General features: G+C 46.4%; 1 protein-coding gene across 3 annotated transcripts; it reads left to right on the top strand.

The window, feature by feature from the left end:
• Positions 1-61,602: 61,602 nt before the first annotated feature.
• Positions 61,603-117,386, top strand: vps39 (VPS39 subunit of HOPS complex). Of its 3 annotated transcripts, XM_031829378.1 has the most exons (25): positions 61,603-61,661; positions 62,178-62,269; positions 62,684-62,749; positions 62,914-62,978; positions 63,349-63,391; positions 63,549-63,643; positions 63,823-63,921; positions 64,445-64,537; positions 64,826-65,009; positions 81,036-81,156; positions 81,703-81,823; positions 82,785-82,914; positions 83,645-83,787; positions 89,758-89,898; positions 90,181-90,322; positions 95,439-95,525; positions 95,700-95,773; positions 95,990-96,206; positions 103,568-103,696; positions 104,123-104,225; positions 105,004-105,049; positions 108,535-108,684; positions 114,004-114,138; positions 114,641-114,732; positions 114,935-117,386. In XM_031829378.1, exons 2-25 carry the CDS (start codon positions 62,197-62,199, stop codon positions 115,014-115,016), a joined length of 2,631 nt encoding a protein of 876 aa, XP_031685238.1. In that variant the 5' UTR covers positions 61,603-61,661; positions 62,178-62,196; the 3' UTR covers positions 115,017-117,386. The 3 variants fall into 3 exon arrangements, with proteins under 3 accessions (XP_031685238.1, XP_031685237.1, XP_031685239.1); XM_031829377.1 differs by lacking the exon at positions 61,603-61,661 and having other exon boundaries at positions 61,669-62,269; XM_031829379.1 differs by lacking the exons at positions 61,603-61,661; positions 62,684-62,749 and having other exon boundaries at positions 61,678-62,269.
• Positions 117,387-144,179: the final 26,793 nt, after the last annotated feature.

The following is a 144,179-nucleotide window of genomic DNA, read 5'->3' as shown; positions in this document are numbered from 1 at the left end:
GATGAGTGGGCTGACAGTACTGTACAGTATAGTGATGAGTGGGCTGACAGTACTGTACAGTAGAGTGATGAGTGGGCTGACAGTACTGTACAGTAGAGTGATGAGTGGGCTGACAGTACTGTACAGTAGAGTGATGAGTGGGCTGACAGTACTGTACAGTAGAGTGATGAGTGGGCTGACAGTACTGTACAGTAGAGTGATGAGTGGGCTGGCTGACAGTACTGTACTGTAGAGTGATGAGTGGGCTGGGCTGACAGTACTGTACAGTAGAGTGATGAGTGGGCTGACAGTACTGTACAGTAGAGTGATGAGTGGGCTGACAGTACTGTACAGTAGAGTGATGAGTGGGCTGACAGTACTGTACAGTAGAGTGATGAGTGGGCTGACAGTACTGTACAGTATAGTGATGAGTGGGCTGACAGTACTGTACAGTATAGTGATGAGTGGGCTGACAGTACTGTACAGTAGAGTGATGAGTGGGCTGACAGTACTGTACAGTATAGTGATGAGTGGGCTGACAGTACTGTACAGTATAGTGATGAGTGGGCTGACAGTACTGTACTGTAGAGTGATGAGTGGGCTGGGCTGACAGTACTGTACAGTAGAGTGATGAGTGGGCTGACAGTACTGTACAGTATAGTGATGAGTGGGCTGACAGTACTGTACAGTAGAGTGATGAGTGGGCTGACAGTACTGTACAGTAGAGTGATGAGTGGGCTGACAGTACTGTACAGTATAGTGATGAGTGGGCTGACAGTACTGTACAGTAGAGTGATGAGTGGGCTGACAGTACTGTACAGTATAGTGATGAGTGGGCTGACAGTACTGTACAGTAGAGTGATGAGTGGGCTGACAGTACTGTACTGTAGAGTGATGAGTGGGCTGACAGTACTGTACAGTAGAGTGATGAGTGGGCTGACAGTACTGTACAGTAGAGTGATGAGTGGGCTGACAGTACTGTACAGTAGAGTGATGAGTGGGCTGACAGTACTGTACAGTATAGTGATGAGTGGGCTGACAGTACTGTACAGTAGAGTGATGAGTGGGCTGACAGTACTGTACAGTATAGTGATGAGTGGGCTGACAGTACTGTACAGTATAGTGATGAGTGGGCTGACAGTACTGTACAGTAGAGTGATGAGTGGGCTGACAGTACTGTACAGTAGAGTGATGAGTGGGCTGACAGTACTGTACAGTAGAGTGATGAGTGGGCTGACAGTACTGTACAGTAGAGTGATGAGTGGGCTGACAGTACTGTACAGTAGAGTGATGAGTGGGCTGACAGTACTGTACAGTAGAGTGATGAGTGGGCTGACAGTACTGTACAGTAGAGTGATGAGTGGGCTGACAGTACTGTACAGTAGAGTGATGAGTGGGCTGACAGTACTGTACAGTAGAGTGATGAGTGGGCTGACAGTACTGTACAGTAGAGTGATGAGTGGGCTGACAGTACTGTACAGTATAGTGATGAGTGGGCTGACAGTACTGTACAGTATAGTGATGAGTGGGCTGACAGTACTGTACAGTATAGTGATGAGTGGGCTGACAGTACTGTACAGTATAGTGATGAGTGGGCTGACAGTACTGTACAGTAGAGTGATGAGTGGGCTGACAGTACTGTACAGTATAGTGATGAGTGGGCTGACAGTACTGTACAGTATAGTGATGAGTGGGCTGACAGTACTGTACAGTATAGTGATGAGTGGGCTGACAGTACTGTACAGTAGAGTGATGAGTGGGCTGACAGTACTGTACAGTAGAGTGATGAGTGGGCTGACAGTACTGTACAGTATAGTGATGAGTGGGCTGACAGTACTGTACAGTATAGTGATGAGTGGGCTGACAGTACTGTACAGTATAGTGATGAGTGGGCTGACAGTACTGTACAGTATAGTGATGAGTGGGCTGACAGTACTGTACAGTATAGTGATGAGTGGGCTGACAGTACTGTACAGTATAGTGATGAGTGGGCTGACAGTACTGTACAGTATAGTGATGAGTGGGCTGACAGTACTGTACAGTAGAGTGATGAGTGGGCTGACAGTACTGTACAGTAGAGTGATGAGTGGGCTGACAGTACTGTACAGTAGAGTGATGAGTGGGCTGACAGTACTGTACAGTAGAGTGATGAGTGGGCTGGGCTGACAGTACTGTACAGTAGAGTGATGAGTGGGCTGACAGTACTGTACAGTATAGTGATGAGTGGGCTGACAGTACTGTACAGTAGAGTGATGAGTGGGCTGACAGTACTGTACAGTATAGTGATGAGTGGGCTGACAGTACTGTACAGTATAGTGATGAGTGGGCTGACAGTACTGTACAGTAGAGTGATGAGTGGGCTGACAGTACTGTACAGTATAGTGATGAGTGGGCTGACAGTACTGTACAGTAGAGTGATGAGTGGGCTGACAGTACTGTACAGTAGAGTGATGAGTGGGTGGGCTGACAGTACTGTACAGTAGAGTGATGAGTGGGCTGACAGTACTGTACAGTAGAGTGATGAGTGGGCTGACAGTACTGTACAGTAGAGTGATGAGTGGGCTGACAGTACTGTACAGTAGAGTGATGAGTGGGCTGACAGTACTGTACAGTAGAGTGATGAGTGGGCTGACAGTACTGTACAGTATAGTGATGAGTGGGCTGACAGTACTGTACAGTATAGTGATGAGTGGGCTGACAGTACTGTACAGTATAGTGATGAGTGGGCTGACAGTACTGTACAGTAGAGTGATGAGTGGGCTGACAGTACTGTACAGTAGAGTGATGAGTGGGCTGACAGTACTGTACAGTATAGTGATGAGTGGGCTGACAGTACTGTACAGTATAGTGATGAGTGGGCTGACAGTACTGTACAGTATAGTGATGAGTGGGCTGACAGTACTGTACAGTATAGTGATGAGTGGGCTGACAGTACTGTACAGTAGAGTGATGAGTGGGCTGGGCTGACAGTACTGTACAGTAGAGTGATGAGTGGGCTGACAGTACTGTACAGTATAGTGATGAGTGGGCTGACAGTACTGTACAGTATAGTGATGAGTGGGCTGACAGTACTGTACAGTATAGTGATGAGTGGGCTGACAGTACTGTACAGTAGAGTGATGAGTGGGCTGACAGTACTGTACAGTAGAGTGATGAGTGGGCTGACAGTACTGTACAGTAGAGTGATGAGTGGGCTGACAGTACTGTACAGTATAGTGATGAGTGGGCTGACAGTACTGTACTGTAGAGTGATGAGTGGGCTGGGCTGACAGTACTGTACAGTAGAGTGATGAGTGGGCTGACAGTACTGTACAGTAGAGTGATGAGTGGGCTGACAGTACTGTACAGTAGAGTGATGAGTGGGCTGACAGTACTGTACAGTAGAGTGATGAGTGGGCTGACAGTACTGTACAGTAGAGTGATGAGTGGGCTGACAGTACTGTACAGTAGAGTGATGAGTGGGCTGACAGTACTGTACAGTAGAGTGATGAGTGGGCTGACAGTACTGTACAGTATAGTGATGAGTGGGCTGACAGTACTGTACAGTATAGTGATGAGTGGGCTGACAGTACTGTACAGTATAGTGATGAGTGGGCTGACAGTACTGTACTGTAGAGTGATGAGTGGGCTGGGCTGACAGTACTGTACAGTAGAGTGATGAGTGGGCTGACAGTACTGTACAGTATAGTGATGAGTGGGCTGACAGTACTGTACAGTAGAGTGATGAGTGGGCTGACAGTACTGTACAGTAGAGTGATGAGTGGGCTGACAGTACTGTACAGTATAGTGATGAGTGGGCTGACAGTACTGTACAGTAGAGTGATGAGTGGGCTGACAGTACTGTACAGTAGAGTGATGAGTGGGCTGACAGTACTGTACTGTAGAGTGATGAGTGGGCTGGGCTGACAGTACTGTACAGTAGAGTGATGAGTGGGCTGACAGTACTGTACAGTATAGTGATGAGTGGGCTGACAGTACTGTACAGTATAGTGATGAGTGGGCTGACAGTACTGTACAGTATAGTGATGAGTGGGCTGACAGTACTGTACAGTAGAGTGATGAGTGGGCTGACAGTACTGTACAGTAGAGTGATGAGTGGGCTGACAGTACTGTACAGTAGAGTGATGAGTGGGCTGACAGTACTGTACAGTATAGTGATGAGTGGGCTGACAGTACTGTACTGTATAGTGATGAGTGGGCTGACAGTACTGTACAGTAGAGTGATGAGTGGGCTGACAGTACTGTACTGTAGAGTGATGAGTGGGCTGGGCTGACAGTACTGTACAGTAGAGTGATGAGTGGGCTGACAGTACTGTACAGTATAGTGATGAGTGGGCTGACAGTACTGTACAGTATAGTGATGAGTGGGCTGACAGTACTGTACAGTATAGTGATGAGTGGGCTGACAGTACTGTACAGTAGAGTGATGAGTGGGCTGACAGTACTGTACTGTAGAGATGAGTGGGCTGGGCTGACAGTACTGTACTGTAGAGTGATGAGTGGGCTGACAGTACTGTACTGTAGAGTGATGAGTGGGCTGGGCTGACAGTACTGTACAGTAGAGTGATGAGTGGCTGGGCTGACAGTACTGTACAGTAGAGTGATGAGTGGGCTGACAGTACTGTACTGTAGAGTGATGAGTGGGCTGGGCTGACAGTACTGTACAGTAGAGTGATGAGTGGGCTGACAGTACTGTACAGTAGAGTGATGAGTGGGCTGACAGTACTGTACAGTAGAGTGATGAGTGGGCTGACAGTACTGTACAGTATAGTGATGAGTGGGCTGACAGTACTGTACAGTATAGTGATGAGTGGGCTGACAGTACTGTACAGTATAGTGATGAGTGGGCTGACAGTACTGTACAGTATAGTGATGAGTGGGCTGACAGTACTGTACAGTAGAGTGATGAGTGGGCTGACAGTACTGTACAGTATAGTGATGAGTGGGCTGACAGTACTGTACAGTATAGTGATGAGTGGGCTGACAGTACTGTACAGTAGAGTGATGAGTGGGCTGACAGTACTGTACAGTAGAGTGATGAGTGGGCTGACAGTACTGTACAGTAGAGTGATGAGTGGGCTGACAGTACTGTACAGTATAGTGATGAGTGGGCTGACAGTACTGTACAGTAGAGTGATGAGTGGGCTGACAGTACTGTACAGTATAGTGATGAGTGGGCTGACAGTACTGTACAGTATAGTGATGAGTGGGCTGACAGTACTGTACAGTAGAGTGATGAGTGGGCTGACAGTACTGTACAGTAGAGTGATGAGTGGGCTGACAGTACTGTACAGTATAGTGATGAGTGGGTGACAGTACTGTACAGTAGTGGGCTGACAGTACTGTACAGTAGAGTGATGAGTGGGCTGACAGTACTGTACAGTATAGTGGGTGGGCTGACAGTACTGTACAGTAGAGTGATGAGTGGGCTGACAGTACTGTACAGTAGAGTGATGAGTGGGCTGGGCTGACAGTACTGTACAGTAGAGTGATGAGTGGGCTGACAGTACTGTACAGTAGAGTGATGAGTGGGCTGGGCTGACAGTACTGTACAGTAGAGTGATGAGTGGGCTGACAGTACTGTACAGTAGAGTGATGAGTGGGCTGACAGTACTGTACAGTAGAGTGATGAGTGGGCTGACAGTACTGTACAGTATAGTGATGAGTGGGCTGACAGTACTGTACAGTAGAGTGATGAGTGGGCTGACAGTACTGTACAGTAGAGTGATGAGTGGGCTGACAGTACTGTACTGTAGAGTGATGAGTGGGCTGGGCTGACAGTACTGTACAGTAGAGTGATGAGTGGGCTGACAGTACTGTACAGTAGAGTGATGAGTGGGCTGACAGTACTGTACAGTATAGTGATGAGTGGGCTGACAGTACTGTACAGTATAGTGATGAGTGGGCTGACAGTACTGTACAGTAGAGTGATGAGTGGGCTGACAGTACTGTACAGTAGAGTGATGAGTGGGCTGACAGTACTGTACAGTATAGTGATGAGTGGGCTGACAGTACTGTACAGTATAGTGATGAGTGGGCTGACAGTACTGTACAGTAGAGTGATGAGTGGGCTGACAGTACTGTACAGTATAGTGATGAGTGGGCTGACAGTACTGTACAGTAGAGTGATGAGTGGGCTGACAGTACTGTACAGTAGAGTGATGAGTGGGCTGACAGTACTGTACAGTATAGTGATGAGTGGGCTGACAGTACTGTACAGTAGAGTGATGAGTGGGCTGACAGTACTGTACAGTAGAGTGATGAGTGGGCTGACAGTACTGTACAGTAGAGTGATGAGTGGGCTGACAGTACTGTACAGTATAGTGATGAGTGGGCTGACAGTACTGTACAGTATAGTGATGAGTGGGCTGACAGTACTGTACAGTAGAGTGATGAGTGGGGGCTGACAGTACTGTACAGTAGAGTGATGAGTGGGCTGACAGTACTGTACAGTATAGTGATGAGTGGGCTGACAGTACTGTACAGTAGAGTGATGAGTGGGCTGACAGTACTGTACAGTAGAGTGATGAGTGGGCTGACAGTACTGTACAGTAGAGTGATGAGTGGGCTGACAGTACTGTACAGTATAGTGATGAGTGGGCTGACAGTACTGTACAGTAGAGTGATGAGTGGGCTGACAGTACTGTACAGTATAGTGATGAGTGGGCTGACAGTACTGTACAGTATAGTGATGAGTGGGCTGACAGTACTGTACAGTAGAGTGATGAGTGGGCTGACAGTACTGTACAGTAGAGTGATGAGTGGGCTGACAGTACTGTACAGTAGAGTGATGAGTGGGCTGACAGTACTGTACAGTAGAGTGATGAGTGGGCTGACAGTACTGTACTGTAGAGTGATGAGTGGGCTGGGCTGACAGTACTGTACAGTAGAGTGATGAGTGGGCTGACAGTACTGTACAGTATAGTGATGAGTGGGCTGACAGTACTGTACAGTAGAGTGATGAGTGGGCTGACAGTACTGTACAGTATAGTGATGAGTGGGCTGACAGTACTGTACAGTAGAGTGATGAGTGGGCTGACAGTACTGTACAGTAGAGTGATGAGTGGGCTGACAGTACTGTACAGTAGAGTGATGAGTGGGCTGACAGTACTGTACAGTAGAGTGATGAGTGGGCTGACAGTACTGTACAGTAGAGTGATGAGTGGGGGCTGACAGTACTGTACAGTAGAGTGATGAGTGGGCTGACAGTACTGTACAGTAGAGTGATGAGTGGGCTGACAGTACTGTACAGTATAGTGATGAGTGGGCTGACAGTACTGTACAGTAGAGTGATGAGTGGGGGCTGACAGTACTGTACTGTAGAGTGATGAGTGGGCTGACAGTACTGTACAGTAGAGTGATGAGTGGGCTGACAGTACTGTACAGTATAGTGATGAGTGGGCTGACAGTACTGTACAGTATAGTGATGAGTGGGCTGACAGTACTGTACAGTATAGTGATGAGTGGGCTGACAGTACTGTACAGTATAGTGATGAGTGGGCTGACAGTACTGTACAGTAGAGTGATGAGTGGGCTGACAGTACTGTACTGTAGAGTGATGAGCTGGGCTGACAGTACTGTACAGTAGAGTGATGAGTGGGCTGACAGTACTGTACAGTATAGTGATGAGTGGGCTGACAGTACTGTACAGTATAGTGATGAGTGGGCTGACAGTACTGTACTGTAGAGTGATGAGTGGGCTGGGCTGACAGTACTGTACAGTAGAGTGATGAGTGGGCTGACAGTACTGTACAGTATAGTGATGAGTGGGCTGACAGTACTGTACAGTATAGTGATGAGTGGGCTGACAGTACTGTACAGTATAGTGATGAGTGGGCTGACAGTACTGTACAGTAGAGTGATGAGTGGGCTGACAGTACTGTACAGTATAGTGATGAGTGGGCTGACAGTACTGTACTGTAGAGTGATGAGTGGGCTGGGCTGACAGTACTGTACAGTAGAGTGATGAGTGGGCTGACAGTACTGTACAGTATAGTGATGAGTGGGCTGACAGTACTGTACAGTAGAGTGATGAGTGGGCTGACAGTACTGTACAGTAGAGTGATGAGTGGGCTGACAGTACTGTACAGTAGAGTGATGAGTGGGCTGACAGTACTGTACAGTAGAGTGATGAGTGGGCTGACAGTACTGTACAGTAGAGTGATGAGTGGGCTGACAGTACTGTACAGTAGAGTGATGAGTGGGCTGACAGTACTGTACAGTAGAGTGATGAGTGGGCTGACAGTACTGTACAGTATAGTGATGAGTGGGCTGACAGTACTGTACAGTATAGTGATGAGTGGGCTGACAGTACTGTACAGTATAGTGATGAGTGGGCTGACAGTACTGTACAGTAGAGTGATGAGTGGGCTGACAGTACTGTACAGTAGAGTGATGAGTGGGCTGACAGTACTGTACAGTAGAGTGATGAGTGGGCTGACAGTACTGTACTGTATAGTGATGAGTGGGCTGACAGTACTGTACAGTAGAGTGATGAGTGGGCTGACAGTACTGTACAGTAGAGTGATGAGTGGGCTGACAGTACTGTACTGTAGAGTGATGAGTGGGGGCTGACAGTACTGTACAGTAGAGTGATGAGTGGGCTGACAGTACTGTACAGTATAGTGATGAGTGGGCTGACAGTACTGTACAGTATAGTGATGAGTGGGCTGACAGTACTGTACAGTATAGTGATGAGTGGGCTGACAGTACTGTACAGTAGAGTGATGAGTGGGCTGACAGTACTGTACTGTAGAGTGATGAGTGGGCTGGGCTGACAGTACTGTACAGTAGAGTGATGAGTGGGCTGACAGTACTGTACTGTAGAGTGATGAGTGGGCTGGCTGACAGTACTGTACTGTAGAGTGATGAGTGGCTGGGCTGACAGTACTGTACAGTAGAGTGATGAGTGGCTGGCTGACAGTACTGTACTGTAGAGTGATGAGTGGGCTGGCTGACAGTACTGTACAGTAGAGTGATGAGTGGGCTGACAGTACTGTACAGTAGAGTGATGAGTGGGCTGACAGTACTGTACAGTAGAGTGATGAGTGGGCTGACAGTACTGTACAGTATAGTGATGAGTGGGCTGACAGTACTGTACAGTATAGTGATGAGTGGGCTGACAGTACTGTACAGTAGAGTGATGAGTGGGCTGACAGTACTGTACAGTATAGTGGGATGGGCTGACAGTACTGTACTGTAGAGTGATGAGTGGGCTGGGCTGACAGTACTGTACTGTAGAGTGATGAGTGGGCTGGGCTGACAGTACTGTACAGTAGAGTGATGAGTGGGCTGACAGTACTGTACAGTAGAGTGATGAGTGGCTGGGCTGACAGTACTGTACAGTAGAGTGATGAGTGGGCTGACAGTACTGTACAGTAGAGTGATGAGTGGGCTGACAGTACTGTACAGTATAGTGATGAGTGGGCTGACAGTACTGTACAGTAGAGTGATGAGTGGGCTGACAGTACTGTACAGTATAGTGATGAGTGGGCTGACAGTACTGTACAGTATAGTGATGAGTGGGCTGACAGTACTGTACAGTATAGTGATGAGTGGGCTGACAGTACTGTACAGTATAGTGATGAGTGGGCTGACAGTACTGTACAGTAGAGTGATGAGTGGGCTGACAGTACTGTACAGTATAGTGATGAGTGGGCTGACAGTACTGTACAGTATAGTGATGAGTGGGCTGACAGTACTGTACAGTATAGTGATGAGTGGGCTGACAGTACTGTACAGTAGAGTGATGAGTGGGCTGACAGTACTGTACAGTAGAGTGATGAGTGGGCTGACAGTACTGTACAGTATAGTGATGAGTGGGCTGACAGTACTGTACAGTATAGTGATGAGTGGGCTGACAGTACTGTACAGTATAGTGATGAGTGGGCTGACAGTACTGTACAGTATAGTGATGAGTGGGCTGACAGTACTGTACAGTATAGTGATGAGTGGGCTGACAGTACTGTACAGTAGAGTGATGAGTGGGCTGACAGTACTGTACAGTATAGTGGGAGTGGGCTGACAGTACTGTACTGTAGAGTGATGAGTGGGCTGGGCTGACAGTACTGTACTGTAGAGTGATGAGTGGGGGCTGACAGTACTGTACAGTAGAGTGATGAGTGGGCTGACAGTACTGTACTGTAGAGTGATGAGTGGGCTGGGCTGACAGTACTGTACAGTAGAGTGATGAGTGGGCTGACAGTACTGTACAGTATAGTGATGAGTGGGCTGACAGTACTGTACAGTAGAGTGATGAGTGGGCTGACAGTACTGTACAGTATAGTGATGAGTGGGCTGACAGTACTGTACAGTATAGTGATGAGTGGGCTGACAGTACTGTACAGTATAGTGATGAGTGGGCTGACAGTACTGTACAGTAGAGTGATGAGTGGGCTGACAGTACTGTACAGTAGAGTGATGAGTGGGCTGACAGTACTGTACAGTATAGTGATGAGTGGGCTGACAGTACTGTACAGTATAGTGATGAGTGGGCTGACAGTACTGTACAGTATAGTGATGAGTGGGCTGACAGTACTGTACAGTATAGTGATGAGTGGGCTGACAGTACTGTACTGTAGAGTGATGAGTGGGCTGGGCTGACAGTACTATACTGTAGAGTGATGAGTGGGCTGACAGTACTGTACAGTATAGTGATGAGTGGGCTGACAGTACTGTACAGTATAGTGATGAGTGGGCTGACAGTACTGTACAGTATAGTGATGAGTGGGCTGACAGTACTGTACTGTATAGTGATGAGTGGGCTGACAGTACTGTACAGTAGAGTGATGAGTGGGCTGACAGTACTGTACAGTAGAGTGATGAGTGGGCTGACAGTACTGTACAGTATAGTGGGCTGGGCTGACAGTACTGTACTGTAGAGTGATGAGTGGGCTGGGCTGACAGTACTGTACTGTAGAGTGATGAGTGGGCTGGGCTGACAGTACTGTACAGTAGAGTGATGAGTGGGCTGACAGTACTGTACTGTAGAATGATGAGTGGGCTGGGCTGACAGTACTGTACAGTAGAGTGATGAGTGGGCTGACAGTACTGTACAGTAGAGTGATGAGTGGGCTGACAGTACTGTACAGTAGAGTGATGAGTGGGCTGACAGTACTGTACAGTAGAGTGATGAGTGGGCTGACAGTACTGTACAGTAGAGTGATGAGTGGGCTGACAGTACTGTACAGTATAGTGATGAGTGGGCTGACAGTACTGTACAGTATAGTGATGAGTGGGCTGACAGTACTGTACTGTAGAGTGATGAGTGGGCTGGGCTGACAGTACTGTACAGTAGAGTGATGAGTGGGCTGACAGTACTGTACAGTATAGTGATGAGTGGGCTGACAGTACTGTACAGTAGAGTGATGAGTGGGCTGACAGTACTGTACAGTAGAGTGATGAGTGGGCTGACAGTACTGTACAGTATAGTGATGAGTGGGCTGACAGTACTGTACAGTAGAGTGATGAGTGGGCTGACAGTACTGTACAGTAGAGTGATGAGTGGGCTGACAGTACTGTACTGTAGAGTGATGAGTGGGCTGGGCTGACAGTACTGTACAGTAGAGTGATGAGTGGGCTGACAGTACTGTACAGTATAGTGATGAGTGGGCTGACAGTACTGTACAGTATAGTGATGAGTGGGCTGACAGTACTGTACAGTATAGTGATGAGTGGGCTGACAGTACTGTACAGTAGAGTGATGAGTGGGCTGACAGTACTGTACAGTAGAGTGATGAGTGGGCTGACAGTACTGTACAGTAGAGTGATGAGTGGGCTGACAGTACTGTACTGTATAGTGATGAGTGGGCTGACAGTACTGTACTGTATAGTGATGAGTGGGCTGACAGTACTGTACAGTAGAGTGATGAGTGGGCTGACAGTACTGTACTGTAGAGTGATGAGTGGGCTGGCTGACAGTACTGTACTGTAGAGTGATGAGTGGGCTGACAGTACTGTACAGTATAGTGATGAGTGGGCTGACAGTACTGTACTGTATAGTGATGAGTGGGCTGACAGTACTGTACAGTATAGTGATGAGTGGGCTGACAGTACTGTACAGTAGAGTGATGAGTGGGCTGACAGTACTGTACAGTAGAGTGATGAGTGGGCTGGGCTGACAGTACTGTACTGTAGAGTGATGAGTGGGCTGACAGTACTGTACTGTAGAGTGATGAGTGGGCTGGGCTGACAGTACTGTACTGTAGAGTGATGAGTGGACTGGGCTGACAGTACTGTACAGTAGAGTGATGAGTGGCTGGGCTGACAGTACTGTACTGTAGAGTGATGAGTGGGCTGGGCTGACAGTACTGTACAGTAGAGTGATGAGTGGGCTGACAGTACTGTACAGTAGAGTGATGAGTGGGCTGACAGTACTGTACAGTAGAGTGATGAGTGGGCTGACAGTACTGTACAGTATAGTGATGAGTGGGCTGACAGTACTGTACAGTATAGTGATGAGTGGGCTGACAGTACTGTACAGTATAGTGATGAGTGGGCTGACAGTACTGTACAGTATAGTGATGAGTGGGCTGACAGTACTGTACAGTAGAGTGATGAGTGGGCTGACAGTACTGTACAGTATAGTGATGAGTGGGCTGACAGTACTGTACAGTATAGTGATGAGTGGGCTGACAGTACTGTACAGTATAGTGATGAGTGGGCTGACAGTACTGTACAGTAGAGTGATGAGTGGGCTGACAGTACTGTACAGTAGAGTGATGAGTGGGCTGACAGTACTGTACAGTATAGTGATGAGTGGGCTGACAGTACTGTACAGTAGAGTGATGAGTGGGCTGACAGTACTGTACAGTAGAGTGATGAGTGGGCTGACAGTACTGTACAGTATAGTGATGAGTGGGCTGACAGTACTGTACAGTATAGTGATGAGTGGGCTGACAGTACTGTACAGTATAGTGATGAGTGGGCTGACAGTACTGTACAGTATAGTGATGAGTGGGCTGACAGTACTGTACAGTAGAGTGATGAGTGGGCTGACAGTACTGTACAGTATAGTGGGATGGGCTGACAGTACTGTACTGTAGAGTGATGAGTGGGCTGGGCTGACAGTACTGTACTGTAGAGTGATGAGTGGGGGCTGACAGTACTGTACAGTAGAGTGATGAGTGGGCTGACAGTACTGTACTGTAGAGTGATGAGTGGCTGGGCTGACAGTACTGTACAGTATAGTGATGAGTGGGCTGACAGTACTGTACAGTAGAGTGATGAGTGGGCTGACAGTACTGTACAGTATAGTGATGAGTGGGCTGACAGTACTGTACAGTATAGTGATGAGTGGGCTGACAGTACTGTACAGTAGAGTGATGAGTGGGCTGACAGTACTGTACAGTAGAGTGATGAGTGGGCTGACAGTACTGTACAGTATAGTGATGAGTGGGCTGACAGTACTGTACAGTATAGTGATGAGTGGGCTGACAGTACTGTACAGTATAGTGATGAGTGGGCTGACAGTACTGTACAGTATAGTGATGAGTGGGCTGACAGTACTGTACAGTATAGTGATGAGTGGGCTGACAGTACTGTACAGTAGAGTGATGAGTGGGCTGACAGTACTGTACAGTAGAGTGATGAGTGGGCTGACAGTACTGTACAGTATAGTGATGAGTGGGCTGACAGTACTGTACAGTATAGTGATGAGTGGGCTGACAGTACTGTACAGTATAGTGATGAGTGGGCTGACAGTACTGTACAGTATAGTGATGAGTGGGCTGACAGTACTGTACTGTAGAGTGATGAGTGGGCTGGGCTGACAGTACTGTACTGTAGAGTGATGAGTGGGCTGACAGTACTGTACAGTATAGTGATGAGTGGGCTGACAGTACTGTACAGTATAGTGATGAGTGGGCTGACAGTACTGTACAGTATAGTGATGAGTGGGCTGACAGTACTGTACAGTATAGTGATGAGTGGGCTGACAGTACTGTACAGTAGAGTGATGAGTGGGCTGACAGTACTGTACAGTAGAGTGATGAGTGGGCTGACAGTACTGTACAGTATAGTGGCTGGGCTGACAGTACTGTACTGTAGAGTGATGAGTGGGCTGGGCTGACAGTACTGTACTGTAGAGTGATGAGTGGGCTGGGCTGACAGTACTGTACAGTAGAGTGATGAGTGGGCTGACAGTACTGTACAGTAGAGTGATGAGTGGGCTGACAGTACTGTACAGTAGAGTGATGAGTGGGCTGACAGTACTGTACAGTAGAGTGATGAGTGGGCTGACAGTACTGTACAGTAGAGTGATGAGTGGGCTGACAGTACTGTACAGTATAGTGATGAGTGGGCTGACAGTACTGTACAGTATAGTGATGAGTGGGCTGACAGTACTGTACAGTATAGTGATGAGTGGGCTGACAGTACTGTACAGTATAGTGATGAGTGGGCTGACAGTACTGTACAGTAGAGTGATGAGTGGGCTGACAGTACTGTACAGTATAGTGATGAGTGGGCTGACAGTACTGTACAGTAGAGTGATGAGTGGGCTGACAGTACTGTACAGTATAGTGATGAGTGGGCTGACAGTACTGTACAGTAGAGTGATGAGTGGGCTGACAGTACTGTACAGTAGTGATGAGTGGGCTGACAGTACTGTACTGTAGAGTGATGAGTGGGCTGGGCTGACAGTACTGTACAGTAGAGTGATGAGTGGGCTGACAGTACTGTACAGTATAGTGATGAGTGGGCTGACAGTACTGTACAGTATAGTGATGAGTGGGCTGACAGTACTGTACAGTATAGTGATGAGTGGGCTGACAGTACTGTACAGTAGAGTGATGAGTGGGCTGACAGTACTGTACAGTAGAGTGATGAGTGGGCTGACAGTACTGTACTGTAGAGTGATGAGTGGGCTGGGCTGACAGTACTGTACAGTAGAGTGATGAGTGGGCTGACAGTACTGTACAGTATAGTGATGAGTGGGCTGACAGTACTGTACAGTAGAGTGATGAGTGGGCTGACAGTACTGTACAGTAGAGTGATGAGTGGGCTGACAGTACTGTACAGTATAGTGATGAGTGGGCTGACAGTACTGTACAGTAGAGTGATGAGTGGGCTGACAGTACTGTACAGTAGAGTGATGAGTGGGCTGACAGTACTGTACTGTAGAGTGATGAGTGGGCTGGGCTGACAGTACTGTACAGTAGAGTGATGAGTGGGCTGACAGTACTGTACAGTATAGTGATGAGTGGGCTGACAGTACTGTACAGTATAGTGATGAGTGGGCTGACAGTACTGTACAGTATAGTGATGAGTGGGCTGACAGTACTGTACAGTAGAGTGATGAGTGGGCTGACAGTACTGTACAGTAGAGTGATGAGTGGGCTGACAGTACTGTACAGTAGAGTGATGAGTGGGCTGACAGTACTGTACAGTATAGTGATGAGTGGGCTGACAGTACTGTACAGTATAGTGATGAGTGGGCTGACAGTACTGTACAGTAGAGTGATGAGTGGGCTGACAGTACTGTACTGTAGAGTGATGAGTGGGCTGGGCTGACAGTACTGTACTGTAGAGTGATGAGTGGGCTGACAGTACTGTACAGTATAGTGATGAGTGGGCTGACAGTACTGTACAGTATAGTGATGAGTGGGCTGACAGTACTGTACAGTATAGTGATGAGTGGGCTGACAGTACTGTACAGTAGAGTGATGAGTGGGCTGACAGTACTGTACTGTAGAGTGATGAGTGGGCTGGGCTGACAGTACTGTACAGTAGAGTGATGAGTGGGCTGACAGTACTGTACTGTAGAGTGATGAGTGGGCTGGGCTGACAGTACTGTACAGTAGAGTGATGAGTGGGCTGACAGTACTGTACTGTAGAGTGATGAGTGGGCTGGGCTGACAGTACTGTACAGTATAGTGATGAGTGGGCTGACAGTACTGTACAGTAGAGTGATGAGTGGGCTGACAGTACTGTACAGTATAGTGATGAGTGGGCTGACAGTACTGTACAGTATAGTGATGAGTGGGCTGACAGTACTGTACAGTATAGTGATGAGTGGGCTGACAGTACTGTACAGTATAGTGATGAGTGGGCTGACAGTACTGTACAGTAGAGTGATGAGTGGGCTGACAGTACTGTACAGTAGAGTGATGAGTGGGCTGACAGTACTGTACAGTATAGTGATGAGTGGGCTGACAGTACTGTACAGTATAGTGATGAGTGGGCTGACAGTACTGTACAGTATAGTGATGAGTGGGCTGACAGTACTGTACAGTATAGTGATGAGTGGGCTGACAGTACTGTACTGTAGAGTGATGAGTGGGCTGGGCTGACAGTACTGTACAGTAGAGTGATGAGTGGGCTGACAGTACTGTACAGTATAGTGATGAGTGGGCTGACAGTACTGTACAGTATAGTGATGAGTGGGCTGACAGTACTGTACAGTATAGTGATGAGTGGGCTGACAGTACTGTACAGTATAGTGATGAGTGGGCTGACAGTACTGTACAGTAGAGTGATGAGTGGGCTGACAGTACTGTACAGTAGAGTGATGAGTGGGCTGACAGTACTGTACAGTATAGTGATGAGGGCTGACAGTACTGTACTGTAGAGTGATGAGTGGCTGGGCTGACAGTACTGTACTGTAGAGTGATGAGTGGGCTGGGCTGACAGTACTGTACAGTAGAGTGATGAGTGGGCTGACAGTACTGTACAGTAGAGTGATGAGTGGGCTGACAGTACTGTACAGTAGAGTGATGAGTGGGCTGACAGTACTGTACAGTAGAGTGATGAGTGGGCTGACAGTACTGTACAGTAGAGTGATGAGTGGGCTGACAGTACTGTACAGTATAGTGATGAGTGGGCTGACAGTACTGTACAGTATAGTGATGAGTGGGCTGACAGTACTGTACAGTATAGTGATGAGTGGGCTGACAGTACTGTACAGTATAGTGATGAGTGGGCTGACAGTACTGTACAGTAGAGTGATGAGTGGGCTGACAGTACTGTACAGTATAGTGATGAGTGGGCTGACAGTACTGTACAGTATAGTGATGAGTGGGCTGACAGTACTGTACAGTATAGTGATGAGTGGGCTGACAGTACTGTACAGTAGAGTGATGAGTGGGCTGACAGTACTGTACAGTATAGTGATGAGTGGGCTGACAGTACTGTACTGTAGAGTGATGAGTGGGCTGGGCTGACAGTACTGTACAGTAGAGTGATGAGTGGGCTGACAGTACTGTACAGTATAGTGATGAGTGGGCTGACAGTACTGTACAGTATAGTGATGAGTGGGCTGACAGTACTGTACAGTATAGTGATGAGTGGGCTGACAGTACTGTACAGTAGAGTGATGAGTGGGCTGACAGTACTGTACAGTATAGTGATGAGTGGGCTGACAGTACTGTACTGTAGAGTGATGAGTGGGCTGGGCTGACAGTACTGTACAGTAGAGTGATGAGTGGGCTGACAGTACTGTACAGTATAGTGATGAGTGGGCTGACAGTACTGTACAGTAGAGTGATGAGTGGGCTGACAGTACTGTACAGTAGAGTGATGAGTGGGCTGACAGTACTGTACAGTATAGTGATGAGTGGGCTGACAGTACTGTACAGTAGAGTGATGAGTGGGCTGACAGTACTGTACAGTAGAGTGATGAGTGGGCTGACAGTACTGTACTGTAGAGTGATGAGTGGGCTGGGCTGACAGTACTGTACAGTAGAGTGATGAGTGGGCTGACAGTACTGTACAGTATAGTGATGAGTGGGCTGACAGTACTGTACAGTATAGTGATGAGTGGGCTGACAGTACTGTACAGTATAGTGATGAGTGGGCTGACAGTACTGTACAGTAGAGTGATGAGTGGGCTGACAGTACTGTACAGTAGAGTGATGAGTGGGCTGACAGTACTGTACAGTAGAGTGATGAGTGGGCTGACAGTACTGTACAGTATAGTGATGAGTGGGCTGACAGTACTGTACAGTATAGTGATGAGTGGGCTGACAGTACTGTACAGTAGAGTGATGAGTGGGCTGACAGTACTGTACTGTAGAGTGATGAGTGGGCTGGGCTGACAGTACTGTACTGTAGAGTGATGAGTGGGCTGACAGTACTGTACAGTATAGTGATGAGTGGGCTGACAGTACTGTACTGTATAGTGATGAGTGGGCTGACAGTACTGTACAGTATAGTGATGAGTGGGCTGACAGTACTGTACAGTAGAGTGATGAGTGGGCTGACAGTACTGTACTGTAGAGTGATGAGTGGGCTGGGCTGACAGTACTGTACTGTAGAGTGATGAGTGGGCTGACAGTACTGTACTGTAGAGTGATGAGTGGGCTGGGCTGACAGTACTGTACTGTAGAGTGATGAGTGGACTGGGCTGACAGTACTGTACAGTAGAGTGATGAGTGGGCTGGGCTGACAGTACTGTACTGTAGAGTGATGAGTGGGCTGGGCTGACAGTACTGTACAGTAGAGTGATGAGTGGGCTGACAGTACTGTACAGTAGAGTGATGGGTGGGCTGACAGTACTGTACAGTAGAGTGATGAGTGGGCTGACAGTACTGTACAGTATAGTGATGAGTGGGCTGACAGTACTGTACAGTATAGTGATGAGTGGGCTGACAGTACTGTACAGTAGAGTGATGAGTGGGCTGACAGTACTGTACAGTATAGTGGGCTGGGCTGACAGTACTGTACTGTAGAGTGATGAGTGGGCTGGGCTGACAGTACTGTACTGTAGAGTGATGAGTGGGCTGGGCTGACAGTACTGTACAGTAGAGTGATGAGTGGGCTGACAGTACTGTACTATAGAATGATGAGTGGGCTGGGCTGACAGTACTGTACAGTAGAGTGATGAGTGGGCTGACAGTACTGTACAGTAGAGTGATGAGTGGGCTGACAGTACTGTACAGTATAGTGATGAGTGGGCTGACAGTACTGTACAGTAGAGTGATGAGTGGGCTGACAGTACTGTACAGTATAGTGATGAGTGGGCTGGCAGTACTGTACAGTATAGTGATGAGTGGGCAGAGAGTACTGTACAGTATAGTGATGAGTGGGCTGACCTTACTGTACAGTATAGTGATGAGTGGGCTGACAGTACTGTACAGTAGAGTGATGAGTGGGCTGACAGTACTGTACAGTATAGTGATGAGTGGGCTGACAGTACTGTACAGTATAGTGATGAGTGGGCTGACAGTACTGTACAGTATAGTGATGAGTGGGCTGACAGTACTGTACAGTAGAGTGATGAGTGGGCTGACAGTACTGTACAGTAGAGTGATGAGTGGGCTGACAGTACTGTACAGTATAGTGATGAGTGGGCTGACAGTACTGTACAGTAGAGTGATGAGTGGGCTGACAGTACTGTACAGTATAGTGATGAGTGGGCTGACAGTACTGTACAGTATAGTGATGAGTGGGCTGACAGTACTGTACAGTATAGTGATGAGTGGGCTGACAGTACTGTACAGTTAGTGATGAGTGGGCTGACAGTACTGTACAGTATAGTGATGAGTGGGCTGACAGTACTGTACAGTAGAGTGATGAGTGGGCTGACAGTACTGTACAGTATAGTGATGGCTGGGCTGACAGTACTGTACTGTAGAGTGATGAGTGGGCTGGGCTGACAGTACTGTACTGTAGAGTGATGAGTGGGCTGACAGTACTGTACAGTAGAGTGATGAGTGGGCTGACAGTACTGTACAGTAGAGTGATGAGTGGGCTGACAGTACTGTACAGTAGAGTGATGAGTGGGCTGACAGTACTGTACAGTATAGTGATGAGTGGGCTGACAGTACTGTACAGTAGAGTGATGAGTGGGCTGACAGTACTGTACAGTATAGTGATGAGTGGGCTGACAGTACTGTACAGTATAGTGATGAGTGGGCTGACAGTACTGTACAGTAGAGTGATGAGTGGGCTGACAGTACTGTACTGTAGAGTGATGAGTGGGCTGGGCTGACAGTACTGTACGTAGAGTGATGAGTGGGCTGACAGTACTGTACAGTATAGTGATGAGTGGGCTGACAGTACTGTACAGTATAGTGATGAGTGGGCTGACAGTACTGTACAGTATAGTGATGAGTGGGCTGACAGTACTGTACAGTAGAGTGATGAGTGGGCTGACAGTACTGTACTGTAGAGTGATGAGTGGGCTGGGCTGACAGTACTGTACTGTAGAGTGATGAGTGGGCTGACAGTACTGTACTGTAGAGTGATGAGTGGGCTGGGCTGACAGTACTGTACTGTAGAGTGATGAGTGGGCTGGGCTGACAGTACTGTACAGTAGAGTGATGAGTGGGCTGGGCTGACAGTACTGTACTGTAGAGTGATGAGTGGCTGGGCTGACAGTACTGTACAGTAGAGTGATGAGTGGGCTGACAGTACTGTACAGTAGAGTGATGAGTGGGCTGACAGTACTGTACAGTAGAGTGATGAGTGGGCTGACAGTACTGTACAGTATAGTGATGAGTGGGCTGACAGTACTGTACAGTATAGTGATGAGTGGGCTGACAGTACTGTACAGTAGAGTGATGAGTGGGCTGACAGTACTGTACAGTATAGTGGGTGGGCTGACAGTACTGTACAGTAGAGTGATGAGTGGCTGGGCTGACAGTACTGTACTGTAGAGTGATGAGTGGGCGGGCTGACAGTACTGTACAGTAGAGTGATGAGTGGGCTGACAGTACTGTACATAGAGTGATGAGTGGCTGGGCTGACAGTACTGTACAGTAGAGTGATGAGTGGGCTGACAGTACTGTACAGTAGAGTGATGAGTGGGCTGACAGTACTGTACAGTATAGTGATGAGTGGGCTGACAGTACTGTACAGTAGAGTGATGAGTGGGCTGACAGTACTGTACAGTATAGTGATGAGTGGGCTGACAGTACTGTACAGTATAGTGATGAGTGGGCTGACAGTACTGTACAGTATAGTGATGAGTGGGCTGACAGTACTGTACAGTATAGTGATGAGTGGGCTGACAGTACTGTACAGTAGAGTGATGAGTGGGCTGACAGTACTGTACAGTATAGTGATGAGTGGGCTGACAGTACTGTACAGTATAGTGATGAGTGGGCTGACAGTACTGTACAGTATAGTGATGAGTGGGCTGACAGTACTGTACAGTAGAGTGATGAGTGGGCTGACAGTACTGTACAGTAGAGTGATGAGTGGGCTGACAGTACTGTACAGTAGAGTGATGAGTGGGCTGACAGTACTGTACAGTAGAGTGATGAGTGGGCTGACAGTACTGTACAGTATAGTGATGAGTGGGCTGACAGTACTGTACAGTATAGTGATGAGTGGGCTGACAGTACTGTACAGTATAGTGATGAGTGGGCTGACAGTACTGTACAGTATAGTGATGAGTGGGCTGACAGTACTGTACAGTATAGTGATGAGTGGGCTGACAGTACTGTACAGTAGAGTGATGAGTGGGCTGACAGTACTGTACAGTATAGTGATGAGTGGGCTGACAGTACTGTACTGTAGAGTGATGAGTGGGCTGGGCTGACAGTACTGTACTGTAGAGTGATGAGTGGGCTGGGCTGACAGTACTGTACAGTAGAGTGATGAGTGGGCTGACAGTACTGTACTGTAGAGTGATGAGTGGGCTGGGCTGACAGTACTGTACAGTAGAGTGATGAGTGGGCTGACAGTACTGTACAGTATAGTGATGAGTGGGCTGACAGTACTGTACAGTAGAGTGATGAGTGGGCTGACAGTACTGTACAGTATAGTGATGAGTGGGCTGACAGTACTGTACAGTATAGTGATGAGTGGGCTGACAGTACTGTACAGTATAGTGATGAGTGGGCTGACAGTACTGTACAGTAGAGTGATGAGTGGGCTGACAGTACTGTACAGTAGAGTGATGAGTGGGCTGACAGTACTGTACAGTATAGTGATGAGTGGGCTGACAGTACTGTACAGTATAGTGATGAGTGGGCTGACAGTACTGTACAGTATAGTGATGAGTGGGCTGACAGTACTGTACAGTAGAGTGATGAGTGGGCTGACAGTACTGTACTGTAGAGTGATGAGTGGGCTGGGCTGACAGTACTGTACAGTAGAGTGATGAGTGGGCTGACAGTACTGTACAGTATAGTGATGAGTGGGCTGACAGTACTGTACAGTATAGTGATGAGTGGGCTGACAGTACTGTACAGTATAGTGATGAGTGGGCTGACAGTACTGTACAGTATAGTGATGAGTGGGCTGACAGTACTGTACAGTAGAGTGATGAGTGGGCTGACAGTACTGTACAGTAGAGTGATGAGTGGGCTGACAGTACTGTACAGTATAGTGATGAGTGGGCTGACAGTACTGTACAGTAGAGTGATGAGTGGGCTGGGCTGACAGTACTGTACTGTAGAGTGATGAGTGGGCTGGGCTGACAGTACTGTACAGTAGAGTGATGAGTGGGCTGACAGTACTGTACTGTAGAGTGATGAGTGGGCTGGCTGACAGTACTGTACAGTAGAGTGATGAGTGGGCTGACAGTACTGTACAGTAGAGTGATGAGTGGGCTGACAGTACTGTACAGTAGAGTGATGAGTGGGCTGACAGTACTGTACAGTAGAGTGATGAGTGGGCTGACAGTACTGTACAGTAGAGTGATGAGTGGGCTGACAGTACTGTACAGTATAGTGATGAGTGGGCTGACAGTACTGTACAGTATAGTGATGAGTGGGCTGACAGTACTGTACAGTAGAGTGATGAGTGGGCTGACAGTACTGTACAGTAGAGTGATGAGTGGGCTGACAGTACTGTACAGTATAGTGATGAGTGGGCTGACAGTACTGTACAGTAGAGTGATGAGTGGGCTGACAGTACTGTACAGTAGAGTGATGAGTGGGCTGACAGTACTGTACAGTATAGTGATGAGTGGGCTGACAGTACTGTACAGTAGAGTGATGAGTGGGCTGACAGTACTGTACAGTAGAGTGATGAGTGGGCTGACAGTACTGTACAGTAGAGTGATGAGTGGGCTGACAGTACTGTACAGTAGAGTGATGAGTGGGCTGACAGTACTGTACAGTATAGTGATGAGTGGGCTGACAGTACTGTACAGTATAGTGATGAGTGGGCTGACAGTACTGTACAGTATAGTGATGAGTGGGCTGACAGTACTGTACAGTAGAGTGATGAGTGGGCTGACAGTACTGTACAGTAGAGTGATGAGTGGGCTGACAGTACTGTACAGTATAGTGATGAGTGGGCTGACAGTACTGTACAGTAGAGTGATGAGTGGGCTGACAGTACTGTACAGTAGAGTGATGAGTGGGCTGACAGTACTGTACAGTATAGTGATGAGTGGGCTGACAGTACTGTACTGTATAGTGATGAGTGGGCTGACAGTACTGTACAGTAGAGTGATGAGTGGGCTGACAGTACTGTACTGTAGAGTGATGAGTGGGCTGGGCTGACAGTACTATACTGTAGAGTGATGAGTGGGCTGACAGTACTGTACAGTATAGTGATGAGTGGGCTGACAGTACTGTACAGTATAGTGATGAGTGGGCTGACAGTACTGTACAGTATAGTGATGAGTGGGCTGACAGTACTGTACAGTAGAGTGATGAGTGGGCTGACAGTACTGTACAGTAGAGTGTGGGTGGGCTGACAGTACTGTACTGTAGAGTGATGAGTGGGCTGACAGTACTGTACTGTAGAGTGATGAGTGGGTGGGCTGACAGTACTGTACTGTAGAGTGATGAGTGGGCTGGGCTGACAGTACTGTACAGTAGAGTGATGAGTGGCTGGGCTGACAGTACTGTACAGTAGAGTGATGAGTGGGCTGGCTGACAGTACTGTACAGTAGAGTGATGAGTGGGCTGACAGTACTGTACAGTAGAGTGATGAGTGGGCTGACAGTACTGTACAGTAGAGTGATGAGTGGGCTGACAGTACTGTACAGTAGAGTGATGAGTGGGCTGACAGTACTGTACAGTATAGTGATGAGTGGGCTGACAGTACTGTACAGTATAGTGATGATGGGCTGACAGTACTGTACTGTAGAGTGATGAGTGCTGGCTGACAGTACTGTACAGTAGAGTGATGAGTGGCTGGGCTGACAGTACTGTACAGTATAGTGATGAGTGGGCTGACAGTACTGTACTGTAGAGTGATGAGTGGGCTGACAGTACTGTACAGTAGAGTGATGAGTGGGCTGACAGTACTGTACAGTATAGTGATGAGTGGGCTGACAGTACTGTACAGTATAGTGATGAGTGGGCTGACAGTACTGTACAGTAGAGTGATGAGTGGGCTGACAGTACTGTACAGTAGAGTGATGAGTGGGCTGACAGTACTGTACAGTAGAGTGATGAGTGGGCTGACAGTACTGTACAGTATAGTGATGAGTGGGCTGACAGTACTGTACAGTATAGTGATGAGTGGGCTGACAGTACTGTACAGTAGAGTGATGAGTGGGCTGACAGTACTGTACAGTATAGTGATGAGTGGGCTGACAGTACTGTACAGTATAGTGATGAGTGGGCTGACAGTACTGTACAGTATAGTGATGAGTGGGCTGACAGTACTGTACAGTAGAGTGATGAGTGGGCTGACAGTACTGTACTGTAGAGTGATGAGTGGGCTGGGCTGACAGTACTGTACTGTAGAGTGATGAGTGGGCTGGGCTGACAGTACTGTACAGTAGAGTGATGAGTGGGCTGACAGTACTGTACAGTAGAGTGATGAGTGGGCTGGGCTGACAGTACTGTACAGTAGAGTGATGAGTGGGCTGACAGTACTGTACAGTATAGTGATGAGTGGGCTGACAGTACTGTAGTAGAGTGATGAGTGGGCTGACAGTACTGTACAGTATAGTGATGAGTGGGCTGACAGTACTGTACAGTATAGTGATGATGGGCTGACAGTACTGTACAGTAGAGTGATGAGTGGGGCTGACAGTACTGTACTGTAGAGTGATGAGTGGGCTGGCTGACAGTACTGTACAGTAGAGTGATGAGTGGGCTGACAGTACTGTACAGTATAGATGAGTGGGCTGGGCTGACAGTACTGTACAGTAGAGTGATGAGTGGGCTGACAGTACTGTACAGTAGAGTGATGAGTGGGCTGACAGTACTGTACAGTATAGTGATGAGTGGGCTGACAGTACTGTACAGTAGAGTGATGAGTGGGCTGACAGTACTGTACAGTAGAGTGATGAGTGGGCTGACAGTACTGTACAGTAGAGTGATGAGTGGGCTGACAGTACTGTACAGTATAGTGATGAGTGGGCTGACAGTACTGTACAGTATAGTGATGAGTGGGCTGACAGTACTGTACAGTATAGTGATGAGTGGGCTGACAGTACTGTACAGTATAGTGATGAGTGGGCTGACAGTACTGTACAGTATAGTGATGAGTGGGCTGACAGTACTGTACAGTATAGTGATGAGTGGGCTGACAGTACTGTACAGTAGAGTGATGAGTGGGCTGACAGTACTGTACAGTAGAGTGATGAGTGGGCTGACAGTACTGTACAGTAGAGTGATGAGTGGGCTGACAGTACTGTACTGTAGAGTGATGAGTGGGCTGGGCTGACAGTACTGTACAGTAGAGTGATGAGTGGGCTGACAGTACTGTACAGTATAGTGATGAGTGGGCTGACAGTACTGTACAGTAGAGTGATGAGTGGGCTGACAGTACTGTACAGTATAGTGATGAGTGGGCTGACAGTACTGTACAGTATAGTGATGAGTGGGCTGACAGTACTGTACAGTAGAGTGATGAGTGGGCTGACAGTACTGTACAGTAGAGTGATGAGTGGGCTGACAGTACTGTACAGTAGAGTGATGAGTGGGCTGACAGTACTGTACAGTAGAGTGATGAGTGGGCTGACAGTACTGTACAGTATAGTGATGAGTGGGCTGACAGTACTGTACAGTAGAGTGATGAGTGGGCTGACAGTACTGTACAGTAGAGTGATGAGTGGGCTGACAGTACTGTACTGTATAGATGATGAGTGGGCTGACAGTACTGTACAGTAGAGTGATGAGTGGGCTGACAGTACTGTACAGTAGAGTGATGAGTGGGCTGACAGTACTGTACAGTAGAGTGATGAGTGGGCTGACAGTACTGTACAGTATAGTGATGAGTGGGCTGACAGTACTGTACAGTAGAGTGATGAGTGGGCTGACAGTACTGTACAGTAGAGTGATGAGTGGGCTGACAGTACTGTACTGTAGAGTGATGAGTGGGCTGGGCTGACAGTACTGTACAGTAGAGTGATGAGTGGGCTGACAGTACTGTACAGTATAGTGATGAGTGGGCTGACAGTACTGTACAGTATAGTGATGAGTGGGCTGACAGTACTGTACAGTATAGTGATGAGTGGGCTGACAGTACTGTACAGTATAGTGATGAGTGGGCTGACAGTACTGTACAGTATAGTGATGAGTGGGCTGACAGTACTGTACTGTAGAGTGATGAGTGGGCTGACAGTACTGTACAGTAGAGTGATGAGTGGGCTGACAGTACTGTACAGTATAGTGATGAGTGGGCTGACAGTACTGTACAGTAGAGTGATGAGTGGGCTGACAGTACTGTACAGTAGAGTGATGAGTGGGCTGACAGTACTGTACAGTATAGTGATGAGTGGGCTGACAGTACTGTACAGTAGAGTGATGAGTGGGCTGACAGTACTGTACAGTAGAGTGATGAGTGGGCTGACAGTACTGTACTGTAGAGTGATGAGTGGGCTGGGCTGACAGTACTGTACAGTAGAGTGATGAGTGGGCTGACAGTACTGTACAGTATAGTGATGAGTGGGCTGACAGTACTGTACAGTAGAGTGATGAGTGGCTGGGCTGACAGTACTGTACAGTATAGTGATGAGTGGGCTGACAGTACTGTACAGTATAGTGATGAGTGGGCTGACAGTACTGTACAGTATAGTGATGAGTGGGCTGACAGTACTGTACAGTAGAGTGATGAGTGGGCTGACAGTACTGTACAGTAGAGTGATGAGTGGGCTGACAGTACTGTACAGTAGAGTGATGAGTGGGCTGACAGTACTGTACAGTAGAGTGATGAGTGGGCTGACAGTACTGTACAGTATAGTGATGAGTGGGCTGACAGTACTGTACAGTAGAGTGATGAGTGGGCTGACAGTACTGTACAGTAGAGTGATGAGTGGGCTGACAGTACTGTACAGTATAGTGATGAGTGGGCTGACAGTACTGTACAGTATAGTGATGAGTGGGCTGACAGTACTGTACAGTAGAGTGATGAGTGGGTGGGCTGACAGTACTGTACAGTAGAGTGATGAGTGGGCTGACAGTACTGTACAGTAGAGTGATGAGTGGGCTGACAGTACTGTACAGTAGAGTGATGAGTGGGCTGACAGTACTGTACAGTAGAGTGATGAGTGGGCTGACAGTACTGTACAGTAGAGTGATGAGTGGGCTGACAGTACTGTACTGTAGAGTGATGAGTGGTGGGCTGACAGTACTGTACAGTAGAGTGATGAGTGGGCTGACAGTACTGTACAGTATAGTGATGAGTGGGCTGACAGTACTGTACAGTAGAGTGATGAGTGGGCTGACAGTACTGTACAGTAGAGTGATGAGTGGGCTGACAGTACTGTACAGTATAGTGATGAGTGGGCTGACAGTACTGTACAGTAGAGTGATGAGTGGGCTGACAGTACTGTACTGTAGAGTGATGAGTGGGCTGACAGTACTGTACAGTATAGTGATGAGTGGGCTGACAGTACTGTACAGTAGAGTGATGAGTGGGCTGACAGTACTGTACAGTAGAGTGATGAGTGGGCTGACAGTACTGTACTGTAGAGTGATGAGTGGGCTGGGCTGACAGTACTGTACAGTAGAGTGATGAGTGGGCTGACAGTACTGTACAGTATAGTGATGAGTGGGCTGACAGTACTGTACAGTAGAGTGATGAGTGGGCTGACAGTACTGTACAGTATAGTGATGAGTGGGCTGACAGTACTGTACAGTAGAGTGATGAGTGGGCTGACAGTACTGTACAGTATAGTGATGAGTGGGCTGACAGTACTGTACTGTAGAGTGATGAGTGGGCTGACAGTACTGTACAGTAGAGTGATGAGTGGGCTGACAGTACTGTACAGTATAGTGATGAGTGGGCTGACAGTACTGTACAGTAGAGTGATGAGTGGGCTGACAGTACTGTACAGTAGAGTGATGAGTGGGCTGACAGTACTGTACAGTATAGTGATGAGTGGGCTGACAGTACTGTACAGTAGAGTGATGAGTGGGCTGACAGTACTGTACAGTAGAGTGATGAGTGGGCTGACAGTACTGTACTGTAGAGTGATGAGTGGGCTGGGCTGACAGTACTGTACAGTAGAGTGATGAGTGGGCTGACAGTACTGTACAGTATAGTGATGAGTGGGCTGACAGTACTGTACTGTAGAGTGATGAGTGGGCTGGGCTGACAGTACTGTACAGTATAGTGATGAGTGGGCTGACAGTACTGTACAGTATAGTGATGAGTGGGCTGACAGTACTGTACAGTATAGTGATGAGTGGGCTGACAGTACTGTACAGTAGAGTGATGAGTGGGCTGACAGTACTGTACAGTAGAGTGATGAGTGGGCTGACAGTACTGTACAGTAGAGTGATGAGTGGGCTGACAGTACTGTACAGTAGAGTGATGAGTGGGCTGACAGTACTGTACAGTAGAGTGATGAGTGGGCTGACAGTACTGTACAGTAGAGTGATGAGTGGGCTGACAGTACTGTACAGTAGAGTGATGAGTGGGCTGACAGTACTGTACAGTATAGTGATGAGTGGGCTGACAGTACTGTACAGTATAGTGATGAGTGGGCTGACAGTACTGTACAGTAGAGTGATGAGTGGGCTGACAGTACTGTACAGTAGAGTGATGAGTGGGCTGACAGTACTGTACAGTATAGTGATGAGTGGGCTGACAGTACTGTACAGTAGAGTGATGAGTGGGCTGACAGTACTGTACAGTAGAGTGATGAGTGGGCTGACAGTACTGTACAGTAGAGTGATGAGTGGGCTGACAGTACTGTACTGTAGAGTGATGAGTGGCTGGGCTGACAGTACTGTACAGTAGAGTGATGAGTGGGCTGACAGTACTGTACAGTATAGTGATGAGTGGGCTGACAGTACTGTACAGTAGAGTGATGAGTGGGCTGACAGTACTGTACAGTAGAGTGATGAGTGGGCTGACAGTACTGTACAGTATAGTGATGAGTGGGCTGACAGTACTGTACAGTAGAGTGATGAGTGGGCTGACAGTACTGTACAGTAGAGTGATGAGTGGGCTGACAGTACTGTACAGTAGAGTGATGAGTGGCTGGGCTGACAGTACTGTACAGTAGAGTGATGAGTGGGCTGACAGTACTGTACAGTATAGTGATGAGTGGGCTGACAGTACTGTACAGTATAGTGATGAGTGGGCTGACAGTACTGTACAGTAGAGTGATGAGTGGGCTGACAGTACTGTACAGTAGAGTGATGAGTGGGCTGACAGTACTGTACAGTATAGTGATGAGTGGGCTGACAGTACTGTACAGTATAGTGATGAGTGGGCTGACAGTACTGTACAGTAGAGTGATGAGTGGGCTGACAGTACTGTACTGTAGAGTGATGAGTGGGCTGGGCTGACAGTACTGTACAGTAGAGTGATGAGTGGGCTGACAGTACTGTACAGTATAGTGATGAGTGGGCTGACAGTACTGTACAGTATAGTGATGAGTGGGCTGACAGTACTGTACAGTATAGTGATGAGTGGGCTGACAGTACTGTACAGTAGAGTGATGAGTGGGCTGACAGTACTGTACAGTAGAGTGATGAGTGGGCTGACAGTACTGTACTGTAGAGTGATGAGTGGGCTGACAGTACTGTACTGTAGAGTGATGAGTGGGCTGACAGTACTGTACTGTAGAGTGAGTGAGTGGGCTGACAGTACTGTACAGTAGAGTGATGAGTGGGCTGGGCTGACAGTACTGTACAGTAGAGTGATGAGTGGGCTGGGCTGACAGTACTGTACAGTAGAGTGATGAGTGGGCTGACAGTACTGTACAGTATAGTGATGAGTGGGCTGACAGTACTGTACAGTAGAGTGATGAGTGGGCTGACAGTACTGTACAGTATAGTGATGAGTGGGCTGACAGTACTGTACAGTATAGTGATGAGTGGGCTGACAGTACTGTACAGTATAGTGATGAGTGGGCTGACAGTACTGTACAGTAGAGTGATGAGTGGGCTGACAGTACTGTACTGTAGAGTGATGAGTGGGTGGGCTGACAGTACTGTACAGTAGAGTGATGAGTGGGCTGACAGTACTGTACAGTATAGTGATGAGTGGGCTGACAGTACTGTACAGTATAGTGATGAGTGGGCTGACAGTACTGTACAGTAGAGTGATGAGTGGGCTGACAGTACTGTACAGTAGAGTGATGAGTGGGCTGACAGTACTGTACAGTATAGTGATGAGTGGGCTGACAGTACTGTACTGTATAGTGATGAGTGGGCTGACAGTACTGTACAGTATAGTGATGAGTGGGCTGACAGTACTGTACAGTATAGTGATGAGTGGGCTGACAGTACTGTACAGTAGAGTGATGAGTGGGCTGACAGTACTGTACAGTAGAGTGATGAGTGGGCTGGGCTGACAGTACTGTACTGTAGAGTGATGAGTGGCTGACAGTACTGTACAGTAGAGTGATGAGTGGGCTGGCTGACAGTACTGTACTGTAGAGTGATGAGTGGGCTGGGCTGACAGTACTGTACAGTAGAGTGATGAGTGGGCTGGGCTGACAGTACTGTACAGTAGAGTGATGAGTGGGCTGGGCTGACAGTACTGTACAGTAGAGTGATGAGTGGGCTGACAGTACTGTACAGTATAGTGATGAGTGGGCTGACAGTACTGTACAGTAGAGTGATGAGTGGGCTGACAGTACTGTACAGTATAGTGATGAGTGGGCTGACAGTACTGTACAGTATAGTGATGAGTGGGCTGACAGTACTGTACAGTAGAGTGATGAGTGGGCTGACAGTACTGTACAGTAGAGTGATGAGTGGGCTGACAGTACTGTACTGTAGAGTGATGAGTGGGCTGGGCTGACAGTACTGTACTGTAGAGTGATGAGTGGGCTGACAGTACTGTACAGTAGAGTGATGAGTGGGCTGGCTGACAGTACTGTACTGTAGAGTGATGAGTGGACTGGGCTGACAGTACTGTACAGTAGAGTGATGAGTGGGCTGGGCTGACAGTACTGTACAGTAGAGTGATGAGTGGGCTGGGCTGACAGTACTGTACAGTAGAGTGATGAGTGGGCTGACAGTACTGTACAGTATAGTGATGAGTGGGCTGACAGTACTGTACAGTATAGTGATGAGTGGGCTGACAGTACTGTACAGTAGAGTGATGAGTGGGCTGACAGTACTGTACAGTAGAGTGATGAGTGGGCTGACAGTACTGTACAGTAGAGTGATGAGTGGGGGCTGACAGTACTGTACAGTAGAGTGATGAGTGGGCTGACAGTACTGTACAGTAGAGTGATGAGTGGGCTGACAGTACTGTACAGTATAGTGATGAGTGGGCTGACAGTACTGTACAGTAGAGTGATGAGTGGGCTGACAGTACTGTACAGTAGAGTGATGAGTGGGCTGACAGTACTGTACAGTATAGTGATGAGTGGGCTGACAGTACTGTACAGTATAGTGATGAGTGGGCTGACAGTACTGTACAGTAGAGTGATGAGTGGGCTGACAGTACTGTACAGTATAGTGATGAGTGGGCTGACAGTACTGTACAGTATAGTGATGAGTGGGCTGACAGTACTGTACAGTAGAGTGATGAGTGGGTGGGCTGACAGTACTGTACAGTAGAGTGATGAGTGGGCTGACAGTACTGTACAGTATAGTGATGAGTGGGCTGACAGTACTGTACAGTAGAGTGATGAGTGGGCTGACAGTACTGTACAGTATAGTGATGAGTGGGCTGACAGTACTGTACAGTATAGAGTGATGAGTGGGCTGACAGTACTGTACAGTAGAGTGATGAGTGGGCTGACAGTACTGTACTGTAGAGTGATGAGTGGGCTGGGCTGACAGTACTGTACAGTAGAGTGATGAGTGGGCTGACAGTACTGTACAGTATAGTGATGAGTGGGCTGACAGTACTGTACAGTAGAGTGATGAGTGGGCTGACAGTACTGTACAGTAGAGTGATGAGTGGGCTGACAGTACTGTACAGTAGAGTGATGAGTGGGCTGACAGTACTGTACAGTATAGTGATGAGTGGGCTGACAGTACTGTACAGTATAGTGATGAGTGGGCTGACAGTACTGTACAGTAGAGTGATGAGTGGGCTGACAGTACTGTACGTAGAGTGATGAGTGGGCTGGGCTGACAGTACTGTACTGTAGAGTGATGAGTGGGCTGACAGTACTGTACAGTATAGTGATGAGTGGGCTGACAGTACTGTACAGTATAGTGATGAGTGGGCTGACAGTACTGTACAGTATAGTGATGAGTGGGCTGACAGTACTGTACAGTAGAGTGATGAGTGGGCTGACAGTACTGTACTGTAGAGTGATGAGTGGGCTGGGCTGACAGTACTGTACTGTAGAGTGATGAGTGGGCTGACAGTACTGTACTGTAGAGTGATGAGTGGGGGCTGACAGTACTGTACTGTAGAGTGTGAGTGGAGTGGGCTGACAGTACTGTACAGTAGAGTGATGAGTGGGCTGACAGTACTGTACAGTAGAGTGATGAGTGGGCTGGGCTGACAGTACTGTACAGTAGAGTGATGAGTGGGCTGACAGTACTGTACAGTATAGTGATGAGTGGGCTGACAGTACTGTACAGTAGAGTGATGAGTGGGCTGACAGTACTGTACAGTATAGTGATGAGTGGGCTGACAGTACTGTACAGTATAGTGGGCTGGGCTGACAGTACTGTACAGTAGAGTGATGAGTGGGCTGGCTGACAGTACTGTACTGTAGAGTGATGAGTGGGCTGACAGTACTGTACAGTAGAGTGATGAGTGGGCTGACAGTACTGTACTGTAGAGTGATGAGTGGGCTGGGCTGACAGTACTGTACAGTAGAGTGATGAGTGGGCTGACAGTACTGTACAGTAGAGTGATGAGTGGGCTGACAGTACTGTACAGTAGAGTGATGAGTGGGCTGACAGTACTGTACAGTAGAGTGATGAGTGGGCTGACAGTACTGTACAGTATAGTGATGAGTGGGCTGACAGTACTGTACAGTAGAGTGATGAGTGGGCTGACAGTACTGTACAGTAGAGTGATGAGTGGGCTGACAGTACTGTACAGTAGAGTGATGAGTGGGCTGACAGTACTGTACAGTAGAGTGATGAGTGGGCTGACAGTACTGTACAGTAGAGTGATGAGTGGGCTGACAGTACTGTACTGTAGAGTGATGAGTGGGTGGGCTGACAGTACTGTACAGTAGAGTGATGAGTGGGCTGACAGTACTGTACAGTATAGTGATGAGTGGGCTGACAGTACTGTACAGTAGAGTGATGAGTGGGCTGACAGTACTGTACAGTAGAGTGATGAGTGGGGGCTGACAGTACTGTACAGTAGAGTGATGAGTGGGCTGACAGTACTGTACAGTATAGTGATGAGTGGGCTGACAGTACTGTACAGTATAGTGATGAGTGGGCTGACAGTACTGTACAGTAGAGTGATGAGTGGGCTGACAGTACTGTACAGTAGAGTGATGAGTGGGCTGACAGTACTGTACAGTAGAGTGATGAGTGGGCTGACAGTACTGTACTGTAGAGTGATGAGTGGGCTGGGCTGACAGTACTGTACAGTAGAGTGATGAGTGGGCTGACAGTACTGTACAGTATAGTGATGAGTGGGCTGACAGTACTGTACAGTATAGTGATGAGTGGGCTGACAGTACTGTACAGTATAGTGATGAGTGGGCTGACAGTACTGTACAGTAGAGTGATGAGTGGGCTGACAGTACTGTACTGTAGAGTGATGAGTGGGCTGGGCTGACAGTACTGTACTGTAGAGTGATGAGTGGGCTGACAGTACTGTACTGTAGAGTGATGAGTGGGCTGGCTGACAGTACTGTACTGTAGAGTGATGAGTGGGCTGACAGTACTGTACAGTAGAGTGATGAGTGGGCTGACAGTACTGTACAGTAGAGTGATGAGTGGGCTGACAGTACTGTACAGTAGAGTGATGAGTGGGCTGACAGTACTGTACAGTATAGTGATGAGTGGGCTGACAGTACTGTACAGTAGAGTGATGAGTGGGCTGACAGTACTGTACAGTATAGTGATGAGTGGGCTGACAGTACTGTACAGTATAGTGGAGTGGGCTGACAGTACTGTACTGTAGAGTGATGAGTGGGCTGGCTGACAGTACTGTACAGTAGAGTGATGAGTGGGCTGACAGTACTGTACTGTACAGTAGAGTGATGAGTGGGCTGACAGTACTGTACTGTAGAGTGATGAGTGGGCTGACAGTACTGTACAGTAGAGTGATGAGTGGGCTGACAGTACTGTACAGTAGAGTGATGAGTGGGCTGACAGTACTGTACAGTATAGTGATGAGTGGGCTGACAGTACTGTACAGTAGAGTGATGAGTGGGCTGGGCTGACAGTACTGTACAGTAGAGTGATGAGTGGGCTGACAGTACTGTACAGTAGAGTGATGAGTGGGCTGACAGTACTGTACAGTATAGTGATGAGTGGGCTGACAGTACTGTACAGTAGAGTGATGAGTGGGCTGACAGTACTGTACAGTAGAGTGATGAGTGGGCTGACAGTACTGTACAGTAGAGTGATGAGTGGGCTGACAGTACTGTACAGTAGAGTGATGAGTGGGCTGACAGTACTGTACAGTATAGTGATGAGTGGGCTGACAGTACTGTACAGTATAGTGATGAGTGGGCTGACAGTACTGTACAGTAGAGTGATGAGTGGGCTGACAGTACTGTACTGTAGAGTGATGAGTGGGCTGACAGTACTGTACAGTATAGTGATGAGTGGGCTGACAGTACTGTACAGTATAGTGATGAGTGGGCTGACAGTACTGTACAGTATAGTGATGAGTGGGCTGACAGTACTGTACAGTAGAGTGATGAGTGGGCTGACAGTACTGTACAGTAGAGTGATGAGTGGGCTGACAGTACTGTACAGTATAGTGATGAGTGGGCTGACAGTACTGTACAGTATAGTGATGAGTGGGCTGACAGTACTGTACAGTAGAGTGATGAGTGGGCTGACAGTACTGTACAGTAGAGTGATGAGTGGGCTGACAGTACTGTACAGTAGAGTGATGAGTGGGCTGACAGTACTGTACAGTAGAGTGATGAGTGGGCTGACAGTACTGTACAGTAGAGTGATGAGTGGGCTGACAGTACTGTACAGTATAGTGATGAGTGGGCTGACAGTACTGTACAGTAGAGTGATGAGTGGGCTGACAGTACTGTACAGTAGAGTGATGAGTGGGCTGGGCTGACAGTACTGTACTGTAGAGTGATGAGTGGGCTGACAGTACTGTACAGTAGAGTGATGAGTGGGCTGACAGTACTGTACAGTATAGTGATGAGTGGGCTGACAGTACTGTACAGTATAGTGATGAGTGGGCTGACAGTACTGTACAGTAGAGTGATGAGTGGGCTGACAGACTGTACAGTATAGTGATGAGTGGGCTGACAGTACTGTACAGTATAGTGATGAGTGGGCTGACAGTACTGTACAGTAGAGTGATGAGTGGGCTGACAGTACTGTACAGTAGAGTGATGAGTGGGCTGACAGTACTGTACAGTATAGTGATGAGTGGGCTGACAGTACTGTACAGTATAGTGGGGTGGGCTGACAGTACTGTACTGTAGAGTGATGAGTGGGCTGACTGACAGTACTGTACTGTAGAGTGATGAGTGGGCTGGGCTGACAGTACTGTACAGTAGAGTGATGAGTGGGCTGACAGTACTGTACTGTAGAGATGAGTGGGCTGGGCTGACAGTACTGTACAGTAGAGTGATGAGTGGGCTGACAGTACTGTACAGTAGAGTGATGAGTGGGCTGACAGTACTGTACAGTATAGTGATGAGTGGGCTGACAGTACTGTACAGTAGAGTGATGAGTGGGCTGACAGTACTGTACTGTAGAGTGATGAGTGGGCTGGGCTGACAGTACTGTACAGTAGAGTGATGAGTGGGCTGACAGTACTGTACAGTATAGTGATGAGTGGGCTGACAGTACTGTACAGTAGAGTGATGAGTGGGCTGACAGTACTGTACAGTAGAGTGATGAGTGGGCTGACAGTACTGTACAGTAGAGTGATGAGTGGGCTGACAGTACTGTACAGTAGAGTGATGAGTGGGCTGACAGTACTGTACAGTAGAGTGATGAGTGGGCTGACAGTACTGTACAGTATAGTGATGAGTGGGCTGACAGTACTGTACAGTAGAGTGATGAGTGGGCTGACAGTACTGTACAGTAGAGTGATGAGTGGGCTGACAGTACTGTACAGTATAGTGATGAGTGGGCTGACAGTACTGTACAGTATAGTGATGAGTGGGCTGACAGTACTGTACAGTAGAGTGATGAGTGGGCTGACAGTACTGTACAGTAGAGTGATGAGTGGGCTGACAGTACTGTACAGTAGAGTGATGAGTGGGCTGACAGTACTGTACAGTATAGTGATGAGTGGGCTGACAGTACTGTACAGTAGAGTGATGAGTGGGCTGACAGTACTGTACAGTAGAGTGATGAGTGGGCTGACAGTACTGTACAGTAGAGTGATGAGTGGGCTGACAGTACTGTACAGTAGAGTGATGAGTGGGCTGACAGTACTGTACAGTATAGTGATGAGTGGGCTGACAGTACTGTACAGTAGAGTGATGAGTGGGCTGACAGTACTGTACTGTATAGTGATGAGTGGGCTTACAGTACTGTACAGTAGAGTGATGAGTGGGCTGACAGTACTGTACTGTAGAGTGATGAGTGGGCTGACAGTACTGTACTGTAGAGTGATGAGTGGGCTGGGCTGACAGTACTGTACAGTAGAGTGATGAGTGGGCTGGCTGACAGTACTGTACTGTAGAGTGATGAGTGGTGGGCTGACAGTACTGTACAGTAGAGTGATGAGCTGGGCTGACAGTACTGTACAGTAGAGTGTGATGGGTGGGCTGACAGTACTGTACAGTAGAGTGATGAGTGGGCTGACAGTACTGTACAGTATAGTGATGAGTGGGCTGACAGTACTGTACAGTATAGTGGATGGGCTGACAGTACTGTACTGTAGAGTGATGAGTGGGCTGACTGACAGTACTGTACTGTAGAGTGATGAGTGGGCTGGGCTGACAGTACTGTACAGTAGAGTGATGAGTGGGCTGACAGTACTGTACTGTAGAGTGATGAGTGGGCTGGGCTGACAGTACTGTACAGTAGAGTGATGAGTGGGCTGACAGTACTGTACAGTAGAGTGATGAGTGGGCTGACAGTACTGTACAGTATAGTGATGAGTGGGCTGACAGTACTGTACAGTAGAGTGATGAGTGGGCTGACAGTACTGTACAGTAGAGTGATGAGTGGGCTGACAGTACTGTACAGTATAGTGATGAGTGGGCTGACAGTACTGTACAGTATAGTGATGAGTGGGCTGACAGTACTGTACAGTATAGTGATGAGTGGGCTGACAGTACTGTACAGTATAGTGATGAGTGGGCTGACAGTACTGTACAGTAGAGTGATGAGTGGGCTGACAGTACTGTACAGTATAGTGATGAGTGGGCTGACAGTACTGTACAGTATAGTGATGAGTGGGCTGACAGTACTGTACAGTATAGTGATGAGTGGGCTGACAGTACTGTACAGTAGAGTGATGAGTGGGCTGACAGTACTGTACAGTATAGTGATGAGTGGGCTGACAGTACTGTACAGTAGAGTGATGAGTGGGCTGACAGTACTGTACTGTAGAGTGATGAGTGGGGGCTGACAGTACTGTACAGTAGAGTGATGAGTGGGCTGACAGTACTGTACAGTATAGTGATGAGTGGGCTGACAGTACTGTACAGTAGAGTGATGAGTGGGCTGACAGTACTGTACAGTATAGTGATGAGTGGGCTGACAGTACTGTACAGTATAGTGATGAGTGGGCTGACAGTACTGTACAGTATAGTGATGAGTGGGCTGACAGTACTGTACAGTATAGTGATGAGTGGGCTGACAGTACTGTACAGTAGAGTGATGAGTGGGCTGACAGTACTGTACAGTAGAGTGATGAGTGGGCTGACAGTACTGTACAGTATAGTGATGAGTGGGCTGACAGTACTGTACAGTAGAGTGATGAGTGGGCTGACAGTACTGTACAGTAGAGTGATGAGTGGGCTGACAGTACTGTACAGTATAGTGATGAGTGGGCTGACAGTACTGTACAGTAGAGTGATGAGTGGGCTGACAGTACTGTACTGTAGAGTGATGAGTGGGCTGACAGTACTGTACAGTAGAGTGATGAGTGGGCTGGGCTGACAGTACTGTACAGTAGAGTGATGAGTGGGCTGACAGTACTGTACAGTATAGTGATGAGTGGGCTGACAGTACTGTACAGTATAGTGATGAGTGGGCTGACAGTACTGTACAGTATAGTGATGAGTGGGCTGACAGTACTGTACAGTATAGTGATGAGTGGGCTGACAGTACTGTACAGTAGAGTGATGAGTGGGCTGACAGTACTGTACAGTAGAGTGATGAGTGGGCTGACAGTACTGTACAGTAGAGTGATGAGTGGGCTGACAGTACTGTACAGTAGAGTGATGAGTGGGCTGACAGTACTGTACAGTATAGTGATGAGTGGGCTGACAGTACTGTACAGTAGAGTGATGAGTGGGCTGACAGTACTGTACAGTAGAGTGATGAGTGGGCTGACAGTACTGTACAGTATAGTGATGAGTGGGCTGACAGTACTGTACAGTATAGTGATGAGTGGGCTGACAGTACTGTACTGTAGAGTGATGAGTGGGCTGGGCTGACAGTACTGTACAGTAGAGTGATGAGTGGGCTGACAGTACTGTACAGTATAGTGATGAGTGGGCTGACAGTACTGTACAGTAGAGTGATGAGTGGGCTGACAGTACTGTACAGTAGAGTGATGAGTGGGCTGACAGTACTGTACAGTATAGTGATGAGTGGGCTGACAGTACTGTACAGTAGAGTGATGAGTGGGCTGACAGTACTGTACAGTAGAGTGATGAGTGGGCTGACAGTACTGTACTGTAGAGTGATGAGTGGGCTGGGCTGACAGTACTGTACAGTAGAGTGATGAGTGGGCTGACAGTACTGTACAGTATAGTGATGAGTGGGCTGACAGTACTGTACAGTAGAGTGATGAGTGGGCTGACAGTACTGTACAGTATAGTGATGAGTGGGCTGACAGTACTGTACAGTAGAGTGATGAGTGGGCTGACAGTACTGTACAGTAGAGTGATGAGTGGGCTGACAGTACTGTACTGTAGAGTGATGAGTGGGCTGACAGTACTGTACTGTAGAGTGATGAGTGGGCTGGGCTGACAGTACTGTACAGTATAGTGATGAGTGGGCTGACAGTACTGTACAGTATAGTGATGAGTGGGCTGACAGTACTGTACAGTAGAGTGATGAGTGGGCTGACAGTACTGTACAGTAGAGTGATGAGTGGGCTGACAGTACTGTACAGTATAGTGATGAGTGGGCTGACAGTACTGTACAGTATAGTGATGAGTGGGCTTACAGCACTGGACAGTAGAGTGATGAGTGGGCTGACAGTACTGTACAGTAGAGTGATGAATGGGCTGACAGTACTGGACATTAGAGTGATGAGTGGGCTGACAGTACTGTACAGTATAGTGATGAGTGGGCTGACAGTACTGTACAGTAGAGTGATGAGTGGGCTGACAGTACTGTACAGTAGAGTGATGAGTGGGCTGACAGTACTGTACAGTATAGTGATGAGTGGGCTGACAGTACTGTACAGTAGAGTGATGAGTGGGCTGACAGTACTGTACAGTAGAGTGATGAGTGGGCTGACAGTACTGTACAGTAGAGTGATGAGTGGGCTGACAGTACTGTACTGTATAGTGATGAGTGGGCTTACAGTACTGTACAGTAGAGTGATGAGTGGGCTGACAGTACTGTACTGTAGAGTGAGTGGGCTGGGCTGACAGTACTGTACTGTAGAGTGATGAGTGGGCTGACAGTACTGTACAGTATAGTGATGAGTGGGCTGACAGTACTGTACTGTATAGTGATGAGTGGGCTGACAGTACTGTACAGTATAGTGATGAGTGGGCTGACAGTACTGTACAGTAGAGTGATGAGTGGGCTGACAGTACTGTACTGTAGAGTGATGAGTGGGCTGGGCTGACAGTACTGTACTGTAGAGTGATGAGTGGGCTGACAGTACTGTACTGTAGAGTGATGAGTGGACTGGGCTGACAGTACTGTACAGTAGAGTGATGAGTGGGCTGGGCTGACAGTACTGTACAGTAGAGTGATGAGTGGGCTGGGCTGACAGTACTGTACAGTAGAGTGATGAGTGGGCTGACAGTACTGTACAGTATAGTGATGAGTGGGCTGACAGTACTGTACAGTATAGTGGGTGGGCTGACAGTACTGTACAGTAGAGTGATGAGTGGGCTGGGCTGACAGTACTGTACTGTAGAGTGATGAGTGGGCTGGGCTGACAGTACTGTACAGTAGAGTGATGAGTGGGCTGACAGTACTGTACTGTAGAGTGATGAGTGGGCTGGGCTGACAGTACTGTACAGTAGAGTGATGAGTGGGCTGACAGTACTGTACAGTAGAGTGATGAGTGGGCTGACAGTACTGTACAGTATAGTGATGAGTGGGCTGACAGTACTGTACAGTAGAGTGATGAGTGGGCTGACAGTACTGTACAGTAGAGTGATGAGTGGGCTGACAGTACTGTACAGTATAGTGATGAGTGGGCTGACAGTACTGTACAGTATAGTGATGAGTGGGCTGACAGTACTGTACAGTATAGTGATGAGTGGGCTGACAGTACTGTACAGTATAGTGATGAGTGGGCTGACAGTACTGTACAGTAGAGTGATGAGTGGGCTGACAGTACTGTACAGTATAGTGATGAGTGGGCTGACAGTACTGTACAGTATAGTGATGAGTGGGCTGACAGTACTGTACAGTATAGTGATGAGTGGGCTGACAGTACTGTACAGTAGAGTGATGAGTGGGCTGACAGTACTGTACAGTATAGTGATGAGTGGGCTGACAGTACTGTACAGTAGAGTGATGAGTGGGCTGACAGTACTGTACTGTAGAGTGATGAGTGGGCTGGGCTGACAGTACTGTACAGTAGAGTGATGAGTGGGCTGACAGTACTGTACAGTATAGTGATGAGTGGGCTGACAGTACTGTACAGTAGAGTGATGAGTGGGCTGACAGTACTGTACAGTATAGTGATGAGTGGGCTGACAGTACTGTACAGTATAGTGATGAGTGGGCTGACAGTACTGTACAGTATAGTGATGAGTGGGCTGACAGTACTGTACAGTATAGTGATGAGTGGGCTGACAGTACTGTACAGTAGAGTGATGAGTGGGCTGACAGTACTGTACAGTAGAGTGATGAGTGGGCTGACAGTACTGTACAGTATAGTGATGAGTGGGCTGACAGTACTGTACAGTAGAGTGATGAGTGGGCTGACAGTACTGTACAGTAGAGTGATGAGTGGGCTGACAGTACTGTACAGTATAGTGATGAGTGGGCTGACAGTACTGTACAGTAGAGTGATGAGTGGGCTGACAGTACTGTACTGTAGAGTGATGAGTGGGCTGACAGTACTGTACTGTAGAGTGATGAGTGGGCTGGGCTGACAGTACTGTACAGTAGAGTGATGAGTGGGCTGACAGTACTGTACAGTATAGTGATGAGTGGGCTGACAGTACTGTACAGTATAGTGATGAGTGGGCTGACAGTACTGTACAGTATAGTGATGAGTGGGCTGACAGTACTGTACAGTATAGTGATGAGTGGGCTGACAGTACTGTACAGTAGAGTGATGAGTGGGCTGACAGTACTGTACAGTAGAGTGATGAGTGGGCTGACAGTACTGTACAGTAGAGTGATGAGTGGGCTGACAGTACTGTACAGTAGAGTGATGAGTGGGCTGACAGTACTGTACAGTATAGTGATGAGTGGGCTGACAGTACTGTACAGTAGAGTGATGAGTGGGCTGACAGTACTGTACAGTAGAGTGATGAGTGGGCTGACAGTACTGTACAGTATAGTGATGAGTGGGCTGACAGTACTGTACAGTATAGTGATGAGTGGGCTGACAGTACTGTACTGTAGAGTGATGAGTGGGCTGGGCTGACAGTACTGTACAGTAGAGTGATGAGTGGGCTGACAGTACTGTACAGTATAGTGATGAGTGGGCTGACAGTACTGTACAGTAGAGTGATGAGTGGGCTGACAGTACTGTACAGTAGAGTGATGAGTGGGCTGACAGTACTGTACAGTATAGTGATGAGTGGGCTGACAGTACTGTACAGTAGAGTGATGAGTGGGCTGACAGTACTGTACAGTAGAGTGATGAGTGGGCTGACAGTACTGTACTGTAGAGTGATGAGTGGGCTGGGCTGACAGTACTGTACAGTAGAGTGATGAGTGGGCTGACAGTACTGTACAGTATAGTGATGAGTGGGCTGACAGTACTGTACAGTATAGTGATGAGTGGGCTGACAGTACTGTACAGTAGAGTGATGAGTGGGCTGACAGTACTGTACAGTAGAGTGATGAGTGGGCTGACAGTACTGTACAGTATAGTGATGAGTGGGCTGACAGTACTGTACTGTATAGTGATGAGTGGGCTGACAGTACTGGACAGTAGAGTGATGAGTGGGCTGACAGTACTGTACAGTAGAGTGATGAGTGGGCTGGGCTGACAGTACTGTACAGTAGAGTGATGAGTGGGCTGACAGTACTGTACAGTATAGTGATGAGTGGGCTGACAGTACTGTACAGTAGAGTGATGAGTGGGCTGACAGTACTGTACAGTATAGTGATGAGTGGGCTGACAGTACTGTACAGTATAGTGGAGTGGGCTGACAGTACTGTACTGTAGAGTGATGAGTGGGCTGGGCTGACAGTACTGTACAGTAGAGTGATGAGTGGGCTGACAGTACTGTACAGTATAGTGATGAGTGGGCTGACAGTACTGTACAGTAGAGTGATGAGTGGGCTGACAGTACTGTACAGTAGAGTGATGAGTGGGCTGACAGTACTGTACAGTATAGTGATGAGTGGGCTGACAGTACTGTACAGTATAGTGATGAGTGGGCTGACAGTACTGTACAGTATAGTGATGAGTGGGCTGACAGTACTGTACAGTATAGTGATGAGTGGGCTGACAGTACTGTACAGTAGAGTGATGAGTGGGCTGACAGTACTGTACAGTAGAGTGATGAGTGGGCTGACAGTACTGTACAGTATAGTGATGAGTGGGCTGACAGTACTGTACAGTATAGTGATGAGTGGGCTGACAGTACTGTACAGTAGAGTGATGAGTGGGCTGACAGTACTGTACAGTATAGTGATGAGTGGGCTGACAGTACTGTACAGTAGAGTGATGAGTGGGCTGACAGTACTGTACTGTAGAGTGATGAGTGGGCTGGGCTGACAGTACTGTACAGTAGAGTGATGAGTGGGCTGACAGTACTGTACAGTATAGTGATGAGTGGGCTGACAGTACTGTACAGTAGAGTGATGAGTGGGCTGACAGTACTGTACAGTATAGTGATGAGTGGGCTGACAGTACTGTACAGTATAGTGATGAGTGGGCTGACAGTACTGTACAGTATAGTGATGAGTGGGCTGACAGTACTGTACAGTATAGTGATGAGTGGGCTGACAGTACTGTACAGTAGAGTGATGAGTGGGCTGACAGTACTGTACAGTAGAGTGATGAGTGGGCTGACAGTACTGTACAGTATAGTGATGAGTGGGCTGACAGTACTGTACAGTAGAGTGATGAGTGGGCTGACAGTACTGTACAGTAGAGTGATGAGTGGGCTGACAGTACTGTACAGTATAGTGATGAGTGGGCTGACAGTACTGTACAGTAGAGTGATGAGTGGGCTGACAGTACTGTACAGTAGAGTGATGAGTGGGCTGACAGTACTGTACAGTAGAGTGATGAGTGGGCTGGGCTGACAGTACTGTACAGTAGAGTGATGAGTGGGCTGACAGTACTGTACAGTATAGTGATGAGTGGGCTGACAGTACTGTACAGTATAGTGATGAGTGGGCTGACAGTACTGTACAGTATAGTGATGAGTGGGCTGACAGTACTGTACAGTATAGTGATGAGTGGGCTGACAGTACTGTACAGTAGAGTGATGAGTGGGCTGACAGTACTGTACAGTAGAGTGATGAGTGGGCTGACAGTACTGTACAGTAGAGTGATGAGTGGGCTGACAGTACTGTACAGTAGAGTGATGAGTGGGCTGACAGTACTGTACAGTATAGTGATGAGTGGGCTGACAGTACTGTACAGTAGAGTGATGAGTGGGCTGACAGTACTGTACAGTAGAGTGATGAGTGGGCTGACAGTACTGTACAGTATAGTGATGAGTGGGCTGACAGTACTGTACAGTATAGTGATGAGTGGGCTGACAGTACTGTACTGTAGAGTGATGAGTGGGCTGGGCTGACAGTACTGTACAGTAGAGTGATGAGTGGGCTGACAGTACTGTACAGTATAGTGATGAGTGGGCTGACAGTACTGTACAGTAGAGTGATGAGTGGGCTGACAGTACTGTACAGTAGAGTGATGAGTGGGCTGACAGTACTGTACAGTATAGTGATGAGTGGGCTGACAGTACTGTACAGTAGAGTGATGAGTGGGCTGACAGTACTGTACTGTAGAGTGATGAGTGGGCTGACAGTACTGTACTGTAGAGTGATGAGTGGCTGGGCTGACAGTACTGTACAGTAGAGTGATGAGTGGGCTGACAGTACTGTACAGTATAGTGATGAGTGGGCTGACAGTACTGTACAGTATAGTGATGAGTGGGCTGACAGTACTGTACAGTAGAGTGATGAGTGGGCTGACAGTACTGTACAGTAGAGTGATGAGTGGGCTGACAGTACTGTACAGTATAGTGATGAGTGGGCTGACAGTACTGTACAGTATAGTGATGAGTGGGCTGACAGTACTGTACAGTAGAGTGATGAGTGGGCTGACAGTACTGTACAGTAGAGTGATGAGTGGGCTGGGCTGACAGTACTGTACAGTAGAGTGATGAGTGGGCTGACAGTACTGTACAGTATAGTGATGAGTGGGCTGACAGTACTGTACAGTAGAGTGATGAGTGGGCTGACAGTACTGTACAGTATAGTGATGAGTGGGCTGACAGTACTGTACAGTATAGTGGGAGTGGGCTGACAGTACTGTACTGTAGAGTGATGAGTGGGCTGGGCTGACAGTACTGTACAGTAGAGTGATGAGTGGGCTGACAGTACTGTACAGTATAGTGATGAGTGGGCTGACAGTACTGTACAGTAGAGTGATGAGTGGGCTGACAGTACTGTACAGTAGAGTGATGAGTGGGCTGACAGTACTGTACAGTATAGTGATGAGTGGGCTGACAGTACTGTACAGTATAGTGATGAGTGGGCTGACAGTACTGTACAGTATAGTGATGAGTGGGCTGACAGTACTGTACAGTATAGTGATGAGTGGGCTGACAGTACTGTACAGTAGAGTGATGAGTGGGCTGACAGTACTGTACAGTAGAGTGATGAGTGGGCTGACAGTACTGTACAGTATAGTGATGAGTGGGCTGACAGTACTGTACAGTATAGTGATGAGTGGGCTGACAGTACTGTACAGTAGAGTGATGAGTGGGCTGACAGTACTGTACAGTATAGTGATGAGTGGGCTGACAGTACTGTACAGTAGAGTGATGAGTGGGCTGACAGTACTGTACTGTAGAGTGATGAGTGGGCTGGGCTGACAGTACTGTACAGTAGAGTGATGAGTGGGCTGACAGTACTGTACAGTATAGTGATGAGTGGGCTGACAGTACTGTACAGTAGAGTGATGAGTGGGCTGACAGTACTGTACTGTAGAGTGATGAGTGGGCTGGGCTGACAGTACTGTACAGTAGAGTGATGAGTGGGCTGACAGTACTGTACAGTATAGTGATGAGTGGGCTGACAGTACTGTACAGTATAGTGATGAGTGGGCTGACAGTACTGTACAGTATAGTGATGAGTGGGCTGACAGTACTGTACAGTAGAGTGATGAGTGGGCTGACAGTACTGTACAGTATAGTGATGAGTGGGCTGACAGTACTGTACTGTAGAGTGATGAGTGGGCTGGGCTGACAGTACTGTACAGTAGAGTGATGAGTGGGCTGACAGTACTGTACAGTATAGTGATGAGTGGGCTGACAGTACTGTACAGTAGAGTGATGAGTGGGCTGACAGTACTGTACAGTAGAGTGATGAGTGGGCTGACAGTACTGTACAGTAGAGTGATGAGTGGGCTGACAGTACTGTACAGTATAGTGATGAGTGGGCTGACAGTACTGTACAGTAGAGTGATGAGTGGGCTGACAGTACTGTACAGTAGAGTGATGAGTGGGCTGACAGTACTGTACAGTATAGTGATGAGTGGGCTGACAGTACTGTACAGTATAGTGATGAGTGGGCTGACAGTACTGTACAGTAGAGTGATGAGTGGGCTGACAGTACTGTACTGTAGAGTGATGAGTGGGCTGGGCTGACAGTACTGTACAGTAGAGTGATGAGTGGGCTGACAGTACTGTACAGTATAGTGATGAGTGGGCTGACAGTACTGTACAGTAGAGTGATGAGTGGGCTGACAGTACTGTACAGTATAGTGATGAGTGGGCTGACAGTACTGTACAGTATAGTGATGAGTGGGCTGACAGTACTGTACTGTAGAGTGATGAGTGGGCTGACTGACAGTACTGTACTGTAGAGTGATGAGCTGGGCTGACAGTACTGTACAGTAGAGTGATGAGTGGGCTGACAGTACTGTACTGTAGAGTGATGAGTGGGCTGGGCTGACAGTACTGTACAGTAGAGTGATGAGTGGGCTGACAGTACTGTACAGTAGAGTGATGAGTGGGCTGACAGTACTGTACAGTATAGTGATGAGTGGGCTGACAGTACTGTACAGTAGAGTGATGAGTGGGCTGACAGTACTGTACAGTAGAGTGATGAGTGGGCTGACAGTACTGTACAGTATAGTGATGAGTGGGCTGACAGTACTGTACAGTATAGTGATGAGTGGGCTGACAGTACTGTACAGTATAGTGATGAGTGGGCTGACAGTACTGTACAGTATAGTGATGAGTGGGCTGACAGTACTGTACAGTAGAGTGATGAGTGGGCTGACAGTACTGTACAGTATAGTGATGAGTGGGCTGACAGTACTGTACAGTATAGTGATGAGTGGGCTGACAGTACTGTACAGTATAGTGATGAGTGGGCTGACAGTACTGTACAGTAGAGTGATGAGTGGGCTGACAGTACTGTACAGTATAGTGATGAGTGGGCTGACAGTACTGTACAGTAGAGTGATGAGTGGGCTGACAGTACTGTACTGTAGAGTGATGAGTGGGCTGGGCTGACAGTACTGTACAGTAGAGTGATGAGTGGGCTGACAGTACTGTACAGTATAGTGATGAGTGGGCTGACAGTACTGTACAGTAGAGTGATGAGTGGGCTGACAGTACTGTACTGTAGAGTGATGAGTGGGCTGGGCTGACAGTACTGTACAGTAGAGTGATGAGTGGGCTGACAGTACTGTACAGTATAGTGATGAGTGGGCTGACAGTACTGTACAGTATAGTGATGAGTGGGCTGACAGTACTGTACAGTAGAGTGATGAGTGGGCTGACAGTACTGTACAGTATAGTGATGAGTGGGCTGACAGTACTGTACAGTAGAGTGATGAGTGGGCTGACAGTACTGTACTGTAGAGTGATGAGTGGGCTGGGCTGACAGTACTGTACAGTAGAGTGATGAGTGGGCTGACAGTACTGTACAGTATAGTGATGAGTGGGCTGACAGTACTGTACAGTAGAGTGATGAGTGGGCTGACAGTACTGTACAGTAGAGTGATGAGTGGGCTGACAGTACTGTACAGTATAGTGATGAGTGGGCTGACAGTACTGTACAGTAGAGTGATGAGTGGGCTGACAGTACTGTACAGTAGAGTGATGAGTGGGCTGACAGTACTGTACTGTATAGTGATGAGTGGGCTGACAGTACTGTACAGTAGAGTGATGAGTGGGCTGACAGTACTGTACTGTAGAGTGATGAGTGGGCTGGGCTGACAGTACTGTACAGTAGAGTGATGAGTGGGCTGACAGTACTGTACAGTATAGTGATGAGTGGGCTGACAGTACTGTACAGTAGAGTGATGAGTGGGCTGACAGTACTGTACAGTATAGTGATGAGTGGGCTGACAGTACTGTACAGTATAGTGGAGTGGGCTGACAGTACTGTACAGTAGAGTGATGAGTGGGCTGGCTGACAGTACTGTACTGTAGAGTGATGAGTGGGCTGGGCTGACAGTACTGTACAGTAGAGTGATGAGTGGGCTGACAGTACTGTACTGTAGAGTGATGAGTGGGCTGGGCTGACAGTACTGTACAGTAGAGTGATGAGTGGGCTGACAGTACTGTACAGTAGAGTGATGAGTGGGCTGACAGTACTGTACAGTATAGTGATGAGTGGGCTGACAGTACTGTACAGTAGAGTGATGAGTGGGCTGACAGTACTGTACTGTAGAGTGATGAGTGGGCTGGGCTGACAGTACTGTACAGTAGAGTGATGAGTGGCTGACAGTACTGGACAGTATAGTGATGAGTGGGCTGACAGTACTGGACAGTATAGTGATGAGTGGGCTGACAGTACTGTACTGTAGAGTGATGAGTGGGTGGGCTGACAGTACTGTACAGTAGAGTGATGAGTGGGCTGACAGTACTGTACAGTATAGTGATGAGTGGGCTGACAGTACTGTACAGTATAGTGATGAGTGGGCTGACAGTACTGTACAGTATAGTGATGAGTGGGCTGACAGTACTGTACAGTAGAGTGATGAGTGGGCTGACAGTACTGTACAGTATAGTGATGAGTGGGCTGACAGTACTGTACTGTAGAGTGATGAGTGGGCTGGGCTGACAGTACTGTACAGTAGAGTGATGAGTGGGCTGGGCTGACAGTACTGTACAGTAGAGTGATGAGTGGGCTGACAGTACTGTACCGTATAGTGATGAGTGGGCTGACAGTACTGTACAGTAGAGTGATGAGTGGGCTGACCGTACTGTACAGTAGAGTGATGAGTGGGCTTGACAGTACTGTACAGTATAGTGATGACTGGGCTGACAGTACTGTACAGTAGAGTGATGAGTCGGCTGACAGTACTGTACTGTAGAGAGATGAGTGGGCTGACAGTACTGTACTGTATAGTGATGAGTGGGCTTACAGCACTGGACAGTAGAGTGATGAGTGGGCTGACAGTACTGTACTGTAGAGTGATGAGTGGGCTGGGCTGACAGTACTATACTGTAGAGTGATGAGTGGGCTGACAGTACTGTACAGTATACTGATGAGTGGGCTGACAGTACTGTACAGTAGAGTGATGAGTGGGCTGACAGTACTGTACTGTATACTGATGAGTGGGCTGACAGTACTGTACTGTATAGTGGGCTTTGCTGACAGTACTGTACTGTAGAGTGATGAGTGGGCTGGACTGACAGTACTGTACTGTAGAGTGATGAGTGGGCTGGGCTGACAGTACTGTACAGTAGAGTGTTGAGTTGGCTGACAGTACTGTACTGTAGAATGATGAGTGGGCTGGGCTGACAGTACTGTACAGTAGAGTGATCAGTGGGCTGACAGTCCTGTACAGTAAGAGTGATGAGTGGGCTGACAGTACTGTACAGTATAGTGATGAGTGGGCTGACAGTACTGTACAGTAGAGTGATGAGTTGGGCTGACAGTACTGTACTGTAGAGTGATGAGTGGGCTGGGCTGACAGTACTGTACAGTAGAGTGATGAGTGGTGAGCAGTACTGGACAGTATAGTGATGAGTGGGCTGACAGTACTGGACAGTATAGTGATGAGTGGGCTGACAGTACTGTACTGTAGAGTGATGAGTGGGCTGGGCTGACAGTACTGTACAGTAGAGTGATGAGTGGGCTGACAGTACTGTACAGTATAGTGATGAGTGGGCTGACAGTACTGTACAGTATAGTGATGAGTGGGCTGACAGTACAGTACTGTACAGTAGAGTGATGAGTGGGCTGACAGTACTGTACAGTATAGTGATGAGTGGGCTGACAGTACTGTACTGTAGAGTGATGAGTGGGCTGGGCTGACAGTACTGTACAGTAGAGTGATGAGTGGGCTGACAGTACTGTACAGTATAGTGATGAGTGGGCTGACAGTACTGTACAGTAGAGTGATGAGTGGGCTGACAGTACTGTACAGTAGAGTGATGAGTGGGCTGACAGTACTGTACAGTATAGTGATGAGTGGGCTGACAGTACTGTACAGTAGAGTGATGAGTGGGCTGACAGTACTGTACTGTAGAGAGATGAGTGGGCTGACAGTACTGTAATGTAGAGTGATGAGTGGGCTGGGCTGACCGTACTGTACAGTAGAGTGATGAGTGGGCTGACAGTACTGTACAGTATAGTGATGAGTGGGCTGACAGTACTGTACAGTATAGTGATGAGTGGGCTGACAGTACTGTACAGTATAGTGATGAGTGGGCTGACAGTTAGGCTGGACAGTATAGTGAGGAGTGGGTTGACAGTACTGTACAGAAGAGTGATGAGTGGGCTGACAGTACTGTACAGTAGAGTGATGAGATGGCTGATAGTACTGTAGTGTAGAGTGCTGAGTGGGCTGACAGTACTGTACAGTATAGTGATGAGTGGGCTGACAGTCCTGTACAGTATAGTGATGAGTGGGCTGACAGTACTGGACAGTATAGTGATGAGTGGGCTGACAGTACTGGACAGTATAGTGAATGAGTAGGCTGACAGTACTGTACAGTATAGTGATGAGTGGGCTGACAGTACTGTACAGTATAGTGATGAGTGGGCTGACAGTACTGTACAGTATAGTGATGAGTGGGCTGGGCTGACAGTACTGTACAGTATAGTGATGAGTGAGCTGACAGTACTGGACAGTATAGTGATGAGTAGGCTGACAGTACTGTACAATATAGTGATGAGTGGGCTGACAGTACTGTACAGTATAGTGATGAGTGGGCTGACAGTACTGTACAGTATAGTGATGAGTGGGCTGGGCTGACAGTACTGTACAGTATAGTGATGAGTGGGCTGACAGTACTGCACAGTAGAGTGATGAGTGGGCTGGGCTGACAGTACTGTACAGTATAGTGATGAGTGGGCTGACAGTACTGGACAGTTTAGTGATGAGTGGGCTGACAGTAGTGTACTGTAGAGTGATGAGTGGGCTGACAGTACTATACTGTAGAGTGATTAGTGGGCTGACAGTACTGTACAATAGTGATGAGTGGGCTGGGCTGACAGTACTCTACAGTATAGTGATGAGTGGGCTGACAGTACTGTACAATATAGTGATGAGTGGGCTGACAGTACTGGACAGTTTAGTGATGAGTGGGCTGACAGTAGTGTACTGTAGAGTGATGAGTGGGCTGACGGTACTATACTGTAGAGTGATTAGTGGGCTGACAGTACTGTACAATAGTGATGAGTGGGCTGGGCTGACAGTACTCTACAGTATAGTGATGAGTGGGCTGACAGTACTGTACAATATAGTGGTGAGTGGGCTGACAGTACTGGACAGTATAGTGATGAGTGGGCTGACAGTACTGGACAGTAGAGTGATGAGTGGGCTGACAGTACTGGACAGTATAGTGATGAGTGGGCTGACAGTTCTGTACAGTAGAGTGATGAGCTGGCTGACAGTACGGTACAGTAGAGTGATGAGTGGGCTGACAGTACTGGACAGTATAGTGATGAGTGGGCTGACAGTACTGTACAGTATAGTGATGAGTGAGCTGGCAGTACTTTACAGTATAGTGATGAGTGTGCTGAGAGTACTGTACAGTATAGTGATGAGTGGGCTGACCTTACTGGACAGTATAGTGATGAGTGGGCTGACAGTAATGTACAGTATAGTGATGAGTGGGCTGGGCTGACAGTACTGTACAGTAGAGTGATGAGTGGGCTGACAGTACTGTACAGTATAGTGATGAGTGAGCTGGCAGTACTTTACAGTATAGTGATGAGTGGGCTGAGAGTACTGTACAGTATAGTGATGAGTGGGCTGACCTTACTGGACAGTATAGTGATGAGTGGGCTGACAGTACTGTACAGTATAGTGATGAGTTGGCTGACAGTACTGTACAGTATAGTGATGAGTGGGCTGACAGTACTGTACAGTAGAGTGATGAGTGGGCTGACAGTACTGGACAGTAGAGTGATGCCTGGGATTACAGTACTGTACAGTATAGTGATGAGTGGGCTGACAGTACTGTACAGTATAGTGATGAGTGGGCTGACAGTACTGTACAGTAGAGTGATGAGTGGGCTGACAGTACTGTACTGTAGAGTGATGAGTGGGCTGACAGTACTGTACAGTATAGTGATGAGTGGGCTGACAGTACTCTACAGTAGAGTGATGAGTGGGCTGACAGTACTCTACAGTAGAGTGATGAGTGGGCTGACAGTACTGTACTGTAGAGTGATGAGTGGGCTGGGCTGACAGTACTGTACAGTAGAGTGATAAGTGGGCTGGGCTGACAGTACTATACTGTAGAGTGATGAGTGGGCTGACAGTACTGTACAGTAGAGTGATTAGTGGGCTGACAGTACTGTACAGTATAGTGATGAGTGGGCTGACAGTACTGGATAGAATAGTGATGAGTGGGCTGACAGTACTGTACAGTATAGTGATGAGTGGGCTGACAGTACTGTACAGTATAGTGATGAGTGGGCTGACAGTACTGTACAGTATAGTGATGAGTGGGCTGACAGTAGTGTACTGTAGAGTGATGAGTGGGCTGACAGTACTATACTGTAGAGTGATTAGTGGGCTGACAGTACTGTACAATAGTGATGAGTGGGCTGGGCTGACAGTACTCTACAGTATAGTGATGAGTGGGCTGACAGTACTGTACAATATAGTGATGAGTGGGCTGACAGTACTGGACAGTTTAGTGATGAGTGGGCTGACAGTAGTGTACTGTAGAGTGATGAGTGGGCTGACAGTACTATACTGTAGAGTGATTAGTGGGCTGACAGTACTGTACAATAGTGATGAGTGGGCTGGGCTGACAGTACTCTACAGTATAGTGATGAGTGGGCTGACAGTACTGTACAATATAGTGGTGAGTGGGCTGACAGTACTGGACAGTATAGTGATGAGTGGGCTGACAGTACTGGACAGTAGAGTGATGAGTGGGCTGACAGTACTGGACAGTATAGTGATGAGTGGGCTGACAGTTCTGTACAGTAGAGTGATGAGCTGGCTGACAGTACGGTACAGTAGAGTGATGAGTGGGCTGACAGTACTGGACAGTATAGTGATGAGTGGGCTGACAGTACTGTACAGTATAGTGATGAGTGAGCTGGCAGTACTTTACAGTATAGTGATGAGTGTGCTGAGAGTACTGTACAGTATAGTGATGAGTGGGCTGACCTTACTGGACAGTATAGTGATGAGTGGTCTGACAGTAATGTACAGTATAGTGATGAGTGGGCTGGGCTGACAGTACTGTACAGTAGAGTGATGAGTGGGCTGACAGTACTGTACAGTATAGTGATGAGTGAGCTGGCAGTACTTTACAGTATAGTGATGAGTGGGCTGAGAGTACTGTACAGTATAGTGATGAGTGGGCTGACCTTACTGGACAGTATAGTGATGAGTGGGCTGACAGTACTGTACAGTATAGTGATGAGTTGGCTGACAGTACTGTACAGTATAGTGATGAGTGGGCTGACAGTACTGTACAGTAGAGTGATGAGTGGGCTGACAGTACTGGACAGTAGAGTGATGACTGGGATTACAGTACTGTACAGTATAGTGATGAGTGGGCTGACAGTACTGTACAGTATAGTGATGAGTGGGCTGACAGTACTGTACAGTAGAGTGATGAGTGGGCTGACAGTACTGTACTGTAGAGTGATGAGTGGGCTGACAGTACTGTACAGTATAGTGATGAGTGGGCTGACAGTACTCTACAGTAGAGTGATGAGTGGGCTGACAGTACTCTACAGTAGAGTGATGAGTGGGCTGACAGTACTGTACTGTAGAGTGATGAGTGGGCTGGGCTGACAGTACTGTACAGTAGAGTGATGAGTGGGCTGGGCTGACAGTACTATACTGTAGAGTGATGAGTGGGCTGACAGTACTGTACAGTAGAGTGATTAGTGGGCTGACAGTACTGTACAGTATAGTGATGAGTGGGCTGACAGTACTGGATAGAATAGTGATGAGTGGGCTGACAGTACTGTACAGTATAGTGATGAGTGGGCTGACAGTACTGTACAGTATAGTGATGAGTGGGCTGACAGTACTGTACAGTATAGTGATGAGTGGGCTGACAGTACTGGACAGTATAGTGATGAGTGGGCTGACAGTACTGGACAGTATAGTGATTAGTGGGCTGACAGTACTGTACAGTATAGTGATGAGTGTGCTTACAGTACTGGACAGTATAGTGATGAGTGGGCTGACAGTACTGTACAGTATAGTGATGAGTGGTCTGGGCTGACAGTACTGTACAGTATAGTGATGAGTGGGCTGACAGTACTGTACTGTAGAGTGATGAGTGGGCTGACAGTACTATACTGTAGAGTGCTGAGTGGGATGACAGTACTGTACAGTATAGTGATGAGTGGGCTGACAGTCCTGTACAGTATAGTGATGAGTGGGCTGACAGTACTGGACAGTATAGTGATGAGTGGGCTGACAGTACTGGACAGTAGAGTGATGAGTGGGCTGACAGTACTGGACAGTATAGTGATGAGTAGGCTGACAGTACTGTACAGTATAGTGATCAGTGGGCTGACAGTACTGTACAGTATAGTGATGAGTGGGCTGACAGTACTGTACAGTATAGTGATGAGTGGGCTGGGCTGACAGTACTGTACAGTATAGTGATGAGTGAGCTGACAGTACTGGACAGTATAGTGATGAGTAGGCTGACAGTACTGTACAGTATAGTGATGAGTGGGCTGACAGTACTGTACAGTATAGTGATGAGTGGGCTGACAGTACTGTACAGTATAGTGATGAGTGGGCTGGGCTGACAGGACTGTACAGTATAGTGATGAGTGGGCTGACAGTACTGCACAGTAGAGTGATGAGTGGGCTGGGCTGACAGTACTGTACAGTATAGTGATGAGTGGGCTGACAGTACTGGACAGTTTAGTGATGAGTGGGCTGACAGTAGTGTACTGTAGAGTGATGAGTGGGCTGACAGTACTATACTGTAGAGTGATTAGTGGGCTGACAGTACTGTACAATAGTGATGAGTGGGCTGGGCTGACAGTACTCTACAGTATAGTGATGAGTGGGCTGACAGTACTGTACAATATAGTGATGAGTGGGCTGACAGTACTGGACAGTTTAGTGATGAGTGGGCTGACAGTAGTGTACTGTAGAGTGATGAGTGGGCTGACAGTACTATACTGTAGAGTGATTAGTGGGCTGACAGTACTGTACAATAGTGATGAGTGGGCTGGGCTGACAATACTCTACAGTATAGTGATGAGTGGGCTGACAGTACTGTACAATATAGTGGTGAGTGGGCTGACAGTACTGGACAGTATAGTGATGAGTGGGCTGACAGTACTGGACAGTAGAGTGATGAGTGGGCTGACAGTACTGGACAGTATAGTGATGAGTGGGCTGACAGTTCTGTACAGTAGAGTGATGAGCTGGCTGACAGTACGGTACAGTAGAGTGATGAGTGGGCTGACAGTACTGGACAGTATAGTGATGAGTGGGCTGACAGTACTGTACAGTATAGTGATGAGTGAGCTGGCAGTACTTTACAGTATAGTGATGAGTGTGCTGAGAGTACTGTACAGTATAGTGATGAGTGGGCTGACCTTACTGGACAGTATAGTGATGAGTGGGCTGACAGTAATGTACAGTATAGTGATGAGTGGGCTGGGCTGACAGTACTGTACAGTATAGTGATGAGCGGGCTGACAGTACTGTACAGTATAGTGATGAGTTGGCTGACAGTACTGTACAGTATAGTGATGAGTGGGCTGACAGTACTGTACAGTAGAGTGATGAGTGGGCTGACAGTACTGGACAGTAGAGTGATGACTGGGCTGACAGTACTGTACAGTATAGTGATGAGTGGGCTGACAGTACTGTACAGTATAGTGATGAGTGGGCTGACAGTACTGTACAGTAGAGTGATGAGTGGGCTGACAGTACTGTACTGTAGAGTGATGAGTGGGCTGACAGTACTGTACAGTATAGTGATGAGTGGGCTGACAGTACTGTACAGTATAGTGATGAGTGGGCTGACAGTACTGTACTGTAGAGTGATGAGTGTTCTGACAGTACTGTACAGTAGAGTGATGAGTGGGCTGACAGTACTCTACAGTAGAGTGATGAGTGGGCTGACAGTACTGTACTGTAGAGTGATGAGTGGGCTGGGCTTACAGTACTGTACAGTAGAGTGATGAGTGGGCTGGGCTGACAGTCCTATACTGTAGAGTGATGAGTGGGCTGACAGTACTGTACAGTAGAGTGATTAGTGGGCTGACAGTACTGTACAGTATAGTGATGAGTGTTCTGACAGTACTGTACAGTAGAGTGATGAGTGGGCTGACAGTACTCTACAGTAGAGTGATGAGTGGGCTGACAGTACTGTACTGTAGAGTGATGAGTGGGCTGGGCTTACAGTACTGTACAGTAGAGTGATGAGTGGGCTGGGCTGACAGTACTATACTGTAGAGTGATGAGTGGGCTGACAGTACTGTACAGTATAGTGATGAGTGGGCTGACAGTACTGGATAGAATAGTGATGAGTGGGCTGACAGTACTGTACAGTATATTGATGACTGGGCTGACAGTACTGTACAGTATAGTGATGAGTGGGCTGACAGTACTGTACAGTATAGTGATGAGTGGGCTGACAGTACTCTACAGTAGAGTGATGAGTGGGCTGACAGTACTGTACTGTAGAGTGATGAGTGGGCTGGGCTTACAGTACTGTACAGTAGAGTGATGAGTGGGCTGGGCTGACAGTCCTATACTGTAGAGTGATGAGTGGGCTGACAGTACTGTACAGTAGAGTGATTAGTGGGCTGACAGTACTGTACAGTATAGTGATGAGTGTTCTGACAGTACTGTACAGTAGAGTGATGAGTGGGCTGACAGTACTCTACAGTAGAGTGATGAGTGGGCTGACAGTACTGTACTGTAGAGTGATGAGTGGGCTGGGCTTACAGTACTGTACAGTAGAGTGATGAGTGGGCTGGGCTGACAGTACTATACTGTAGAGTGATGAGTGGGCTGACAGTACTGTACAGTATAGTGATGAGTGGGCTGACAGTACTGGATAGAATAGTGATGAGTGGGCTGACAGTACTGTACAGTATATTGATGACTGGGCTGACAGTACTGTACAGTATAGTGATGAGTGGGCTGACAGTACTGTACAGTATAGTGATGAGTGGGCTGACAGTACTGGACAGTATAGTGATGAGTGGGCTGACAGTACTGGACAGTATAGTGATTAGTGGGCTGACAGTACTGTACAGTATAGTGATGAGTGGGCTTACAGTACTGGACAGTATAGTGATGAGTGGGCTGACAGTACTGTACAGTATAGTGATGAGTGGGCTGGGCTGACAGTACTGTACAGTATAGTGATGAGTGGGCTGACAGTACTATACTGTAGAGTGCTGAGTGGGCTGACAGTACTGTACAGTATAGTGATGAGTGGGCTGACAGTCCTGTACAGTATAGTGATGAGTGGGCTGACAGTACTGGACAGTATAGTGATGAGTGGGCTGACAGTACTGGACAGTAGAGTGATGAGTGGGCTGACAGTACTGGACAGTATAGTGATGAGTAGGCTGACAGTACTGTACAGTATAGTGATGAGTGGGCTGACAGTACTGTACAGTATAGTGATGAGTGGGCTGACAGTACTGTACAGTATAGTGATGAGTGGGCTGGGCTGACAGTACTGTACAGTATAGTGATGAGTGAGCTGACAGTACTGCACAGTAGAGTGATGAGTGGGCTGGGCTGACAGTACTGTACAGTATAGTGATGAGTGGGCTGACAGTACTGTACAGTATAGTGATGAGTGGGCTGACAGTACTGGACAGTATAGTGATGAGTGGGCTGACAGTACTGTACAGTATAGTGATGAGTGGGCTGACAGTCCTGTACAGTATAGTGATGAGTGGGCTGACAGTCCTGTACAGTATAGTGATGAGTGGGCTGACAGTACTGGACAGTATAGTGATGAGTGGGCTGACAGTACTGTACAGTATAGTGATGAGTGGGCTGACAGTCCTGTACAGTATAGTGATGAGTGGGCTGACAGTCCTGTACAGTATAGTGATGAGTGGGCTGACAGTACTGGACAGTATAGTGATGAGTGGGCTGACAGTACTGGACAGTAGAGTGATGAGTGGGCTGACAGTACTGGACAGTATAGTGATGAGTAGGCTGACAGTACTGTACAGTATAGTGATGAGTGGGCTGACAGTACTGTACAGTATAGTGATGAGTGGGCTGGGCTGACAGTACTGTACAGTATAGTGATGAGTGGGCTGACAGTACTGTACAGTATAGTGATTTAGTGGGCTGACAGTACTGGACAGTATAGTGATGAGTGGGCTGACAGTACTGGACAGTTTAGTGATGAGTGGGCTGACTTGACTGTAGAGTATAGTGATGAGTGGGCTGACAGTAGTGTACTGTAGAGTGATTAGTGGGCTGACAGTACTAAACTGTAGAGTGATTAGTGGGCTGACAGTACTGTACAATAGTGATGAGTGGGCTGGGCTGACAGTACTCTACAGTATAGTGATGAGTGGGCTGACAGTACTGTACAATATAGTGATGAGTGGGCTGACAGTACTGGACAGTATAGTGATGAGTGGGCTGACAGTAATGGACAGTATAGTGATGAGTGGGCTGGGCTGACAGTACTCTACAGTATACTGATGAGTGGGCTGACAGTCATGTACTGTAGAGTGATGAGTGGGCTGACAGTACTATACTGTAGAGTGCTGAGTGGGCTGACAGTCCTGTACAGTATAGTGATGAGTGGGCTGACAGTACTGGACAGTATAGTGATGAGTGGGCTGACAGTACTGGACAGTAGAGTGATGAGTGGGCTGACAGTACTGGACAGTATAGTGATGAGTAGGCTGACAGTACTGTACAGTATAGTGATGAGTGGGCTGACAGTACTGTACAGTATAGTGATGAGTGGGCTGGGCTGACAGTACTTTTCAGTATAGTGATGAGTGGGCTGACAGTACTGTACAGTATAGTGATGAGTGGGCTGACAGTACTGTACAGTATAGTGATGAGTGGGCTGACAGTACTGGACAGTATAGTGATGAGTGGGCTGACAGTACTGTACAGTATAGTGATGAGTGGGCTGACAGTACTGGACAGTATAGTGATGAGTGGGCTGACAGTACTGTACAGTATAGTGATGAGTGGGCTGACAGTACTGTACAGTATAGTGATGAGTGGGCTGGGCTGAAGGTACTGTACAGTATAGTGATGAGTGGGTTGACAGTACTGTACAGTATAGTGATGAGTGGGCTGACAGTACTGGACAGTATAGTGATGAGTGGGCTGACAGTACTGTACAGTAGAGTGATGAGTGGGCTGACAGTACTGTACTGTATAGTGATGAGTGGGCTGACTATTTTGCCACTCTATTCAATCTATTCTGCCTCTCTATTCAATCTATTCTGCCTCTCTATTCAATCTATTCTGCCTCTCTATTCAAACTATTCTGCCTCTCTATTCAATCTATTCTGCCTCTCTATTCAATCTATTCTGCCACTCTATTTAATCTATTCTGCCACTCTATTCAATCTATTCTGCCTCTCTATTCAATCTATTCTGCCTCTATATTCAATCTATTATGCCTCTCTATTCTATCTATTCTGCATCTCTATTCAATCTATTCTGCCTCTGTATTCAATCTATTCTGCCTCTCTATTCAATCTATTCTGCCACTCTGTTCAATCTATTTTGCCTCTCTATTCAATCTATTCTGCCACTCTTTTCAATCTATTCTGCCTCTCTATTCAATCTATGCTGCCTCTCTATTCAATCTATTCTGCCACTCTATTCTGCCAGTCTATTCAATCTATTCTGCCACTCTATTCAATCTATTCTGCCTGTCTATTCAATCTATTCTGCCACTCTATTCAATCTATTCTTCCACTCTATTCTGCCACTCTATTCAATCTATTCTGCCTCTCTATTCAATCTATTCTGCCTCTCTATTCAATCTATTCTGCCTCTCTATTCAATCTATTCTGCCTCTCTATTCAATCTATGCTGCCTCTCTATTCAATCTATTCTGCCTCTCTATTCAATCTATTCTGCCAGTCTATTCAATCTATTCTGCCTCTCTATTCAATCTATGCTGCCTCTCTATTCAATCTATTCTTCCACTCTATTCTGCCAGTCTATTCAATCTATTCTGCCTCTCTATTCAATCTATTCTGCCACTCTATTCTGCCACTCTATTCAATCTATTCTGCCACTCTATTCAATCTATTCTGCCTCTCTATTCAATCTATTCTGCCACTCTATTCAATCTATTCTGCCACTCTATTCAATCTATTCTGCCACTCTATTCAATCTATTCTGCCTCTCTATTCAATCTATTCTGCCTCTCTATTCAATCTATTCTGCCTCTCTATTCAATCTATTCTGCCTCTCTTTTCAATCTATTCTGCCACTCAATTCTGCCACTCTATTCAATCTATTCTTCCACAGTATTCTGCCACCAGGTAATTTTAGGTATATGACAAGTCATTTATTCAACTGTAATATGTGGCCAGTCCAGGACTAGTCATTTATTAAACTGTAATATGTGGCCAGTCCAGGACTAGTCATTTATTCAACTGTAATCTTTGGCCAGTCCAGGACTAGTAATTTATTCAACTGCAATATGTGGCCAGTCTAGGACTAGTCATTTATTCAACTGCAATATGTGGCCAGTCTAGGACTAGTCATTTATTTAACTGCAATATGTGGCCAGTCTAGGACTAGTCATTTATTTAACTGCAATATGTCGCCAGTCCAGGACTAGTAATTTATTCTTGTACACTATACGGTTTTGTATTGTTAGATTGTCATGCATTGCAGCCAGGAGTTTGGTATGTTTTTGTAGCAGGAAATAAGAATAACATTAAGGTGAGTCTGTATTGTAATTTCTTATTTGTCAGGTTATTGTATGTATTTTTGCTGTTTATCCTGCGATTAAAGTGTATTTATATTAATCCCACGTTGTTATAATTATACAAAATGAATACAACATGTAAATAGTATTCATTTGAGATGGAATTGACCTGCGTGTTGACCTGCTTCCTACATTAATGCACGGTATTCTCTCCTCGACCCGGTGCCTAACGGATCGTGAATGTGTGTCTTGTTTGAATTCGTCCCTGGTGAGTTGTACCGACTTCAGTCACATGTCTGCAGAACCCGAGTCTGTAGCAGACGGAACTAGCCAGCCAGCTAGCCTTTTTTTAATTTTACATTTTAGCAAACAGAGTAATTTGCACGAATATTATTTATCTAGTCATTTCTGATTTTCTTGTCAAAATGTAAGTTTATCAAGTGATCGGGTCAAGACTAGTAATGGGATGATGGATATGGAATTTAGTTGGCAGGCTAGCTAGCTTCGTTAGCATTTGTGTCTGTTTGTTAACGCTAATTCAGCTAGCTGGATAGACGAATTTCTTCGTGATTAATTTTTGGATTTAACTTGCTTGGATGTCATGGCTTCAACGAAGTGACAGGAATTATCTTCAAGTCACCAATACGGATTAAATAAACGGTTTGATCGGCTGGGTGGTGGAGAGAGGAGACATGATATTGTAGTTGTGCCTTGTAACGTTGATCAACGTGACAGTGTTTTTTTTATTGTCATACTGATTGGATAAGTAAACATTAGCATATAGCTAGCAGGAAAGCTCCACAATGCATGACGCTTACGAACCGGTACCTATCCTGGAGAAACTGCCTCTCCAGATTGACTGTCTTGCGGCCTGGGGTAAGTTGATATTGTCAGCTCTCTCTCTCTCTCTCTATCTATCTATCTATCTATATATCTATCAACACAAGACCACTCTAGCTGGCTGGTTTGTTTACCATTTTAACGTTAGCCAGCTGATATCTTTACCAGTTTATAGCTTGATGAGTTTTGAGGTGACAGATAATTGTAAACAAAGCCACCCTGTCGATGACAGAGAGATTTATTAGAGACCAAGTCATATTTAATGAATAGCATTGTATTTTAATGGCTTCCCAGTTGATGTCCTCATAGGGTGTATACCAAATGGCACCCTAATTCCTAGGAGCCCTATTGGTTCTTATCAAGAGTAGTGCACTACATAAGGAAATGGGTGCCATTTGGGACAAGACCATGCTGAGGTCCTTCTATTTCCTATTTCCTATCACGTCACAGAGGACTGGCTTCTAGTTGGGACCAAACCAGGCCATCTGCTGCTCTACAGAATCAAAAAGGATGCAGGTGAATGAGAGAGAGAGAGACCTCTGCTTTCAGCCTCTGTCCTGTGTTTTTGTGTGTGTATTGTTGGCTCCGGTGTGCAATAGTTTCCAGTGTTTTTACCTCCATCTTGTAGCAGATGTCTCAAACAAGGAAACTTATCCCATCTCTCTCTTTCATCCTCGTAGGTACCAACAGGTTTGAGGTGACTCTGGAGAAGTCCAACAAGAACTTCTCCAAGAAGATCCAGCAGGTAGGCAGATGAAGTGAGAATGGAGGGGGCTGGGAGGTCTCTCTCTCTCTCTGTCCCCCCCCCCCCTCCAGGCTTTTAAGGCACTGTCCCAAGAGGACCCCTTTCAGTGACTTGTCTCTGGTAATATAGGCACACTTCACATTCTGTTGATGTGACAGGAATTACAGATAACAAAAAGTACCGTAGATTGAAACAAATCTAGGTGACACTGTTGTCCCAGCCCTGTTCCAGATCTGTGATGTGCTATGGCCAACTCCGTTGCTGTCCTTGACTGACAAGGAGTTGGTGACTTAACAGACTGACACTCACTCAGGTTACCATTGTCACCATCTCAGTTTCACCTCTGGTCTCTTTCTTCTGTTCCTCGCAGCTCTTCATTGTCTCACAGTACAAGATCCTCATCAGCCTACTAGGTAAAACATTTTCCTCAGCAAACAAACGGCCATATTGTTCACATGAACATGAAGTTGGTTATCTCAGTAATCCATAGGTCAAAGGTTGTTTTAAATATTGTCTGTTTGTGTGTGCATGCGTACGTGTGTGTCTGCATGTGTGTTCCTCTCTCTACAGAGAACAACATCCATGTCCACGACCTATTGACCTTTCAGCAGATTACTGTGGTCTCCAAGGCCAAAGGGGCAACGCTCTTCGCCTGTGACCTGCAGGTAAAATACAGGTCTGGTGACGGAGACATCGTTTGTAAATGTCTTGATGCGAACCAGTTCATTGTATTTATCTTCGGCTCCTGTAAAGATATTCCCTGTAAAATCTGTGAAATTGTATCACACATTTCTGTTTTTCCTGTGGCAATGGACATTTCGTCTTCTTCTGCTTCTTCCTGCAGCTGTCCCCTTCAGGAGAGGCCCAGCTGAGGATGTGTGTTGCAGTGAAGAAGAAGCTTCAGCTGTACTACTGGAAGGACAGGGAGTTCTACGAGCTACAGGTGAGACAGGGAGTTCTACGAGCTACAGGTGAGACGGGGAGTTCTACGAGCTACAGGTGAGACGGGGAGTTCCATGAGCTACAGGTGAGACGGGGAGTTCCATGAGCTACAGGTGAGACGGGGAGTTCCATGAGCTACAGGTGAGACGGGGAGTTCCATGAGCTACAGGTGAGACGGGGAGTTCCATGAGCTACAGGTGAGACGGGGAGTTCTACGAGCTACAGGTGAGACGGGGAGTTCTACGAGCTACAGGTGAGACGGGGAGTTCTACGAGCTACAGGTGAGACGGGGAGTTCTACGAGCTACAGGTGAGACGGGGAGTTCTACGAGCTACAGGTGAGACGGGGAGTTCTACGAGCTACAGGTGAGACGGGGAGTTCTACGAGCTACAGGTGAGACGGGGAGTTCTATGCTCCCCATCCAACCTTGCAGCGATGCTCCCCGTCCAACCTGACAGAGCTTGACAGGATCTTTATTTATGGGCATAAGTATTAACCAACAAGTGTTTTTGTTTGTCTGTCAGGGGGACTTTGCTGCTCCAGACATCCCGAAGTCCATGGCCTGGTGTCAGAACTCTATCTGTGTAGGCTTCAAGAGAGACTACTACCTCATCCGGGTCAGTGGGGCTCAAAACAGGAAACACTGTGTGTGGATTTCATGTGAACCTGTGGTAGACATCTTTTAATATAATATATATTATGTATACGAGCTATTATTATGAATAGGGGCTTTGACCTCTTCGTCTGCACTGATTGGAGAAGACTTGACAAGTTAACAATGGTATGGTAGAAGCTTATAGTTAGCTTTCACCTGGTCAGTTGTTTCAGCTCCGAATCAGGACAGGAGCAGATAGGAGGTTGTGTGTTATACCCCTCTGTATCCTCAGACCTCTGTTATCTTCCAGATGGATGGGCGTGGCTCCATCAAGGAGCTCTTCCCCACGGGGAAGCAGCTGGAGCCCCTGGTGGTACCCCTGGCTGATGGGAAGGTGGCGGTGGGCCAGGATGACCTCACGGTGGTGCTCAACGAGGAGGGGGTCTGCACTCAGAAGTGTGCCCTCAACTGGACCGACATCCCCATTGATATGGGTACTTATATTTCCTTGTTATAGTGTCTTTCCCCTGGCTCAGCAGTATGTACATTAATAACCTGCCTTTCTGCTATTAGATAATGGCTATGCTTAAATTACTTTACGCCATATTGTTTGTCTACAGACTTTGCTACTTCTTTTTGTTTCAAGTTTTTGTGTAGCCTACTTCACACTTACGATGCAATATTACTTTAAACACTAAAACAAATGAATTACTGTTGGCTATGTTTTGTCGTCTACAGACTGAATGCCACTTCGTTTTATATTCGGACTACTCGGTGTGTTATGGTTGGAACTTGAAAATGATGGGGCCGTACTTGCGAACATAAGCAGCCATTTTAAATTTAAAATGTTTCTATTTTTTTTTTTTTATGTCGCTTAACTTGCACGGGAGAGAATGCTAAATTATAGCTGGTCCCATAAGATAACATAGCAAACATTAGCCCTGTGCTAACCTCGCCAGGTGACAGTGATTTATATTCTGAAACAATTTAATTTTATTTTAATCAGCCTATCTAAGAGTTTAGACTTTATATCCACCAACCAATGGTATTTCTTAAAATAGGTCAAACCCCCAACCACTAGAGGATAGATATTTTAAACCTAAAAATTCAAGGTTTGCGTTTGATCCTTTTGGTCTGTAACAGAATGTTTTGTGCCAACATTGATCCTTGGCAAGACTACTACTAATGTTAGACATTTTCGCATATATGAAACAACTGCCACGTTTTCTGTTTATCACGTTTATTGGTCACGTGCAGATGTTACTGCGGGTTTAACGAAATCCATGTGGTTTTATGGATGAAATATGGACATTTATCATGCATCGTGAAAAGAAAAGCAAAGAGCCTTATGGATTTGTCAAATATCAGCCATGATCACCATCACTTTTAGGTGGCTGAAGTGGTTGACCAAGTCCATAGTGGCCCACTGCTGAAGTGGTTGACCAAGTCCATAGTGGCCCACTGCTGAAGTGGACCCCAAGACCATAGTGGCCCACTGCTGAAGTGGTTGACCCCAAGACCATAGTGGCCCACTGCTGAAGTGGTTGACCCCAAGACCATAGTGGCCCACTGCTGAAGTGGTTGACCCCAAGACCATAGTGGCCCACTGCTGAAGTGGTTGACCCCAAGACCATAGTGGCCCACTGCTGAAGTGGTTGACCCCAAGACCATAGTGGCCCACTGCTGAAGTGGTTGACCAAGACCATAGTGGCCCACTGCTGAAGTGGTTGACCAAGACCATAGTGGCCCACTGCTGAAGTGGTTGACCAAGTCCATAGTGCAGTTTAACCATGGGTTCGAGCCCACTTTGTGTCAAGCTTTTTTTGTTGAGAAAAAACGGTTCCTTTCCTTGTTGCTCGATTCAAAACTCATGTGATGAAGTGAATGATTATTATAATGCATAGCCTTTAGAACGCTGTAGGCATAAGAATACAGCCAACTCGTGATAGTGTAGGCTAACATCTCCCCACCAGGAGAGGGCGTAGTCGCTTCATGGGTAGGCACCACCAGGCTTTCACCTCAGTGGCCTGCAAGCCAAGGCTTTCACCTCAGTGGCCTGCAAGCCAAGGCTTTCGCCTCAGTGGCCTGCAAGCCAAGGCGACATATGGAATAGGACCAAGGTGGTTAATGGGGTTCATCGTGAATTGAGGGTGTACCATACAAAGTGCCATATGCATTAGTAGGTTAGGACATTAGGACACTATCTGATGTGAATGGATGTAGGCTATAGCTATGTTAGACTTCCTATAGATGTCTACAGAAAAGGATCATTTGTTTTTGTTTTTATTATGGATCCCCATTAGTTCCTGCCAAGGCAGCAGCTACTCTTCCTGTGGTTTATTATGGATCCCCATTAGTTCCTGCCAAGGCAGCAGCTACTCTTCCTGGGGTTTATTATGGATCCCCATTAGTTCCTGCCAAGGCAGCAGCTACTCTTCCTGGGGTTTATTATGGATCCCCATTAGTTCCTGCCAAGGCAGCAGCTACTCTTCCTGGGGTTTATTATGGATCCCCATTAGTTCCTGCCAAGGCAGCAGCTACTCTTCCTGGGGTTTATTATGGATCCCCATTAGTTCCTGCCAAGGCAGCAGCTACTCTTCCTGGGGTTTATTATGGATCCCCATTAGTTCCTGCCAAGGCAGCAGCTACTCTTCCTGGGGTTTATTATGGATCCCCATTAGTTCCTGTTGCCAAGGCAGCAGCTACTCTTCCTGGGGTTTATTATGGATCTCCATTAGTTCCTGTCAAGGCAGCAGCTACTCTTCCTGGGGTTTATTATGGATCCCCATTAGTTCCTGCCAAGGCAGCAGCTACTCTTCCTGGGGTTTATTATGGATCCCCATTAGTTCCTGCCAAGACAGAAGCTACTCTTCCTGGGGTTTATTATGGATCCCCATTAGTTCCTGCCAAGGCAGCAGCTACTCTTCCTGGGGTTTATTATGGATCCCCATTAGTTACTGCCAAGGCAGCAGCTACTCTTCCTGGGGTTTATTATGGATCCCCAATAGTTCCTGCCAAGGCAGCAGCTACTCTTCCTGGGGTTTATTATGGATCCCCATTAGTTCCTGCCAAGGCAGCAGCTACTCTTCCTGGGGTTTATTATGGATCCCCATTAGTTCCTGCCAAGGCAGCAGCTACTCTTCCTGAGGTCCAGCAAAATGAAGGCAGTTTATACAGGCGGCCTGGTGGTTGGAGGAGGCAGGCGGCCTGGTGGTTGGAGGAGGCAGGCGGCCTGGTGGTTGGAGGAGGCAGGCGGCCTGGTGGTTGGAGGAGGCAGGCGGCCTGGTGGTTGGAGGAGGCAGGCGGCCTGGTGGTTGGAGGAGGCAGGCGGCCTGGTGGTTGGAGGAGGCAGGCGGCCTGGTGGTTGGAGGAGGCAGGCGGCCTGGTGGTTGGAGGAGGCAGGCGGCCTGGTGGTTGGAGGAGGCAGGCGGCCTGGTGGTTGGAGGAGGCAGGCGGCCTGGTGGTTGGAGGAGGCAGGCGGCCTGGTGGTTGGAGGAGGCAGGCGGCCTGGTGGTTGGAGGAGGCAGGCGGCCTGGTGGTTGGAGGAGGCAGGCGGCCTGGTGGTTGGAGGAGGCAGGCGGCCTGGTGGTTGGAGGAGGCAGGCGGCCTGGTGGTTGACCAAGACCATAGTGGCCCACTGCTGAAGTGGTTGACCAAGTCCATAGTGGCCCACTGCTGAAGTGGTTGACCAAGACCATAGTGGCCCACTGCTGAAGTGGTTGACCAAGACCATAGTGGGCCACTGCTGAAGTGGTTGACCAAGTCCATAGTGCAGTTTAACCATGGGTTCGAGCCCACTTTGTGTCAAGCTTTTTTTGTTGAGAAAAAACGGTTCCTTTCCTTGTTGCTCGATTCAAAACTCATGTGATGAAGTGAATGATTATTATAATGCATAGCCTTTAGAACGCTGTAGGCATAAGAATACAGCCAACTCGTGATAGTGTAGGCTAACATCTCCCCACCAGGAGAGGGCGTAGTCGCTTCATGGGTAGGCACCACCAGGCTTTCACCTCAGTGGCCTGCAAGCCAAGGCTTTCACCTCAGTGGCCTGCAAGCCAAGGCTTTCACCTCAGTGGCCTGCAAGCCAAGGCGACATATGGAATAGGACCAAGGTGGTTAATGGGGTTCATCGTGAATTGAGGGTGTACCATACAAAGTGCCATATGCATTAGTAGGTTAGGACATTAGGACACTATCTGATGTGAATGGATGTAGGCTATAGCTATGTTAGACTTCCTATAGATGTCTACAGAAAAGGATCATTTGTTTTTGTTTTTATTATGGATCCCCATTAGTTCCTGCCAAGGCAGCAGCTACTCTTCCTGTGGTTTATTATGGATCCCCATTAGTTCCTGCCAAGGCAGCAGCTACTCTTCCTGGGGTTTATTATGGATCCCCTTTAGTTCCTGCCAAGGCAGCAGCTACTCTTCCTGGGGTTTATTATGGATCCCCATTAGATCCTGCCAAGGCAGCAGCTACTCTTCCTGGGGTTTATTATGGATCCCCATTAGTTCCTGCCAAGGCAGCAGCTACTCTTCCTGGGGTTTATTATGGATCCCCATTAGTTCCTGTCAAGGCAGCAGCTACTCTTCCTGGGGTTTATTATGGATCCCCATTAGTTCCTGCCAAGGCAGCAGCTACTCTTCCTGGGGTTTATTATGGATCCCCATTAGTTCCTGCCAAGGCAGCAGCTACTCTTCCTGGGGTTTATTATGGATCCCCATTAGTTCCTGCCAAGGCAGCAGCTACTCTTCCTGGGGTTTATTATGGATCCCCATTAGTTCCTGTTGCCAAGGCAGCAGCTACTCTTCCTGGGGTTGATTATGGATCTCCATTAGTTCCTGCCAAGGCAGCAGCTACTCTTCCTGGGGTTTATTATGGATCCCCATTAGTTCCTGCCAAGGCAGCAGCTACTCTTCCTGGGGTTTATTATGGATCCCCATTAGTTCCTGCCAAGGCAGCAGCTACTCTTCCTGGGGTTTATTATGGATCCCCATTAGTTCCTGCCAAGGCAGCAGCTACTCTTCCTGGGGTTTATTATGGATCCCCATTAGTTCCTGTTGCCAAGGCAGCAGCTACTCTTCCTGGGGTTTATTATGGATCTCCATTAGTTCCTGCCAAGGCAGCAGCTACTCTTCCTGGGGTTTATTATGGATCCCCATTAGTTCCTGTTGCCAAGGCAGCAGCTACTCTTCCTGGGGTTTATTATGGATCTCCATTAGTTCCTGTCAAGGCAGCAGCTACTCTTCCTGGGGTTTATTATGGATCCCCATTAGTTCCTGCCAAGGCAGCAGCTACTCTTCCTGGGGTTTATTATGGATCCCCATTAGTTCCTGCCAAGGCAGCAGCTACTCTTCCTGGGGTTTATTATGGATCCCCATTAGTTCCTGCCAAGGCAGCAGCTACTCTTCCTGGGGTTTATTATGGATCCCCATTAGTTCCTGTTGCCAAGGCAGCAGCTACTCTTCCTGGGGTTTATTATGGATCTCCATTAGTTCCTGCCAAGGCAGCAGCTACTCTTCCTGGGGTTTATTATGGATCCCCATTAGTTCCTGCCAAGGCAGCAGCTACTCTTCCTGGGGTTTATTATGGATCCCCATTAGTTCCTGCCAAGGCTGCAGCTACTCTTCCTGGGGTTTATTATGGATCCCCATTAGTTCCTGCCAAGGCAGCAGCTACTCTTCCTGGGGTTTATTATGGATCCCCATTAGTTCCTGCCAAGGCAGCAGCTACTCTTCCTGGGGTTTATTATGGATCCCCATTAGTTCCTGTCAAGGCAGCAGCTACTCTTCCTGGGATCCAGCAACATGAAGGCAGTTTATACAATTTTAAAAACATTACAATACATTGACTGTGTGCCCTCAGGCCCCTCCACCACTACCACATATATACAGTACTAAATCCATGTGTGTGTGTGTGTAGTGCGTATGCTATCCTGGTGGTTGGAGGAGGCAGGCGGGCCTGGTGGTTGGAGGAGGCAGGCGGGCCTGGTGGTTGGAGGAGGCAGGCGGGCCTGGTGGTTGGAGGAGGCAGGCGGGCCTGGTGGTTGGAGGAGGCAGGCGGGCCTGGTGGTTGGAGGAGGCAGGCGGGCCTGGTGGTTGGAGGAGGCAGGCGGGCCTGGTGGTTGGAGGAGGCAGGCGGGCCTGGTGGTTGGAGGAGGCAGGCGGGCCTGGTGGTTGGAGGAGGCAGGCGGGCCTGGTGGTTGGAGGAGGCAGGCGGGCCTGGTGGTTGGAGGAGGCAGGCGGGCCTGGTGGTTGGAGGAGGCAGGCGGGCCTGGTGGTTGGAGGAGGCGGGCGGGCCTGGTGGTTGGAGGAGGCGGGCGGGCCTGGTGGTTGGAGGAGGCGGGCGGGCCTGGTGGTTGGAGGAGGCGGGCGGGCCTGGTGGTTGGAGGCAGGCGGGCGGGCCTGGTGGTTGGAGGCAGGCGGGCGGGCCTGGTGGTTGGAGGCAGGCGGGCGGGCCTGGTGGTTGGAGGCAGGCGGGCGGGCCTGGTGGTTGGAGGCAGGCGGGCGGGCCTGGTGGTTGGAGGAGGCAGGCGGGCCTGGTGGTTGGAGGAGGCAGGCGGGCCTGGTGGTTGGACTAGTAACCAAAGGGTTGCTAGATCAAATCCCCGAGCTGACAAAGTAAAAATCTGTCGTTCTGCCCCTGAACAAGGCAGTTAACCCACTGTTCCCCGGTAGGCCGTCATTGAAAATAAGAATTTGTTCTTAACTGACTTGCCTAGTTAAAATAGGGTTAAAAAACCCACAGAGTCATCTGACCAGTCAGTCAAATACACTTGATAGTTTCTTTGAGGATCAGAACGTACTGAGGTATGTTAAGGACGCTTCCATGAACAACTGTTGGAACGGGTCCAACTACGTCAATGATTTTAATTGGCTGATGCAGAATTTGTTCCAGGATAGAATGACTGTCACCTAGTGAGGCTAGCATCGGGCTAATGTGTACCATTTTATCTGTCGGGACCAGCTACAATTTAGAGTTCTGTCACAGGCAAGTAAATCGATTATTTTTAATTCGCTGATACACATTATCAAGCCAAAGAAACTGTTTATATTTAAACGATTGCTTATGTTCGCAAGTATGGCCCTGGTGAAACTTGATAGTATCTCGAGCCACATAGTTGATAACAGGTTGGTTGTAATACCCCTGTCGTCCAGGTTGGTTGTAATACCCCTGTCGTCCAGGTCGGTTGTAATACCCCTGTCGTCCAGGTCGGTTGTAATACCCCTGTCGTCCAGGTTGGTTGTAATACCCCTGTCGTCCAGGTTGGTTGTAATACCCCTGTCGTCCAGGTTGGTTGTAATACCCCTGTCGTCCAGGTTGGTTGTAATACCCCTGTCGTCCAGGTTGGTTGTAATACCCCTGTCGTCCAGGTTGGTTGTAATACCCCTGTCGTCCAGGTCGGTTGTAATACCCCTGTCGTCCAGGTCGGTTGTAATACCCCTGTCGTCCAGGTCGGTTGTAATACCCCTGTCGTCCAGGTCGGTTGTAATACCCCTGTCGTCCAGGTCGGTTGTAATACCCCTGTCGTCCAGGTCGGTTGTAATACCCCTGTCGTCCAGGTCGGTTGTAATACCCCTGTCATCCAGGTCGGTTGTAATACCCCTGTCGTCCAGCAGGGCTGTTGATAACAGGTTGGTTGTAATACCCCTGTCGTCCAGGTTGGTTGTAATACCCGTGTCGACCAGGTTGGTTGTAATACCCCTGTCATCCAGCAGGGGGCAGTAAGATTCCGGTTTGTTGTTCATATCCGGTAGGTGAGAAGTCTTGAGGGGTTTGTATTTTAGACAGGGACTCCTTGTTAGCTCTCATCCACAATCACTCTCTTTTCTATAAACAATGTTTCATTCTTTTTTTTCTCTTGTCCTCAGTGTCATTTTATATCCTACAGTTAATATATAATAGATATATCCCATTTTAGCAGATGCTTTTATCCCGACTTAGTTAAACTGTACATACATGTTTTCATATGGGTTGTCCAGGGAATCGAACCCACTGTCCTGCCATTGCAAGCACCATACTCAACCAACTGAGCTACAGAGGCCAACCCAACCCAGCACATGCTGTGTTGTCAGTTTGAGTACAGGTGACCTGGGGAACATAACGCTTTGCTAAAGGCCTTTTTCAGACAAAGAAGATGCAAATGAAGTCTTTTGTTTTGTTTTTAAAGACTCTTTGTCTTCCGTCTGCATCGTTGAAATGCAGAAGTAACAGTCTGAAAGGGGAAATGAAGGCTCCAAGCTACGGAGGTTTGAATTCAAACAGCAATTTCCTCATTTACATTGAGCCGACCGATCGTGTGGTTTTGGCAGGAGGCTGGACAGGAAGAGAATTGGCCAAGCTTTATGTCCACACGTCTCTATATTCACGGTCATGCTCATCACACACACACACACACACACACACACACACACACACACACACAGTACATAGTCTGATATTTGCTATTAATGCTAACTCTAAGACCTTGGATCTCCCCCTGGGTTCAGCCAGTCCCCACCCCCCCATCCTTCTCCTCAGTTCAGCCAGTCACCCCCCCCCCCCCCCGCATCCTTCTCCTCAGTTCAGCCAGTCGCCCCCCCCCCCCCCCCCCCCCCGCATCCTTCTCCTCAGTTCAGCCAGTCTCCCCCCCCCCCCCGCATCCTTCTCCTCAGTTCAGCCAGTCTCCCCCCCCCCCCCCCCCATCCTTCTCCTCAGTTCAGCCATCCATCGTTCCAGGCCGTTCTAATATGTCATTCTATGGCTGTAGATAGCTGGCGCGACCAAGATTTCCTCCCTGCCCTGCTAGCCTCCAGGGCTCCAGTCTCTACACAGCCAGACACCTCATGTTGGAAGACTTGAGGCAAATTTCTGATCCCAAAGTTGTTTGTGATCACTTTTAGTCGCTCTTATTCCTGTGTAGATAGTGTCCAAAATACTGAAAAATGTATCTGATTCTTTTTTTATATATTTTTTTACCTTTATTTAACTTGTCAAGTCAGTTTAAGAAAACAATTCTTATTTTCAATGACGGCCTAGGAAAAGTGGCCTTGTTCAGGGGAACAGTGGGGGTTAACTGCCTTGTTCAGGGGAACAGTGGGGTTAACTGCCTTGTTCAGGGGAACAGTGGGTTAACTGCCTTGTTCAGGGGAACAGTGGGGTTAACTGCCTTGTTCAGGGGAACAGTGGGGGTTAACTGCCTTGTTCAGGGGAACAGTGGGGGTTAACTGCCTTGTTCAGGGGAACAGTGGGGGTTAACTGCCTTGTTCAGGGGAACAGTTGGGGTTAACTGCCTTGTTCAGGGGCAGAACGACAGATTTGTACCTTGTCAGCTCTGGGATTTGATCTTGCAACCTTTCGGTTACTAGTCCAACGCTCTAACCGCTAGGCTACCTGCCCCCCCCCCGAGGAGTTAATGCTCATGTATATTGGATAGTGCCCTCACTGATTGTCCCCCCCCCCCCCCACCTGTACTGTACAAATCTGGACATCTGGATTGGTCATGCCTTTTCATTAAATAGAAAAAACAAATCATTGAGCTAACATTCACACCGATATTATTATATTATTATTATACTATGGCGATTTATCGTCTATATACACTGAATTATAATATAAATGCAACCATTACAAAGATTGAGTTAATTAATTTAAGGAAATCAGTCAATTGATATAAATTCATGAGGCCCTAATCTATGTAGTTCACATGACTGGGAATACAGGTATGCATCTGTTGGTCACAGATACCTTAAAAAATGGTAGGGGCGTGGATCAGAAAACCAGTCAGTATCTGTTGTGACCACCATTTGCTTGATGCAGCGTGACACATCTCCTTCGCATAGACTTGATCAGGCTGTTGATTGTGGCCTGTGGAATGTTGTCCCACTCCTCTTCAATGGCTGTGCGATGTTGCTGGATATTGGCGGGAACTGGAACACGCTGTCGTACACGTCGATCCAGAGCATCCCAAACATGCTCAATGGGTGACATGTCTGGTGAGTACGCAGGCCATAGAAGAACTGGGACATTTATAGCTTCCAGGAATTGTGTTCAGATCCTTGAGACATGGGGCTGTGCATTATCATGCTGAAACATGAGATGATGGCGGTGGATGAATGGCACGACAACGGGCCTCAGGATCTCGTCACAGTATCTCTGCATTCAAATTGACCTTCGATAAAATGCAATTGTGTTAATTGTCGGTAGTTTATGCCTGCCCATACCATAACCCCACCGCCACTATGGGGCACTCTGTTCACAATTGTGACATCAGGTGAAGAAGCCGGATGTGGAGGTCCTGGGCTAGCGTGGTTACACATGATCTGTGGTTGTGAGGCCGGTTGGACGTTATGCCAAATTCTCTAAAGGCGGCTTAGTTCTCTGGCAACAGCTCTGGTGGACATTCCTACAGTCAGCATTCCAATTGCACGCTCCCTCAAAACCTGAGACATCTGTGGCATTGTGTTGTGTAACAAAACTGCACTATTTAGTGGCCTTTTATTCAAATCAAATTGTACTGGTCACATACACATGGTTGTCACATACACATGGTTAGCACATGTTATTGGTCACATGGTTAGCACATGTTATTGGTCACATGGTTAGCACATGTTATTGGTCACATGGTTAGCACATGTTATTGGTCACATGGTTAGCACATGTTAATGCGAGTGTAGCGAAATGCTTGTGCTTCTAGTTCCCGACAGTGCAGTAATATCTAACAAGTAATCTAACCTAACAGTATGCAGCATTCAGTCTAATTTAGTCTCTCTGATATCCAATAGTTATGTATGTAATAACATGTAAGGTTTTCTGGGTAAGAAATAATATATTTAACTAAATACTGCACAGTTTCTGAATGAGTAGAATCGAGGCACTTCTCTGTCGGCTCCATTTTTAATCAAGCTGAGAGAACAGTCTATTGTCCCCCAGCACAAGGTGCACCTGTGTAATGATCATGCGGTTAAATCAGCATCTTGATATGATCTTGACAGCCACACCTGTTGTGGATGGATTATCTTGTGCAAAACATTTGACTGAAATAAGCTTTTTGTGCAGTATGGAACATTTTCTGGGATCTTTTATTTCAGCTCATGGGAAATGAAACACGGGACCAACACTTGTTGGGTTATTTTTGTGTTCAGTGTACATGCCTGCTGCCACTGTATTGACGCCATGGGACACATAGCGTACTATGCTTTGTTATGGCCGATTAGATTGCCCTCGTCGTCCTGATCCTCACCGGTTGCATCACCGCCTGGTATGGCAACTGCTCGGCGTCCGACCGTAAGGCGCTTACAGAGGGTAATGCGTACAGCCCAGTACATCACTGGTGCCAAGCTTCCTGCCATCCAGGACCTATATACCAGGCGGTGTCAGAGGAAGGCCCAAAAAATAGTCAAAGACTCCAGTGACCCAAGTCATAGACTGTTGGCTCTAGTACCACATGGCAAGCGGTACCGGAGCGCCAAGTCTAGGTCCAAAAGGCCCCTTAACAGCTTCTACCCCCAAACCATAAGACTGTTGAACAATTAATAAAATGGCCACCGGACTATTTACATTGTTCCAGAAAGTAGGCTGGCCCTCTCTTGGAAGTTTTTGGTACAGTGCCTTCAGAAGGTATTCACACCCCTTGACTGGTACAGGGCCTTCAGAAGGTATTCACACCCCTTGACTGGTACAGGGCCTTCAGATGGTATTCACACCCCTTGACTGATACAGAGCCTTCAGAAGGTGTTCACACCCCTTGACTGGTACAGTGCCTTCAGAAGGTATTCACACCCCTTGACTGATACAGAGCCTTCAGAAGGTATTCACACCCCTTGACTGGTACAGGGCCTTCAGATGGTATTCACACCCCTTGACTGATACAGAGCCTTCAGAAGGTGTTCACACCCCTTGACTGGTACAGAGCCTTCAGATGGTATTCACACCCCTTGACTGGTACAGTGCCTTCAGAAGGTATTCACACCCCTTGACTGGTACAGGGCCTTCAGAAGGTATTCACACCCCTTGACTGGTACAGTGCCTTCAGAAGGTATTCACACCCCTTGACTGGTACAGTGCCTTCAGAAGGTATTCACACCCCTTGACTGGTACAGGGCCTTCAGAAGGTATTCACACCCCTTGACTGGTACAGTGCCTTCAGAAGGTATTCACACCCCTTGACTGGTACAGGGCCTTCAGAAGGTATTCACACCCCTTGACTGGTACAGTGCCTTCAGAAGGTATTCACACCCCTTGACTGGTACAGTGCCTTCAGAAGGTATTCACACCCCTTGACTGGTACAGTGCCTTCAGAAGGTATTCACACCCCTTGACTGATACAGAGCCTTCAGAAGGTATTCACACCCCTTGACTGATACAGAGCCTTCAGGTGTTCACACCCCTTGACTGATACAGAGCCTTCAGAAGGTATTCACACCCCTTGACTGATACAGAGCCTTCAGGTGTTCACACCCCTTGACTGATACAGAGCCTTCAGAAGGTATTCACACCCCTTGACTGATACAGAGCCTTCAGAAGGTATTCACACCCCTTGACTGATACAGAGCCTTCAGAAGGTATTCACACCCCTTGACTGGTACAGAGCCTTCAGAAGGTATTCACACCCCTTGACTGATACAGAGCCTTCAGAAGGTGTTCACACCCCTTGACTGGTACAGTGCCTTCAGAAGGTATTCACACCCCTTGACTGATACAGAGCCTTCAGAAGGTATTCACACCCCTTGACTGGTACAGAGCCTTCAGAAGGTATTCACACCCCTTGACTGATACAGAGCCTTCAGAAGGTGTTCACACCCCTTGACTGGTACAGTGCCTTCAGAAGGTATTCACACCCCTTGACTTTTTCCACATTTTGTTGTTGAAGCCTGAATTTAAAATGGATCAAATTGAGGTCTACACACACACACAATACCCCATAATGTTAAAGTGGAATTTTGTTAGTAGAAAATGTTCTACATTTATAAATTAAAATGTTTTAGTCAGGAAGGGAACCACTCTGGGATTTCACCATGAAGCCAATGGTGACTTCAAAACAGTTACAGATTTGAATGGCTGTGATGGGAGACAACTGAGGATGGATCAACAACAGTGTAGTTACTCCACAATACTAGCCTAAATGACAGAGTGAAAAGAAGGAACCCTGTACAGAAGAAAAATATTCCACAACATGCCTCCTGTTTGCAACAAGAGAAAAAAAAATGTAGCAAAGCAATGAACTTTTTTGTCCTGAGTACACAGCGTTATGTTTGGAGAAAACACTGAAGGATACTGGTGTTCTGGGTTTGTCATCGGCAAAAATAAATGGAATAGAGCTAAGCACAGGCTTACCGACAAAATCCTAGAAAACCTGGTTCAGTCTGCTTTCCACCAGACACTGAGAGATGAATTCATCTTTCAACAGGACAATAACCTAAAACACAAGGCCAAATCTACATTGGAGTTGTTTACCAAGAAGACCGGGAATGTTCCAGATTGGCGGAGTTACAGTTTTGACTTAAATCGGCTTACATCTATGGCAAGACTTGAAAATGGCTTTCTAGCCATGATCAACAACCGACTTGACAGGAGTATTTTGTGTCGATCGTTGACAATTTATAAACACAATCTATTTTAATCTCACTTTGTAACACAACAAAATGGAGAAAATATCTCAAGGGACTGTAGATCATTACACTCTTTTTTTTTGTTTGTTTATAAAGCCCTCCTACTTCAGTCTTTTAATGAGATACTAGACCTTTTTTCTAATAGCTCTACAGACCCTTTCCATCTACACTGAGTTGGGTATATCTGCTTTCAGTTGTTCTGGGGGGCGTGTTGAATGATCTACGATGCACTTTAAAATGGGAGGAATTGATGCCTTTTAGGGCATTTCAGACGGTTGTTAGAGAATTACACTTTTTACTGAAGAATGTGGCTTTGATTTACATTTTTTTGCTTTTCGTGTAAAATCGCAGGTTTTTTAATAGTAGTTTAATGTGTTTTAATCAAGGTGGGATTAATGCAAGAGGTCACCGGGGTTGAAAAATGTATACAGTGTATACAGAAAGTATTCAGACCCCTTGACTTTTTCCACATTTTGTTACGTTACAGCTTTTCTCTAAAATGGATTAAAAAATATTTCTCATCAATCTGCATACAATATCCCCTAATGAGCAAAAACATTTGTAATTTTTTTGTGGCACAATTTTTTAAATGAAATTTTTACATAAGTATTCAGACCCTTTACTCTGTACTTTGTTGAAGCACCATTGGCAGCGATTACAGCCTTGAGTCTTCTTGAGTTTGACACTACAAGCTTGGCACACCTGTATTTGGGGAGTTTCTCCCATTCTTCTCTGCAGATCCTCTCAAGCTCTGTCAGGATGGATGGGGAGCGTTGATGCACAGCTATTTTCAGGACTCTTCAGAGATGTTCGATTGGGTTCAAGTCTGGGCTCTGGCTGGGCCACTCAAGGACATTCTGAGACTTGTCCCGAAGCCATTCCTGCGTTGTCTTGGCTGTATGCTTAGGGTCATTGTCCTGTTGGAAGGTGAACCTTCACCCCAGTCGGAGGTCCTGAGCGCCTTGGAGCAGGTTTTCATCAAGGATCTCGCTGTACTTTTCTCTGTTCATATTTCCCTCGATCCTGACTAGTCTCCCAGTCCCTGCCGCTGAAAAACATCCCCACAGCATGATACTGCCACTACCTTAGCATTCAGGCCAAAGAGTTTTAATCTTGGTTTCATCAGAACAGAGAATCTTGTTCTATCAAATCTACATTATTAGCGTGTGTGTGTGTGTGTGTGTGTGTGGCAAAATGCTTTTTCTTCTTATTCCTCATAACAATACAGACATTTAAAAGTACATTTATGGAATTAAGAAATATATAAATATTGGGATGAGCAATGTCGGTGTCACGTTCATTCTTCTTTATTAAATGAATGAAACACTGAACAAACTAACAAAATAACAAAACGAACGTGAAGCTATACAAAATGAGTGCTGACAGGCAACTAAACACAGAACAACAACCCACGAAACCAAAAGGGTCAATGGCAACCTAAATAGGATCCCCAATCAGAGATAGACAGCTGCCTCTGATTGGGAACCAATTCAGGCCACCATAGACTTACAAATACCTAGAACTACCAACACGTCTAGACATACAAAAAACCCTAGACAATACAAAAACTAACATACCTACCCTCGTCACCACTTGCCCTAAACAAAATAATAACGAAAACAGAGATATCTAAGGTCAGAGCGTGACAGTCGGAGAGGCATTGACTAAAATACAGTGTATACAGATGAGTAAAGCAGTATGTAAACATTATTAAAGTGACCAGTGATTCTTTGTAGTAGTTTGTAGTAGTTTGCCCCCAGTGATGCGTTCTGCAGACCTTACCGCCCTCTGCAGAGCCCTGCGGTTGCGGGCGGTGCAGTTTCCGTACCAGGCGGTGATACAGCCAGACGGGATGCTCTCAATGGTGCATCTGAAAGTTTGAGTGTCTTAGGGGCCGAGACTCATTTCTTCAGCTTCCTGCGGTTGAAGAGGCGCCATTGAGCTTTCTTTACCTCACTGTCTGTGTGGGTGGACCATTTCAGATCGTAAGACATTTAAGGTCATATGGTCATTTGGTAAAAAGCCAATTTGACATTTGCTCAGTACATTGTTTTCACTGGGGAAATGTCTGCTGTTAATGATAATGCAGAGGATTTTCCCAAGGTTTCTGTTGACGCTTATCCCACGGTAGTTATTGGGGTCAAATTTGTCTCCGCTTTTGTGGATTGGGGTGATCAGCCCTTGGCTCCAAATATTGGGGAAGATGCCAGAGCTGAGGATGATGTTAAAGAGTTTAAGTGTAGCCAAATGGAATTTGTAGCCAATTGGAATGTGTGGTCTGTATATTTTATCATTTAATTGAGGATACCTTCAACACCACAAGGAATTTTTAGGTTTAAGGGTTGTGTATTTTGTCCTGTTCAATGTAATTGGAGAATCCAATGGGTTCTGGAATCCAGTGTGTTCTGGAATCCAGTGTGTTCTGGAATCCAGTGTGTTCTGGAATCCAGTGTGTTCTGGAATCCAATGGGTTCTGGAATCCAATGGGTTCTGGAATCCAGTGGGTTCTGGAATCCAGTGGGTTCTGGAATCCAGTGGGTTCTGGTCTTTAATAGTTGATTCTAAGATTTGTAATTGATCCTGTATATGTTTTTGCTCTTTGTTCTTTGTTATTGAGACAATAAGATTGAACTGGTTTACCCAGACATCTCTGTTTTGGATAGATGACTCTTCATACATCTCTGTTTTGGATAGATGACTCTTCGTGTTGTTGTTTATTTAGTACGTTCCAATATCCCCAGAAGTAGTTCGATTGTATGGACTCTTCAATTCGATTCTTCTGTCTCTCTGTCTAAGAAAACACCAGCCCCCCTACGTCATAGCTTTTCTCTCTCTGGTTTTGGGCCAGGCCAGTGTGTGTTTTTAATCAGTCTGCCACAAGCTGTTGTAGTGATGTAATGCTGCTGAGGTTTCTGTGTGTTTCTCTCTCAGAACATCAGCCCCCCTACATCATAGCTGTCCTGCCTCGCTATGTGGAGATCAGGACCTTTGAACCCAGACTGCTGGTCCAGAGTGTGGAGCTACAGAGACCACGATTCATCACCTCAGCTGGGTGAGAGGATATTTATTGTCCGGATATGTACCTTTTTGTTTTCTGAAGGAGGGAAATAAGATGAATGTATTGGAATCCAACCAACCGTACTGGAATCCAACCAACCGTACTGGAAACCACTGCCACGCAGATCAGATGTTACCCAGATCAGATGTTACCCAGATCAGATGTTACCCAGATCAGATGTTACCCAGATCAGATGTTACCCAGATCAGATGTTACCCAGATCAGATGTTACCCAGATCAGATGTTACCCAGATCAGATGTTACCCAGATCAGATGTTACCCAGATCAGATGTTACCCAGATCAGATGCCACCCAGATCAGATGCCACCCAGATCAGATGCTACCCAGATCAGATGCTACCCAGATCAGATGTTACCCAGATCCGATGCCACGCAGATCAGATGCCGTTATTTTATAGTTTTTCTGGATCAACTATTCCATGTTTTTGATGTAGAACGTTGTTGTCAACCATCACACACTCGTAATAAAAACAATCTCTCCCTTCTCTTGTTGTTCCCTCCTCCTCTCTGTCTGTCCCAGGCCCAATATAGTGTACGTTGCCAGCAACCATTTTGTCTGGCGCCTGGTGCCTGTGTCCATCGCCAGTCAGATCAGACAGTTACTACAGGACAAGCAGTTTGAACTGGCCCTGCAACTGGCGGTGAGTAATTACGCCATCCCTACTAATACTACTACTACAAATACTACTACTACAAATACTACTACTACAAATACTACTACTACAAATACTACTACTACAAATACTACTACTACTACTACTACTACAAATACCACGACTACTACAAATACCACGACTACTACAAATACTACTACTACTACAAATACTACTACCGCTAATACTATTACTACTACTACCACTACTACTCCTATCGCTAATACTACTACTTCTACTATCACTATCACTACTACTCCTATCGCTAATACTACTACTACTACTATCACTATCACTACCACTACTACTACTAATAATACAAATACTACTACTATCACTATCACTACCACTACTACTACTAATAATACAAATACTACTAATACTAATACTACTAATACTACTACCACTAATACTACTACCACTGCTACTGCTACTACTACTACTACTACTACTACTACTACTACTACTACTACTACTAATACTCCTATCGCTAATACTACTTCTACTACACATACTACTACTACTACTACTACTACTACCACCATTTCTACTACTACTAATACTACTACCACTACTACTAATACTACTACTACTACTAATACTATCACTGCTACGAGTGCTAATACTAATATCACTACTACTAATTCCACCACCACTACTACTAATACCACCATCCGGACCACTCCTCTAGCCTTTAGGGGGGGGGAGATCCGGACCACTCCTTCAGGGGGAACAGAGATAATATATAGGTCAGAGGGTTAGCAGTGGAACAAAGATAATATATACGTCAGAGGGTTAGCAGTGGGACAGAGATATGATACTGACCTGTCATGGTGTGACTCACTACATCCCTATATGCCTCTCCATCCCTCTCTCCTCTCCTCCATCCCTTTCTCCTCTCCTCCCTCCCCATTACCTCTTTCTTCTCCTCCATCCCTCTCTCCCCCAGAATATGAAGGATGATGTGGAAGGAGATAAGAGACAGCAGATTCACCACATCCAGAATCTCTATGCCTTCAATCTGTTCTGTCAGAAGAGGTTCGATGACTCCATGCAGGTGTTCGCTAAGCTCGGCACAGGTGAGCTTCTGGCTGTCCGTTAACTACCTGTCCGTTAACTACCTGATCAGGTCCGTTAACTACCTGATCAGGTCCGTTAACTACCTGAACAGGTCTGTCCGTTAACTACCTGAACAGGTCTGTCCGTTAACTACCTGAACGGGTCTGTCGGTTAACTACCTGAACGGGTCTGTCGGTTAACTACCTGAACGGGTCTGTCTGTTAACTACCTGAACGGGTCTGTCCGTTAACTACCTGAACAGGTCTGTCGGTTAACTACCTGAACGGGTCTGTCTGTTAACTACCTGAACGGGTCTGTCCGTTAACTACCTGAACGGGTCTGTCGGTTAACTACCTGAACGGGTCTGTCCGTTAACTACCTGAACGGGTCTGTCCGTTAACTACCTGAACGGGTCTGTCCGTTAACTACCTGAACGGGTCTGTCCGTTAACTACCTGATCGGGTCCGTTAACTACCTGAACGGGTCTGTCCGTTAACTACCTGATCGGGTCTGTCCGTTAACTACCTGATCGGGTCTGTCCGTTAACTACCTGATCGGGTCTGTCCGTTAACTACCTACTTGTGCTACTTTAGATATGCTGCCTTACCTACGTTGTGTACAGTAGTACTGCGTGTGTAATACCAGCGTCCCATCTGGGACATTAAAGTGAATGTTAACTAATATAAAGCCTCTGGTCAACAGCAGTGTACAGGGAACAGAGGGTGACGCTGTACCTTCTCCCTCCAACAGATCCCACCCATGTGATTGGTCTGTATCCTGACCTGCTCCCTGCTGACTACCGTAAACAGCTGCACTACCCCAACCCCCTGCCCAGTCTGTCTGGAGCAGAACTGGAGAAGGCTCACCTGGCGCTCATAGACTACCTGACACAGGTGGGTGGGGGGGTTGTAAACCTGCGTGTAGTACTACCTGACACAGGTGGGTGGGGGGGGGGGTGTAAACCTGCGTGTAGTACTACCTGACACAGGTGGGTGGGGGGGGTGTAAACCAGCGTGTAGTACTACCTGACACAGGTGGGTGGGGGGGGGGTGTAAACCAGCGTGTAGTACTACCTGACACAGGTGGGTGGGGGGGGGGGGTGTAAACCAGCGTGTAGTACTACCTGACACAGGTGGGTGGGGGGGTTGTAAACCAGCGTGTAGTACTACACGCTGGGTGTGTGTTGTCCGTTAGATGATGTGTGTTGTCCCTGTTATATGATGTGTGTTGTCCCTGTTATATGATGTGTGTTGTCCCTGTTAGATGACGTGTGTTGTCCCTGTTAGATGACGTGTGTTGTCCCTGTTAGATGACGTGTGTTGTCCCTGTTAGATGACGTGTGTTGTCCCTGTTAGATGACGTGTGTTGTCCCTGTTAGATGACGTGTGTTGTCCCTGTTAGATGACGTGTGTTGTCCCTGTTAGATGACGTGTGTTGTCCCTGTTAGATGACGTGTGTTGTCCCTGTTAGATGACGTGTGTTGTCCCTGTTAGATGACGTGTGTTGTCCCTGTTAGATGACGTGTGTTGTCCCTGTTAGATGACGTGTGTTGTCCCTGTTAGATGACGTGTGTTGTCCCTGTTAGATGACGTGTGTTGTCCCTGTTAGATGACGTGTGTTGTCCCTGTTAGATGACGTGTGTTGTCCCTGTTAGATGATGTGTGTTGTCCCTGTTAGATGATGTGTGTTGTCCGTTAGATGATGTGTGTTGTCCCTGTTAGAGGATGATGTGTGTTGTCCCTGTTAGATGATGTGTGTTGTCCCTGTTAGATGATGTGTGTATGTTTTTGATTCTATGGAACCCAGGACTCAGTGACAAGTGGACTATCCTTCCCTAGTGGACTATCCTTCCCTAGTGGACTATCCTTCCCTAGTGGACTATCCTGACCTAGTGGACTATCCTGACCTAGTGGACTATCCTGACCTAGTGGACTATCCTGACCTAGGGGACTCTCCTTCCTTAGGGGACTCTCCTTCCTTAGGGGACTCTCCTTCCCTAGTGGACTCTCCTTCCCTAGTGGACTATCCTTCCCTAGTGGACTATCCTTCCCTAGTGGACTCTCCTTCCCTAGTGGACTCTCCTTCCCTAGTGGACTCTCCTTCCCTAGTGGACTCTCCTTCCCTAGTGGACTCTCCTTCCCTAGTGGACTCTCCTTCCCTAGTGGACTCTCCTTCCCTAGTGGACTCTCCTTCCCTAGTGGACTCTCCTTCCCTAGTGGACTCTCCTTCCCTAGTGGACTCTCCTTCCCTAGTGGACTATCCTTCCCTAGTGGACTCTCCTTCCCTAGTGGACTATCCTTCACCTAGGGGACTATCCTTCACCTAGGGGACTATCCTTCACCTAGGGGACTATCCTTCACCTAGGGGACTATCCTTCACCTAGTGGACTATCCCGACCTAGTGGACTATCCCGACCTATTGGACTATCCTTCACCTATTGGACTATCCCGACCTATTGGACTGTCCTTCACCTAGTGGACTATCCCGACCTAGTGGACTATCCTTCACCTATTGGACTATCCCGACCTATTGGACTGTCCTTCACCTAGTGGACTATCCCCACCTATTGGACTATCCCGACCTAGGGGACTATCCCGACCTAGGGGACTATCCCGACCTAGGGGACTATCCCGACCTAGGGGACTATCCCGACCTAGGGGACTATACTTCCCGACCTAGTGGACTATACTTCCCGACCTAGTGGACTATACTTCCCGACCTAGTGGACTATACTTCCCGACCTAGTGGACTATACTTCCCGACCTAGTGGACTATACTTCCCGACCTAGTGGACTCTCCTTCCTTAGTGGACTCTCCTTCCTTAGTGGACTCTCCTTCCTTAGTAGACTCTCCTTCCTTAGTGGACTATCCTTCCTTAGTGGACTATCCTGACCTAGTGGACTATCCTGACCTAGTGGACTATCCTTCCTTAGTGGACTCTCCTTCTTTAGTGGACTCTCCTTCCTTAGTGGACTCTCCTTCCCTAGTGGACTCTCCTTCCCTAGTGGACTATCCCGACCTAGTGGACTATCCTTCACCTAGTGGACTATCCTGACCTAGTGGGCTATCACGACCTATTGGACTATCCTTCACCTATTGGACTATCCTTCACCTAGTGGACTATCCTTCACCTATTGGACTATCCCGACCTATTGGACTATCCCTCACCTATTGGACTGTCCTTCACCTAGTGGACTTTCCCGACCTAGTGGACTTTCCCGACCTAGTGGACTTTCCCGACCTAGTGGACTTTCCCGACCTAGTGGACTTTCCCGACCTAGTGGACTATCCCGACCTAGGGGACTATCCCGACCTAGTGGACTCTCCTTCCTTAGTGGACTCTCCTTCCTTAGTGGACTCTCCTTCCTTAGTGGACTCTCCTTCCTTAGTGGACTCTCCTTCCTTAGTGGACTCTCCTTCCCTAGTGGACTCTCCTTCCCTAGTGGACTCTCCTTCCCTAGTGGACTCTCCTTCCTTAGTGGACTCTCCTTCCTTAGTGGACTCTCCTTCCTTAGTGGACTATCCTTCTTTAGTGGATTCACCTTCCCTAGTGGACTCTCCTTCCCTATTGGACTATCCTTCACCTATTGGACTATCCTTCACCTATTGGACTATCCCAACCTATTGGACTGTCCTTCACCTAGTGGACTATCCCGACCCAGTGGACTTTCCCGACCTAGTGGACTTTCCCGACCTAGTGGACTTTCCCGACCTAGTGGACTCTCCTTCACCTATTGGACTAACCCGACCTATTGGACTGTCCTTCCTTAGTGGACTCTCCTTCCCTAGTGGACTCTCCTTCCTTAGTGGACTATCCTTCCTTAGTGGACTCTCCTTCCCTAGTGGATTATCCTTCCTTAGTGGACTCTCCTTCCCTAGTGGACTCTCCTTCCTTAGTGGACTCTCCTTCCTTAGTGGACTCTCCTTCCCTAGTGGATTATCCTTCCTTAGTGGACCTTCCTTCCCTAGTGGACTCTCCTTCCTTAGTGGACCATCCTTCCCTAGTGGACTCTCCTTCCCTAGTGGACTATCCTTCCCTAGTGGACTCTCCTTCCTTAGTCCACTAGGGAAGGAGAGTCCACTAGGGAAGGAGAGTCCACTAGGGAAGGAGAGTCCACTAGGGAAGGAGAGTCCACTAGGGAAGGAGAGTCCACTAGGGAAGGAGAGTCCACTAGGGAAGGATAGTGGACTATCCTTCCTTAGTCGACTATCCTTCCCTAGTGGACTATCCTGACCTAGTGGACTATCCGGCCTTAGTGGACTCTCCTTCCCTATTGGACTCTCCTTCCCTATTGGACTCTCCTTCCCTATTGGACTCTCCTTCCCTAGTGGACTCTCCTTCCTTAGTGGACTATCCTTCCCTAGTGGACGCTCCTTCCTTAGTGGACCCTCCTTCCTTAGTGGACTCTCCTTCCCTAGTGGACTATCCTTCCCTAGTCGACTATCCTTCCCTAGTGGACTATCCTTCCCTAGTGGACTATCCTTCCCTAGTGGATTATCCTTCCTTAGTGGACTCTCCTTCCCTAGTGGACTCTCCTTCCTTAGTGGACTCTCCTTCCTTAGTGGACCCTCCTTCCCTAGTGGACTCTCCTTCCTTAGTGGACTCTCCTTCCCTAGTGGACTCTCCTTCCTTAGTGGACTCTCCTTCCTTAGTGGACCCTCCTTCCCTAGTGGACTCTCCTTCCCTAGTGGACTATCCTTCCCTAGTGGACTATCCTTCCCTAGTGGACTATCCTTCCCTAGTGGACTATCCTTCCCTAGTGGACTCTCCTTCCCTAGTGGACTCTCCTTCCCTAGTGGACTCTCCTTCCCTAGTGGACTCTCCTTCCCTAGTGGACTCTCCTTCCCTAGTGGACTCTCCTTCCCTAGTGGACTCTCCTTCCCTAGTGGACTCTCCTTCCCTAGTGGACTCTCCTTCCCTAGTGGACTCTCCTTCCTTAGTGGACTCTCCTTCCCTAGTGGACTCTCCTTCCCTAGTGGACTCTCCTTCCCTAGTGGACTCTCCTTCCCTAGTGGACTCTCCCGACCTAGTGGACTATCCCGACCTAGTGGACTATCCTGACCTAGGGGACTATCCTTCCTTAGTGGACTCTCCTTCCCTAGTGGACTCTCCTTCCCTAGTGGACTCTCCTTCCCTAGTGGACTCTCCTTCCCTAGTGGACTATCCTTCCCTAGTGGACTCTCCTTCTTTAGTGGACTCTCCTTCCCTAGTGGACTCTCCTTCTTTAGTGGACTCTCCTTCCCTAGTGGACTCTCCTTCCCTAGTGGACTCTCCTTCCTTAGTGGACTCTCCTTCCCTAGTGGACTCTCCTTCCCTAGTGGACTCTCCCGACCTAGTGGACTCTCCCGACCTAGTGGACTATCCCGACCTAGTGGACTATCCCGACCTAGGGGACTATCCCGACCTAGGGGACTATCCTTCCTTAGTGGACTATCCTTCCCTAGTGGACTCTCCTTCCCTAGTGGACTCTCCTTCCTTAGTGGACTCTCCTTCCTTAGTGGACTCTCCTTCCCTAGTGGACTCTCCTTCCTTAGTGGACTCTCCTTCCTTAGTGGACTATCCTTCCTTAGTGGACTCTCCTTCCTTAGTGGACTATCCTTCCCTAGTGGACTCTCCTTCCCTAGTGGACTCTCCTTCCCTAGTGGACTCTCCTTCCTTAGTGGACTCTCCTTCCCTAGTGGACTCTCCTTCCCTAGTGGACTCTCCTTCCTTAGTGGACTCTCCTTCCTTAGTGGACTCTCCTTCCTTAGTGGACTCTCCTTCCCTAGTGGACTCTCCTTCCCTAGTGGACTCCTTCCCTAGTGGACTCTCCTTCCCTAGGGGACTATCCCGACCTAGTGGACTATCCTTCACCTAGTGGACTATCCCGACCTATTGGACTATCCTTCACCTAGTGGACTATCCTTCACCTAGTGGACTATCCCGACCTATTGGACTATCCTTCACCTATTGGACTATCCCGACCTATTGGACTGTCCTTCACCTAGTGGACTATCCCGACCTAGTGTACTTTCCCGACCTAGTGGACTATCCTTCCTTAGTGGACTCTCCTTCCCTAGTGGATTATCCTTCCTTAGTGGACTCTCCTTCCCTAGTGGACTCTCCTTCCCTAGTGGACTCTCCTTCCCTAGTGGACTCTCCTTCCCTAGTGGACTCTCCTTCCTTAGTGGACTCTCCTTCCTTAGTGGACTCTCCTTCCTTAGTGGACTCTCCTTCCTTAGTGGACTCTCCTTCCTTAGTGGACCTTCCTTCCTTAGTGGACTCTCCTTCCCTAGTGGACTCTCCTTCCCTAGTGGACTCTCCTTCCCTAGTGGACTCTCCTTCCCTAGTGGACTCTCCTTCCCTAGTGGACTCTCCTTCCTTAGTGGACTCTCCTTCCTTAGTGGACTCTCCTTCCTTAGTGGACCTTCCTTCCCTAGTGGACTCTCCTTCCTTAGTGGACTCTCCTTCCCTAGTGGACTATCCTTCCCTAGTGGACTATCCTTCCCTAGTCGACTCTCCTTCCCTAGTGGACTCTCCTTCCCTAGTGGACTCTCCTTCCCTAGTGGACTCTCCTTCCCTAGTGGACTCTCCTTCCCTAGTGGACTCTCCTTCCTTAGTGGACTCTCCTTCCCTAGTGGACTCTCCTTCCTTAGTGGACTCTCCTTCCTTAGTGGACTCTCCTTCCCTAGTGGACTCTCCTTCCCTAGTGGACTCTCCTTCCTTAGTGGACTCTCCTTCCCTAGTGGACTATCCTTCCTTAGTGGACTCTCCTTCCCTAGTGGACTCTCCTTCCCTAGTGGACTATCCCGACCTAGTGGACTGTCCTTCACCTAGTGGATTATCCTGGCTCCATAAATACAATGAAATGTGTGCATTCCAGAAACGCAGCCACCTGGTGAAGCAGCTGAACGACTCTGAGCCGTCCACCCCGTCTCCCCTCATGGAAGGGACTCCCACCATCAAGAGCAGGAAGAAACTCCTGCAGATCATCGACACCACGCTGCTCAAATGCTACCTGCATGTACGTATGGATACCTCAGACGTACTCCACCATTCCATTGTAATGCTACCTGCATGTACGTATGGATACCTCAGACGTACCCTCCCATTCCATTGTAATGCTACCTGCATGTACGTATGGATACCTCAGACGTACTCCCCCATTCCATTGTAATGCTACCTGCATGTACGTATGGATACCTCAGACGTACTCCCCCATTCCATTGTAATACTACCTGCATGTACGTATGGACACCAGACCAACGTGGCCCCTGTGTTAATCTAGTGTCTCTCTCCTCTCCAGACCAACGTGGCCCTGGTGTCCCCTCTGTTGCGTCTGGATAATAACCACTGTCACATTGAGGAGAGTGAGTACATCCTGAAGAAGGCCCACAAGTACAGCGAGCTCATCATCCTCTATGAGAAGAAGGGCCTGCATCAGAAAGGTAATGAGCACTAACACACCTCCTCCTCCATGCTTCAAAGGTAATGAGCACTAACACATCTCCTCCTCCATGCTTCAAAGGTAATGAGACTTGTCGCTCTGGTATCCTTTACACAGGCAGTTCAAATCTGATCTTTTTTTTTTCTTCACTACTTGTTCTTTTGACCAATCAGATCAGCTCCCTTGACAATAATTGTTCTTCATGTGTAAATGCAGCGTATCGACGCTAGACATCAGTCACAGAGTACTGGGTATGTGGAGCAATAACACTACACTACATATTAGTCATTTAGTAAACACTCTTATCCAGAGTTAGAATTAATGCATTCAACTTGCATAGGTAAAACAACCACATACCAACACCATTATTGTGGCTAAAACCTTCCGAAATAGCTGCGACCTACAAAGTCTGTGCTAGTGAGAGTAGAAGACGGTGTTACAGAGATCTGCATCTGTTGTTCTGAGCATGCAGGAGGACCAGAGAGAGAGAGGATCTGTTGTTCTGAGCATGCAGGATCCCTCTGAGCTCTGCTCTCTCTGTGGTGTGTCCTGTCTGAATGAAGGATCCCTCCCAGAGCTCTGCTCTCTGTGCTGTGTCCTGTCTGAATGAAGGATCCCTCCCAGAGCTCTGCTCTCTGTGCTGTGTCCTGTCTGAATGAAGGATCCCTCCCAGAGCTCTGCTCTCTGTGCTGTGTCCTGTCTGAATGAAGGATCCCTCCCAGATAAACTCGGGAGTCCCCATGGTTTGTCTCCCAGGACTGGAGGCTGGCCCACACTATGGTTGGAAAGTCATCCTCATACCTCTTAGATCATAGCTGTCTTCATGCTATTAGTGCTGGTTTTGGGCCAGGCCAGTGTGTGTTTTTAATTAGTCTGCCACAAGCTGTTGTAGTGATGTAATGCTGCTGAGGTTTCTGTGTGTTTCTCTCTCTCTCTCTCTCTGTCTCTCTGTCTCTGTCTCTGTCTCTCTGCCTCTCCTTCTCTCTCTGTCTCTGTCTCTCTCTCTCTGTCTCAATTCAAAGGTGTAGTAGATACTAGAGGTCGACCGATTATGATTTTTCAACGCCGATACCGATTATTGGAGGACCAAAAAAAGCCGATGCCGATTAATTAAAAAATAAATACATTTAAATAAATTTTAAAAATGTATTTGTAATAAAGATAATTACAACAATACTGAATGAACACTTATTTTAACTTAATATAATACATCAATAAAATAAATTTAGCCTCAAATAAATAATGAAACATGTTCAATTTGGTTTAAATAATGCAAAAACAAAGTCTTGGAGAAGAAAGTAAAAGTGCAATATGTGCCATGTAAAAAAGCTAACGTTTGAGTTCCTTGCTCAGAACATGAGAACATATGAAAGTTGGTGGTTCCTTTTAACATGAGTCTTCAATATTCCAAGGTAAGAGGTTTTAGGTTGTAGTTAATATAGTATTTATAGGACTATTTCTCTCAATACCATTTGTATTTCATATACCTTTGACTATTGGATGTTCTTATAGGCACTATAGTATTGCCAGTGTAACAGTATAGCTTCCGTCCCCCTCCTCGCCCATGCCTGGGCTCAAACCAGGAACACATCGACAACAGCCACTCTCGAAGCATCGTTACCCATCGCTCCACAAAAGCATCGGCCCTTGCAGAGCAAGGGGAATAACTACTCCAAGTCTCAGAGCGGGTGACGTTTGAAACGCTATTAGCGCACACCCAGCTAACTAGCTAGCCATTTCACATTGGTTACACCAGCCATTAGGCTGATAGGCTTGAAGTCATAAACAACGCTGTGCTTGCGAAGAGCTGCTGGCAAAACGCACGAAAGTGCTGTTTGAATGAATGCTTACGAGCCTGCTGGTGCCTACCATCGCTCAGTCAGACTGCTCTATTAAATCATAGACTTAATTATAACATAATAACGCACAGAAATACGAGCCTTTGGTCATTAATATGGTCGAATCCGGAAACTATCATTTCGAAAACAAAACGTTTATTATTTCAGTGAAATACGGAACAGTTCGGTATTTTATCTAACGGGTGGCATCCCTAAGTCTAAATATTCTTGTTACATTGCACAACCTTCAATGTTATGTCATATTTACGTAAAATTCTGGCAAATTAGTTCGCAATGAGCCAGGCTGCCCAAACTGTTGCATATACCCTGACTCTGTGTGCAATGAACACAAGAGAAATGACACAATTTAACCTGGTTAATATTGCCTGCTAACCTGGATTTATTTTAGCTAAAGATGCAGGTTTAAAAATATATACTTCTGTGTATTGATTTTAAGTAAGGCGTTGGTGTTTATGGTTAGGTACAGTCGTCCCACGATTGTGCTTTTTTCGCAAATGCGCTTTTGTTAAATCATCCCCCAGCGTTGCATCGATTCTATGCAACGCAGGACACGGTAGATAAACGAGTAATATCATCAACCCTGTGTAATTATAACTAGTGATTATGATTGATTGTTTTTTATAAGATAAGTTTAATGCTAGCTAGCAACTTACCTTGGCTTCTACTGCATTCGCGTAACAGGCAGGCTCCTCGTGGAGTGCAATGAGAGGCAGGTGGTTAGAGCGTTGGACTAGTTAACTGTAAGGTTGCAAGATTGGATCCCCCGAGCTGACAAGGTCAAAATCTGTCGTTCTGCCCCTGAACAGGCAGTTAACCCACTGTTCCTAGGCCAGTTAACCCACTGTTCCTAGGCCAGTTAACCCACTGTTCCTAGGCCAGTTAACCCACTGTTCCTAGGCCAGTTAACCCACTGTTCCTAGGCCAGTTAACCCACTGTTCCTAGGCCAGTTAACCCACTGTTCCTAGGCCAGTTAACCCACTGTTCCTAGGCCAGTTAACCCACTGTTCCTAGGCCAGTTAACCCACTGTTCCTAGGCCAGTTAATCCACTGTTCCTAGGCCAGTTAATCCACTGTTCCTAGACCAGTTAACCCACTGTTCCTAGGCCAGTTCCTAGACCAGTTAATCCACTGTTCCTAGACCAGTTGACCCACTGTTCCTAGGCCAGTTGACCCACTGTTCCTAGGCCAGTTAACCCACTGTTCCTAGGCCAGTTAACCCACTGTTCCTAGGCCAGTTAACCCACTGTTCCTAGGCCAGTTAACCCACTGTTCCTAGGCCAGTTAACCCACTGTTCCTAGGCCAGTTAACCCACTGTTCCTAGGCCAGTTAACCCACTGTTCCTAGGCCAGTTAACCCACTGTTCCTAGGCCAGTTAACCCACTGTTCCTAGGCCAGTTAACCCACTGTTCCTAGGCCAGTTAACCCACTGTTCCTAGGCCAGTTAACCCACTGTTCCTAGGCCAGTTAACCCACTGTTCCTAGGCCAGTTAACCCACTGTTCCTAGGCCAGTTAACCCACTGTTCCTAGGCCAGTTAACCCACTGTTCCTAGGCCAGTTAAACCCACTGTTCCTAGGCCAGTTAACCCACTGTTCCTAGGCAGTTAACCCACTGTTGCCTAGGCCAGTTAAACCCCACTGTTCCTAGGCCAGTTAACCCACTGTTCCTAGGCCAGTTAACCCACTGTTCCTAGGCCAGTTAACCCACTGTTCCTAGGCCAGTTAACCCACTGTTCCTAGGCCAGTTTAACCCACTGTTCCTAGGCCAGTTAACCCACTGTTCCTAGGGCCAGTTAACCCACTGTTCCTAGGCCAGTTAACCCACTGTTCCTAGGCCAGTTAACCCCACTGTTCCTAGGCCAGTTAACCCACTGTTGCCCTAGGCCAGTTAACCCACTGTTCCATAGGCCAGTTAACCCCACTGTTCCTAGGCAGTTAACCCCACTGTTCCTAGGCCAGTTAACCCACTGTTCCTAGGCCAGTTAACCCACTGTTCCTAGGCCAGTTAACCCGCTGTTCCTAGGCCAGTTAACCCGCTGTTCCTAGGCCAGTTAACCCGCTGTTCCTAGGCCAGTTAACCCGCTGTTCCTAGGCCAGTTAACCCGCTGTTCCTAGGCCAGTTAACCCGCTGTTCCTAGGCCAGTTAACCCGCTGTTCCTAGGCCAGTTAACCCGCTGTTCCTAGGCCAGTTAACCCGCTGTTCCTAGGCCAGTTCACCCGCTGTTCCTAGGCCAGTTCACCCGCTGTTCCTAGGCCAGTTCACCCGCTGTTCCTAGGCCAGTTCACCCGCTGTTCCTAGGCCAGTTCACCCGCTGTTCCTAGGCCAGTTCACCCGCTGTTCCTAGGCCAGTTAACACACTGTTCCTAGGCCAGTTAACACACTGTTCCTAGGCCAGTTAACCCTACTGTTCCTAGGCCGTCATTGAAAATAATAAGGTTTTCTTAACTGACTAGCCTAGTTAAATAAAGGTATTAAAAATAAATAAAAGATCTGCAAAATCGTCGCCCAGAAATACCGATTTACGATTTGTTCTGAAAACTTGAAATCGGCCCTAATTAATCGGTCGACCTCCGACCTCCAGTAGATACAGGACAGTAATCCATTGGGAGTGTGTTCACCTGAATATTCAAGGACTTGTGCTCAGGAGACCATAATGATACTGTAACCTCAACCCTCCCCTGGTCTTGTAACTCACCTCGTGTGTGTTTCCATCTCCCAGCCCTGCAGATGTTGTTAGATCAGTTCCACCAAGGCTAACGTTCCTCTCTTCCTCCCCCAGCCCTACAGGTGTTGTTGGATCAGTTCCACCAAGGCTAACGTTCCTCTCTTCCTCCCCCAGCCCTACAGGTGTTGTTGGATCAGTTCCACCAAGGCTAATGTTCCTCTCTTCCTCCCCTACAGGTGTTGTTGGATCAGTTCCACCAAGGCTAACTCTCTCTCCCCCAGCCCTACAGGTGTTGTTGGATCAGTTCCACCAAGGCTAACGTTCCTCTCTTCCTCCCCCAGCCCTACAGGTGTTGTTAGATCAGTTCCACCAAGGCTAACTCTCCCATCTTCCTCCCCCAGCCCTACAGGTGTTGTTAGATCAGTTCCACCAAGGCTAACTCTCTCCCCCAGCCCTACAGGTGTTGTTGGATCAGTTCCACCAAGGCTAACTCTCTCCCCCAGCCCTACAGGTGTTGTTGGATTAACTCTCTCCCCCAGCCCTACAGGTGTTGTTGGATCAGTTCCACCAAGGCTAACTCTCTCTCCCCCAGCCCTACAGGTGTTGTTGGACCAGTCCACCAAGGCTAACTCTCCCCTAAAGGGGCATGAGAGGACTGTGCAGTACCTCCAGAGACTGGGTGAGTGTTTCTCCCCACACCACGTCAACACTGTTTTAAACTATCCAGAACTTAGAGACATACAATAGGCTTTACAGACAGACAGATTAGTGTTCGACTGACAGAGAACACCTGAACACAGTTATAACACTCCAACACTCCCACTCTCCTCTCTCTCTCTCTTTCTCTCCTCAGGGATGGAGAATCTAGGCATCATTTTTGAGTTCTCTCCCTGGGTGTTGAAGATCTGTCCTGAAGACGGACTGAAGGTGAGACTGGCTCAATTCCAAATCTACCCCTTTCCCTAAACCCCTGCACTCGATGAAGTCGCACTCGCTGAGACGTGTTTAGTACTGCAGAATCGAGAGCCGCTTGGAGATCAAACAAAAGAATCAACAAATACATCATTTTCTAAACACTCTCCGACTGAAAATCATAAAACAAGAAAATGAGCGCAGTATTTATATTGTGTGTCTCTGTCCCAGATCTTCACTGAGGACCTGACGGAGGTAGAGACCCTGCCCAGAGACAAGGTCCTGAACTTCCTGAAGGAGGGCTTTAAGGAGCTGGCTATCCCCTACCTGGAGCACATCGTACACGTCTGGGAGGAGACGGAGCCAGAGTTCCATAACGTCCTCATTCAGCTGTACCTGGAGAGGGTCCAGGGGCTCATGAAGCAGTACCTCAACTCCCTGCCCGAGGGTAAGACCTGCTACTACTACTAATACTACTATCACTACTATTACTACTACCACTACTACTACTATCACTACTACTACTACCACTACATGAAGCTGTACCTCAACTCCCTGCCCGAGGGTAAGACCTGATACTACTACTAATACTACTATCACTACTATTACTACTACCACTACTACTACTATTACTATTATCATTACTACTACTAATACTACTACTAATACTACTATCACTACTACTACTACCACTACATGAAGCTGTACCTCAACTCCCTGCCCGAGGGTAAGACCTGATACTACTACTAATACTACTATCACTACTATTACTACTACCACTACTACTACCACTACTACTATTATCATCACTACTACTAATACTACTACTAATACTACTATCACTAATATACTACTACTATCACTAATATACTACTACTACTACTACTACTATCACTAATATACTACTACTACCACTACTATCACTATCACTACTACCACTACTACTACTACTACTACTACTACTACTACTACTACTACTACTACTATTATTACTACCACTACAATCACTACTACTACTACTATCACTAATATACTACCACTACTACTACAATCACTACTACTACTATCACTAATATACTACTACTACTACTACTACCACTACTACTACTACTACAATCACCACTACTACTACAATCACTACTACTACCACTACTACTACAATCACTACTACTACTAATACTACTACTACTACAATCACTACTACTATTACTACCACTACTATTACTACCACCACTACTATCACTACTACTACTACTACTACTACTACTACTACTACTACTACTACTACTACAATCACTACTACTACTACTACTACAATCACTACTACTACTACAATCACTACTACTACTACTACTACAATCACTACTACTACTACTACTACTACTACTACTACTACTACTACTACTACTACTACTACAATCACTACTACTACTATCACCACTACTACTATCACTACTATTACTACCACTACAATCACTACTACTACCACTACTACTACTATCACTACTACTACCACTACTACTACTACCACTACTACTACTATCACTACTACTACCACCACTACTACTACCACAATCACTACTACTACCACTACTACTACAATCACTACTACCACTACTACTACAATCACTACTACCACTACTACTACAATCACCACTACTACTACTACAATCACTACTACTACTACTACAATCACTACTACTACTACTACTACAATCAAAACTACTACTACAATCACTACTACTACTACTACTACAATCACTACTATCATCACTACTATTACTACCACTACAATCACTACTACTACTACTACTATCACTACTACTACCACTACTACTACTATCACTACTACTACCACTACTACTACTACCACTACTACTACTATCACTACTACTACCACCACTACTACTACCACAATCACTACTACTACAATCACTACTACTACCACTACTACTACAATCACTACTACTACTAATACTACTACTACTACTACAATCACTATTACTACCACTACTATTACTACCACTACTATTACTACCACCACTACTATCACTACCACTACTACTACTTACTACTACTACTACTACTACTACTACTACAATCACTACTACTACTAATACCACTACTATTACTACTACTATTACTACCACTACAATCACTACTACAATCACTACTACTACCACAATCACTACTACTACCACTACTACTACAATCACTACTACTACAATCACTACTACTACAATCACTACTACCACTACTACTACAATCACTACTACCACTACTACTACAATCACCACTACTACTACAATCACCACTACTACTACAATCACCACTACTACTACAATCACCACTACTACTACAATCACCACTACTACTACAATCACCACTACTACTACAATCACTACTACTACTACAATCACTACTACTACTACTACTATTACTACCACTACTATTACTACCACCACTACTATCACTACCACTACTACTACAATCACTCCTACTACTTACTCCTACTACAATTACTACTACTACTACTACTACTACTACTACTACTACTACTACTACAATCACTACTACTATCACCACTACTACTATCACTACTACTAATACCACTACTATCACTACTACTAATACCACTACTATTACTACTACTATTACTACCACTACTATTACTACTACTATTACTACCACTACAATCACTACTACTACTATCACTACTACTACTACTATCACTACTACTACCACCACTACTACTACCACAATCACTACTACTACCACTACTACTACAATCACTACTACCACTACTACTACCACTACTACCACCACTACTACTACAATCACCACCACTACTACTACAATCACCACTACTACTACAATCACCACTACTACTACTACTACTACAATCACTACTACTACTACTACAATCACCACTACTACTACTACTACAATCACCACTACTACTACTACAATCACCACTACTACTACTACAATCACCACTACTACTACTACAATCACCACTACTACTACTACTACAATCACCACTACTACTACTACTACAATCACCACTACTACTACTACTACAATCACCACTACTACTACTACTACAATCACCACTACTACAATCACTACTACTACTACTACAATCACCACTACTACAATCACTACTACTACTACTACAATCACTACTACTACTACTACAATCACTACTACTACTACTACTACTACAATCACTACTACTACTACAATCACTACTACTACTACTACTACTACAATCACTACTACTACTACTACTACTACAATCACTACTACTACTACTACTACAATCACTACTACTACTACTACTACAATCACTACTACTACTACTACCACAATCACTACTACAATCACTACTACTACTACTACTACAATCACTACTACTACCACAATCACTACTACTACTACTACTACTACTACTACAATCACTACTACTACTACAATCACTACTACTACTACTATCACTACTATCACCATTACTACTACTATCACTATTACTACAGTACTGATACAACTAGGGTCCATGAACTCATGAAGCAGTCCCTCAACTCCCTGCCTGGAGGTCGGCCTGCCTGGGGATGGCTATACACATGAATGGAGGCCTGTGGATAAGCCAGCAGTTACCAGCCAGTAGTGATTAACCCAAAATGGAGGCCTGTGGATAAGCCAGCAGTTATAAGCCAGTAGTGATTAACCCAAAATGGAGGCCTGTGGATAAGCCAGCAGTTATAAGCCAGTAGTGATTAACCCAAAATGGAGGCCTGTGGATAAGCCAGCAGTTATAAGCCAGTAGTGATTAACCCAAAATGGAGGCCTGTGGATAAGCCAGCAGTTATAAGCCAGTAGTGATTAACCCAAAATGGAGGCCTGTGGATAAGCCAGCAGTTATAAGCCAGTAGTGATTAACCCAAAATGGAGGCCTGTGGATAAGCCAGCAGTTACCAGCCAGTAGTGATTAACCCAAAATGGAGGCCTGTGGATAAGCCAGCAGTTATCAGCCAGTAGTGATTAACCCAAAATGGAGGCCTGTGGATAAGCTAGCAGTTATCAGCCAGTAGTGATTAACCCAAAATGGAAGCCTGTGGATAAGCCAGCAGTTATAAGCCAGTAGTGATTAACCCAAAATGGAGGCCTGTGGATAAGCCAGCAGTTATCAGCCAGTAGTGATTAACCCAAAATGGAGGCCTGTGGATAAGCCAGCAGTTACCAGCCAGTAGTGATTAACCCAAAATGGAGGCCTGTGGATAAGCCAGCAGTTACCAGCCAGTAGTGATTAACCCAAAATGGAGGCCTGTGGATAAGCCAGCAGTTACCAGCCAGTAGTGATTAACCCAAAATGGAGGCCTGTGGATAAGCCAGCAGTTATCAGCCAGTAGTGATTAACCCAAAATGGAGGCCTGTGGATAAGCCAGCAGTTATAAGCCAGTAGTGATTAACCCAAAATGGAGGCCTGTGGATAAGCCAGCAGTTACCAGCCAGTAGTGATTAACCCAAAATGGAGGCCTGTGGATAAGCCAGCAGTTACCAGCCAGTAGTGATTAACCCAAAATGGAGGCCTGTGGATAAGCCAGCAGTTATCAGCCAGTAGTGATTAACCCAAAATGGAGGCCTGTGGATAAGCCAGCAGTTATAAGCCAGTAGTGATTAACCCAAAATGGAGGCCTGTGGATAAGCCAGCAGTTATCAGCCAGTAGTGATTAACCCAAAATGGAGGCCTGTGGATAAGCCAGCAGTTACCAGCCAGTAGTGATTAACCCAAAATGGAGGCCTGTGGATAAGCCAGCAGTTACCAGCCAGTAGTGATTAACCCAAAATGGAGGCCTGTGGATAAGCCAGCAGTTATAAGCCAGTAGTGATTAACCCAAAATGGAGGCCTGTGGATAAGCCAGCAGTTACCAGCCAGTAGTGATTAACCCAAAATGGAGGCCTGTGGATAAGCCAGCAGTTATAAGCCAGTAGTGATTAACCCAAAATGGAGGCCTGTGGATAAGCCAGCAGTTATCAGCCAGTAGTGATTAACCCAAAATGGAGGCCTGTGGATAAGCCAGCAGTTACCAGCCAGTAGTGATTAACCCAAAATGGAGGCCTGTGGATAAGCCAGCAGTTACCAGCCAGTAGTGATTAACCCAAAATGGAGGCCTGTGGATAAGCCAGCAGTTATAAGCCAGTAGTGATTAACCCAAAATGGAGGCCTGTGGATAAGCCAGCAGTTACCAGCCAGTAGTGATTAACCCAAAATGGAGGCCTGTGGATAAGCCAGCAGTTATCAGCCAGTAGTGATTAACCCAAAATGGAGGGCTGTGGATAAGCCAGCAGTTATAAGCCAGTAGTGATTAACCCAAAATGGAGGCCTGTGGATAAGCTAGCAGTTACCAGCCAGTAGTGATTAACCCAAAATGGAGGCCTGTGGATAAGCCAGCAGTTATAAGCCAGTAGTGATTAACCCAAAATGTCGGGTTGTTTTTCCTTTTCTAAACAACTAATTGACTTACTTACTTTCAGTTATTTGAATTCCATTTCGGTATGAAAAGACCTCTGTTTGCTCAATGCGCTGCAGTTTCTCTAGAGATAAATCAGATAAATGTCCGAACTGTGCGATGTCGTAGGGAGTTGTAGTTTCCAACAGACCAATATTCTACATAGTTTAGTGTTGAAAACTTGCTAATTAATTACAACGATCATAATCCAATCGAGGCTACTTGTCCGGTCTGTGTGTGTTTTACGCCCACTACGTCAGGGACAGAAGAATGCACTGCCAAGAAGGGGTACATAAGAGAGAGCCGTTTCTTTCAGGTATCTCTACCTGGAAATACATGATCTTAGTGATTGATAGTTGGTATTCAGCAGTCATGATAGTTTGCCTTGTTTACTTTGAACAACTACTAAAATAGTGATTTTTGTCAGACAGCAGCTCTGTGGAGATGACCTGAATGATATAATGATATATAAAATAGTGATTTTGTCAGACAGCAGCTCTGTGGAGATGACCTGAATGATATAATGATATATAAAATAGTGATTTTGTCAGACAGCAGCTCTGTGGAGATGACCTGAATGATATAATGATATATAAAATAGTGATTTTGTCAGACAGCAGCTCTGTGGAGATGACCTGAATGATATAATAATAGTTTTCAAATAAAACGAATGTAATATACACAACAACTGAAATATTTCATTGTAGTGAAGTAATGTTAATAACTCGTGGTTAATAAGTGATCAGCAGTATTGGGCCGTCACATCCATCACTACCATCATATCCATCACTACCGTCACATCCATCACTACCATCACATCTATCACTACCATCACATCTATCACTACCATCACATCCATCACTACCATCATATCCATCACTACCATCACTACCGTCACCTCCATCACTACCATCACTACCATCATATCCATCACTACCGTCACCCATCACATCCATCACTACCATCACATCCATCACATACATCACATACATCACTACCGTCACATCCATCACTACCATCATATCCATCACATCCATCACTTCCATCACTACCGTCACCCATCACATCCATCACTACCATCACATCCATCACTACCGTCACATCCATGACTACCGTCACATCCATCACATCCGTTACTACCGTCACATCCATCACTACCGTCACTTCCGTCACTACCGTCACTACCATCACTACCCTCACTTCCATCACTACCCTCACTACCGTCACCACCATCACTACCGTCACTACCCTCACTACCATCACTACCCTCACTACCGTCACTACCGTCACTACCCTCACTACCGTCACCACCATCACTACCGTCACTACCCTCACTACCGTCACTACCCTCACTACCGTCACTACCCTCACTACCGTCACTACCCTCACTACCGTCACCACCATCACTACCGTCACTACCCTCACTACCGTCACTACCCTCACTACCGTCACTACCGTCACTACCGTCACTACCGTCACCACCATCACTACCGTCACTACCCTCACTACCGTCACTACCCTCACTACCGTCACTACCATCAGGGGACTTTTATTCATTGTTTTATTCCGAGTTACGACATTCAACCCACACAGTGCATTTCTGGTTTTATTTTTTTGTTATTGAAACATAAGTCGAACCAACCTCGAAAAGCAGTAATCTCTCAGCACTATCAGCCTCCTTACTGGACTGAAAAGCAGTAATCTCTCAGCACTATCAGCCTCCTTACTGGACTGAAAAGCAGTAATCTCTCAGCACTATCAGCCTCCGTATCTTACTGGACTGAAAAGCAGTAATCTCTCAGCACTATCAGCCTCCTTACTGGACTGAAAAGCAGTAATCTCTCAGCACTATCAGCCTCCTTACTGGACTGAAAAGCAGTAATCTCTCAGCGCTATCAGCCTCCGTATCTTACTGGACTGAAAAGCAGTAATCTCTCAGCACTATCAGCCTCCTTACTCGACTGACAAAACGGACAAAACACTTTATGGGGTCCTGAGGAAAATCTAGTATCATCGATATAACAGAAAAATAAATGGTGTTTGGCCCCATCACCCTTCCCTGACAAGGTAAAAATCTCTCTGATTCAGAGGGGTTGGGTTAAACGTGGAAGACACACCTCTCTGATTCAGAGGGGTTGGGTTAAACGTGGAAGACACACCTCTCTGATTCAGAGGGGTTGGGTTAAACGTGGAAGACACATTTCAGTTGAATACATTCACCTGACTAGGTATCCCCCCTTTCTCTCCACAGCTGATATGTGATATTCTAATCAAATCTATCTGTTCCGTCTTCCTGTAGGGGTTCCTGCAGTGGCTGCTGGGAAGGAGGAGGGGGACCTGGGAGAGTTCAGGAGCAAGCTAGTGTGTTTCCTGGAGGTCTCTACCTGCTACGAACCAGGCCGACTTATCTCTGACTTCCCCTTCGATGGTGAGGATTGGATGGTTCCGGGTAGATTCAACAGTTCTTGTGCTTCCCCCTGGCTGGTTGTACTTGCAGTGGTCTGCAGTCCTTTTGTGACTTCTTTAGTTGAAAGCACTGACTTGTAATTCGCTCTGGATAAGGGAGTTTGTTTGGTATTCTGGCCTGGTTCCAGATCGGTTTGTGTTGTCTTGCCAACTCCTATGGCTCATGGCTATATGCTAGCCTCCGTGACCGTGTGCTCACCATGCCACAAAGGCGAAGACCAGAGGATTGTGATATCCCAGAGGTCTTTGCATGAATGAGGAACAATTCTTAACAATGGGACCAGCGATGCTAGTTACCAACGACGCTGGTCTCATGAATGTGTTTTTTAAAATCTAACTTGTCTTTAGCCTTTGTATCTTCAACCTAGCCATGCCGTTTGTCTGTCAGGTCTTCTGGAGGAGCGGGCCCTGCTGCTGGGTCGGATGGGGAAACACGAACAGGCCCTCTTCATCTACGTACACGTCCTGAAGGACACACACATGGCCAAGGAGTGAGTAGTGCTACACACATACACCCATACATACACACACACACATACCCCCCCCCCCCCCCCCCCCCGGGACCATTGTACAATATATTACATGTTCAGCAGAGGATCTTAAAGAGAACTGTAGTTTCCTGCTTGTTCTATAGAACAGAAGAGTCTCTCTTATTTTACAGTATTTTTTTTATTGCACAAAATCTGTGCGTTTGGGAAAGTTACAGGAATTTGACCACCCTATGGATGAGTTAGTGGGACGATAGCCTGTAGACCACCCTATGGATGAGTTAGTGGGACGATAGCCTGTCTCCCACCCTATGGATGAGTTAGTGGGACGGCAGCCTGTTGACCACCCTATGGATGAGTTAGTGGGACGGCAGCCTGTAGACCACCCTATGGATGAGTTAGTGGGACGATAGCCTGTAGACCACCCTATGGATGAGTTAGTGGGACGATAGCCTGTTGACCACCCTATGGATGAGTTAGTGGGACGGCAGCCTGTTGACCACCCTATGGATGAGTTAGTGGGACGGCAGCCTGTAGACCACCCTATGGATGAGTTAGTGGGACGATAGCCCGTAGACCACCCTATGGATGAGTTAGTGGGACGATAGCCTCCCACTCAAACAACCCACCAGCCATCAACAATAACATGCTGATTCAAAAATAACTATTTCCAAATAAGAAACGTAGATGTTTTAAACGATCTATATTCTGATTTCTCGGTGTCTTTGTTGATGTTATTGTCAGTTATAATAGTGCCATTTTTGTGTTTCTCTCCCTTCAGGTACTGTCACCGGCATTATGACAAAGACACAGACAGAAACAAAGATGTGAGTATCTCCCTCTGATTGACACGTGTTGAACATGTACTGTAATACTTACTAGCTGTACATTTACATTACCTCTGGTAATCCAGTGTTATACAGGTGTACCTGTCTCTTAACCCCATGTTGTTATACAGGTGTACCTGTCTCTTAACCCCATGTTGTTATACAGGTGTACCTGTCTCTTAACCCCATGTTGTTGTTATACAGGTGTACCTGTCTCTTAACCCCATGTTGTTGTTATACAGGTGTACCTGTCTCTTAACCCCATGTTGTTATACAGGTGTACCTGTCTCTTAACCCCATGTTGTTATACAGGTGGACCTGTCTCTTAACCCCATGTTGTTGTAATGTTGTTATACAGGTGTACCTGTCTCTTAACCCCATGTTGTTGTTATACAGGTGTACCTGTCTCTTAACCCCATGTTGTTGTTATACAGGTGTACCTGTCTCTTAACCCCATGTTGTTGTTATACAGGTGTACCTGTCTCTTAACCCCATGTTGTTGTTATACAGGTGTACCTGTCTCTTAACCCCATGTTGTTGTTATACAGGTGTACCTGTCTCTTAACCCCATGTTGTTGTTATACAGGTGTACCTGTCTCTTAACCCATGTTGTTGTTATACAGGTGTACCTGTCTCTTAACCCCATGTTGTTGTTATACAGGTGTACCTGTCTCTTAACCCCATGTTGTTGTTATACAGGTGTACCTGTCTCTTAACCCCATGTTGTTGTTATACAGGTGTACCTGTCTCTTAACCCCATGTTGTTGTTATACAGGTGTACCTGTCTCTTAACCCCATGTTGTTGTTATACAGGTGTACCTGTCTCTTAACCCCATGTTGTTATACAGGTGTACCTGTCTCTTAACCCCATGTTGTTATACAGGTGTACCTGTCTCTTAACCCCATGTTGTTGTAATGTTGTTATACAGGTGTACCTGTCTCTTAACCCCATGTTGTTATACAGGTGGACCTGTCTCTAAACCCCATGTTGTTATACAGGTGGACCTGTCTCTTAACCCCATGTTGTTATACAGGTGGACCTGTCTCTTAACCCCATGTTGTTATACAGGTGGACCTGTCTCTTAACCCCATGTTGTTATACAGGTGGACCTGTCTCTTAACCCCATGTTGTTATACAGGTGGACCTGTCTCTTAACCCCATGTTGTTGTTATACAGGTGTACCTGTCTCTTAACCCCATGTTGTTATACAGGTGTACCTGTCTCTTAACCCCATGTTGTTGTAATGTTGTTATACAGGTGTACCTGTCTCTTAACCCCATGTTGTTGTTATACAGGTGTACCTGTCTCTTAACCCCATGTTGTTGTTATACAGGTGTACCTGTCTCTTAACCCCATGTTGTTATACAGGTGTACCTGTCTCTTAACCCCATGTTGTTGTTATACAGGTGTACCTGTCTCTTAACCCCATGTTGTTGTAATGTTGTTCTACAGGTGTACCTGTCTCTTAACCCCATGTTGTTGTAATGTTGTTATACAGGTGGACCTGTCTCTTAACCCCATGTTGTTATACAGGTGGACCTGTCTCTTAACCCCATGTTGTTATACAGGTGGACCTGTCTCTTAACCCCATGTTGTTGTAATGTTGTTATACAGGTGTACCTGTCTCTTAACCCCATGTTGTTATACAGGTGGACCTGTCTCTTAACCCCATGTTGTTATACAGGTGGACCTGTCTCTTAACCCCATGTTGTTATACAGGTGGACCTGTCTCTTAACCCCATGTTGTTATACAGGTGGACCTGTCTCTTAACCCCATGTTGTTGTAATGTTGTTATACAGGTGGACCTGTCTCTTAACCCCATGTTGTTATACAGGTGGACCTGTCTCTTAACCCCATGTTGTTATACAGGTGGACCTGTCTCTTAACCCCATGTTGTTATACAGGTGGACCTGTCTCTTAACCCCATGTTGTTATACAGGTGGACCTGTCTCTTAACCCCATGTTGTTGTAATGTTGTTATACAGGTGTACCTGTCTCTTAACACCATGTTGTTGTTATACAGGTGGACCTGTCTCTTAACCCCATGTTGTTGTTATACAGGTGTACCTGTCTCTTAACCCCATGTTGTTGTAATGTTGTTATACAGGTGTACCTGTCTCTTAACCCCATGTTGTTATACAGGTGGACCTGTCTCTTAACCCCATGTTGTTGTAATGTTGTTATACAGGTGTACCTGTCTCTTAACCCCATGTTGTTATACAGGTGTACCTGTCTCTTAACCCCATGTTGTTGTAATGTTGTTATACAGGTGTACCTGTCTCTTAACCCCATGTTGTTATACAGGTGTACCTGTCTCTTAACCCCATGTTGTTATACAGGTGTACCTGTCTCTTAACCCCATGTTGTTATACAGGTGTAACTGTCTCTTAACCCCATGTTATACAGGTGTACCTGTCTCTTAACCCCATGTTGTTATACAGGTGTACCTGTCTCTTAACCCCATGTTGTTATACAGGTGTACCTGTCTCTTAACCCCATGTTGTTGTTATACAGGTGTACCTGTCTCTTAACCCCATGTTGTTGTAATGTTGTTATACAGGTGTAACTGTCTCTTAACCCCATGTTGTTATACTGGTGTAACTGTCTCTTAACCCCATGTTGTTATACAGGTGTACCTGTCTCTTAACCCCATGTTGTTATACAGGTGGACCTGTCTCTTAACCCCATGTTGTTATACAGGTGGACCTGTCTCTTAACCCCATGTTGTTATACAGGTGGACCTGTCTCTTAACCCCATGTTGTTATACAGGTGGACCTGTCTCTTAACCCCATGTTGTTGTAATGTTGTTATACAGGTGTACCTGTCTCTTAACACCATGTTGTTGTTATACAGGTGGACCTGTCTCTTAACCCCATGTTGTTGTTATACAGGTGTACCTGTCTCTTAACCCCATGTTGTTGTAATGTTGTTATACAGGTGTACCTGTCTCTTAACCCCATGTTGTTATACAGGTGTACCTGTCTCTTAACCCCATGTTGTTGTAATGTTGTTATACAGGTGTACCTGTCTCTTAACCCCATGTTGTTATACAGGTGTACCTGTCTCTTAACCCCATGTTGTTGTAATGTTGTTATACAGGTGTACCTGTCTCTTAACCCCATGTTGTTATACAGGTGTACCTGTCTCTTAACCCCATGTTGTTATACAGGTGTACCTGTCTCTTAACCCCATGTTGTTATACAGGTGTAACTGTCTCTTAACCCCATGTTGTTATACAGGTGTACCTGTCTCTTAACCCCATGTTGTTATACAGGTGTAACTGTCTCTTAACCCCATGTTGTTATACTGGTGTAACTGTCTCTTAACCCCATGTTGTTATACAGGTGTACCTGTCTCTTAACCCCATGTTGTTGTAATGTTGTTATACAGGTGTACCTGTCTCTTATCCCCATGTTGTTGTAATGTTGTTATACAGGTGTACCTGTCTCTTAATCCCATGTTGTTGTCATGTTGTTATATAGGTGTACCTGTCTCTGCTGCGCATGTATTTGTCCCCTCCTGATGTCCACTGCCTTGGACCAATCAAAATGGAGCTGTCGGAGCCACAGGCCAATCTAAAGGCTGCTCTACACGTGCTGGAGCTGCACCACAGCAAGCTGAATACCGCTAAGGTAGACTGCACCACAGCACTCTGAATTACTGCTAAGGTAGACTGCACCACAGCACTCTGAATACCACTAAGGTAGACTGAACCACAGCACTCTGAATACCAGTAAGGTAGACTGCACCACATACTCTGAATAGCACAAAGGTAGACCGAACCACAGCACTCTGAATACCACTAAGGTAGACTGCACCACAGCACTCTGAATACCACTAAGGTAGACTGCACCACAGCACTCTGAATACCACTAAGGTAGACTGCACCACAGCACTCTGAATACCACTAAGGTAGACTGCACCACAGCACTCTGAATACCACTAAGGTAGACTGCACCACAGCACTCTGAATACCACTAAGGTAGACTGCACCACAGCACTCTGAATACCACTAAGGTAGACTGCACCACAGCACTCTGAATACCACTAAGGTAGACTGCACCACAGCACTCTGAATACCACTAAGGTAGACTGCACCACAGCACTCTGAATACCTCCAACACAGATAACAACAAGGAGGCAGATATTTCTCTGGATGTTTCCACTCACTACCACTCACTATGGAAGGAGATGGATTTTGGCTGCCATTCTGCTACTGTTCTCATTAATGAAACATCTAATCTCAATTCTGTTCTCCGTTCCCAAAACTGCAGTCTGTGGTGAACAGATTAGACTAAAGTTTGTAAACTTTATCCGTGGCAACAAACCAAAATCAAAGGAGTGCAATGGCGAATTGAGTTACTGCAAACGCACCTCACAGAGTAGGCGTTCCCTAGCAGAAATATGCAGATGATGCTTGAAACGCTCCAATAGGATCTCTCTAGCTCGGTCTTGGCTCTGCCCACTGTTCCTATTGGAAACGACAGGCTGTGGTATATCTTGGTTTAGTTATAAATCTTTGGTACGTCACTGTATCAGTGTGGTGTTGGGCAGCAGCAGCGATGAGAGAGATTCTGTAACCTGTACGGTGGTTCTGCTCTCTCCTCTCCCGTACTGGGTTTTAATGTGGTTCTGCTCTCTCCTCTCCCGTACTGGGTTTTAATGTGGTTCTGCTCTCTCCTCTCCCGTACTGGGTTTTAATGTGGTTCTGCTCTCTCCTCTCCCATACTGGGTTTTAATGTGGTTCTGCTCTCTCCTCTCCCGTACTGGGTTTTAATGTGGTTCTGCTCTCTCCTCTCCCGTACTGGGTTTTAATGTGGTTCTGCTCTCTCCTCTCCCGTACTGGGTTTTAATGTGGTTCTGCTCTCTCCTCTCCCGTACTGGGTTTTAATGTGGTTCTGCTCTCTCCTCTCCCGTACTGGGTTTTAATGTGGTTCTGCTCTGTAAACACGTACAGTATCTCCTACAGTAAACACATACGGTATCTCCTACAGTAAACACATACGGTATCTCCTACAGTAAACACATTCAGTATCTCCTACTGTATCTCCTACAGTAAACACATACGGTATCTCCTACAGTAAACACATACGGTATCTCCTACTGTATCTCCTACAGTAAACACATACGGTATCTCCTACTGTATCTCCTACAGTAAACACATACGGTATCTCCTACTGTATCTCCTACAGTAAACACATACGGTATCTCCTACTGTATCTCCTACAGTAAACACATACGGTATCTCCTACTGTATCTCCTACAGTAAACACATACGGTATCTCCTACAGTAAACACATACAGTATCTCAAATCTAATGTATTTGTCACATACACATGGTTAGCAGATGTTAGTGCGAGTGTAGCGAAATGCTTGTGCTTCTAGTTCCGACAATGCAGTAATAACCAACAAGTAATCTAACTAACAATTCCAAAAAACTACTGTCTTATACACAGTGTAAGGGGATAAAGAATATGTACATAAAGATATATGAATGAGTGATGGTACAGAGCGGCATAGGCAAGATACAGTAGATGGTATCGAGTACAGTATATACATATGAGATGAGTATGTTAACAAAGTGGCATAGTTAAAGTGGCTAGTGATACATGTATTACATAAGGATGCAGTAGATGATATAGAGTACAGTATCTACGTATGCATATGAGATGAATAATGTAGGGTAAGTAACATTATATAAGGTAGCATTGTTTAAAGTGGCTAGTGATATATTTACATCATCTCCTACAGTAAACACATACGGTATCTCCTACAGTAAACACATACTGTATCTCCTACAGTAAACACATACAGTATCTCCTACTGTATCTCCTACAGTAAACACATACTGTATCTCCTACAGTAAACACATACTGTATCTCCTACAGTAAACACATACTGTATCTCCTACAGTAAACACATACTGTATCTCCTACAGTAAACACATACTGTATCTCCTACTGTAAACACATACTGTATCTCCTACAGTAAACACATACGGTATCTCCTACAGTAAACACATACTGTATCTCCTACAGTAAACACATACTGTATCTCCTACAGTAAACACATACTGTATCTCCTACAGTAAACACATACTGTATCTCCTACAGTAAACACATACTGTATCTCCTACAGTAAACGCATACGGTATCTCCTACAGTAAACACATACGGTATCTCCTACAGTAAACACATACGGTATCTCCTACAGTAAACACATACGGTATCTCCTACAGTAAACACATATGGTATCTCCTACAGTAAACACATACGGTATCTCCTACAGTAAACACATACGGTATCTCCTACAGTAAACACATACGGTATCTCCTACAGTAAACACATACGGTATCTCCTACAGTAAACACATACGGTATCTCCTACAGTAAACACATACTGTATCTCCTACAGTAAACACATACTGTATCTCCTACAGTAAACACATACGGTATCTCCTACAGTAAACACATACGGTATCTCCTACAGTAAACACATACGGTATCTCCTACAGTAAACACATACGGTATCTCCTACAGTAAACACATATGGTATCTCCTACAGTAAACACATACGGTATCTCCTACAGTAAACACATACGGTATCTCCTACAGTAAACACATACGGTATCTCCTACAGTAAACACATACGGTATCTCCTACAGTAAACACATACGGTATCTCCTACAGTAAACACATACGGTATCTCCTACAGTAAACGCATACTGTATCTCCTACAGTAAACGCATACAGTATATCTGTCACGTCCTGGTCGAAGTATATTGTGTTTGTCTTTATTTATTTGGTCAGGCCGGGGTGTGACATGGGTTTATTGTGGTGTGTTTTGTTAGGTATTGGGTGTATGGCTTAGTGGGGGTATCTAGCAAAGTCTATGGCTGTCTGGAGTGGTTCTCAATCAGAGGCAGGTGTTTATCGTTGTCTCTGATTGGGAACCATATTTAGGCAGCCATATTCTTTGAGTGTTTTGTGGGTGATTGTTCCTGTCTTTGTGTTTGCACCAGATAGGACTGTTTCGGTTTTCACATTTCATTATTTTGTAGTTTCTTCATGTATAGGTTTTTCCTTCATTAAAATATCATGAATCATCATCACGCTGCATTCTGGTCCGACTCTCCTTCACCACAAGAGAACCGTTACAATATCCTACAGTATACACATATGGTATCTCCTACAGTATACACATATGGTATCTCCTACAGTATACACATATGGTATCTCCTACAGTATCTCCTACAGTAAACACATATGGTATCTCCTACAGTATCTCCTACAGTAAACACATATGGTATCTCCTACAGTATCTCCTACAGTAAACACATATGGTATCTCCTACAGTATCTCCTACAGTAAACACATACAGTATCTCCTACAGTAAACACATACGGTATCTCCTACAGTATCTCCTACAGTAAACACATATGGTATCTCCTACAGTATCTCCTACAGTAAACACATACCGTACCCAAAGAAAACATGTGGTTTGAATTGAAGAGGAAGGTCCATAAAGGCAGAAGGAGGATATGAAGCGTTCATAAAATGTTTTAGAAAAAGCTCAGAGCAATAATTGAACACATTGTGGGAACCTTCTCAGGGGAACAGTGGGTTAACTGCCTTGCTCAGGGGAACAGTGGGTTAACTGCCTTGCTCAGGGGAACAGTGGGTTAACTGCCTTGCTCAGGGGAACAGTCGGTTAACTGCCTTGTTCAGGGGAACAGTCGGTTAACTGCCTTGTTCAGGGGAACAGTCGGTTAACTGCCTTGTTCAGGGGAACAGTCGGTTAACTGCCTTGTTCAGGGGAACAGTCGGTTAACTGCCTTGTTCAGGGGAACAGTGGGTTAACTGCCTTGCTCAGGGGAACAGTGGGTTAACTGCCTTGCTCAGGGGAACAGTGGGTTAACTGCCTTGTTCAGGGGAACAGTGGGTTAACTGCCTTGTTCAGGGGAACAGTGGGTTAACTGCCATGTTCAGGGGAACAGTGGGTTAACTGCCTTGCTCAGGGGAACAGTCGGTTAACTGCCTTGCTCAGGGGAACAGTCGGTTAACTGCCTTGCTCAGGGGAACAGTGGGTTAACTGCCTTGCTCAGGGGAACAGTGGGTTAACTGCCTTGTTCAGGGGAACAGTGGGTTAACTGCCTTGTTCAGGGGAACAGTGGGTTAACTGCCTTGTTCAGGGGAACAGTGGGTTAACTGCCTTGCTCAGGGGAACAGTGGGTTAACTGCCTTGCTCAGGGGAACAGTGGGTTAACTGCCTTGCTCAGGGGAACAGTGGGTTAACTGCCTTGCTCAGGGGAACAGTGGGTTAACTGCCTTGCTCAGGGGAACAGTGGGTTAACTGCCTTGCTCAGGGGAACAGTGGGTTAACTGCCTTGCTCAGGGGAACAGTGGGTTAACTGCCTTGTTCAGGGGAACAGTGGGTTAACTGCCTTGTTCAGGGGAACAGTGGGTTAACTGCCTTGTTCAGGGGCAGAACGACATATCTGTACCTTGTCAGCTCGGGGATTCGATCTAGCAACCTTTTGGTTATTAGTCCAACACTCTAACCACTAGGTTACCTGCCTCCTCTAACCACTAGGTTACCTGCCACCTCTACACTCTAACCACTAGGCTACCTGCCTCCTCTAACCACTAGGCTACCTGCCGCCTCTACACTCTAACCACTAGGTTACCTGCCACCTCTACACTCTAACCACTAGGCTACCTGCCTCCTCTAACCACTAGGCTACCTGCCGCCTCTACACTCTAACCACTAGGTTACCTGCCTCCTCTACACTCTAACCACTAGGCTACCTACCTCCTCTACACTCTAACCACTAGGTTACCTGCCGTCCCCGAAGACAGGCAGCTCAGTATTTGTATAATTTATTTTACACAGGCATTTTTGCCCCTGATAAACACCACTGTTTCTACCATCTCTGTCTCTGCTCCCCACCAGGCCATCAACCTGCTGCCAGCGAACACTCAGATCAGAGAGATCCGTGTGTTCCTGGAGAGTGTTCTGGAGGAGAAGGCTCAGAGGAAACGCTTTGACCAGGTCCTCAAGAGTCTACTGCAGGCCGAGTTCCTACGGGTGAGCTGGGGGAGGGGGTGTGTGAGAGCTGGGGGGGGGGGGTGTGTGTGAGAGCTGGGGGGGTGTGTGAGAGCTGGGGGGGGGTGTGTGTGAGAGCTGGGGGGTGTGTGTGAGAGCTGGGGGGGGGGGTTGTAAGGCTGAGGGGGGTGAGAGCTGGGGGGGGGTGTGAGAGCTGGGGGTGTGTGTGAGAGCTGGGAGGGGGGGTGTGTGTGAGAGCTGGGGGGGGTGTGTGTGAGAGCTGGGGGGGGTGTGTGTGAGAGCTGGGGGGGGTGTGTGTGAGAGCTGGGGGGGGGGGGGTGTGAGAGCTGGGGGGTGTGTGTGAGAGCTGGGGGGGGGGGGGGGGGGTGGTGAGAGCTGGGGGGTGGGGGGTGTGAGAGCTGGGGGGGGTGAGAGCTGGGGGGGGGGGGCTGAGGAAACTATTTGACCAGGTCGTCATGAGTTCCTATGGGAGATGGACATTGTGTGTGTCGTTTCCACCCACCTGACGTGTGTGTGTGTGCAGGTCCAGGAGGAACGCATCTTCCACCAGCAGGTCAAGTGTACCATCTCAGAAGAGAAGACCTGCCGGGTCTGTAAGAAGAAGATAGGCAACAGGTAACACTGGTTTAGTGCTACTTTGTTTACCTGAATCGCCAAGCCATTTGATATATTTACACCATTCTCTTTTAGTACTAACATCAATGCTTTATAAACACCTACAACTAGGTCATATACATTCTGTATAAGTGATCATGTGAATATGTAGTTAAGGCTCTGTTTATATACTGTTACTGAATCACCTGTCTGTCCTGTCCAGCGCCTTCGCCAGGTATCCCAACGGTGTTGTCGTTCATTACTTCTGCTGTAAGGACCGAGGGGTGTGTCCTATTGAGCAGTGACACCAAAATAGTGTCCTCTTGTGGACTACATGTTCCTTAGCGGTACCCTGGACGGAGGGAGTGCAGGGAGCTGGGTTTGTCTGAAACACTTCCACAGCAGCTTGGCTGTTCAGCTGGACTCATCTCTGGAACTCTGGAACTCTGGAACTCTGGAACTCTGGAACTCTGGATCTCTGGAACTCTGGATCTCTGGAACTCTGGATCTCTGGAACTCTGGATCTCTGGATCTCTGGATCTCTGGATCTCTGGAACTCTGGATCTCTGGATCTCTGGATCTCTGGATCTCTGGATCTCTGGAACTCTGGAACTCTGGAACTCTGGATCTCTGGATCTCTGGAACTCTGGCTGCTTCTGTCTGGAATTGTGGAATGCTTTTCCTCTCCCTCCCGATCTCGCTGTCTCTCTCTGACTCTCGCTGTCTCTCTCTGACTCTCGCTGTCTCTCTCTGACTCTCGCTGTCTCTCTCTGACTCTCGCTGTCTCTCTCTGACTCTCGTTGTCTCTCTGACTCTCGCTGTCTCTCTCTCTGACTCTCGCTGTCTCTCTCTGACTCTGACTCTCGCTGACTCTGACTCTCGCTGACTCTCGCTGTCTCTTTCTCTGTCTCTCTTTTGCTCTCTCTGACTCGCTGTCTCTCTCTGTCTGTCTCTCGCTCTCTCTGACTCTCGCTGTCTCTCGCTCTCTCTGACTCTCGCTGTCTCTCTCTGTCTGTCTCTCTCTCGCTCTGACTCTCTCTGACTCTCTCTCGCTCTGACTCTCTGTCTCTCTCGCTGTCTCTCTCTGACTCTTGCTGACTCTCTGTCTATCTAATATTCGGATAATCTTTATTAGCATGAATGACTAAGCCACTGTTGCTAAAGCGAAGTGAGATAATGTAATCAACAATAACAGTAAAAAAAAGTATGAATATTGATGGTGATTAGATAAAGGAGACTAATATATATATTATACACAATCGTTCAGAAGTTTGGGGTCACTTAGAAATATCCTGGTTTTTGAAAGAAAAGCTCATTTTTTGTCCATTAAAATAACATCAAATTAATCAGAAATACAGTGTAGACATTGTTAATGTTGTAAATGACTATTGTAGCTGGAAACGGCTAATTTGTTATGGAATATCTACATAGGCGTACAGAGGCCCATTATCAGCAACCATCACTCCTGTGTTCCAATGGCACGTTGTGTTGATAATCCAAGGTTATAATTTTAAAAGACAAACTCCCTTCACAGAACAGTGTAAACTGGCTCTATCCAATGGGCCTCTTTACGTCAATGAATATATTCCATTAAAAATCAGCCTCGTTTCCTCCTCTACTCACAGCTCATCCTCAGACACGCTATAGGCTATACATAGAGGAGAAGAGTTAAGGTGCTGCTGTGTGTGTGTGTGTGTGTGTGTGTGTGTGTGTGTGTGTGTGTGTGTGTGTGTGTGTGTGTATATATCTACTTAAAAGCAGCCCTTTGCTTTTCATGTTGTTTTCAGTGACCCGTTTGTTTCTAAGGAAATGGTTGAAAACCACTCCAGATTATAATGTAACGACTAAACTTCTAATATGGTTCAATGTGGACAAACAAGTTCTTTTTATTGTTCTTTTTTTAATATCTCAGCTGCCTCAATATAAATATAATATCATATATATATATATATATATATATAATATTATGTCTTGACATAGACGCCATTTATTTGAAGTACATCCACAGTTTCAGAATCCATTTTGTTTTGATTGATTGATAATCCTCCCATTTTGTGAAAAAACCTGAAAGAAGATCAGATCGGCGACCATTTTCTTCCTAATCACAGAAGTATGACGGTTTAAAAGGTTTGATTTAAGTTAGGTCTTTATTCTTAAATCGTGTTGTCGTCTGACTAGGACTGAGGGCTGTACTGTATGTCAGAGTGGAAGGTTTCTTTGCTTCCCAATTGGCACACTATTCCCTACATAGTGCACTACTTTAGACCACAGCCCTATTCCCTATATAGTGCACTACTTTAGACCACAGCCCTATTCCCTATATAGTGCACTACTTTAGACTACAGCCCTATTCCCTATATAGTGCACTACTTTAGACCACAGCCCTATTCCCTATATAGTGCACTACTATAGACCAGAGCCCTATTCCCTATATAGCCCACTACTTTAGACCACAGCCCTATGGCACCCTATTCTCTATATAGTGCACTACTTTAGACCAGAACCCTATGGCACCCTATTCCCTATATAGTGCACTACTTTAGACCAGGGAATAATGCCATTTGGGATGCACACACATAACCAACTGTCCACCTGTTTGATATTGGGTCGTTCCACCAATTGGGTGCCTTTTGAGAAGTGTAAAAATAAAAAACAGGGTTGCTGATTTCATCTTACAGAGGCAGTGGAAGCTAAATCAGTCATGAATCCCCTTGTGACAGAGGCAGTGGAAGCTAAATCAGTCATGAATCCCCTTGTGACAGAGGCAGTGGAAGCTAAATCAGTCATGAATCCCCTTGTGACAGAGGCAGTGGAAGCTTAATCAGCTATAAATCCCCTTGTGACAGAGGCAGTGGAAGCTAAATCAGTCATGAATCCCCTTGTGACAGAGGCAGTGGAAGCTAAATCAGTCATGAATCCCCTTGTGACAGAGGCAGTGGAAGCTAAATCAGTCATGAATCCCCTTGTGACAGAGGCAGTGGAAGCTTAATCAGCTATAAATCCCCTTGTGACAGAGGCAGTGGAAGCTAAATCAGTCATGAATCCCCTTGTGACAGAGGCAGTGGAAGCTTAATCAGTCATGAATCCCCTTGTGACAGAGGCAGTGGAAGCTTAATCAGTCATGAATCCCCTTGTGACAGAGGCAGTGGAAGCTAAATCAGTCATGAATCCCCTTGTGACAGAGGCAGTGGAAGCTAAATCAGTCATGAATCCCCTTGTGACAAAGGCAGTGGAAGCTTGTGATGTGCAACAGGGAGGGGCCATTGAATGCAAGCTTCAAACAAAAAATGGTATTGTAGAAAAATCTCTAGCCTGTCTATCTGGGTAAAAGGGTTGGCGTGTTATGTTCGACCAGATCCGTTTTCCACCACAAAACACCAGAACAATGAACAAAAAACGAATAGAATCAGCTCACCTGCTTTTAGACGATAATGTGACTATTAGATGGTCAATGTTTCTTTTAGAAAAAAAAACGGTTTAAAAAGGAATATTTTCACCATATTAAAACGAGGGTTCAGTTCCCATAACAGGGTCGACCATCAAACGAGGGTTCAGTTCACAGAACAGGGTCGACCATCAAACGAGGGTTCAGTTCCCAGAACAGGGTCGACCATCAAACGAGGGTTCAGTTCTCAGACCAGGGTCGACCATCAAACGAGGGTTCAGTTCCCAGACCAGGGTCGACCATCAAACGAGGGTTCAGTTCACAGACCAGGGTCGACCATCAAACGAGGGTTCAGTTCACAGACCAGGGTCGACCATCAAACGAGGGTTCAGTTCACAGACCAGGGTCGACCATCAAACGAGGGTTCAGTTCACAGACTAGGGTCGAACATCAAACGAGGGTTCAGTTCACAGACCAGGGTCGACCATCAAACGAGGGTTCAGTTCACAGACCAGGGTCGACCATCAAACGAGGGTTCAGTTCACAGACCAGGGTCGACCATCAAACGAGGGTTCAGTTCACAGAACAGGGTCGACCATCAAACGAGGGTTCAGTTCACAGAACAGGGTCGACCATCAAACGAGGGTTCAGTTCACAGAACAGGGTCGACCATCAAACGAGGGTTCAGTTCACAGAACAGGGTCGACCATCAAACGAGGGTTCGGTTCACAGAACAGGGTCGACCATCAAACGAGGGTTCGGTTCACAGAACAGGGTCGACCATCAAACGAGGGTTCGGTTCACATAACAGGGTCGACCATCAAACGAGGGTTCGGTTCACAGACCAGGGTCGACCATCAAACGAGGGTTCGGTTCTCAGACCAGGGTCGACCATCAAACGAGGGTTCAGTTCTCAGAACAGGGTCGACCATCAAACGAGGGTTCAGTTCACAGACCAGGGTCGACCATCAAACGAGGGTTCAGTTCACAGACCAGGGTCGACCATCAAACGAGGGTTCAGTTCACAGACCAGGGTCGACCATCAAACGAGGGTTCAGTTCACAGACCAGGGTCGACCATCAAACGAGGGTTCAGTTCACAGACCAGGGTCGACCATCAAACATAGGGTTCAGTTCACAGACCAGGGTCGACCATCAAACATAGGGTTCAGTTCACAGACCAGGGTCGACCATCAAACGAGGGTTCAGTTCACAGACCAGGGTCGACCATCAAACGAGGGTTCAGTTCACAGACCAGGGTCGACCATCAAACGAGGGTTCAGTTCACAGAACAGGGTCGACCATCAAACGAGGGTTCAGTTCACAGAACAGGGTCGACCATCAAACGAGGGTTCAGTTCACAGAACAGGGTCGACCATCAAACGAGGGTTCAGGTTTTAAAAATACATTTTAAAAAATGTCAAACTAATAAGCACCATAAATAGGCTGTCTATTGTAAATAAGAATTTGTTATTTGATAGAATTTATTTGACAATTTGTCAAAACCAAAACCATATGCATGTGGAGCCACTGACGCCTGCACATGCAGTTGAAGAAGATCATCAAGGATAACACGATAAAGCTTAACAACTTATTTCCATTGTGGTCCTTTTGAAGAGGGAAGAAGAGAGAGGGAAGAAGAGAGAGGGAATGGGGAAGGAGGAATGGGGAAGAGGGAATGGGGAAGAGGGAAGGAGGAATGGGGAAGATGAGAGAGGGAAGAGGAGAGGGGGAATGGGGGAATGGGGAAAAGGGAAGGAGGAATGGGGAAGAGGGAAGGAGGAATGGGGAAGAGGGAAGGAGGAATGGGGAAGATGGAAGGGGGAAGGAGGAATGGGGAAGATGGAAAGGGAAAGGGGGAATTGTCAAGATGCGTAGGTACTGTAAGTTTAAGAATAAACCTGACTAATTTCTTCTGAGATACCTGCAGTTTATTTTGTATTATCTTGGGGCCACTATTGTACCAGGACGAGCATGCATAGTTCAAGTGGCACTGAACAAAAAGCCCCCTAACAATGTCCCCATTGCATTCTTATCCAGATATTTGGAGGTTCTAGCCAGAAACGTGATTTTATGGTTCACTTTGGAGATCACGTTTCGTGCCGTGCTCTCCCCTATCAGATGGTTATCTAGCACACATCCAAGATACTTAACAGTCTTTTGATGTGACTACTTTGTCACCTACGACCACCTTAAAACCTGGGGATTTCCTCAGTTTCACTTTGAACCCGAACAAGACGGTCTCCTGTTTTTTCTCTGTGTTTTTTTGTGTCAGGAATGTTGTCAAGGCCAGTTGCTATGGAACGGTCAAGTTCTTTCAGCCTCTCTAGCACAGTTGATTCAGACACCTTTTCAAATGAAAAATAATCTACTTGAATCCCCTGCTGTTGAGTGAAACTGCTAGACACGACTCTCCCCCATAGCAACCTGATTGACATGGTAACTTGCTAACTAATGAATTAGCTATCGGTGTAAAATAATAATAGCTATTCAGACTGCCTGTAACCATGGTCTTGTCTGATATAACCTTTCCTCCAATGTCCAAACTAAGACTGAGAGCTTTGGTCTTTAATCTGTTACTGTTACCTAACAGCATCAGACACTTATATCATTACTCGGATCGTTCCTATGTTCAACTATTTTGTCATTGAAATCATCTTTCTTGGCCTTCTGTATCATCCTGTTGACCTCCTTTCTTAACTTCTTATAGTCTATAGATATATAATCTGCCCTGGATTTCCTAAACTCCAGAAAGCGTTCATTTCTACGCTTAATTGCCTTTAAAATGTTATAATTTATCCATGGTTCAGTTCTTTGCTTAATTCTAACCTGTATTACTGGAGCCTGCTTATCAACAGCATGTAAAAACAATGATTTAAAATGGCCCCAGGCAGTCTCACCTCATTGCATTTGGCCCCAGGCAGTCTCACCTCATTGCATTTGGCCCCAGGCAGTCTCACCTCATTGCATTTGGCCCCAGGCAGTCTCACCTCATTGCATTTGGCCCCAGGCAGTCTCACCTCATTGCATTTGGCCCCAGGCAGTCTCACCTCATTGCATTTGGCCCCAGGCAGTCTCACCTCATTGCATTTGGCCCCAGGCAGTCTCACCTCATTGCATTTGGCCCCAGGCAGTCTCACCTCATTGCATTTGGCCCCAGGCAGTCTCACCTCATTGCATTTGGCCCCAGGCAGTCTCCACCTCATTGCATTTGGCCCCAGGCAGTCTCCACCTCATTGCATTTGGCCCCAGGCAGTCTCCACCTCATTGCATTTGGCCCCAGGCAGTCTCCACCTCATTGCATTTGGCCCCAGGCAGTCTCACCTCATTGCATTTGGCCCCAGGCAGTCTCACCTCATTGCATTTGGCCCCAGGCAGTCTCACCTCATTGCATTTGGCCCCAGGCATTCTCCACCTCATTGCATTTGGCCCCAGGCATTCTCCACCTCATTGCATTTGGCCCCAGGCATTCTCCACCTCATTGCATTTGGCCCCAGGCATTCTCCACCTCATTGCATTTGGCCCCAGGCATTCTCCACCTCATTGCATTTGGCCCCAGGCATTCTCCACCTCATTGCATTTGGCCCCAGGCATTCTCCACCTCATTGCATTTGGCCCCAGGCATTCTCCACCTCATTGCATTTGGCCCCAGGCATTCTCCACCTCATTGCATTTGGCCCCAGGCAGTCTCACCTCATTGCATTTGGCCCCAGGCAGTCTCACCTCATTGCATTTGGCCCCAGGCAGTCTCACCTCATTGCATTTGGCCCCAGGCAGTCTCACCTCATTGCATTTGGCCCCAGGCAGTCTCACCTCATTGCATTTGGCCCCAGGCAGTCTCACCTCATTGCATTTGGCCCCAGGCAGTCTCCACCTCATTGCATTTGGCCCCAGGCAGTCTCCACCTCATTGCATTTGGCCCCAGGCAGTCTCCACCTCATTGCATTTGGCCCCAGGCAGTCTCCACCTCATTGCATTTGGCCCCAGGCAGTCTCCACCTCATTGCATTTGGCCCCAGGCAGTCTCCACCTCATTGCATTTGGCCCCAGGCAGTCTCCACCTCATTGCATTTGGCCCCAGGCATTCTCCACCTCATTGCATTTGGCCCCAGGCAGTCTCCACCTCATTGCATTTGGCCCCAGGCAGTCTCACCTCATTGCATTTGGCCCCAGGCAGTCTCACCTCGTTGCATTTGGCCCCAGGCAGTCTCACCTCATTGCATTTGGCCCCAGGCAGTCTCACCTCATTGCATTTGAATACAGCAGACCAGTCCAATTTGCTCAAATAATTTACAAAAATATCTGCACTATAATTCTTCATAGCCCTAATTTTTATGAAGTTATAACAATTAAAAACGGTTTTCAGAACCTTCCTACTACAGAAAATGATGGAATGATCACTGAGCCCATAGTTTAAAACCTCACTGTTTGATATCTTTAATCTGACACCAACACTAAGGTCAATGTTGGTTTGGGTAGATGGACAGACCCTGGTGGGCTCATTAATCAGCTGGTATAAAGCAAACCGATTACAAAAATTCTTAAGAGCTTTAAAAGTAGCATGGCCCTTTTTAGAGCATATCTGTATTCGAATCACCAGTAACAATAACCTCTCATTGACCAAAGTCTGTACAGTTGGAACAATTGTCTCCAACAATTCATAAAATGTCTCCTGGTCTGGTCGTCTATAACAGGTACCAACTATAATAGGTTTATATTTTGGTAATAAAATGTGCAACCACTCATTCTCGTCATGGTTTAAATCTATAGTTGAACCCAGTATCTGATCTTACATAAATACATACTCCCCCATCTTTGCCTTTGCGGTCTCTTCTAATTACTACATTTTTAACTTCCATCTCAGCGTTTTTTATCGACCAATCCAACAATGTTCCAGTAAAGCAAAGCGCTCCTTACAGTTACTACAGAGCAGATCAATTTCCTCAGAGGAAGAAGACTTCTAACGTTGAGAAGAAGGATGTGTCATCCTTTTGTGGAAAACAGCTTTTCTAGAGTCAAGTTCTCCTCCTCAGTTGGAACTGTGAAATTGTTCACTTGATGATGAGTGTTGACTCCCTGCAGTCCAATCGCAGCAATGACGCTCCTTTCAGGAAGCGCGCTGGCATCTGAAAGAGATGTTCGTTGCTCCTTCTCTTCTGACCCTCTCTATTATAGCGAATGGATTTATCGCTGGAAAACACTGATGGACTCCAGACATCTCCAGACAGCAACAGGCATAATCATTAGGTTTCCACTTTTCAATTTGGCTTTTTTTTTCTCCCTGACCATAATCGCCCTTTTTATTCTGAAATTGCCAAGTACAACAGACTGAATGATCTGATTTGATTAGGTTACCTCTCCTCTCGTCCTCTTCTCTCTCTCTGTTTCATAATGGCCTCCTCTGTTTCCTATCTCTGAGTGACATCACTCCTGATCTTATTGCTGAAGACATGATACCCGGTTTGCACATTTTTCAACAAGCCACTGGAGGGCCTTCTGTTCACTCTCAATGTGTTGTTAAATGGTTGCATCTCCCAGACCAATCCCCATAGGTGAACAGCACCAGACTGTGAATCCAGTGTCTCACCCGAGAAACTTCAGGGGTTTCTCAACTGCTCTTCTGAATTCCTCAGTGAATGATTGATCCACCCATATGACCAGGAGAGTGTGGCGTCGGCAGCACAATCCTCAGCTCTGAGAGTTGGAGGAAGTCTTCTGGCAGGATGTTTCCATTTTCTAATTGTTTCATTCTGAGTACCGTTGTAAAGCTGTCATTTGCGCTGACAACTAATCCATGTCAGTAATACCCCAGGTACCTTTAGTCCACTCACCTTCCATGTCAGTAATACCCCAGGTACACTCACCTCACCTTCCATGTCAGTAATACCCCAGGCACCTTAGTCCACTCACCTCACCTTCCATGGCTGCAGCTCAAAACACAAAGACTCAATTTATCTTTCCTCCATTCCTTTACATCCTCTCTCCTCGCCGCCTCCTAAAAACACACTGGAGAAGGTCAGAGGGGAGGGACCTTGGACCTTCTCTTCCGACTGGATTGGGTAGGAGGCGAGGCGAACACTAAACTGAGCCAGTCTGAGGGGTTATCATCTCCAGCTAACACTAAACTGAGCCAGTCTGAAGGGTTATCTCCAGCTAACACTAAACTGAGCCAGTCTGAAGGGTTATCTCCAGCTAACACTAAACTGAGCCAGTCTGAAGGGTTATCATCTCCAGCTAACACTAAGCTGAGCCAGTCTGAGGGGTTATTATCTCCAGTCTCAGTCTGCTCTGCAACAGGGTGTTGGGTTATTATCTCCAGTCTCAGTCTGCTCTGCAACAGGGTGTGGGGTTATCATCTCCAGTCTGTCTGCTCTGCAACAGGGTGTGGGGTTATCATCTCCAGTCTCAGTCTGCTCTGCAACAGGGTGTGGGGTTATCATCTCCAGTCTGTCTGCTCTGCAACAGGGTGTGGGGTTGTCATCTCCAGTCTCAGTCTGCTCTGCAACAGGGTGTTGGGTTATCATCTCCAGTCTGCTCTGCAACAGGGTGTGGGGTTGTCATCTCCAGTCTCAGTCTGCTCTGCAACAGGGTGTGGGGTTATCATCTCCAGTCTGCTCTGCAACAGGGTGTGGGGTTATCATCTCCAGTCTGCTCTGCAACAGGGTGTGGGGTTATCATCTCCAGTCTGCTCTGCAACAGGGTGTGTTGGGTTCACCAAATTCCTAAATGGCACCTTATTCCCTATAGGGCCCTGGGCAAAAATAGTGCACAATATAGGGAATAGGGTTCCATAGGGCCCTGGGCAAAAATAGTGCACAATATAGGGAATAGGGCCCTGGGCAAAAATAGTGCACAATATAGGGAACAGGGTGCCATAGGGCCCTGGGCAAAAGTAGTGCACTACATAGGGAACAGGGTGCCATAGGGCCCTGGGCAAAAGTAGTGCACTACATAGGGAACAGGGTGCCATAGGGCCCTGGGCAAAAGTAGTGCACTACATAGGGAACAGGGTGCCATAGGGCCCTGGGCAAAAATAGTGCACTACATAGGGAACAGGGTGCCATAGGGCCCTGGGCAAAAATAGTGCACAATATAGGGAATAGGGTTCCATAGGGCCCTGGGCAAAAGTAGTGCACTACATAGGGAACAGGGTGCCATAGGGCCCTGGGCAAAAGTAGTGCACTACATAGGGAACAGGGTGCCATAGGGCCCTGGGCAAAAGTAGTGCACTACATAGGGAACAGGGTGCCATAGGGCCCTGGGCAAAAGTAGTGCACTACATAGGGAACAGGGTGCCATAGGGCCCTGGGCAAAAGTAGTGCACTACATAGGGACCAGGGTGCCATAGGGCCATGGGCAAAAGTAGTGCACTACATAGGGAACAGGGTGCCATTTGGGATTCCAGCTATGACTCCTGACTTGGAGGACAGACAAGGTAGAATTTGGGAGGAGAATTGATTAGCTAACAGTTACTGTAGAGCAGCACCACGCTCTACTGACCACACGTTCAAAACTCCTGGTTGTTTTCTCCAGCACGGCCGGTGACGACATCTAGTTCATCCCAAACGGCACCCTATTCCCTATATAGTGCACTACTTTTAAGCAGGACCTATAGGGAATAGTGTGCCGTTGGGTACACAGCCATCCTGCAGAGGCATTCTAGTCCTGGCAGCCTGGACTGGGGAGAGTTAGCAGAATAAACACAGTGATTCATTTAGCATGTTCCAAATTATTTGTGTTCTCTATTGCTGTTTTTCAAACTATAACACCAGTTTTACACTAGTGTATACAGCCTTGTTATACTAGGGGACTTGTGTCTCCATAGCTAGTGTTGACAGCCTTGTTATACTAGGGGACTTGTGTCTCCTTAGCTAGTGTTGACAGCCTTGTTATACTAGGGGACTTGTGTCTCCATAGCTAGTGTATACAGCCTTGTTATACTAGGGGACTTGTGTCTCCATAGCTAGTGTTGACAGCCTTGTTATACTAGGGGACTTGTGTCTCCATAGCTAGTGTATACAGCCTTGTTATACTAGGGGACTTGTGTCTCCATAGCTAGTGTTGACAGCCTTGTTATACTAGGGGACTTGTGTCTCCATAGCTAGTGTTGACAGCCTTGTTATACTAGGGGACTTGTGTCTCCATAGCTAGTGTTGACAGCCTTGTTATACTAGGGGACTTGTGTCTCCATAGCTAGCACTAACAGTGAGGACTTGTGTGAAGAGCAGAATCAACAACCTCTGCATATTCAAAACAGCTGCTTTGTGAGGTGTTAAAGTTCCCAGTTAGCCGTTATGTAAATGCTCGCTGAAAAGTACCATATGCCTGGCTTTAGCCCCAAGTGAGAGCAGGTTCGCAGGAGCCATGGCCCTGTAAGACACAGGTGTCAACCCGCCTAGATGGAAACAGAAAAGTCTGAGCCATTTGGGTAAAACACTGGGGTAAATCCTGGATGGAAATGCAATATTTCTGGAATTATTGAGTATTGATGCTGTCATGTCTTGGGACGGGTCATTGATTTGGGAATGGGAAAGATGTAGGAGCAGCTCTTGAGTTCTTCAACCTATAGCCTGATATTTCTAGGAATAATAAGTATAATTTGTTGTCTTACTGTGTTGTTGTCTAGTACTGTTGCTAGCTAGGACCATCTACATTAAGAGCTGTCTGTTTTCCCAGTGTCCTTCTCTGTGTGTAAACTGCTGACTGCTCATAACTTGCAGCTGATTGTTGACGCATCAACCAGGATTAAGCCATTAGTACAGGGAGGTGTGCTCGTCACCTCTGCTTGGCAATTAGGGTTTGCACTCCAGTCTCCCCTGTTTTCTCAGTGGCAGCTGTGTCAACGATGATCACGTAAGCGGCAGTCACGCTGCCTAAACAAAGACGGTTTTGCAGAGTTGGCTTTATTCTCTCCCTTGAGTATCTTACCTTGTTACATATTATCTCATGTTGCTCTTTTGTAGTTTTGTCAACTATCCTGAACAAAAATATAAATGCACATGCAACAATTTACAGTTCACATAAGGAAATAAGTCAATTTAAATAAATTAATGAGGCGCTAATCTATGGATGCCACATAACTGGGAATACAGATATACATATGTTGTCATAGATACCGTAGAAAAAAGGTAGGGGTGTGGATCAGAAAACCAGTCGGTATCTGGTGTGACCATCATTTACCTTCACATAGAGTTGATCTATTGTGTTGATTGTGTTGATTGTGGCCTGTGGAATGTTGTCTCACTCCTCTTCAATGGCTGTGTGAAGTAGCTGGATATTTCAACGGGGGCTGATACATGCTGTCATGCATGTCGATCCAGAGCGTCCCAAACATGTTCAATGGGTGACGTGACTGGTGAGTGTGCAGGCCATGGAAGTACTGGGACATTTTCAGCTTCAATGAATTGTGTAAAGATTCTTGCGACATGGGGCCGTGCATTATCATGCTGAAACATGAGGTAATGGCAGCGGATGAATGGCACAACAATGGGCCTCAGGATCTCAGTCCGTTCAAATTGCCATCAATAAAATGCAACTGTGTTTGTTTGTTGTCTGTAGTTTATGCCTTCCCATACCATAACCCCACCACCACCATGGAGCACTCTGTTCACAATGTTGACATCAGCAAACCCCTCACCCACACTACACCATACACGTGGTCTGCGGTTGGGAGGCCGGTTGGACGTACTGCTAAATTCTCTAAAAAGACACACCGAGAGGAGTCACGTGGGTTTGCCGGAAAAGATTGCAGAACTTTAGAGAGCTCCTAATATCTGCATGTAAATATTGAAATTCAACGGCATTCATTTAAATTTTTGTCTTAATATATTGACTTGTAGTACAGTTGTCTTTCTAGAGGCACAAGGCAGGGTTGCTCACTCTCCCCACTCTTATTTGCCTCCGGGGGCATGAGCTGACAATTGATTCATGACTTGGTGATAAAAATGTACATCTGGTATTCCGATGATGATGATGGGGGGGGGGGGAGAGAGAGAGAGAAAAACGGAATTCTCCTTTTTTTGTCTTTCTAGGGGCACAAGGCAGGGTTGCTCACTCTCCCCACTCTTATTTGGGGAGAGTGAGGGCGGCAGTGTAGCCTAGTGGTTAGAGCATTGGACTAGTAACCGAAAGGTTGCAAGTTCAAATCCCCGAGCTGACAAGGTACAAAATCTGTCGTTCTACCCTTGAACAGGCAGTTAACCCACTGTTCCTAGGCCGTCATTGAAAATAAGAATTTGTTCTTAACTGACTTGCCTAGTAAAATAAAGGTAAAAAAAATAATATTTTATTTACCATGGTTGTAGAGCCTCTTGCAACAGTGATAACAGATACAGAAATGAAGGATATCCATGGAGGAGGAAAAGAACACAAGCTGTTTATGTCAACAGACGGTCTTCTACTGCTGCTCTCTGATCCTCTTCAGTCTCTGCCACCATTACTTACTTGTAATGAATCATACTGTAGTCTGTCAGGTCGCAAAATAATTGGAAAAAGTGGGAAGCAATGCCAATTAACGCCATGTCTTAGACTAGAACCGTTACCCCATGTAATTTCAAATGGGTTCATACTGGGATGAAATATTGGAGTATTAAGTTGAGTTCAAATTTGGAGGAAGTGATGGGACACATTTGTTTTGCCACTACTAGTCAAGATTAAGACCATGACATATAATTATATGTTACCTATGAATATTCCAGACCGGTATTTTAAACAATATGACAAATGAACTAAATATTTTTTGTGGGACAGGAAAAAAAATCCAGGATTAATACGAAGAGGATGTGCTCACCAAGGGATGTTGGAGGCTTGGCTTCACCAGATGTTACATTGTACCATTTTATCATTTGAAATGCCTAACTTGGCAAAGCATTAAAGGGGATGCTGGCTGGGATTGGATAACAATAGAATGGGAACTAAGTTATCCTTTCATCCCTGTTGGTATTCTGTCACATAGTCTAACAGGGGAGAGGTCTGTTGATTTTCTGTCACTTAGTCTAGCAGGGGAGAGGTCTGTTGATATTCTTTTGTTTATTTTTTATTTTACCCCTTTTTCTCCCCAATTTCATGGTATCCAATTGTTTTTAGTAGCTACTATCTTGTCTCATCGCTACAACTCCCGTACGGGCTCGGGAGAGACGAAGGTTGAAAGTCATGCGTCCTCCGATACACAACCCAACCAAGCCGCACAGCTTCTTAAGACAGCGCCATCCAACCCGGAAGCCAGCCGCACCAATGTGTCGGAGGAAACACTGTGCACCTGGCAACCTTGGTTAGCGCGCACTGTGCCTGGCCCGCCACAGGAGTCCCTGGTGCGCGATAAGACAAGGATTTCCCTACCGGCCAAACCCTCCCTAACCCGGACGACGCTAGGCCAATTGTGCGTCGCCCCATGGATCTCCCGGTCGCGGCCGGTTACGACAGAGCCTGGGCGCGAACCCAGAGTCTCTGGTGGCGCAGCCCTTAACCACTGCGCCACCCGGGAGGTCGGTCTGTTGATATTCTGTCTAACAGGGGAGAGGTCTGTTGCTATTCTGTCTAACAGGGGAGAGGTCTGTAGATATTCTGTCACATAGTCTAACAGAGGAGAGGTCTGTTGATACTCTGTCTAACAGGGGAGAGGTCTGTTGATATTCTGTCGAACAGGGGAGAGGTCTGTTGATATTCTGTCACATAGTCTAACAGAGGAGAGGTATGTTAACTCCCAACTCAATTTTGCATGGAGGTGTGGAGAACATTACACAAGAAATGTTGAATTTCACATTTAAAATCAAGGATACTCATCATTGTGGCATAATCCTAGGCTCCTGAAAGGAAATATGTCTGTGTACTGGAAACAATGGCTACCGAAATAAATTAATATTATAAGTGATCTGTACAATGAAGATGTTTTAATGTCATACTCATATTTGGTACAAAAATATGATGTGGGAGACGAGGGACATTCCTGGAAATATTTACAATTGAGAGAATGTTGTTAACCGGCTATCAACAACATCCAGGAAAGAACCCAGTAGTTGAGTGTTTGGAACGACCCAAACATAAAGCAGCCATTGCCAGGTCGCAATTGTAAATGAGAACTTGTTCTCAACTTGCCTACCTGGTTAAATAAAGGTGAAATAAATAAATACAATTTTATACTCAATATTTAGTCATCTGCAGAGACTGTAGAAACCTCAGAACAACATGGCAAACTGACTTTAAGTGTGAAATTGGAGGAACATAAGGGAAGCCTGGGGGAAACTTACTCAATATATGATAGTACATAGGTTTTATTGGACCCCAACAGGGCTTCCTCAGATGGGGCTGACCCACAATTCTCTGTGTTGGAAATGTCAAAAAAGACACTGGAACATTTTTACACGCGATATGGGAATGCTCATTAGTGCAACTTTTCGGGAAAGATGTTTTGAAATATCGAGAGGAATGGTTGGAGTTAACAATTCCAGTTTCGAACTAGAATATTTCCCTTGGGCGATAGAACAGAGTAACCTAATGAAACAAAGGAGGAATTTGCACTGATCACCGTTGGTATGGTTACAGCAGCTAGAGTAATCCTTAGAATCTAGAAGGGTCACTCCTACTCTGAAACAGTGGATAGAATCACCGTTGGTATGGTTTACAGCAGCTAGAGTAATCCTTAGAATCTAGAAGGGTCACTCCTACTCTGAAACAGTGGATAGAATCACCGTTGGTATGGTTACAGCAGCTAGAGTAATCCTTAGAATCTAGAAGGGTCACTCCTACTCTGAAACAGTGGATAGAATCACCGTTGGTATGGTTACAGCAGCTAGAGTAATCCTTAGAATCTGGAAGGGTCACTCCTACTCTGAAACAGTGGATAGAATCACCGTTGGTATGGTTACAGCAGCTAGAGTAATCCTTAGAATCTGGAAGGACCACTCCTACTCTGAAACAGTGGATAGAATCACCGTTGGTATGGTTACAGCAACTAGAGTAATCCTTAGATTCTGGAAGGGTCACTCCTATTCTGAAACAGTGGATAGAATCACTGTTGGTATGGTTAAAGCAGCTAGACGTCACGGATCCCTCCGGAGCTGTGTCATTACGCACACCTGGTACCCATTCCCACTGATTGTAATTGTATAAATGTGCCCTTTGATTCCCAATTGGGCTGTCGGTTATTGTTCCCATGTCCGTTGGTCGTGTGAGTACCTATGCGTTGTCTCAGCCTGTGCTGCGTGTTTTGTGAATTGTGTATTACGGGTCTCGTCCTGTGTCGTTCTACGAGGTTTACTCTCACTCTTTTCTTTGGGTACATCCCAGTGTTTTGTATACGTGTTTGTTTTGGGTGTATTAAAACCCCATTCCAAATGTGTTTTGTGTGGGAGCCCCATGCCACCCCTGACAAGATGCTGCCCATACCTAAATCTGCTAGTGAGCTTGGCACATGGCTGAGAGATAGCCAGACCCCCCCCCTCCCTCTCACTCTCCCACAGGAGGGGGGAGTTGGGCCGGTTTTATGACTTAACAGCAGGTCATAAATAGTTTGTAAAAACTCTCCCTCTGGCTCTATAGTAGGGGGAAGACTGAAATCACTTTGTTACAGATAGACTTTTACCACAAAAACCTTTTTCGCCAAGAGAATGAACTTCGGAACAATATAAATAAGATAGGAATGTTAAGAATGGTTCGGGGGAGATGTAAAGAATAATCCTGTCACATTGTTTATTATTTTGTGATGTCATTAAGGATGGTTTAACTTGTTATGGCTTGCTATCCACTAACGGGATAAGTGTCATCAACAACCGCTGAATAGCATAGCACTACATTCAATAAATAATACTACAAATATTTATATTCATGAAATTACAAGTGCAATATAGGAAAACACAGCTTAGCCTTTTGTTAATCCACCTGTCGTGCCAGATTTTGAAATGATGCTTTACAGCGAAAGCAATCCAAGCGTTTGTGTAAGTTTATCGATCGCACGACAAAACATTAAGTACACTTAGCATCAGGTAGCTTGGTTACGAAAATCAGAAAAGCAATCAAATTAATAGTTTACCTTTGATGATCTTCAGATGTTTTCACTCACGAGACTCCCAGTTACACAACAAATGTTCCTTTTGTTCCATAAAGATTGTTTTTATATCCAAAATACCTCCGTTTGTTAGGCGCGTTATGTTCAGAAATCCACAGGCAAGAGCAGTCACGACTACGCTGACGAAAATTCCAAATAGTTTCCACAATGTCCACAGAAACATGTCAAACGTTTTTTATAATCAATCCTCCGGTTGTTTGTAAAATATATAATCGATAATATATCAACCGCAAATGTCTTTCACAGTAGGAGAGGGAAAAGCACTACCTATGTGACCACTTGACGCAGGGTTAACGTTCTGGCTCATTTTTCAAAATAAAAGCCTGAAACTGTCTGAAGACTGACACCTTGAGGAAGCGATGGGAAAAGGAATCTGGTTCAAATCTCTTTAAATCCAGCAAAGGGAGGCTATGGAACATGGAGTTTTCAAAATAGAAGCCACTTCCTGTTTTGATTTTCCTCAGGGTTTCGCCTGCAATATCAGTTCTGTTATACTCACAGACAATATTTTGATAGATTTGGAAACTTTAGAGTGTTTTCTATCCAATACTAATAATAATATGCATATATTAGCAACTGAGACTGAGGAGCTGGCCGTTTACAATGGGCACCTTTTCATCCAACCTACTCAATACGGCCCCTGCAGCCATAAAAAGTTAACAAAGTAACTGTCACTTAGGAAGGAAAGTTTAGATTTTAATGTTGTGTAAATTATTAATTTTGAGAGTATTTTTGAAAATATATAAATATGATTTTAGTTTTCTAATGACATAATTGTTTTTCATATAAGCTATACACTGTCAGTAGCCAAGCCCAAGTGAGCTCAGAGTTCATGTCAGCATGACGAAATGCTCTCAACCTCAACACTAGAAGGGAAGATAACCTAGGAGACCAGAAACATTCAGTCTGCAGCTGTGCATGTATAGAACTTTGACTAAAGACATGAGGTGGGAAGGAGAATCCCCATAGACAACCATTGGTACATCAGAAGTATCTAATCTAACAACCACTCCACAACCAGAGAAGCTCTACAAAGGACATTGTGACCTCTGGTGAACAACCAGAGCACTACCCATGGATGGATCGATTGGCTTCAACAGAGAGACGTCGATCAGGTACAGCTACGTGTAAATATATATTGCATTTCTAAACCGAATGAGCGGTGGTTATAGTGTTATGCATTAATATTTCCATGAGCGTAGTTTCCAAATGTATCCAAGTGTTGTCTCGCTTTGTCTCTCCATCTTTTTACCTACCCCTCCCTCTCATATGTGTAACTAGCCTTCATATCTTGTCAGTCCACTAGGGACTTTTATCTCATGTAAGCGTGCATGTGCATTCTGTGTTATTTAGTTACTTAATAAATAAATGATTAAATCAATTTGTGTTGTACTGAATATTCTGAAGGGATCTAAGGATTATGAGACGTTCAGAATGAGACTGGGGTAATAATTAATAATTGACTGTTATTGATGTAAGAGAAATCTATATATCTTTAGAGTTTAAGTCGTGAGATAGTAACTCGTTAAACAACTTTTCCCGTGGTGCCCCAAATTCCTAATGAGTTAATTGTTACATGATTAATTTAATCGGGGTGAAAATTAAACCTAGTTAGTGGATTAGATAAATAAGTCATCACATTAATGATAGTCACAATACATGGTTATGGAGCATACAGGAAATACAGATCATTCATTTGATGATGCAGTAGTACCTATACATGTTTACAGAATATATAGGAAAAATGGAGGAGGTGTTGCTATAAATGTCCAGAGTCATAGTCCTGTTAGGCTGAGAGAGGATCTCATGTCAGATGATATGGAAGTAAAATGGCTACAGGTTAATCTGCCTCACCTAAAGCCTATTCTCGTAGGAAGTTGCTATTGGCCAAGTGCTAAAAGTCAGTATTTGGACTATGTGTGTGAAATGCTTGATTATGTATGCAATATCAACAGAGGTACATTTTCTGGGTGAGCTAAATATTGCCTGGTTGTCATCAAGCTGCCCACTCAAAAAGAAGCTTCAGGCAGTAACCAGAGCATTACATACTGCCGTACATACCTACACATACGCTACGGTCACAAGACGCAGGCCTCCTAATTGTCCCTAGAATTTCTAAGCAAACAGCTGGAGGCAGGGCTTTCTCCTATAGAGCTCCATTTTTATGGAACGGTCTGCCTACCCATGTCAGAGACGCAAACTCGGTCTCAACCTTTAAGTCTTTACTGAAGACTCATCTCTTCAGTGGGTCATATGATTGAGTGTAGTCTGGCCCAGGAGTGTGAAGGTGAATGGAAAGGCTCTGGAGCAACGAACCGCCCTTGCTGTCTCTGCCTGGCCGGTTCCCCTCTTTCCACTGGGATTCTCTGCCTCTAACCCTATTACAGGGGCTGAGTCACTGGCTTACTGGGGCTCTCTCATGCCGTCCCTGGAAGGGGTGCGTCACCTGAGTGGATTGATTCACTGATGTGGTCATCCTGTCTGGGTTGGCGCCCCCCCTTGTGTTGTGCCATGGTGGAGATCTTTGTGGGCTATACTCGGCCCTGTCTCAGGATGGTAAGTTGGTGGTTGAAGATATCCCTCTAGTGGTGTGGGGGCTGTGCTTTGGCAAAGTGGGTGGGGTTATATCCTTCCTGTTTGGCCCTGTCCGGGGGTGTCCTCGGATGGGTCCACATTGTCTCCTGACCCCTCCTGTCTCAGCCTCCAGTATTTATGCTGCAGTAGTTTATGTGTCGGGGGGCTGGGGTCAGTTTGTTATATCTGGAGTACTTCTCCTGTCCTATTCGGTGTCCTGTGTGAATCTAAGTGTGCGTTCTCTAATTCTCTCCTTCTCTCTCTCGGACCTGAGCCCTAGGACCATGCCCCAGGATTACCTGACATGATGACTCCTTGCTGTCCCCAGTCCACCTGGCCGTGCTGCTGCTCCAGTTTCAACTGTTCTGCCTTCTTATTATTCGAACATGCTGATCATTTATGAACATTTGAACATCTTGGCCATGTTCTGTTATAATCTCCACCCGGCACAGCCAGAAGAGGACTGGCCACCCCATATAGCCTGGTTCCTTTCTAGGTTTCTTCCTAGGTTTTGGCCTTTCTAGGGAGTTTTTCCTAGCCACCGTGCTTCTACACCTGCATTGCCTGCTGTTTGGGGTTTTAGGCTGGGTTTCTGTACAGCACTTTGAGATATCAGCTGATGTATGAAGGGCTATATAAATAAATTTGATTTGATTTAACCAATCTGGTGCAAGTTATCAGTCAACCTACCGGGGTATTTACAAACAGAACAGGAACTAAAGCATCCATGGTGTATAGATCACATCTTTACTAATGTTGCAGAAATCAGCTCTTAAGCAGTATCCACACTAACCGTATGTAGTGATCACAATATAATACCCAAAAACAACGGCTGGACCTAAAAGTTGTGTATAAACAATCATACAAGAGACTTTGCAAATGATTCTTATGTTGAAAATGGGGGACAAAATGTGTTGGTCTGTGGTGTGTAATAAGGAACATCCGGACACTGCACTCTAGTTACTGATAGGCATGAACATCTGGACACTGCACTCTAGTTACTGATAGGCATGAACATCCGGACACTGCACTCTAGTTACTGATAGGCATGAACATCCGGACACTGCACTCTAGTTACTGATAGGCATGAACATCCGGACACTGCACTCTAGTTACTGATAGGCATGAACATCCGGACACTGCACTCTAGTTACTGATAGGCGTGCACCCATCGAGAAACTGACTGTTAGAGCTGCCAAGTACCAATGGTTAGACGATGAAATTACAAAACTGTATGGCTGAGAGGGACGAGGCAAAGGGAAGAGCAAATAAGTCTGGCAACACAGCAGACTGGTAAACACAGCAGACTGGTAAACACAGCAGACTGGTAAACACAGCAGACTGGTAAACAGCAGACTGGTAAACACAGCAGACTGGTAAACAGCAGACTGGTAAACACAGCAGACTGGTAAACACAGCAGACTGGTAAACAGCAGACTGGTAAACACAGCAGACTGGTAAACACAGCAGACTGGTAAACAGCAGACTGGTAAACACAGCAGACTGGTAAACAGCAGACTGGTAAACACAGCAGACTGGTAAACACAGCAGACTGGTAAACACAGCAGACTGGTAAACACAGCAGACTGGTAAACACAGCAGGCTGGTAAACAGCAGACTGGTAAACACAGCAGACTGGTAAACACAGCAGACTGGTAAACATACAGAACATACAAAGAAGAGGAAACTGGAACAAAGATAAATGATACTGACTTTAATGACTTTAAATCAAATTCTAGGCAAACTTGGCTCCATCCTTCATTGAGGCAGAGGGCTTGTTCATCACAAAACCCTTTAATAACTTATTTGTTGTTGAGACAAGATTAGCAAACTTAGGTATAACATTCAAACAACAAATGCATAGCCTTCATATTCATAACTGACCAAATAATGAAGGGCTGTAGTTTCGAGTTCCACAAAGTGGAAGTTGAAAAATTGTTGCTAATCATTAAATGAGGACAAACCTGCCGACAACCTGGATGGTAAAATTGTTGAAGTTTGTACCAGAATCCATTGTGACTCCTGTTTGTCACACCTTCAATTTATGCCTCGAAGACAGTGTATGTGCCCTCAGACATGAAGGGAGTCAAAGGTCATTCAGCTACCCAAGAATAGCAGAGCACCCTGTAATGGTTGAATAGCTGACTCATCAGCCTGTTACAGGTGCGTTTAGCAAACGTTTGGAAATGGATGAAATGCAAAATTACTTTACAGAAAACAAATTAGCAACAGACTTTCAGCTTATAAGGAAGGGCACTCAACATGCTCGGCACTGACACAAATGACTGGCTGAAAGAAATGTATAATAAGAAGTTTGTGGGAGCTGTGTTGTTAGACTTCATCAGCTTTTGATGTCATTGATCATAACTTATCGCTGAAAACAAATATTGGTGTTATGGATTTGCATCCTTGGCCTTACTATGGATCGAGAGTTACCTATTTAATATAACACAGAAGGGTTTTCCTCATGGAAGCTTCTCTCATGTAAATTCAGTTGTGTGGCGTACCAGAACAGAGGCTGGGAAACACACAGTATTAAATAGAGCCTTGACCACTTGGAACTCTCTGGTAACCCAGGTAACATGACCACTTGGAACTCTCTGGTAACCCAGGTAACATGACCACTTGGAACTCTCTGGTAACCCAGGTAACATGACCACTTGGAACTCTCTGGTAACCCAGGTAACATGACCACTTGGAACTCTCTGGTAACCCAGGTAACATGACCACTTGGAACTCTCTGGTAACCCAGGTAACATGACCACTTGGAACTCTCTGGTAACCCAGGTAACATGACCACTTGGAACTCTCTGGTAACCCAGGTAACATGACCACTTGGAACTCTCTGGTAACCCAGGTAACATGACCACTTGGAACTCTCTGGTAACCCAGGTAACATGACCACTTGGAACTCTCTGGTAACCCAGGTAACATGACCACTTGGAACTCTCTGGTAACCCAGGTAACATGACCACTTGGAACTCTCTGGTAACCCAGGTAACATGACCACTTGGAACTCTCTGGTAACCCAGGTAACATGACCACTTGGAACTCTCTGGTAACCCAGGTAACACATGACCACTTGGAACTCTCTGTTAACCCAGGTAACATGACCACATGGAACTCTCTGGTAACCCAGGTAACATGACCACTTGGAACTCTCTGGTAACCCAGGTAACATGATCACTTGGAACTCTCTGGTAACCCAGGTAACTCAAGCTAGCAATACAACCAGATTAAAGAACAACTTACTGCACAAAGGGGATTGTGAAGAGTCACAGTCATTTTATATATTTGGTATTGTAATTTGCACTGTGTTATGTATTAGACCTAGATATTGTGTGTATGTACTGATATTTAGGCTATATGTGATGTTTTAAATGAATGTATTTCAGACCTTGACCAATAATGCTAATGTGGTTCCTAATGAATACCAAATGCCTCTGACTTCGCTCCCCTCCTCAAGAAGCCAACATTCCCAACGTCTAAAACTACAAACCGGTCTCCCTTCTTTCTTTCCTTTCCAAAACATGTGAGCTTGCTGTCTCTGATTAACTTTCTCTTTATCGCTTTCTCTTTATCTCTCTTCTGGACCCGAACCAGTCAGGCTTCAAGATGGATCAGTCAACCGCTCTTCTCTCTTCTTCTCTGTGTCACACAGGAAGTGGTGCAGGTTCTAATCAAGGCACTAATCTCCTGTCTGGACTACTGCAACTCGCTGTTGGCTGGGCTCCCCGCTAGTGCCATCAAACCCCTGCAACTTATCCAAAACCCTGCAGCCAGCATAGTGTTCAACCGTCCCAAGTTCTCCCATGGCACCCACTCCTCTGCACACTCCGCTGGCTTCCAGTCGAAGCTCGAATCCACTACAATATCATGATACTTAAATATATTAAATAAATAATCCCAAACATCTAGTTCAATCTTATTTATATTTTCCAAGATGGCATAGCAGTTCAGACGTCTTTTGTCCTCGTCTTGTCGTGTCCCGTATATATATATATATATATATATATATATATATATATATATATATATATATATATATATATTTACAACTTTTTTCACATACCTTTTTATATATTTTATTTTTATTTTCCATGAACTCATCTTCAAAACACTCTCCTGCAACCCGCCTCACCAATTTATATTTATAAAAAAAGTATTATTTACCTCAAATCTGTAATCCTCCAAGAAGCTAGCCAGAAACTAGCCAGAAGCTAGCCAGAAGCTAGCCAGGAGCTAGCCAGAAGCTAATCCAGAAGCTAGTTAGCTTCTTTACTGGCTAATCGTTAGTATTCAGCTAACCATGGTTTGTGGTCATCAGCTATCCTTTAGCTCGAAAATCTAGCGCCAGTTTTGTACTGCGCAGCGCGGCTCGGAACGGAACATACCGGACCAATTTTTCTCTCCGTGTCCCTGGATTTCAACCGCTAACTCTGGACATTCATACCTGGATCTCACAGCTAGCTAGCTGCTAGCCGTGTGACTATCGGCTTTCGTCGATTCCGGAGCAAACATAAATTATTCCGGAGCTAGCCAGCTGAAGAGTTCCATCAATCACTCCTGGGCTACAATCACCTATCCGGACCCGTTTCACTGCCTACGCGGAGCCCCACCGGGCCTTCACAACTGGACTGCCGACGTTATCTACCCGAAGGAGTTATCCGGGTGGCTCCTCCGTCGCGACGTTACCTGAACGCCCATCTGCGGCCCGCTAACCGTTAGCTGTCTTATCGGCTGCTATCTGAATAGACAATCGGACAATTCTTTAATTTTTTTTAATTATCATTATTATTTTTCATTCTTGGGCCTCTAACTATATCTATTGTTTTTTTGTTGTTGTTGTGTGATTTGGATTAATCCCCTCTACCACACGGAACCCCACTAATCTACTGACGGAACGCAAGAGGTGGCTAATAACAGACCTCCATCCTAAGCTAGCTTGCTATTGATGGCCTGGCTAGCTGTCTAAATCGCTGTGACCCCCAACCAACCTCTCTACTCACTGGACCCTTTTGATCACTCGACTAAGCATGCCTCTCCTTAATGTCAATATGCCTTGTCCATTGCTGTTCTGGTTAGTGTTTATTGGCTTATTTCACTGTAGAGCCTCTAGTCCTGCTCACTATACCTTATCCAACCTATTAGTTCTACCACCCACACATGCAATGACATCTCCTGGTTTCAATGATGTTTCTAGAGACAATATCTCTCTCTTCATCACTCAATACCTAGGTTTACCTCCACTGTATTCACATTCTACCATACCTTTGTCTGTACATTATACCTTGATGCTATTTTATCGCCCCCAGAAACCTCCTTTTACTCTCTGTTCCAGACGTTCTAGACGACCAATTCTTATTGCTTTTAGCCGTACCCTTATTCTACTCCTCCTCTGTTCCTCTGGCGATGTAGAGGTGAATCCAGGCCCTGCAGTGCCTAGCTCCACTCCTATTCCCCAGGCGCTCTCTTTTGACGACTTCTGTAACCGTAATAGCCTTGGTTTCATGCATGTTAACATTAGAAGCCTCCTCCCTAAGTTTGTTCTATTCACTGCTTTAGCACACTCTGCCAACCCGGATGTTCTAGCTGTGTCTGAATCCTGGCTTAGGAAGACCACCAAAAATTCTGAAATTTTAATCCCAAACTACAACATTTTCAGACAAGATAGAACTGCCAAAGGGGGTGGTGTTGCAATCTACTGCAAAGATAGCCTGCAGAGTTCTGTCCTACTATCCAGGTCTGTACCCCAAAAATTTGAACTTCTACTTTTAAAAATCCACCTCTCTAAAAACAAGTCTCTCACCGTTGCCGCCTGCTATAGACCACCCTCTGCCCCCAGCTGTGCTCTGGATACCATATGTGAACTGATTGCCCCCCATCTATCTTCAGAGCTCGTGCTGCTAGGCGACCTAAACTGGAACATGCTTAACACCCCAGCCATCCTACAATCTAAACTTGATGCCCTCAATCTCACACAAATGATCAATGAACCTACCAGGTTCCTCCACCAAAGCCTTAAACACGGGCACCCTCATAGATATCATTCTAACCAACTAGCCCTCTAAATACACCTCTGCTCTCTTCAACCAAGATCTCAGCGATCACTGCCTCATTGCCTGCATCCGTAATGGGTCAGCGGTCAAATGACCTCCACTCATCACTGTCAAACGCTCCCTGAAACACTTCAGCGAGCAGGCCTTTCTAAACGACCTGGCCGGGGTATCCTGGAAGGATATTGATCTCATCCCGTCAGTAGAGGACGCCTGGATATTTTTTTTAAATGCCTTCCTAACCATCTTAAATAAACATGCCCCATTCAAGAAATTTAGAACCAGGAACAGATATAGCCCTTGGTTCTCCCCAGACTTGACTACCCTTAACCAACACAAAAACATCCTATGGCATTCTGCATTAGCATCGAACAGCCCCCGTGATATGCAGCTGTTCAGGGAAGCTAGAAACCATTATACACAGGCAGTTAGAAAAGCCAAGTCTAGCTTTTTCAAGCAGAAATTTGCTTCCTGCAACACTAACTCAAAAAATTCTGGGACACTGTAAAGTCCATGGAGAATAAGAACACCTCCTCCCAGCTGGCCACTGCAATGAAGATAGGAAACACTGTCACCACTGATAAATCCACCATAAATGAGAATTTCAATAAGCATTTTTCTACGGCTGGCCATGCTTTCCACCTGGCTACTCCTACCCTGGTCAACAGCACTGCACCCCCCACAGCAACTCGCCCAAGCCTTCCCCATTTCTTCTTCTCCCAAATCCGTTCAGCTGATGTTCTGAAAGAGCTGCAAAATCTGGACCCCTACAAATCAGCCGGGCTAGACAATCTGGACCCTTTCTTTCTAAAATTATCTGCCGAAATTGTTGCCACCCCTATTACTAGCCTGTTCAACTTCTCTTTCGTGTCGTCTGAGATTCCCAAAGATTGGAAAGCAGCTGCGGTCATCCCCCTCTTCAAATCAAATCAAATCAAATTTATTTATATAGCCCTTCGTACATCAGCTGATATCTCAAAGTGCTGTACAGAAACCCAGCCTAAAACCCCAAACAGCAAGCAATGCAGGTGTAGAAGCACGGTGGCTAGGAAAAACTCCCTAGAAAGGCCAATACCTAGGAAGAAACCTAGAGAGGAACCAGGCTATGTGGGGTGGCCAGTCCTCTTCTGGCTGTGCCGGGTAGAGATTATAACAGAACATGGCCAAGATGTTCAAATGTTCATAAATGACCAGCATGGTCGAATAATAATAAGGCAGAACAGTTGAAACTGGAGCAGCAGCACAGTCAGGTGGAAGTTGAAACTGGAGCAGCAGCATGGCCAGGTGGACTGGGGACAGCAAGGAGTCATCATGTCAGGTAGTCCTGGGGCATGGTCCTAGGGCTCAGGTCAGTTGAAACTGGAACAGCAGCATGGCCAGGTGGACTGGGGACAGCAAGGAGTCATCATGTCAGGTAGTCCTGGGGCATGGTCCTAGGGCTCAGGTCCTCCGAGAGAGAGAAAGAAAGAGAGAAGGAGAGAATTAGAGAACGCACACTTAGATTCACACAGGACACCGAATAGGACAGGAGAAGTACTCCAGATATAACAAACTGACCCCAGCCCCCCGACACATAAACTACTGCAGCATAAATACTGGAGGCTGAGACAGGGGGGGATACTCTTGACCCAAACTGCTACAGACCTATATCTATCCTACCATGCCTTTCTAAGGTCTTCGAAAGCCTAGTCAACAAACAGATTACCGACCATTTCGAATCTCACCATACCTTCTCTGCTATGCAATCTGGTTTCAGAGCTGGTCATGGGTGCACCTCAGCCACGCTCAAGGTCCTAAACGATATCTTAACCGCCATCGATAAGAAACATTACTGTGCAGTCGTATTCATTGATCTGGCCAAGGCTTTCGACTCTGTCAATCACCACATCCTCATCGGCAGACTCGACAGCCTTGGTTTCTCAAATGATTGCCTCGCCTGGTTCACCAACTACTTCTATGATAGAGTTCAGTGTGTCAAATCGGAGGGTTTGCTGTCCGGCAGTCTCTATGGGGGTGCCACAGGGTTCAATTCTTGGACCGACTCTCTTCTCTGTATACATCAATGAGGTCGCTCTTGCTGCTGGTGAGTCTCTGATCCACCTCTACGCAGACGACACCATTCTGTATACTTCTGGCCCTTCTTTGGACTCTGTGTTAACAACCCTCCAGGCAAGCTTCAATGCCATACAACTCTCCTTCCGTGGCCTCCAATTGCTCTTAACTACAAGTAAAACTAAATGCTTGCTCTTCAACCGATCGCTACCTGCACCTGCCCGCCTGTCCAACATCACTACTCTGGACGGCTCTGACTTAGAATACGTGGACAACTACAAATACTTAGGTGTCTGGTTAGACTGTAAACTCTCCTTCCAGACCCATATCAAACATCTCCAATCCAAAGTTAAATCTAGAATTGGCTTCCTATTTCGCAACAAAGCATCCTTCACTCATGCTGCCAAACATACCCTTGTAAAACTGACCATCCTACCAATCCTCGACTTCAGCGATGTCATTTACAAAATAGCATCCAATACCCTACTCAACAAATTGGATGCAGTTTATCACAGTGCAATCCGTTTTGTCACCAAAGCCCCATATACTACCCACCATTGCGACCTGTAAGCTCTCGTTGGCTGGCCCTCGCTTCATACTCGTCGCCAAAACCCACTGGCCCCATGTCATCTACAAGACCCTGCTTGGTAAAGTCCCCGCTTATCTCAGCTCGCTAGTCACCATAGCATCTCCCACCTGTAGCACACGCTCCAGCAGGTATATCTCTCTAGTCACCCCCAAAACCAATTCTTTCTTTGGCCGCCTCTCCTTCCAGTTTTCTGCTGCCAATGACTGGAATGAACTACAAAAATCTCTGAAACTGGAAACGCTTATCTCCCTCACTAGCTTTAAGCACCAACTGTCAGAGCAGCTCACAGATTACTGCACCTGTACATAGCCCACCTATAATTTAGCCCAAACAACTACCTCTTTTCCTACTGTATTTAATTTATTTATTTATTTTGCTCCTTTGCACCCCATTATTTTTATTTCTACTTTGCATATTCTTCCATTGCAAATCTACCATTCCAGTGTTTTACTTGCTATATTGTATTTACTTTGCCACCATGGCCTTTTTTTGCCTTTACCTCCCTTATCTCACCTCATTTGCTCACATCGTATATAGACTTGTTTATACTGTATTATTCTCAACTTGCCTACCTGGTTAAATAAAGGTGAAGTAAAAAAATAAATAAAACATCTTGGTTTCATCAGACCAGAGAATCTTGTTTCTCATGGTCTGAAAGTCCTTTAGGTACCTTTTTGGTAAACTCCAAGCAGGCTCTTATGTGCTTTTTACTGAGGAGTGGCTTCCGTCTGGCCACTCTACCGTAAAGGCCT

The sequence above is a fragment of the Oncorhynchus kisutch genome, linkage group LG7, assembly GCF_002021735.2.
Source record: "Oncorhynchus kisutch isolate 150728-3 linkage group LG7, Okis_V2, whole genome shotgun sequence".
Classification (NCBI taxonomy): Eukaryota; Metazoa; Chordata; class Actinopteri; order Salmoniformes; family Salmonidae; genus Oncorhynchus; species Oncorhynchus kisutch.
The sequence above is the reverse complement of the archived record's forward strand: the minus strand, read 5'-3'. Positions and strand labels throughout refer to the sequence as shown.

Excerpts from the sequence above, each read along its gene's own strand:
- vps39 (XM_031829378.1), top strand. The coding sequence starts at position 62,197 with ATGCATGACGCTTACGAACCGGTACCTATCCTGGAGAAACTGCCTCTC. Across the intron at positions 89,899-90,180 it reads TGCTCAAATGCTACCTGCAT|ACCAACGTGGCCCTGGTGTC; the intron begins GTACGTATGGAT and ends TCTCCTCTCCAG. Across the intron at positions 96,207-103,567 it reads CCTCAACTCCCTGCCCGAGG|GGGTTCCTGCAGTGGCTGCT; the intron begins GTAAGACCTGCT and ends GTCTTCCTGTAG.